This window comes from Phaenicophaeus curvirostris, chromosome 8 (genome assembly GCF_032191515.1).
Source record: "Phaenicophaeus curvirostris isolate KB17595 chromosome 8, BPBGC_Pcur_1.0, whole genome shotgun sequence".
NCBI classification, from domain to species: Eukaryota; Metazoa; Chordata; class Aves; order Cuculiformes; family Cuculidae; genus Phaenicophaeus; species Phaenicophaeus curvirostris.
The window spans coordinates 7,273,335-7,411,178 of record NC_091399.1 but is presented as its reverse complement, the minus strand read 5'-3'; the positions used below and the strand labels follow the sequence as shown (position 1 = coordinate 7,411,178).

The 137,844-nt window shown below is 44.0% G+C and overlaps 4 protein-coding genes and 1 long non-coding RNA gene across 7 annotated transcripts; 2 read left to right on the top strand and 3 right to left on the bottom strand.

Annotated features, from left to right (window-relative positions):
• Positions 1-42,585: 42,585 nt before the first annotated feature.
• On the bottom strand, positions 42,586-44,106 carry LOC138723378 (uncharacterized). The gene is made up of 2 exons (XR_011337850.1): positions 43,998-44,106; positions 42,586-42,794 (listed from the first exon to the last, which is right to left on the bottom strand). It is a non-coding gene; the product is annotated as an uncharacterized lncRNA (long non-coding RNA).
• IVNS1ABP (influenza virus NS1A binding protein) lies at positions 43,981-54,602 on the top strand. The gene is made up of 13 exons (XM_069862328.1): positions 43,981-44,112; positions 44,437-44,606; positions 44,684-44,759; positions 46,065-46,238; positions 46,597-46,722; positions 48,102-48,209; positions 50,212-50,338; positions 50,855-51,079; positions 51,791-51,912; positions 52,041-52,167; positions 52,255-52,386; positions 52,548-52,721; positions 53,171-54,602. The coding sequence occupies exons 1-13, from the start codon at positions 44,002-44,004 to the stop codon at positions 53,422-53,424; spliced, it is 1,926 nt and encodes a 641-aa protein (XP_069718429.1). The 5' UTR covers positions 43,981-44,001; the 3' UTR covers positions 53,425-54,602.
• Positions 54,603-55,228: 626 nt separating this feature from the next.
• SWT1 (SWT1 RNA endoribonuclease homolog) lies at positions 55,229-87,606 on the bottom strand. 2 transcript variants are annotated; one of them, XM_069862322.1, is made up of 18 exons: positions 87,577-87,606; positions 86,586-86,660; positions 83,490-83,548; positions 82,519-83,266; positions 81,391-81,447; positions 80,664-80,793; positions 80,443-80,544; positions 78,688-78,876; positions 78,067-78,160; positions 76,493-76,629; positions 75,295-75,446; positions 73,727-73,865; positions 72,300-72,457; positions 70,240-70,448; positions 68,506-68,634; positions 58,848-58,914; positions 57,941-58,005; positions 55,229-56,104 (listed from the first exon to the last, which is right to left on the bottom strand). In XM_069862322.1, exons 2-18 carry the CDS (start codon positions 86,649-86,651, stop codon positions 55,999-56,001), a joined length of 2,607 nt encoding a protein of 868 aa, XP_069718423.1. In that variant the 5' UTR covers positions 86,652-86,660; positions 87,577-87,606; the 3' UTR covers positions 55,229-55,998. The 2 variants fall into 2 exon arrangements, with proteins under 2 accessions (XP_069718423.1, XP_069718422.1); XM_069862321.1 differs by lacking the exon at positions 87,577-87,606 and adding an exon at positions 86,758-87,066.
• Positions 87,607-87,798: 192 nt separating this feature from the next.
• Positions 87,799-106,388, top strand: TRMT1L (tRNA methyltransferase 1 like). Of its 2 annotated transcripts, none has more exons than XM_069862327.1 (16): positions 87,799-87,923; positions 90,908-91,060; positions 92,199-92,261; positions 93,933-94,046; positions 94,913-94,977; positions 95,454-95,583; positions 96,992-97,115; positions 97,904-97,983; positions 98,466-98,712; positions 99,621-99,833; positions 100,983-101,173; positions 102,356-102,434; positions 103,750-103,916; positions 104,536-104,595; positions 104,993-105,119; positions 105,258-106,388. In XM_069862327.1, the coding sequence occupies exons 1-16, from the start codon at positions 87,821-87,823 to the stop codon at positions 105,556-105,558; spliced, it is 2,217 nt and encodes a 738-aa protein (XP_069718428.1). In that variant the 5' UTR covers positions 87,799-87,820; the 3' UTR covers positions 105,559-106,388. The 2 variants fall into 2 exon arrangements, with proteins under 2 accessions (XP_069718428.1, XP_069718425.1); XM_069862324.1 differs by having other exon boundaries at positions 92,199-92,309.
• A 2,554-nt stretch (positions 106,389-108,942) lies between these two features.
• Positions 108,943-115,771, bottom strand: RNF2 (ring finger protein 2). The gene is made up of 6 exons (XM_069862332.1): positions 115,375-115,771; positions 114,791-114,951; positions 113,448-113,663; positions 112,877-113,149; positions 111,625-111,796; positions 108,943-110,970 (listed from the first exon to the last, which is right to left on the bottom strand). The coding sequence occupies exons 1-6, from the start codon at positions 115,459-115,461 to the stop codon at positions 110,869-110,871; spliced, it is 1,011 nt and encodes a 336-aa protein (XP_069718433.1). The 5' UTR covers positions 115,462-115,771; the 3' UTR covers positions 108,943-110,868.
• Positions 115,772-137,844: the final 22,073 nt, after the last annotated feature.

Sequence of the window (137,844 nt, the reverse complement as noted above, 5' to 3'; positions counted from 1 at the left end):
CACCCCCTGCCCTGGGCAGGGACACCTCCCACTGGATCAGGCTGCCCAAGGCCCATCCAACCTGACCTTGAACACCTCCAGGGATGGGGCAGCCACAGCTTTCCTGGGCAACCTGGGCCAGGGCCTCCCTACTCTCATCAGGAAGAAATTCCTCCTTCTGTCTAGTCTAAATCTGCCCCTCTCCAGTTTATACCCATTGCCGCTTGTCCTATCACTCCAAGCCTTTGTGAACAGTCCCTCCCCAGCTTTCTTGTAGCCCTTTCAGGCACTGGAAGGTGGCTCTAAGGTCTCCTTGGAGCCTTCTCTTCTCCAGGCTGAACAATCCCAACTCTCTCACCCTGTCCTTGTATGGGAGGTGCTCCAGCCCTTGGATCATCCTTGTAGCCTCCTCTGGACCTGTTCCAACAGCTCCATCTCCTTCTTATGTTGAAGTCCAGAACTGGACCCAATCCTCCAGAAGGAAACTCACAAGAAGAGGAACAGAGGAGCAGAATCACTTCCCTCACCCTGCTGGCCACACTGCTTCTGATGTGGCCCAGAACACAGTTGGTTTCTGGGCTGTGAGAGCACATTGCTGCCTCACGTTGAGCTTCTCATCAACCAGCACCACAATTTCTTCTCCACAGGGCTGCTCTCAATCATCCCCTATCCTGTATTTAAACCGGGGACTGTCCTGACCCAGGTGTAGGGTTACTTTAGCATCCATGCCAGACTGCAGCACTTATAAATGCCTTTGTCTGGCAATATTTGGGGAGCAGCAGGGTGAAAACAGCTCTCTGTAATCCGGAAGTTAGCAAAACCTTGCCATAGAACAACAACATAAGCTGAAGAAACACTTCCACATTTCAAGACCGTTATAAAGAAGCAACATAATGGCTAAATTTAAGAAGGAAAAAATGAACAGATCAAAGTGAATGAAAAATGCATTTTCTGCATGCCCTTTGGAAATTTTCTTCTGGTGAGACTGCACACAGAGCCACCACTGATCACTCACAGCGAGCCAACCCTTGTTGTGTACATGTCAAAGGTAGCAGCACGCACCTCATTAAGTAGAGGCTGTAGACTAAATTCTTACAAGGTTTCATCAGACTCCTTTAATTATAAGGAGACTGAAAGAAGCGAACCAAGCTTAAACCCATCAGAAGCAAGACCTCATTTCTAGTATAAACATCAGCGGAGTGACATCACAGAGGAGAGACCTGGTAAATCCAATTTACACTGTCTGATCTTCTCTAGAGACGAATACTCTTAATTCCTGCAGAGGTAACCTCAAAGCAGTTTATGATGCTGAACACCTTGTCTTTGTAGGCCAGCCCATCTTTACTAGCCCCAAGAGTTGTGATACTAACCTCTTCTGCAAATTTGGGTCACCTAGATTTTGTCTTTTCGACTACACATGCTTCATTTATTCCACTTCACGGGAAAGCAAATCGTACATGGAGACCGACAGCACCTCTCTCAAAAAGAGAAGTAGGGAAGGGCTGCTGAGAACTGTGAGGGCATTTACTAGTAAATATCATTCAGTAATGAAGCAATAGAATAACGTAATCTGGCAACAGAAGAGATGTTAACAGAAAAATAGATTGTATTGTGGATATATTTTTTTAGAATGCATTATTTCTTGTACTCTTTCTATTCCACTGTTGTGCATTATCATAGTAAATTTAAAAGCTTAAAGTCTATTTTTTGGGGTTTTTTTCTGAGATGCAAACACAATATTTTGCCACACAATTTGTTTAAACTACAGGAATCAAAACTGTCCCTTGCTGTGGCCAGACACTTAGGAAACACAGCATTTCCCAAAAGTCTGCAGGAAGGTTTATTTTTCCTTTGACTACTCAGACAGTATTTCCTTTTAGCCCTGTCATACTGCTCTTTCCACCAGATGGTTTGTTGGTTCCTATCCTAGCTAAGAAGGATTTAACCAGCTTGAATTAATCCCCACAGTTGTCATCAACTAAGTGTTAATGCTCTGACACCGATCTAATCCTTTGGGATTCCTTTCCACTCTGTCCCCACTATGCCTTTTGGAAAAGGAAGAAGAACGTCTGTGGTGTTGAGCTGACAGAGAACACAACACTATGCTTCATTTCGGCAACAAGGTTATGGGTGCCCACCAAGCACTGCCTAGATAATCCAGCCACGAACACTTGCATAGCAGAGAGAAATGGCTGGAAAAGATATTATCTTGTCATAAGAAAACTCTGTACTTTACGCGATTATGTACAAAGCCAATGCATGTGTCAAATCGTACTCATTTGGTTTGTCATTTTTTAGTTTAATGAGGCTATTTAATGTCTTTCACACTGTCCTGGTCTTTCTCTTCTCCTCCTTTCTTATATTCCTTTTCAACTTTAGAAACTAGAATCTCTTTTAAAATAGTTTAGTCCTGTTTTCCTTCCTCCCAGAGCTCCTATTTCCTATTGTACTGCTGAGATTACAGATCCAACCCACCTTCATGCCCTCTGCGTGCATTAAGAACATCTCCTGGAATTGGGGTCATTAGCATATCACTAATCTCTGGAAAGCGCATGCCCAGTTTATACTGACCTTTTCACCACGTGGCTTAGAATCCAACTAAAGAACGGACGGGCTTCTTGCTTCCCACTGGCCCTTGGGGAAGGGAGGATTGCTTGGTGTTCCCAGTATCTACAGGTATCATCTGGCAGGCATTGGACATTCTGTAAGAGATATTATGACCATTTAAAATAGAAGAGAAAGAAATTAAAGGCTTGGCATCCCCAGCTTCACTGAAAGCCTACAAGAAAGCTGGGGAAGGATGGTTTACAAAGGCTTGGAGTGATAGGATGAGGGGCAATGGCTATAAATGGGAGAGGGGCAGATTTAGACTAGACTGAAGGAGCAATTTCTTCATGATGAGGGTGGGGAGGCCCTGGCACAGGTTGCCCAGGGAAGCTGTGGCTGCCCCATCCCCGGAGGTGTTCAAGGCCAGGTTGGATGGGCCTTGGGCAGCCTGATCCAGTGGGAAGTGTCCCTGCCCATGGCAGGGGGTGGAACTGAGTGATCTTTAAGGTCCCTTCCAACCCAAACTAGTCTATGATTCTATGGTAACATTTACTACTTTATTCTTGCTTATCGAAGCTAATAGTCAGGGAAAAAATATGACGTTAGAAGAAGCCTCTGCTACCAATGAAGCTCATCTTGGTAAACCCTGCATCCAGAAAGTATCTCAGCTCCTTCTGCAGTGTTTCTGCTGCAGACAGCAATCTGGGAAGGACGTGTATCTAAGCAAGATGGCTATCCCAGGGCACTGTTCCTGCTGTCTTTGCAGGAAAGCTACACATAACAGAGAACCAATTTGGACTATCATGCTTTTATCAGAAAAAAAATCAGGAAGAGTGATTTTAAACAATGCAATATCAAATCTTTTTAACTGTGACAAAATATTTTCAGCAAAAACAAGCAGTCTGCCCTCCCCCAGATCTGAAAGCAGTTGTATTTGAATTTATTTGCAAATACTTAGACTGATGGGCGTATAATCTTCCCCAGGTAAATTGTCTCAATAGCAACCAGAGAACCCCAGACCTGCTAGCTTTAGTAAACTAAACATTATGTAATTCAGCAGAGTTTAGACAGCAAGCTCACATCCACTGAACCCAATAACCATTCCCAAGTATAAAATTAATACTTGTAGATGTTTGCATATTTTTAAATAAACATTTCCAAATACTGAATAAAGCAATTATAAAAGAAAATACAGGACTTCTCTGGTTATGGCTGGGATCCTGAAAGAGTCATTCACATTTCCAGTTATATCTTTTCTGTCAGTGTTTTTTTCACTTTTGCACTTGCATTCTAAGGAACATAACTAAAATGTTTTTACAATAGGAAAAGTGCAGATTTATTCTACTTTCTTGCAATGCCTTCAAGAAGCAGCAAAGGAATTTTTGCCCAGATTTTCTACCATTAGTCTTCAAGCAGCAGCAGGTCATGCAGGAGTTCTGCCCAAAAATAAAGCGGGTGAAAACATGTTAGTATAAGAGAAACTTTAGAAAGACTGCGGCTGGTATGACCAGCTTCCCCCATTAGGGTTTAGGTTATATTTATATTTATGATTTCCAAAGGCCTCTCCTATCCCTCCACATGTTTATACATGTTGTATGTTCTCTCTTTTTTGGTTACTTGAACCAAAGGATAGTTAATTCCAAGAATACTTTTGAAGAGGGATACTAGAAGATATAAAGGTAATACAACTACAAATGGGGGGATGGTACTGTGTCCTAGGATAGCTTTTATTATCCATTTTCACATTACACAGGAGTTTGTTGTTCACTTTCAGGTCAGACTGTCTTTTTTTCCTCCTGCTGCTCTATTCCAAATAATACCTATGATGAAAAGGTCCCCACTGAGCTGGGGTTAGGCGAACCAGTTTTGGTGGGATTTGAATCAGGCTGGAACTGTTAGGATTGAACATTTTTAGGTCTGAAACACTTTTTACCTCCATCATGTAATAAAAAGTTTGCTTAAAGCCAGGAATTGGCTCTCCTCTCTCAGTTTTTGCATTCAAAGGCCTTTTGTTAGCAAGTAGAAACTCAGGCAGGGGTTGCAAGGGTCATGGCTCAGCAAAGCACGGCCGTTTGTCTGATTTTCAATGCCCAAACGGGCTCAGTTTAAGTGAAATGATTATTCACACTGCTATGGGTACATCTGTGGTGCCTGCATAAGACATACAAGTGCACGAACCACAAACACCCGCCCTTCCTCTCGTGTCACTGAGCCCTTTTTCCTAAAAACTGAAAGTGTAAGTGGAAGCATTAAAAGGAAAATTGGGGTTTTGCTCCGCAATTTTCATCCCCGGCACTCTCGCTGTAATGGAGACACAAATGGCTATTGCAGTACTGCTGCTTCTCACACACCTGCAGCAAGAAACATAGTTTGGCTCAAGCTCTTGAGCTCTCATTAAAAAAAGCCTGATGATGATGCCTAATTTCCCACCAGATCTGTCAGGCTGTTCCTGGGTAGTGGGATTCCAGGAGCCCTCACCCCAGCGTTGCTCCCCAACACAACAGCCCCCATGCTTTTGCATTTCCATCATCCAGAATCAACTGCACTGGAGATTTACCCCAAATGGGCCTTGTGGTGACCTTGCCACAGCCAGTGAGCTGTCAGAACTTGGCCCCTGTGTGGCCAAATTGGCTCCGGCCACGTTATGCCCTGATATAGGGACATAAAGGGCTGAGGGCAAAGTGGAAACCACAGGGAAGCAGCCCTGGATGAAGAGGAGGGATGGCACCATGATGTGTTCCTGCCCATTGCAGGGGGGTTGGAACTAGATGATCTTTAAGGTCCCTTCCAACACAAACCATTTTGCGATAAGAAGCTCAACATGAGCCGGCAACCTGCGCTCGCAGCCCAGAAGGCCTGCTGGTATCCTGGGCTGCACCAAAGGCAGCGTGGCCAGCAGAGTGAGGGAGGGGATTCTGCCCTTCCATTCCTCTCTTGGGAGACCTCATCTGGAATATTGTGACCAGTTCTGGAATCCTCAACATAAGAATGAGATGGAGCTGTTGGAAAGGATCCAGAGGAAGCTACAGAGACCATCAAAGGGCTGGAGCACCTTCCATCTGAGGACAGGCTGAGACAGTTGGGGCTGTTCAGCCTGAAGAAGAGAACACTCCAAGGAGACCTTAGAGGAACCTTCCAGTACCTGACGGGGCTACAAGAAAGCTGGGGAAGGATTGTTTGCAAAGGCTTGGAGTGATAGGACAAGGATGGATTCCATCAATGCTCACTCCCATCGTTTATCGATTAGGATGCTGTTTTTCTTTAGCCATTTTTAGCCTCCTTCAGAGTTTGCACAACAGAGCTTCTTCCTCCTCCAGCACTGCCTGCATCATGGAATCATAGACTCATAGACTCACAGAATCATAGAATCATAGAATAGTTTGGGTTGGAAGGGACCTCAAAGCCCATCCAGTTCCACCCCTGTCATGGGCAGGGACACCTCCTACTGGATCAGGCTGCCCAAGGCCCATCCAACCTGGCCCTGAACACCTCCAGGGATGGGGCAGCCACAGCTTCCCTGGGCAACCTGGGCTAGGGTCTCATCGCTCTCTTCGTGAAGAAATTCCTCCATATATCTACTCTAAATGTGCCCCTCTCTTCATAGCAATATCTTTGAGAAAAAGGTGCTGGCCTCCTGATTAATGTATAGTGATGTAAAATTTCTGATATCTCTGAGGTGTGATGGGACTAGCATTCCCCGTTAGGAAGACAACCTTCGATGGCAATGCCCCATCTCCTTAGACTGAGCTCCTAACACTAATTTCTCTCTGCTGTGCTTCAGAGGTTGGGTAGATCTACTTTGGTTAAGTAGAGTACATTCACTTGCAAATGCTTTGAGAATTATGGTCATGATTCTTATCCCCTAAAACCGGTTAATTAAAAAATCTACCCATTAACACTGTATCATTGCATGATGTCAGTGATTACCTCTGCTATTACCCAGCACAGCATCTTGTGTAAACCTGAGTCCCACAGTTAATAAGATAGTAACTCCTGGTCAAAAAACAGAGCCAACAATCATTTTACTCACATTCTTCACCGAATTTAAGCCCTGACACGCAAATCTGCTCACATTAAATACCACTATCATTATCATCTTTTATTCAAAGTAAGTATAAATGTATATTATTTTAACAAAACAGGGAGACCTGGCTAGAACATGCAGTAACTAAGAATCCTCGTCTTGTTATAACCTGTAACAATAAACACACTTTCCAACCAGTGTGGTTTAATATTCGCTTTTATGAATGTCTTCCCTTCTGCTCACTAGTTAAAATGGAAAGGGAGTTCACCCATAGCAGTGGGTGCATGTTGCCCTGCAAGCTGCCCAAGCTTCTGCAGTGAGATGTAAGGAACGGGGCAAAGGGATGCACATGCAGGATTGTACAGAAAGGCAAAAAGCTCATGGAAAAGGACATGCCCTCTTGCTGCAGCCTCCTCACTCAAGCAGCCTCTGGCAGAAAGCAGAAGTGTGGCCAGCAGGGCGAGGAAGGGAATTCTGCCCCTCTATTCCTCTCTTGTGAAACCTCATCTGGAGGATTGCATCCCCTTCTGGAATCCTCAGCATAAGAAGGAGATGGAGCTGTTGGAACACGTCCAGAGGAGGCTACAAGATGATCAGAGGGCTGGAACACCTCCCATACAAGGACAGGCTGAGAGAGTTGGGATTGTTCAGCCTGGAGAAGAGAAGGCTCCCAGGAGACCTTAGAGCCACCTTCCAGTGCCTGAAAGGGCTACAAGAAAGCTGGGGAGGGACTGTTCACAAAGGCTTGGAGTGATAGGACAAGCGGCAATGGGTATAAACTGGAGAGGGGCAGATTTAGACTAGACAGAAGGAGGAATTTCTTCCTGATGAGAGCTGGGAGGCCCTGGCCCAGGTTGCCCAGGGAAGCTGTGGCTGCCCCATCCCTGGAGGTGTTCAAGGCCAGGTTGGATGGGCCTTGGGCAGCCTGATCCAGTGGGAGGTGTCCCTGCCCAGGGCAGGAGGTGGAACTGGATGGGCTTTAAGGTCCCTTCCAACCCAAACTATTCTATGATTCCATGAAAAGACTTCACAGAGCAGTTTGCTTCCCTGCAAGGGGAATGATAAAGCAAAAGAAGCAGCAGAGCTGTTTCTACCCTGTTGAGAATCAATGCCTGTTCCTCTGTAGCGTCCCTCATAGGAGGAAGATTTGAAGAAGATAAGAGACACCAGGCGTCTTCTCCACCTGGTCTTTACAGACTGATTTAAAGGTCGCTAGCATAAAGGGAAGAGAAATTCTGCACACTATATCACAACCACTCTGTCTGAAATACCCCTGTGCCTGGAGTAGCTGGCCCAGCTCTGTGGCACCACACCACAGCACACTCTTCTGTTCAAAAAAATCCAGTGTGTTCAATTGATATTGTTCAATTTAAACTCTTTCCCAGAACTCTGTCCTTTCTTGTCCCACTAAGGCTTGAAACAGCCTCAAAACCTCAGTGTCTGTTCAGGTCAGGAAGTCTCTGGACTAACCAGCCACCTGCAGGACCAGAGTGACCTAAAACACAAAAGGTTTCTTAAAAAAGAGTTTCTTGGCTGTAAAAAATCACAGGTAAATTAAAATGTATGTTTTTTCCCTATCCCACTGCAGGTACTAATGGGAAAATGGAAATTTATTCTGGTGAAATGTGCCATACCTTAACCATCTCAGATACCTTGTTTTGTTAAGTTAACAACAGGCTTTTACATCCATGGCTTCATTACTGGAATCCAGAGCTCTTCATTCAAAGGAAATGGCTTTAAGCTGCATCACATGTTATAGCTCCATATGGGGACAGTTATAAAACCCTTTTCTTAGGCATATCCAGGAAAACTCAGAGCTGCTGTCAAGGCTGACATAACAGTCTGCTTTATCTCCTTAGCACATGAACAGCCTAAAATAGCCTTTTTCTCACGGAATGCTAATACAGTTCTGCTTCTATTTATAAGCCCATGGATTTATTGCAAATCTGCTGATAAAACAAGCACCACAATAACTTCTGCAGACTACTTAGTGATACTTTCCCCCTTAGAAAATTTGAATATACTCCAAGTACTTCTCATTTTAAATCTTCTGAAAAGATGCTGTAGGAAAACAACTTTTTTTTGAGTGCACTCCAACATTTCCTAATTTGACAAGCACCTCAGGAAACAGACACGAACCAAACAATGCTAATTCATGTGTTTTGGCTGAATTCAGCAGCTAGGGAAGTGAAATTGAAGTAAAATATATGCACCTTAACTTATCAAATGTCCAGCTAATAATATCACAGGCAAGTTAATTGCCAACTTTGTTGGTCGTGGCAATTTCAAACCCTGCCTGGCCACCATCTGAACCAGAGAACAACTTCCAGGAGACTGCATACCATTGCCAGTTACATGAGTTATGCCAGCTCCCAAACACTTTCCTGTACTTTATGGCTTTGCCTGAAGCATTAGTAACTCTCTCTTTCAGACGCATATTCTGCATACCGTTAACAGCTGGGAGCGTGCCAGAACCCCTCTCCTCTCCCAGGCCGACCATGTCCTGGCCTGCATCAAAAGCAGCGTGGCCAGCAGGTCAAGGGAGGTGGTTCTGCCCCTCTCTTCCTCTCTTGTGAAACCTCATCTGGAGGATTGCATCCCCTTCTGGAATCCTCAGCATAAGAAGGAGATGGAGCTGTTGGAACACGTCCAGAGGAGGCTACAAAGATGATCAGAGGGCTGGAACACCTCCCATACAAGGACAGGGTGAGAGAGTTGGGATTGTTCAGCCTGGAGAAGAGAAGGCTCCCAGGAGACCTTAGAGCCACCTTCCAGTGCCTGAAAGGGCTACAAGAAAGCTGGGGAGGGACTGTTCACAAAGGCTTGGAGTGATAGGACGAGCGGCAATGGGTATAAACTGGAGAGGGGCAGATTTAGACTAGACAGAAGGAGGAATTTCTTCCTGATGAGAGTAGGGAGGCCCTGGCCCAGGTTGCCCAGGGAAGCTGTGGCTGCCCCATCCCTGGAGGTGTTCAAGGCCAGGTTGGATGGGCCTTGGGCAGCCTGATCCAGTGGGAGGTGTCCCTGCCCAGGGCAGGAGGTGGAACTGGATGGGCTTTAAGGTCCCTTCCAACCCAAACTATTCTATGATTCCTCACCTATTTCTACTTCTCCAAACAAACCTTTATGCAAATCTTTTTTAGTAACCTGAAAATGACCTCAAAGGTCTTTTCCAACCTAAATGATTCTTTGAAAAAAGACCAAAAAAAGGAAGTTGTTCTGTTTTTAGCAGTTTTTCTTCCACTTAATCTTCCAGATTTCTTCTTCGTCTCTGCTGCAGTTACTGGCAGGTTCTAACTACTTGCTTACTGCAGATTCAAGCTCGAGATCTGATGCAATTCTGACAACAATAGACCACACCTTTCTGTAAAACGTTTCTAAGGTGTGGTAACAATTACTGCATCTTGTGCTCAGAGGGATGAGTAAATAGGTAAAATGCAGCTGGATTGGCAAGTGCTATTTTATAATGCAGCTTGCTTGAGCTCCAGTTATCTAGCAATGTAATTTTTTTTTCCTAAGGTTCTTCTTAGTAAGCTCTTTTTTTTTTTTTTGAGCATTTTAGAACAGCATCAGCTTTAATGCTACACAGCAACCATTTTCTATTTCCCAGTTGTTAGCAAATGCTGGCCTAGATATGCCAGAGCTCGAGCAGAACAAAGGCAAAAGAAGCCGTGGATGAAGCCAGTGTCTTGTTTTCTGCCTTGACAACTTGTTTAATTTCTTCCTTTCCTTTTGAATTTTGAATGTGGCATTTAAAGGTTGTGGGTTTGAGTTTTTTTAAATGCAATGATATCACGTTCACAGGCAGCTGTGCTGGCTGCCACCTCTGCATGCTTACACCAGATGTAGTTAGCACAGAAAAACCTTTGCTTGTCGGACCTGGGAAGCAGATCTTGAAATTCAGGAGGCGATGGGGTGGATTTTTGCGTGTCAGATCTGGTATAAAGCCATTTGCATTCTCCTTTATTACTCATGCACCGACTACCTAGAAATCCCTTTTAATTCAGGTAATTATACTGCTGTTGAGCACTAATATTTTGCTTTCAATGCTCTTGTATCTTGCTCCGCTCCAGTGACTGAGGTGAAGTTTGTTTGGGACGGGCAGTTTAAAACTCTAACAGAAACTGAAGCTGAGCCATCCAGGAAAGAGCAAGATGTTCCCTTCCCTAAAAACATCAAGCAGAATAAAAATGAAGAACAGATCTGGCTGTCCGGTTTCCCTTTATTATTTGCATTCTCTGCATGTTGGGGATGGCAAAAAAAATTAAGTCTGCTTTGAAATCTCTTTTCATTGCTACTGAATAGTCTAGTTTGTCCACATAACCCAATCTCTTATTGTTGAGATAGACCTCCTACTATTTTCACCTCCTTGCTTTGTTTACATGTGATAGCATGACTAAGTGCATTTTTCCCTTACCATACAAGTAGGTGTTACGATTTATGCTTTGTTTTCTTAAATAACCTCCTATGACAGACTCTATCTTCAAAACACCATCTCCACCGCACTATTACTTTTTCTCAGGAATCAGATTAGGTACAATTCTCATTGTCGTTGTCTAAATGCCTCTCCAAAGAGAGGCAGCCTAGTAAAACTGAGCAGCACTTACTCAGAGGGTATTTAGAGCTGTCAGCAAAAAGCTGATTGAGGGGCGGTGGAGAGAAAGGAAGAGTTATTCTTCAAACCTCTTCGATCCTTGTCCTTTTTACTGAAGCTCTGGGGAGAATCACAGAATCAGAGTTTGGGTTGGCAGGGACCTTAAAGCCCATCCAGTTCCACCCCACCATGGGCAGGGACACCTCCCACTGGATCAGGCTGCCCAAGGACCATCCAACCTGGCCTTGAACACCTCCAGCAATGGGGCAGCCACAGCTTCCCTGGGCAACCTGGGCCAGGGCCTCACCACCCTCATCGTGAAGAAATTCCTCCTTCTGTCTAGTCTAAATCTGCCCCTCTCCAGTTTATACCCATTGCCCCTAGTTCTATCACTATAAGCCATTGTGAACAGTCCCCCTCCTTCGGGTATTAGAAGGTTGCTATAAGGTCTCCTCGGAGTAGAAATAGTTCTGTCTCTGGAACAGAACAGAAATCACATCTCTATGTGGCGTGCACATGCCAACGTGAGTGGGACCTGTTAACTTCATAGATGGAAGTACTAAAATCTTATCCTTCAAACCAATTATCTTTACCATCAAATACTACAACTTCAGCTATTGAATGTAATGGAATCATTGTGTTTTGCACATGCCTGCCTCTAGCAATTTCAGGCTGTAAGTGCCAGTGCTGATCTACGACTTTGCTCTTTTACAAGTCAAAATGACAGAAGTCTTCCCTGACATGGTACAAGAATTTCAAATCCAGCTAAAAAATATGTATTTTTGTAGATAAAAAACAGGATTACATTACTTCAGAGCAAAAAATTACTTCCTTGACAACACTGCTGAAATAAAGCAGAATAAAGATAGAAGGAACATCACACTGCACTTATTATTGGATACACACCTCTCAATTAGTTCCGCCATTTCCCAAACACCTGGATAGTATTTACATTACAGATTAATTATACTTAGGGTGCAAACATTCCAAAAACTTTGCCACTAGGTAAATATTTTAAGGTAAATTTCTAAGTTAAATTTCAAACACTTTTGTCCAATTCTATTCCATCAATGTTTTTCTATTAAACATCTTTGTGAATTGTTTTTGCTTTGCTTCATAATCGTTAAAGAAGCTCTAGAGGAAGTTCACAGGATAGGGATTTATCCCACCTTTCCAAAGAAATTGTTGTAAGAAACAACCAAAATTGTGTACTTACAAGCTGCTGATCTTTGAAACTTGTAGACATAAAGAGACAAAGCTGATCATATGCTTATGGTATGTGTCTTAATTCAAATTCCCCGTATACCTTGCCTAAAAAGAAATGCTCTGCCACAGGTCACTGCTGAGAGCTGTGTGGGAAGCAGACATTGAAATAAAGGACTCTTATTTCCCTGCTTCTTCAGGTGAAGCCACTTGACCTCCTTTGCAGGAGGCCACTTCGTGCTCTCGTTCACTCTGAGTTGGCCATAAACAGCGGCTGGTTTGTTGTGGAACCTTGTCAAAGTCCTCTGCATTTGAGGTATGAAAAGAAAAGGTTGTAGTTCTAAGACAGAAAGGGTTTTTTTTTTCTGATGAAAAGACCCAGCAAGTTCATCAGTGTGAAATAACTTCTGCTCAACTAAAACCTTGGCTAATGCCTCTGCAACCCAAGCTACATTCATGACTTTTGTTTGTCCTGGAATCTGGACCCTTCATGTCTATCACAGATCTTTTTTTCCAACATACAATGCCATTAATAAACAGCTACCTCTGTTCTCTGACCATGAGGGCTAACTTATATGTGTCACATAACATCCTCCTTGCTTCAAAAACCTAAGAGCTATTCATCTCTGTGTTCGTTATCTTTTCATCACTGTCATTAAAAAAATGGATATGCAGTTGAAAATGGGTCATGTGAAAAAAATAATCTTCCAGAAATGATGCCCCAAGACATAATCAGACCCCTTAAATATCTGTGTTTCACTTGGTTCAGTGGAGCTATAGCTATTTCAGTAATTCTTTTTATAAAAGTCAGTGATCAGAAAATATTTCTTCATATTCAGTAATGTTTTAGCACTCATTCTTTACCACTATAATAGTTTCTTTTCCATTTATACTCGTGAATTTGGTCTCAGGAGGTTAGTGGCATTTTCACATATTCGTATAAGTTTAGTTTCATAAATGTAGTACCATGAATAACTGCCATCACCCAAGAGGACTGTAAAGCCTACCAAGATCTTTTCTAAGAAATTGAATAAACCTTATCTCACACCAGGGATTTCTTTATTTAAGTGCCTCCAATTAATTACTGTTGCCTGGTAGATTCACAAGCTATCCAATATTTCCTGGAAAGATGTACAGGCAGCATTCTTTCAGACAAGAACATTCAGAAAATAACACTTGCTCACTACAGATGATGCTTCCTGGTGTTCACAGCTAATGGCTCTTACATCTTAGAATCATAGAAGAGTTTGGGTTGGAAAGGACCTTAAAGCTCACCCAGTTCCAATCCTCCTGCCATGTGCAGGGACACCTCCCACTGGATCAGGCTGCCCAAGGACCATCCAACCTGGCCTTGAACACCTCCAGCAATGGGGCAGCCACAGCTTCCCTGGGCAACCTGGGCCAGGGCCTCACCACTCTCATCAGGAAGAAATTCCTCCTTTTGTCTAGTCTAAATCTGCTCCTCTCCAGTTTATACCCATTGCCCCTCATCCTATCGCTCCAAGCCTTTGCAAACAGTCCCTCCCCAGCTTTCCTGTAGACTCTTTGGGTACTGGAAGGTCACTCTAAGGTCCCCTCGGAGCCTCCTCTTCTTCAGGCTGAACAACCCCAACTCTCTCAGCCTGTCCTCAGATGGGAGGTGCTCCAGCCCCTGATCATCTTTGTAGTCTCCTCTGGACCCGTTCCTGCAGCTCCGTCTCCGTCTTATGTTGAGGATTCCAGAACTGGACACTCCTTCAGATGAGGTCTCAGTACTCCAGATGAGGTCTCGACAAATCTTGAACAATTACAGCCTTGAAAATATTTAAAGCTTATTTTTGTCGTCCCTTTTTCCTCTCTCCCAGTGTCACATGAGATCTGACCACATATCACTTCCTTGTTGAAATGTACTGTAAATTTGGAGCCAAGCTGTTCTCACATGAAATTATTTTAATGGATTTTAATTAAGAAGCTCTTACTCTCTCTACTAAATGTGGTTTATGTTAGCTTCACTTCTCAAATTGCCTGACTGTATGGACTCTCCTGAAAATTTACAATGTATATGCTATGAGGTGCTCCCTCATTTAATTTATGCAAGGGAAGTCTGATCCAGACCCCATAGAAATAAATGGAAAACATTGTACTGACTTAATGAAAATTGGATTTGACCCTAAAAGGGTGGGACTCTGCTTATATGAAGAGAAAGGAGAATATGGTGTTTCTTTCAATGTTTAATATGAGAATGAAAATTCAGGAATCTCTTACTAGAGAGGAGGAGAGAGATAAAGACACAATACCAGTGAAGTCAGCAGAGATAAACTGATAATAAATGCTTTCAGATGAATCACACCATTTTGACAAATGGTGCAAAACCATAGGAGTTGTTACAGCCTCAGGTTAAAATCAAGGCACAAAATAACAGTGTTTTGCATGATGAATTTATGAACATAAGAACATCTATTTAGCTCAGCATTTTCATTTTTCGTGTTATACTTGCATTTATGATCTCATCTAGGCTTCCTACCCATGTTTTCTCAGTAGTCATAAACCTGCTGTTCTCCATGCTTAGGGACTTCGTGAGCTATTATGGATTCTGTTTGGAAAACATAAGTTTCAGTCCCTGTGGAGCACTGCATCAGCTCTATAAGCTGGCTTTTTGTTTGACTCATGCTACAGCTTTCATACTTTGCAAACAGTGCTTCACGTCGGGATAAAGAGTTCCTTTAAAAGAACCCTTGGCCACCTTAGTAGAGGTCCAGAGGTCTTCCTGCACTCTGTGTACAATACATTTGTAAAAAGCTTCCGGCATGCTGTTCTTGGTCCCTTCGATCTTCCAGAGGGAAACAGAGCAGCTGAGATAATTGAATTATTCTGTGCTTTTAAGACTGTGCGACTGGGCATTTTGAGCCACATGTAATTAGCTATGAAATCCTTTCTGATAGCTTCCCCACAGCGTGGACCAGACTGAAGCTGTTACTGCGCAGTGAGGGTGAAATGAAGTGGCACCCATTTGTGCCCTCCTTATCTAAAACTCTCTGCAGCATTAATCTCTAATAGGATAATTACTGCGTATCTAGATCCACCCTGGAACAAAGCTGGTCTTTGGAATTAGAAGAATTGTCACTAAGAAATGCGGAAGTGGATCTATTAAAGCTTCAAATACTTTTATATTTCCAAAAGACAGAGTGGTTTACTTATCCAGAATCTCAGTTTTTGGAAAAATCACACTTTGTGTGACCTCATCTGAAGGATTGTGTCCAGTTCTGGAATCCTGGAGATCTTATAGCGACTTTCCAGCACATGAAAGCTGGGGAGGGACTGTTCACAGAGGCTTGGAGTGATAGGACGAGGGGCAATGGGGATAAACTGGAGAGGGGCAGATTTAGACTAGGCATTAGGAGGAATTTCTTCACGATGAGGGTGGTGAGGCCCTGGCCCAGGTTGCCCAGGGAAGCTGTGGCTGCCCCATCCCTGGAGGTGTTCAAGGCCAGGCTGGATGAGCCTTGGGCAGCCTGATCCAGTGGGAGGTGTCCCTGCCCATGGCAGGGGGGGTGGAACTGGACGGGCTTTAAGGTCCCTTCCAACCCAAACTGTTCTACAATTCTATGATTCTACAGACAGCAAGATTTGAATAGTAGCCATCATTACAGGAAATAGAGTTGCTGAGCCTACAGTCACATTATACATTTTTTCTGGTTAATTGATGGTTTTTTGCAATTGAAAAAGTGTATCAGATGTTAAGTGTACCTGTTCTTTGGTGGGACGGGTCCCTTAACTGGGAACTACCAAGAGAGAATAATATATCTTCATTTTGACTTCAAGGTTCTTCATCAAAAAGGATGTACATTAAGCATGGAATCTCTTAATTTTAGAAGAAAGGCAAATGAGACACTACTAGTGAAGACAGTGAATAAGGAAACCTAGCTGAGATGGATTTGGCTAATACATTAGCAGTAACAAAATAACCCAAGTAATGTTAAATTTCCCAGCACTAAGCAACCTTAATTACATTCTCCTTCTCTAACACAAACATACCTGTTTACCACAGTGCAGCTATACATTATGTGGAACAGGTAATTTATGTATTCATTTACATAATTCTTGGTACTAACAGTCTATTTTCAAAAGCAAAGTTAAGGGAAAGAAATATTTTGTATTTAGGGTTCATTTCACAACCCACTGGAGGCAAACAGAGTCTCCAGCTGAATCCCCAGCATTACACCGAGCCTTATTCATGCCAGATGTTTCACTCTGGTGAGTGTAACTGCCCTCAGGTCTGTCTGCCACCCACTGAAATAGGGTATTTACTGCTTTTCTGTGGCGAGAAAGTAAGTACCAAAATTATGACTCAACCTCCTAGCCAGGTTTTACGGCTCAGTATTGCCGGGAGGCTGTGGAAAACAGCAGCAACCAGCAAAGATTTGCTGCTGCCCAATCTCACCACAAGCTGAAGCAAAGGTGAATTGAATTTTCCCCCTTGTCTAAGGCTGAGAAGGAATTTTATGCCCATGGGTGTTGCGTGTGCTGCAGTCAGGGACATCCCAGGTGCTTCCCAGCTGCACTGTGTCCTTTCCCCTTTCAAGGGGAGAAAAGTGCCCAGCCTGATGCTGCTGGCACTGTGTGGCTTCAAGCATAGAATCATAGACTCATAGAACAGTTTGGGTTGGAAGAGACCTTAAAGATCACTCAGTCCCACCCCCTGCCATGGGCAGGGACACCTCCCACTGGATCAGGCTGCCCAAGGCCCATCCAACCTGACCTTGAACACCTCCAGGGATGGGGCAGCCACAGCTTCCCTGGGCAACCTGGGCCAGGGCCTCCCTACTCTCATCAGGAAGAAATTCCTCCTTCTGTCTAGTCTAAATCTGCCCCTCTCCAGTTACCCCATTGCCTCTCATCCTATCACCACAAGCCATTGTGAACAGCCCCTCCCCAGCTTTCTTGTAGCCCTTTCAGGTACTGGAAGGTCACTATAAGGTCTCCTTGGAGCCTTCTCTTCTCCAGGCTGAACAATCCCAACTCTCTCAGCCTGGCCTTGGATCAGAAGTGCTCCAGACTGACCTATTGTCTCTCTTTAGCAACAGTGGGCTGCCAGCTGACCAAAGTCACAAACCCCAAATGGACTGTTAAAAGATAAAGAAGGACAAAAGTCAACACAAACCATTTGAAAACATCTCTTTCTATTTCCAAATTCTCCATATCTTTTGCTCTATGAAAATAATTTGTGGAGGGAAAGAGATAAAAGCTGTTTATAAAAGCAGCAGTATGTGTTACTACTATGAAATAAAAGCAAATCCTGGAAAAGGGAAAATTATCTAAATTATGAGAGAGGCAACTGAAGCCTACGGTGCTGACATTTAAGAATGTAAATATTGGCATGAGGCAAACATGTGAACAATGCCTCTCCACAAAACACTGCTCAGAATAACTGACATTTTCAGTCCCTATTTTAACACCTTGTCGTATGTTAAATGCTATTGCCATGTTAAAATACAAATTTCCAGTTCAAACATTACGGAAATAACTCCTCATTACCTTAAGGAAAGATGTCAATGTCAAAAAGAATTACCTCACCAGCAACAAACAGCTGGTCCTCAGTTGTGGATGGACTGCAAAGCAATAAGCAGATACTTGCACAGAGGTAAACAGATTTGGAGTAGGAGGGTAGGGATTTTATCTCACATTATACTCTGTCTGTGTTATATTGAGCCCATCAACTGCTGAGCATCCAGTTTTGGTCAGTGAACATCTACATTCATTCTTCACTAAGAGGCATTTTCAATATCTACTCTGCTACAACTAAAGCCAGTTTTGCATTTCAAAGGGATTCAGTGTATTTATTCCCTCATTAAACAATCTATTTTTCAGCTGGAGACAGGTTTTTTAATACTTAAAACTAATATCTTATGTTGCGGATGTTACCTGCTGATTAAAACAAGGATCCAACTCAACTGGGTCTTCACGTGTCTCTGAGATGTTGGCACTCATGAGATGAGATGATAATACCCTCCTCCATCACGCAAAGATGGGACAAGGTTTATTCACTCTTTACAATGTTTAAATGAAAGATATTGATCTGTGAGGTGAGGAAGGTTTTGTTCTTCCTCCGGGCCAGTGTAAGGTTCATGTTTCATATGCCAAAGCTGGGGAGGTTGGGCTTTAGCCTGTTGACCCACTCAATCACTCAGGCATTAAGGTAAAATAAACAGCACGTAGGGCTGAGAGAGTTGGGCTTGTTCAGCCTGAAGAAAAGAAGGCTCCAAGGAGATCTTAGAGCAACTTTCCAGCACATGAAGGGGCTACAAGAAAGCTGGGGAGGGACTGTTCGCAAAGGCTTGGAGTGATAGGACAAGGGGCAATGGGTATAAACTGGAGAGGGGCAGATTTAGACTAGACAGAAGGAGGAATTTCTTCACGATGAGAGTGGTGAGGAACTGGCCCAGGTTGCCCAGGGAAGCTGTGGCTGCCCCATCCCTGGAGGTGTTCAAGGCCAGGTTGGATGGTCCTTGGGCAGCCTGACCTGGTGGGAGGTGTCCCTGCCCATGGCAGGGGATTGGAACTAGATGGGCTTTAAAGTCCCTTTCAACCCAAACTATACTACAATTCTATGATTTAAACCGCAAAACCTCCACCACAGAGGGTAAACTGACCCCAGATTAAGTAGCTCCCATGAAGTTTAGGTTTCACAGAGAATAAAGCACCTCCCATGTGAGGGAGACCATCTCTTTCTGAGTTTTGCTGTTAGGGATGACTTTCCCCAGCCTGTCACCCCCTGAAGGTGAAAGTCCTGCCACTGTGACATTTTTAGGGCCCAACGTCACTTTTTATTGTTATGCTCCTTCTCTAGAAGTATTTGCACAAGACTTTACAAGCACGTTGTTTTCAGTGAAGCAGGTGCGTCTGTTTCTTCTCAGATTGCTTTTGGACTTCTAGACCTTTTCCAGCTTAACAGATACATCTGAATTATATCCTTGATTCCAAGCTTGTGCAGAACAAGCTAATCACTGAGAGACCTCATGTACACAGAGCTGTTGATTGTAATTAGACCATATCACAGAAGAAGGCTGACAGAGATTAGATTTTGTTATCTGGCCTCAATCAACTCACATGGATTGGGGTTGTAAATTTTATTTCCCATCACATGACTTCTCTGTCCGTTCCTTGGTAGTCAGCCTTGAAAGACACCAGTTATAATTTACAAGCCCTATTAAATTTTCATAAATATTCAACTTCAGTGGTGACTTGCCAAGCACCTTGTACTTGATGTTCTTGTTCATCCTAGAGTAATTTCCCTTGATAAACATTGATGAAAATGCAAGCAAAGTTAATTGACGCAATTTCCCTTTTTCATTCTGAGTGGAGCTGCTCTCAGTTTTACCTTGTCTGCACACACCAAGGGTCAGTTGTCCTAGCAAAGGACTTCTTCTGTCTGAAAGAGAAGGCTACCTGTTAACCACACCACCACTCCACAGACATCTCTGTGGCCATCTCCTCCAGAAGTCCTTTGCCACGTGTTTCATACTCAACGATTGCATTCGTCTTGTGGTGGAAACCCATAAAAAATGAAACCTATTGTCACTATTCACAATCAAGAAGTCCTCCTTCCCTTTCACGCATCCCTGTAACTTCCCCCTGAAGATGTGCTTCCCAGAAAACAGATAATTCTAACTCCTTTAACCAGAAACAGTTTGGTGTTCTTTTTTGAGAGGTATGTTTTAGAGGTTTACTTTATATATACTTTATAACCAGAAAATATAAGCATATTTTTGTAACACTTAACTTTGTTTACGATAGCATTATGGACACAGAACGTTTTGTGCAGACATGCCTCCGGCTTACATATTATTTCCTTGCTTGGAGCCTGTCGAAGATTAGTGAGTATGTCAACATCAGTTTCTACACAAGCAGCCTCCAGGGCCAAAACGTGACGCTTTTGCAAGGTTTGAAATTCTACACTAAAAATGTCTTAAACACACGATCGTGTCACTCTCTTCTCAGTATCAGCTAAAGAGCATTATCATTATGTTAATAATTTCAAATTTTTCTGTTCCCTTCTGGTTGAGGGGAAACTTGTGATTGTACTCCTACAGATTCCTGGGTTTCAGCAGTTTTCAAACACCTCTCTGCAAAACTTGGTAGTTTTCTCCCCACCCATTTGCCCTCCCTGGTTTTGCTGTAGCTACAGGAGCCAACCTGGATGTCTTTGGTTTGCACAAGCAAGACTTTACAGAGGAATTCAGTCAAAGAACCTGCCAGGGAATAGCCAGAGTCAAAGTGCATCAAGGAAATGTGTGCATTCCATTCTTTCTGGTCTCATCTTTCAGGTCACCAACCACTACAAGGTCAGCTCTACTGAGCTCCTCCTGCTCGAGTTCATGCCTGTTGCCCCCTGTCCTGTCACTGCGCACCCCTGAACAGCCTGTCCCCATCCTCCTGACACCCATCCATGAGGTCTTGAGAAGCACTGACAGGATCCCCTCTCAGCCTTCTCTTCTCCAGGTTGAACAGAACCAGGTGTCTCACCTTTTCCTTCTAAGAGAGATGCTCCACTCCCCTCCTCATCTACGTGGCATCTCTCTCCAGCTGTTCCTTGTCTTTCTGGAGCCGAGGAGCCCAGAACTGGACACAGGACTCCAAACAGGGCCTCCCTAGGGTAAGGCAGAGAGGAAGAACCTCCCTCACCCTGCTGGCCACACTCTTCTGCATGCATCCCAGGATACCCTTGGCCTTCTTGGTCACAAGGGCTCAGTGCTGGCTCACAGTCAGCTTGGTGTCCAACCAGGACTCCCAGGTCCTTCTCTTCAGGACTGCTTTCCAGCAGTTTTCAGCCCCTCACCATTACTGGTTGCAGGGTATTGTAGAAAAGCACTTCCTAGATTAAGTATCCACTTGCCCTGAGATTTAGGCACTTAATTTTCCTTTCCTTAGATTTTCTTTTGAAAATGCTGTCTGGGTGCCAGCTGCATTTCTAGGGATACAAAGACCTCTGAAAATGGGACTCTTACCAACTGGCCAGAGAGCACGGGGTATGGCGCAGACAAACTGAAGGGTCTCAGCTCCATGCTCTGTTGGCTGTGGCTCTTTCTGAAGTTCACCCTTTCAGTCTTGAGCGTGGTCTTTCGATGCCTGCATACACCTGGTTGAGACAATTAAAAATAACTGTAAATAAAGTTATCAAAAGTAACTCCTCGTCCTCTCCATTACACATTAAGTTTTATGGAAGAAATAACACGTATTTGCGATTATTTCCTGGAGGGAAGGAAAACTTTAAATCCAATTTGAATTTTGGCTTTACAAGTCTGAATTAATTTATTTCTATCTCCTCTGAGGGTCTTTTTTTATTTTCTATGGTGGCTGAAAACTCCCTGAGGATCATATATACTTCCTCTCGATTTAATGTTAAAATCCCTTCTTTAAAGCCCTGTGTCCTACACTCCTTATTTTCCATGGAATTTACTACCATGAAAAAAAAGCAGAGCAGGCAGAGTTAGGGTAAAGGAGACGACTTGATTTAACTTGGCTTCTTCACAGACCTATATATTTCTTTATGATTTGCAAGGTTTCTCCTTTCAACCAGGCAGAAAAGGGTTGCTAAGCAGCAACATTGCTTTTTAAAAACAGGAGCAAGGGCCTGATCCTGCACTAACTGTGCATGTGGTTATCCACAGGGAGCAGGATAAGGAATGGGAATAAGATAACTTACTGATTGATGAGAAGCTTGACATGAGACAGCAATGTGTGCTTACAGCCCAGAAGGCCAACTGTGTCCTGGGCTGCATCAAAAGAAGCGTGGCCAGCCAGGCGAGGGAGGGGATTCTGCCCTTCTATTCCTCTCTTGTGAGACCTCATCTGGAGGATTGCATCCAATTCTGGAATCCTCAACATAAGAAGGAGATGGAGCTTTTGGAACAGGTCCAGAGGAGGCTACAAAGATGATCAGAGGGCTGGAGCACCTCCCATACGAGGACAGGCGTCCCACTGGATCAGGGTGCCCAAGGACCATCCAACCTGGCCTTGAACACCTCCAGGGATGGGGCAGCCACAGCTTCCCTGGGCAACCTGGGCCAGGGCCTCACCACCCTCATTGTGAAGAAATTCCTCCTTCTGTCTAGTCTAAATCTGCCCCTCTCCAGTTTATACCCATTGCCTCTCATCCTATCACCACAAGCCATTGTGAACAGCCCCTCCCCAGCTTTCTTGTAGCCCTTTCAGGTACTGGAAGGTTGCTATAAGGTCTCCTTGGAGCCTTCTCTTCTCCAGGCTGAACAAGCCCAACTCTCTCAGCCTGGCCTTGGATGGGAGGTGCTCTGGCCATAAGTCAAGTACCTGGGAAGCCACTCAAAGCACCGCAGTGGCTTTTTTACACCCCTAAGAGGGAGTTAGATTGAGGAGAGGTGCCATGGATTCCTTGCTCCATGAGCCATGTGGTAAATAGGCTGGGCTGCAGCCCATAAAGCTAACTCATAAACTAACTCATAACCACAAATTGCCAGGCGGCTTGGGAGGAATCACACAGCTTATCCACATCTTGCTTTCTCTGTGTGTATAAGGCAGTGATCTGGCCTGGCTCTGCAGGCACCTGGGAGGGACTGGGATAACTACCACAGCAACACGCACATGTCAGACTGCTCCGCTTTGGGTTCCCAGTAGGAATACTCACAGATATGCGCTTAGATGACAATCTTAAGAGCATTGTTCTCTCTCTCCCTCACCACCGCCTGCATCTTTGTGGCAAATCACAGTCACTCGTATTACATGATAAGGAGATGAACATTTTCTTGCATAGTCATGATGTCTGACAAGGAACAAGGTAATTTTTTAAAGCAAGCTTCTGCTGTACTGTCTTTCACTGTTATTTTTATAAAGAAAAAAGACTGAATGGCCAAGAGAACCGCAGCTTCTTGGTACCACTGGTGAAATTTCAGGCATCAAACAAAAGCTGGGGCCACAATCTTGTCCAAAGGCAAAGTCTTGTCCCAAAGACCCAGAGGAGGTATGAGTTGGCACTGCTTCAGAAAAGCACAAACTCTTTGGTGGTTTATCCAGGTTGGGTCAGATCCCTGGCGTGAAAGTTGGAGCAAACCAAAACAAGGTTCCAAAGCAAATGCTCTCACATTGCTGTGGCACAAAGGCCAGACTTCTGTACTCTGTCTGAAGTACAGAAAGAGGACAAGGAAAAGTTGGGTTTAGTCATTAGTCCAAGATGGGATAATACAAAACAATTCAATGACAATTTGAGTCTTACCGTGTACCCAAGTTCATTATTTTTTCAGTCTACTTCCTTTCATAGGCTTTGATACTTAACTATACATGAACACATTCCTAGAAATAGTGTGAGTGCAGCCTAAACTTCTCATTTTTTCCCACTGATACTAACATTTGCTTCTACCAGGTGATTTGTCAACCAACGCCTTAACCTCTCTGATGCCTAACTTGGTCACGGAAGGTCTAGGCTGCCTGGCTGTCTAAAGCAGCACCAGTGGCCCCTCAGCAGCTGCATTTCACTATCAGTTAAGTAAGATATTTCTAGTACCTCCAATCTGAATTTTAGATGTATGAAATCACATCTATTACTCCCTCCATACTCTATATTATTGGGCAAATGTCAGAGTTTAGAACAACTTTGCAACACAACTTTCTCATCATATGGAAACTTCATGTTTCCATATGATGGAAACTCCAGTTCTTGGGAGAACTTATTGCTGTTTCTCTATGGTGTTGAAAAGCAAAGCTGAGATAAAGTATATTTTTAAAAAGCCAGTGGGAAGTTAAAAAGAGAAGTCATACACATGACTCACAGTCCTGGAAACAGCTGTACTGCATTTGGTGACAAAGGGCTGCATTTATGCCTTATGTAACTCCAGGAAAATGAATATGCAGCAAACGTACTCAGTTAGAAAGGAATTCGACCCAAAATTTTAAAAAGAACATAAGCTGTCTCATCTTTTATCACTGATGGGATTTCTTTGTCCCTCCAAATATCTTACTTTCTGTCATGTCCAGAGATCAGCAATGCATGTGTGGTAGCTTGGGTCACTTGGGAAGAGCACAGAACAGACAGGTTCAAAGATATACCCTCCTGTATTGCAAGTGCTGAATAATTTAATTAAGAGTGTGTGGGTCAATAAAAATATGCCAAAACTCTAAGTTGCACCTAGCCTAACCGCAAGCATCTTCATCTGTACAGCAGCTGCCTTCCTCTGGATGTCAGTCTCCAGAGTTCACAGTAAATAATCTCAAAACTGCTCATTTCCACAGCTCCAAATTGCTGAGGAAACAAAAGCAGGAATGCTGATTGTCTCTCTTAGGCACAAATTGTATTTGATACCAAAAATGTTGAAGTAATCTCTTCCCCGGCACCTATTTCAAATGGTCAGTTTTCTGCCTGGCTGCAGTTTGCTTCCCAAGGCCCCTATCAATGTGTGTCTTGGGTTTACTGCTACAGTATTCTAGAGCAAATCAAATATCTGAGACGTATTCAGCAACCTCAGGCCTATTTATACAGTGGGTATAAGAAATGCTCTCAGGCCAACCGTCTGTCTTGACCAGGTTTCCGCCTCCAACAGCAGCAACAGAAAATGCTGGGTTTGGAATGTCCATGAGTCTGACCACTTTCTGTGGTCCTTCCTACTGCCCCACATCCACCACTGTACAGGGACATCAGACGATACAACTCTGCCTGTGCCCTGTGACAGCTATTCCTGTGCTTGGCATCCCTGAATTTATATAAAACTTTTTCAAATTTGCTGATACTATTTGCCTCCATCACCTCCTGCTGACACATATCCCAGAAGTTCCTTGCATGCCATTTAAAGAAGTACTTCCTTCAACCAATGTTTTAAATCCACATTCCCCTTGTTTCAACATATGCGACCCGCTCCTGAAGGGTTTAGTGAATAACATTTCTCATTCACCCATCGCCCTCGTTATTTTGTACTTCATTTGACCTGCTGATAATAAAACACCGACAAGTTGATGCTTTATGATATGGCACTGCTTGTGCTTTCTCCTGGTCTTCTTAAACAGCATGGCACCGTATACAACACTGATATCCTGACACCATAGCCCATGGTACATTGGCTGTGGCAGCCAAAGTGGGTGTAAGGTTTGCCAGCTAGCTTCCATTCCCATGCAAACTCCGTCTCTTGAATGCTCCAGGTGGAAAAGCAGAAAATCCTTCTCAGAAAAAGTCTTTTTTCTTAGCTCAGCTCAGTTCATTCCCCTGCGTTACAGCACGTCCCAGCAAATAATTGCATTTCTGTGATGGAAGGGGTGATAAAAACCAACAGTGAGGCCATAGGGGTTGCTCCTCCAACTGTTTGTTTCTTCAGCTGGACTTAAAGAACTACAGCAACTGTGGAAACATATAGTGAAGGAAAACGTTTGCCATATTTCATAGAATCATAGAATAGTTTGGGTTGGAAGGGACCGTAAAGATCATCCAGTTCCAAGCCCCCTTGCCGCGGGCTGGGATACCTCCCACTGGATCAGGTTGACCAAAGCCCCACCCAACCTGGCCTTGAACACCTCCAGGGATTGGACAGCCGCAACTTCCCTGGGCAACCTGGGCCCTCACCACTCTCATTGTGAAGAAATTCCTCCTTCTGTCTAGTCTAAATCTGCCCCTCTCCTCATGTATTATCCAGTACTCCCAGTCCCACAGCACAAAGAGGAGGCAGCCAGTGAAGGATGCAGGATTATTCCTCAGAGCTGACTCTCTCCAACCACACAGACTTGGAACACACATTTTCCATATCTAGGAGCAGTTTCCTCACCGCCTGATCTGCTGTTCCTGTCGATACAGCAGCAGCTGCACGCACAGCACAGGTGGTCTGAGATAGGAGAGCAAGTGTTTCTGCATCTGCCTGTGGGTTTCTGCAGGAATAACATCGCACTTCACCAGCTGCTCCTCTGAGCTAGCTCTGAGGAAGGGAGGGAGGCAGCGAGCAGCTCAGGAACATGCAGACAGAGTTCTGAACTGAGAGGTGTTGAGAAGGAAGGGTCTTGGGTAGCAGTGCTAGAGGTGTGCCTGGGAATGTGAATGAAGACTGAAAAAATGGCTGCGGACAAAAGTAATATAAGCAAGTCCTAATGTAAGGAGGAGTCAGGCCTGGCAAAGTCAAATTTGTGAAGAGAGAGAGTTTCTGGATGAAGATGAATTGAGTCTGTAGGTGGAGAAGGGCAAAGGGAAATCATGTAAGGGCTACAGTTGAAAGGAAAGACATCACAGAGTGTCAAATAACAGCTCCTTCATTCTGTTTTTAGTTGATTGGGGTTTTGGGGTTTTTTTTTAATTCTGAAATTCAGAAGTCTTGGAAAGCTTGAGCGTATTTCCTTCTTCTAATTCCTCCACCAGAGTTTTCACGATGACCAGGCCATTACCGGTTCTTTCACCAAACACACAGTTTCCCCGTCCCAATGTTTCATATTTTAAAGAGGTGGCTAGGAAGTACAGGAAGATACTACAGCAACAATTCCAGCCAGCCAGGCATTTTGGCCCTCAGCCTTCAGTAATGACTTAATAAATCTTGAGTCTTTACTCTTCTCCAAACGATAATACATCTTTCTGGACATTTCTTCCTTCAGATCACGCTGGGTTACTCATATTTGTAAGGCAGTCGTGTTCTAAATGGTTATGCAGAAGAGAAAAGGAAGCATACGTGCATGAGTCACATCTTATTCTTTGCATCACAACAGATCAACAGCTTCAGGGTGGAAGCATTGAGATAGGACTTGTGTGACCAAATCTAACTCACAATTTTGCAATATTTTTCCTTTGAAACATTACTCAATGGCTTTGCCTTTTTGAGTCTCAGCTTCTTAAACTGTGAAATGAGCTCATTAAACCACTCTGAGTTGTTGTAAGACTACAATCATTATGATTGTGATGGGACCAGATACTACAGCAGGGAAAACTTCAAGCAAAGTAACTATAGTAGAATTCCAAATCATGACAGGGGACAATCCTGACTTACTCATAAAACTGGAATGACTACAAAACTGAAAGGGATCCAGCTTTCACTTACAAATTTGAAACACGTTTTCTTTCTCCACATTGTGGCTGCGACTTTACAAATGGTTATGCCACTTCCCTTTTCTCATCAAACCCATCTCAAATCTCACTAATTTATAAGTGAAAGGAAAAGATAAGCAATCCCACAAAAGTACAAGAGTAAAGCCACAGGTGATGGTTCACTCTAACAAAGGCTCTGTAATTTCTCATCTTGGGTTTTGCCAAGTGATATGAAAGCAAACAATGACAATTACTGAAGAAAGGGGACTCGGAAGACAGACCATAAATGAAGCAGGGAAAATGACAAATGAACAAGAGGAGAGCTGAAGGCAGATTGTCAGCTAGCTCCTTTTGGGGAAAAGCAAGACAACTTTCCCAGCTTCTTTTCAGACCTTCAGGCCTCAGTGATACAAAGTGAAAATGTTTCTTTCAACTGATAAAAAATGAGTGTCTGCTTTGTTTGCTTTAGTTACTGCTGGAATTCAGTGTACTTGGGAGCGGCTGATGTTTTGTTTGGTCTGGGTGTATCAGCTGAACACTGCTTGCAGAAAACTACCAACACCTTTCTCTCTTTTTCCTGAATACATCTCTTTCCTTTCCCAATGTTAGAAACTTGCATTTTAATTAAAAATGTAAAACTGTAAGTAAAGCGTGCTGCAATTGCCTGAGTAAATTGGTTCAAATCAACTCACCGGGCTGACCAGACGAGTAAATATCACTGAAGTCTATTACTTCACACAATTACCCAAGGGGCCACTTCTTGTTCCCACGGAGTTCAAAGGTAAACATGCTTTTAACTAGAACAGGAGTAGGAACTTGACGTTGACTGGTAGGGATGGCTGCAGAGCTTTGAAGCTGAAACAAAATACACACAGCAATCACACATCAAGTAATTATCTTGGCACAATATACATTTATATATCAGCATGTTACAAACACTATCTTAGGTGTGATAACAAAATAACTGAGTCCTTAATGTGAGGGCCAAAATACTGTATTTCATCTTAATAAAAACTGAGTTTATTCTTTAACTGCCTCTCCTGAGTATCTTGGTATGTTAAGACACAACACGTAAGAATGGCACTTTATAATGCACATATTTATACGTATATGTTTAAAGAAATAAGCTGGCCATTTCACTGCAGTGCTTGGCCACATAACGACACTATTAATACTCCTGTGTAACACGAGGCAGCCTCTAGCAGTTATCATTCCTTGTGCTAAATGATGGAGCCAAAAAGTGAGATGTATGACCTTATAACGGAATTTGCGGTCCTTGGGAGAGCAGGGACACTGAGGGCACGTTACATGCTCTTGCTGCATCTATTTCTTTCCTATCGGCAGCAATCATGCTGGAATTTTAAATCTCTGCAGCCTTTTTGTCTCGTCTTGGAGCTCTGCAGTAATTTGGGTACTTGAAGGGACACTGGCACTGCAGGAAAAGTAGCTTCTTGCTCCAAACATGCTCCTTTACAGTCTGCCCTGTGCTGCTTTATCTTCCACAAACCTTCTGGTGCTCATCTATTTACACTTGTGTGCATGTCTTCAGAGTGCATGGTATTTTGATTATGCAGATTTTCTGTGACCGTATTACAGGCTGCTTCTGTGCATGAACTGGTTCCTGATTAAATCAATATGCGGGCTGACTAGCTCTAGAACAAGACCGCTTTGTTCCTGTTTACTTGTATTTAAACTGAATAATCTCATTAATGAGAAACTTGCAGTTACTTGTGTCCTGTTATTTTAATGGTGACAATTAAAATAAGTATAAACAGGTCACATGACAAGCATCAAAGACAAACATCTCCCATTTAAATTGTCAGAAATTTTCTCATGTTAACACTGCAGTCAGAAGCTACCAGCTGAATAAGAAAACAATAAAAGCTGGAAACAGTGACCTGCTTAATTTTCAAAGGACACGTGTGAGCAGAGGGGCCTTAGCTGCCTCAGTTGTCCTCTTGGCCCAACCTTTAAAGTGAATCCCACTGCAACAAGGAATACAATAAAGTCCTTGTGGCCCCAAGCTGCTGTTAGCATTCCTTACACTGCCCACGTCCCCATATCCCTTCAGTGAGCCCTAACCTCTGCATGGCTCTGAGAAGAGGAGCTTTCCACTGAGGACACAGGTAGTTCACACCCCTGCAGAAGGGAGGAGATCCAGACAGCAAAGATCCAGCTTTCACACAGATCTCAGGAGCGCGCGCTTGGGTTGGACAGCTGGAATTAGCAATGCCACAGTTAGGACGGTGCTGGAAGCAGTTCAGTACAGCTCAGCCCAGCCACCTGATAAAACCACAGGCTCCAACCTACTCTTACACACTATTCCCATCATCTGCTCCCTGCTGCAGCCTCCTCTCTTCCTTCTCTCCTCGTATTTTGGGTCACCCCTAGAGCAGCATGCCATTCACCGGACATGTACCAGACATGCACTCACAGAAGTCCCAAAAAAATTCTGATGAGCACAGACCACCCCAATTTTCTTTTTCTTGTATTCTCTCTCAAAGCAAGAGTTAGGAAACTTGGTTCTGTCAGTGTCGCCAGTTCTCACACTTCTGTATTCTCAGGCAAATCATACAGTCCTCTTCATGCAGTCCACTCATCTGTGAAAACAAACAACAAAAATCAAGCCATAAATATGAAATAGTTCTCCCCTCCAATGTGTTCCTACGCTGCTGAATTGATTTCTACACCGTTCTGAGGGTTTCCAACAGAAAACATGACAGGGGTGCAAAACATCGTGTCTGATGCGACAGACATCACTTCAGCACAAACTCTGACGGCTGAACTCTACCTTTGGTTCAAAGAGATCTCATTTCCACGGGCGCTTTCCGCAGCCCTAATGAAATCCATAAACCACAGCAGGCTGGCTGTAGCACTCATCATATCAAGGAGAGAGACTTGTCCCATGTGTCAAAAACCCCTCCATGCTGAGCGAACTCGTAACATCAGAGAAATTGAAGAGAATTTACTTAGAAGGGAGTTAATTTTTCAGAAATTGCCAAGCTGCAGCACAAAACAGCATGAGGACAGTTACAATACATTTCTGTGCTCTTCTGAATAAATTCTGCTTTTAAGCTTACTTTATTGCTCTTGATCAAGTATCAGTGTAGCTCATCTTGGACTTGCCCCTGTGCACAAGCTGAAAAACAGCCTTAAAGGAGGCTTTCTCATTAACCATCTGCCCTCCTGCTCGTGTGGATACACAACAGAGCAGCTTTCATTTCACAAGACATAAAGGTTTTGCTACATTTTCTCTTTTTGAAATTAAGTCAGTCATAGCATTATTGTAGCAGAAAAACAGAGTTAAAGTGACTTTAGAAATCATGCCACTCTTCTGCTTGTGCAGAGATTATGAATGCATAGCCCAACCCTTAAATCAGTTCTATTCTCCTTAGCTTTAGATGTTTGGATTAATTAAAAAAAAAATTATATTGAAGGGCACTGGGTTCTTAAACTAAAAAAAAAAAAAGAGCTTCACTTGAGAGAAAAACACCAAGCCAGGAGCTTTGGACCTATAAGTACAAACCTCTGATCAATGCCTAAAACATCTTCTGAGCTCACCATAAAACAGGATGTTTAATTCTCTTTTAAATTTTCCCAGAAAATCTGATCAATCACTACCTCATCATTCCTGCACTCCCAGTCTTCATGTTATTTTAGAAGCTGACCTGACTCTGAGCTGGAGATGACAGAGAGAGCACTTCTCACAGCCACAGGAATGAAAACGGTCTTGGAGCGCTGATGTGACCTCCCAGTCTGCTGGGATGGCACTGGGTCTGCTACCAATGTGATATTCTGGTGTTTCTAATTACGGTCATCACTTAATGACCAGATTAGGGATGCAGAAGTCTGCAGCACCACAAGTGACATGCCACTGGCAAGATCCAGCCTTTCCCAGCTGCAGTGTCTTAACGGCATTAATGACTCTGTAGCACAAGAGGCAGCTGCTGGCACCCCCACATCTTCCTTTCTTTCGCCCCATGACCTCACACTAAAACAGATTTTCTTTGGGTTACAAGCAATTTGGTGCTCATTTGTTTGTTTTCAGTTATTTCCAAGTGTTGCCATTCTTAATATCTGAAGAAGCACTCTCATAATTGGAATTATTAAAATTATTTTGCTTTACAGTCTAAATTTTCATTAGGACCATGAGTGAAAGTAATGAAGTAGCTTGGGAGGGCAGAGAGAATAGAAGGAAAAGAAAATTAGGAGCTACCAGACTGCAGCAAAGCCAACAAATGTATTTTATGAATGCAACACCAAGGACAAAAAGTACAAAGCTCTTACTTGCATGCACAGTCAGAAGCTGGCAGAAAGCTTAAAGGTCATGAAGGCAAACAGTTTAAGAGCAAACTGTTTTACAGACTTTTATTATAACACTGAACAGGATGTTTCAGCCGAAGAAACCATTGTCCTTATGGAAGCAAGAAAGGCATACAGGTGTACAGAATAAGTCAGTGTGTCCCTAATGAACGAGAAAAACCTATTTGCAGCATCACCACCCAGCAACCATAAACTAACACAGCCGGCAATCATGGGAAAGTGGTCATTTAATTTCAACTAGGCTTCCAGTCCTAAAGAACCATACACAAAACTTAAAGTTCTACAAGAAAGCCATAAACTAGAGATTATTTTAAAGCCTGATTCCTGATTCAGCCCTGCAGAAGCTCTCAAGCACATGCAGTCCAAAGGAGCAGATTTTAGGCAAGTCCCCTTAAAAGCTTACCCTACATCTGCTGGGGAATCAGATCTGAGTGTCAGCTTTTCATTAGCTTGCTCAGAGAATGGTGACAGGACAGATACTGCCTTTAGAAAGCTATTCTGCAGCTCATATACACACCCATACTTTCAAATCTTGGTTCAATACTGTTAATAACTGTCTCAGGCCAATTAGTACCATGTAACATAAATAAAGGTAGTACCTCCATGCAGAGAATGGATCTACTGACAGCTGCAGTGTGATAATTGTCTTCAAAGAGCTATAAAGACATAACTTTTCAAAAATCATAGCTATTTTCTCTACGCAAGATCTCCTTGCAGCTGGGAGCTCCCAGGATTCTTCATTCAGAGAGCTGTGGGTTTGAGACCTCAGGACTGATCCTCCAAGGACAGGCAGAAGAGGAGGTTTTTAAGACATTAACTAGTGGCTCTGTCAGAATCCTCTCTCTATTTCCAATGGAATTAATTAACAAGACTTCTGTTAGCCTAATGGAAATTAGACAAGACAGAATTTATAACCTTGGTGCGGAAGAGAGTCTCTGGGTTTCCATCCAACACAAAACTATTTGAAGTAAAAGAAAGTCACTGTGGTGGAAGAGTGGTGTCTCCTGGAAAAAAAAAAAAAAAGCAACATTGTTCACACCGCTTAAGAAAGATGAGCAGAGACTCGACAAAGAACCTGCCTCTAAAATTTAAGGCCACAACTGTTAAAACTGGGCCTTTTAATACTCTTCAATGCTACATCTAAATTTCCTACAATCTTTGCTCCTGTGTAAAGAATTCATCCAAGATGACCCTTGCTTTGCCTAGGAATAGGGAAAGGGAAGGGGCCAAACTGCCCTTGGTGCAGCTGTCATCAGCCAGCCAGATGGCAAATGACGTGCCAGGACTGACAGGAAACAGTCCAACGCAGAGCATTAACTCCAACACAGCCTGTACATCCCAAACACCATTAAAAATGTCACTGCAAAGGACTCTCAGAGCGCCAACAAAACATGATCTAAACAAGGATTCAGCCTGGAAAAGAGGAGACTAAGCGGAGACCTCATCGCAGTTTACTACTTCCTCACAAGGGCAGAGAACAGCCCTAATTCTGACTTCTAGGACTAACATACTTTTTTCTATATTGTCTCCATTTTTAGTACAGCAATCCAAGGCATATATTTCGCTCTCACCAAATGGAATATTTTCTCCTCTCAGGTGACCTTCATGACCAAGCTCCAGCAGAAGCAGAGTTTAATGTTATGATATTAAGCCCTCGCAATACCCAGAGTTAACAAATTCAGCCTTTCCTTCAGACATTAAGTCTTCAGCTGACATACCTGGAGGCCCTTACAGCAAGACAGGGACCAGCAGAAGAGCCATGTCAGAGTCAGAGACACCTACAAACACCCAGATTTAGGAGTAACACATCATTTGGAAGAAAGAAAAGAGGGTTTTCCAAAAGAGGGCTTTCCTTTCATTAATTAGGGAGACCATATCTTCCGTGGTGGGAGATGATAGGTACGCAGAACATCCAGAGCCTCCACAAGCATAACTTTACCCACTTTTTTAAAATTCAGTGTTGTTAGAGAAGTGGTTTTGTTAAAGAAGCATTTTTCGATGTCCTACAAACCCTGTTACAGGGAAGGGCAGCTGTCAAACCAGAAAATGTAAAATGCTAATGAACATTATTGTTCTGGTGGCTTCATGTGCTAATTAGTTCTGGCTCAGCTCCTGGTAACTCAGTTGTCTGATATCAACACGATCCCACTTGTCCCTTTCAATAAAGGGAATTCTTCATAAACTAATTAAGATTTAACCTAAGTTTCATTGGGAAAGATTGCAAAGTTCCTAGCAAACGGAAATAAAGTTATTTGCATGTTATAGAAGTCTTTTCCCTTGTCAGAGGAAATATAGCCCCATCTCAGATGGAACAATGGTGTTTTAATGATGTAAACTAATCTAAAGTTGAATACAAAGCAAGAAGCAGAGAAAAAAAACCCAGCATTTTCTTTTTTCAGTGGGAGGTGAGTTTAGGTGATTAGAATGTAAACTGGCCCAAAAGGGATGCTCCCTGACCTCCCAGCCTGGCCAAGGTTCACTAAATCCCACATTCCCATCATGGGGATCTCTGCAAACAGTACTGGAAACACCCATCTTAAGTCTGTGCTGTCAGGAAAATGCTGTGCTTGCTCTTTGATGTCACTAGCAGCAGCTGATAATGAACGGTGATTCATAAAGACATCACCTTTCCTAAGAATACTGGAATAGCAGGTTGCATAATCCTGAGATTTACTTAATTAAGGAACATCCCCAGCACTGTTTTATTTGATCACAGTTCCTGTCTCTTGTCTTCCACCTCCCTCTCCCTGCCAGCTTTACCACAAATGCCTCTCATTAGCATGGCCCTAATAAGAAGCTTCATTCAAAAGGAAAGCAGAGAGGGGGAACAGAGGTATGGGTGTTGGTTTAGGAATTGAAAGGAGGGGGGAATGCAAATACATCACAGAGAGGTGAGACGTCAAGGCAGACCTTTTTGCTGCTGGCAAAATGAGAAGCTGAAGAGAGGCTCCAGCCACACACGTCTCCAAAGATAGAGGGGCTTGTGCAGGTGAGAAACAGACCTATGGCTTAATGTCTCTGCTTACTTCTGGTGAGACAAGACCACTGATTTCAATATTTTGAAGTGCTTTCTGCTTGAAACTGCAGAATTATCCAACTTCTGCACTTTGAAATATGCTTCTGTGCTGAGATATTTGAAGGCTGTTAGGGCAATGGGTAAATATCACCGTGTGAGCCATACGCATTTGACAACAGAGACGCTGAAGCTGGATCCAACACGGTCCTAGAATCACAGAGTAGTTTGAGTTGGAAGGGACCTTAAAGATCATCCAGTTCCACTCCCCCTGCCATGGGCAGGGACACCTCCCACTGGATCAGGCTGCCCAAGGTCCATCCAACCTGGCCTTGAACACCTCCAGGGATGGGGCAGACACAGCTGGGCCAGGGCCTCACCACTCTCATGGTGAAGAAATTCCTCCTTCTGTCCATCACCACAAGCCTTTGTGAACAGTCCCTCCCCAGCTTTCTTGTAGCTCCTTCAGGCACTGGAAGGTCACTCTTAAGGTCTCCTCAGAGCCTTCTCTTCTCCAGGCTGAACAAGCCCAACTCTCTCAGCCTGGCCTCATACGGGAGGTGCTCAGGTATCCCAGTTTCTCAGCCAGGGGAAAGCAAAGGGGAATCTCATGTGTGTAAGCCTATCCCTGCCTTCCAGGTGACCTTGGTCTTCCACACCGGGAAGCAGGCGAGGAGCCTCCCACTTCTCTGTGTCTTATTTGTGATGACAGGGGACCTAAGAGCAGCTTCCAGTGCCGAGAGGGGCTAAAGGAAAGCTGGGGAGGGGCTCTGGACCAGGGAGTGCAGGGAGAGGATGAGGGGGTACGTTCTTCGGCTGGAAGAGAGGACTTGAGATGAGATCTCGGTGAGAAACGTTTTGCTCTGAGGCTGGGGAGGCCGTGGCACACAAAGGTCGAACCCTAAAATGGCTGAACGCACCCCCTTCTCCCCCATCCCCGCCCCCGCAGCCGGACTCGTTTGTGGGCGGGGCGCCGGCCGCGGGCGGAGGGATCCTCCGGCGCTGCGGTCAAGGGCGGGAGGGAGGGAGCGCGCGTGTGCTCGCGTCTGTCGCTTCCGGTGCCGGCGTGTCCGTCTGTGCTGCGCTGCCTCCCTGTGCGCCGTCTGCCGCGTCCCGCCCTCCGCTCCGCTCCCCCTTCTTCCCGGCGCTGCGTCTCCGCTCCGCGGCCGCTTCTCCCCTCAAGCCTGGAGGCTCCCAATATGAACGGCAGCGCCCGCGCGGAGAGGAACCAGGTGCGGGGAGCGAGGGAGGCCCGTGGGAGGGGGAAGCGGCCTCGGTGCCGGCTTTGTCCCGCGGGCCTGGGCGGTGACGGGGCCGGAGCGACCCCTGAGCGAGAGGCTGAAGGGGCTGGGGTTCGGCCTGCAGAAGGGAAGGGTCTGGGGAGACCTTAGAGCGGCTTCCAGCGCTGAAAGGGGCTCCAGGAACGCTGGTGAGGGGCTCTGGGTCAAGAAAAGAATGAGGGGGAGCGGTTTACAGCTGAAAAAGGGGAGACTGAGATGAGATCTTGGGGAGAGATGTTTCGCTGTGAGGGTGGGGAGCCTTCCAGGTTGCCCAGGGAAGCTGTGGCTGCCCCATCCCTGGAGGTGTCCAAGGCCAGGCTGGATGGGGCTTGGAGCCCCTGATGCCGTGGGAGGTATCCCTGCCCATGGCGGGGGTTTGGAATTAGATGATCTTTAAGGTCCCTTCCAACTCAAACCATTCTACAATAACCCAAGCCCAGGGCTTCAAGGTCAGTTGAATGGGGCTTGTAGCCCCTGAACTAGTGGGAGGTGTCCCTGCCTGTGGCAGGGGGTGGAACTGGATGGGCTTTGAGGTCCCTTCCACCCCAAACCGTTCTGTGATAAAGGCTGAGTTACACAGGATCGGGGTGTGTGCAGATCTAGGCAGCCTCAGGGAATGCTGACAATGGAAGAAAAGATGTGTCTGCTTTGGGTATCGAGCTTTGTTGTAAATGCTATTATCATTTCTCATGCTTGGGGTATGGAAAGCAAGGATCATATCATTACTGTAAAAATAAAAAAAAAAGGCAGCAAAAAAACTGGATTGCCTTTAACGTCCCTTCTAGCTCAAACCATTCCATGATTCTGTGGGCTGAGTGAGTTACCTCACGCTACCTGGGGGCTTGGGGGGGGTCGTTGACGCTGCCCCGGTGCGGCTGGTGATGTTGGGTACCCCCAGCCCATAACATGGAATCGTTCCCACAGGGATAGGGGTGTTCCAAGGTCAGGCGCTGCCTGCGCGTCTTCCCACGTGCCACGCTGCCACCCCAGAGCAGCGCTTTCCTTAAACCCAGCTGGGGATAAAAAGGAGAATCCCAAATTCCCAAGCACCGTGCTGCAGCCCCATAGTGGTGCCTTCCTTAAACCAGCTGGGGATAGAAGGAGAATCGCCCAGTCCTGGGGTTTGACCGAGGAAAGTAGCTATTTCAGGGTGAAGAGTGCGTGCTGGCAGCTGGCTGCCACTGTCACGACCCTCCCTGTCATCTACACCAGTTCTAGGACATAGGAGATAACTTAGTGAAATGATAACTTAGCAATCTCTGTGGCTGCCAGTCCATGTTAGTGCTTCTGGAGAATAAGCAGAGGGGTTTTTTGAGGGAACAGGGAGGAGAAACCAAGTGTTTTCCTGCCTGCATGCTCAAATTTTCAGCGGCCTTTTAGAATTTTTCAGAGGTTCTTCAAGGTAGATCTCTTCACATTTGCAGCTTCACTATTCGTTCCATCAGGATTACCGTCGACAGAAAAACCAAATTGGTTCAAGTCTTAGGCAGGGTGGAAACGTTGACAAAGCCAGAGGTGAGGCGATGGAGTTATTTAGGAAGGAGAAGGACAGCAAGACAGAGTGGTGACAGACTCGTGGAAATTCAGAATCATTTACTCTCCTTATTTGTCCTGGTTTGTGAAGAGGAGGATTTTTTTTGTTTCCAGTGATGGGTGTGTAGGCATCACATTTATTCTCTTCTGTCAGGGATCTACAAAATAAGAAACCAAGCAGGATGTGGTGCTTTGATGATGAGATTGGTTTAATTTTAGAAAGCGGATTTTGTGGCTGCAAATCTAACTCGTGGAGCACAGGATGCAACAGTCAGGGAATGCTTTCCAGTTAGGAAATGTTACTTTAACTACTGTAAACAGGTCAAATTTTGTTTGCCTCAGCTTGAGTTTTTAAGGAGGAGAAGATGGTAAGAAAGGCAAAAACTGCCAGGAACTTGAGGATGGGAGACAAGGATGGCACACGAGCAAAAAAACCGCACAACTTTGCTGATTGTGCGATAAATGTTTAAAGAAGTGTGGGAAGTGTGTATTGTTATTAAAAAGAAGCCCACATGGGAGGGGAAAAATGGAAAGAGCTTAGATTTTAAGAGTGCGTATGAAGCAGAAGGTAGAAAAAGAGGTATAGAGAAAGATGATGACAGCAAGAAATATAACGTGGTGGAAAAGGAGAAAACACAGAACTGGTTTGGAAAGAGGCTGTAGCGCCCAGTGCTAAGACGCAGTGGAAGAGTATTTTGAGCATGGGGGAGAGCACTAGGAGCCTGTATGGAATGCACAGCGGGCGTGCTACAGCTGGGAGCCGTAGCTGGAAGGGCAGGAACATTCAGCCATAAAACTGGCTTCTCATAAATTTTTTAAGTCTGCATGCATAAATGTGCGTTTGAGAGAGCTCTTGAGGCTTGTCCTCTGTAGAAGACAGTCCAGACATTCCATCTTCTGGGACTGTATGTACAGGTTTTGGAAAATGCCCATGGTAATTTTTCCTTCCCCTTCAGTTCTTAGCCGATGATAGCAAATATTCTCTCCCGTCTCCTTGCTGTTGTGCTGGGTGTGGGAAGCACAGCTGAGTGTGATTTGCAGTGAAATAGAGCACCTTTGTTTACAAATCATACCTATCAATGAGACTAAACCTTTAGTGGAAAATAACTGAAAGGTAAATACCCGAACCAAAATGATTATACGCTCTGTGAGCCTTTTTAAATCACTCGTGTAAAGAAGCTGAGCCTCTTTAGTAGTGTGAAATACATTGATGTATGTCCCAGTCTGTGATGCTTTCTCCCAGTGCAAACTCAGAAGTGAAAAGATGGTGCGTTTTTACCATCTATTAATATCGGTGTGAAAAGAAATATCGGTGTGAAAAGAAATATCGGTATGAAAGAAAAATTTTGAGGGCAGTTGGTTTTATCTGCTGATACCAGTACTGGTGTATGAGTAGTCGTAGGTGTGGCCTACATTTCTCCTGAACCGGGCTGTGAGAAGCCCACAGCAACCAAAAAGCACCAACTGTGGTGTTAGATTCCATTTTTGTTTCCCTGTACCAACAAGTGTCAATCAAGTGCCCATCATTATAGCAACAAGCATCCAAAAGGTTAAAAAGCATCTCCCCCAGGTTAGTGTTTTACTTGTGAGTTCAAGAGGTTGTACCTTAGTCTGGCTACAAAGTTTGTGTGGAACTGGTGCAAAACAAGGGCTTTGTTTTTAGAATCATAGAATCACGAGTGGAAGAGACCCACTGGATCATCGAGTCCAACCATTCCTATCAAACACTAAACCATGTCCCTCAGCACCTCGTCCACCTGTGCCTTAAACCCCTCCAGGGAAGGTGACTCAACGCCCTCCCTGGGCAGCCTCTGCCAGTGCCCAATGACCCTTTCTGTGAAAAATATTTTCCTAATGTCCAGCCTAAATCTCCCCTGGTGGAGCTTGAGGCCATTCCTTCTTGTCCTGTCCCCTGTCACTTGGGAGAAGAGGCCAGCTCCCTCCTCTCCACAACCTCCTTTCAGGTAGTTGTAGAGAGCAATGAGGTCTCCCCTCAGTCTCCTCCAGGCTAAACACCCCCAGCTCTCTCAGCCATTCCTCATTAGTGACACAGCATGTGGAAAGTACCCATTGCCTGCACTAAAGATGAGAGTTCTCAGGTGGGAGGAGAAATAAATCCTTCCTGTGGTATTTGGAGATGGGCAAGATGAGTTTTATCTCAGTGCGTGGCTCTAGGGCTTTTTGTCTTGATACCTGATCTGAGACCACAGCTTGTATATCTCCCAAAGTGGTTCTGCTGTGGAGAGTCCTAGGCATGAGAACGGTGTTTAGATCTCGGAGAAATTCAACAGTAATTATCTCACCACGGGTTTTTTTAAATGTTGCAGTGTTTTTCGCAGTGGACAGCTGTTTAAAAAAAAAAAAGAAAAACAATGAGATTAACAAATCCCAAATTCTAAATGTAATAATGATTTAAAGTGTATTAGTTATGACATTTATTTGGTCTCATAACTGATCTGATCATATTTTAGTAGCGTTTGCGTTTGCAAGATACCCGTAAAAGGATAGCAGAGTGAGGGATGAGCAGACTTAGTGTCATTGTTTAGGTGAGTCTTCTTAAACGAATGTTTAAATGTATACAAAGTGAAATGGAAAGATAAGTTTAAAAGGGGAAAATTTCTTTTCGGGCAGTCAGCTATGAGCTGTGAGTTTATCTCTGAGTGTATTATGAACCATGAATCTTTCATGGTCCAGTGGTGTATATGTCGCAAGTGAAAAATCTCCGTTTGTGCGTAACAGCAGCTGTTTAGGAAACACAGTTATTAGAACGCAATTATGTTTAAATCTGGCAACTGGGCAGAGGTTTGAGTGCTGGCGTCCCTCTGCTTGGGCACAGCTTTATCGCCGAAACGCACCACGTGATCTCGTGGCTCCTGGCCTCAGCCCTCCGCAGGGTGGCACCTAGCAAGATCCACTCGTGACTGAACATGGTGCCTCCAGGCTCAGCACCGGTATCAGTCTTTAATATAAAACCTGAATGGAAATCCAGAGGCTATATATAGCTCTTACTTTTTACTTAATTTTAAAAATAAGTGCAGGAAATGGGCCTGCTCTCAAGTACAAATTTTCCCAAATGGAATGCGTTGGTCCCATTCTGGGATGCTAATTCTGTAGCTTTACCATACTTGAATAATTGTATTTTGGTGGAGCTTGAAAAGTGATCGTTTCAAAAAGATCAGTCTTCATGTCTTGCCTAGCTGACAGGGGTCTATGAACACTGCACTTGGTTTAAAAAATTCAGAGTACTGACAGTTCTTGATGTAGAGAGCTGGAAGGGGAAGCAAGGAGGGGACAGTAATGGCGAAGTTATTGAGATTCTTAAAATTTAATAAAGCAATTTCTCTGGAGTACCCATTTATAAAGTCTAATGCAGAAAATTAAGCATTCTTCACCAGACTTGGGTTGCTTGGCTTTTGTAGTATACCAATCCCAAAAAGAAGGCAGGAAGTAATGAATATGCTTGTGCTACTTGATGTGATTTTGAGTACCAAAACTAGCCGTGGTTCACACACAACAGTATTGAAGCTGTGGCAGTAATTCAGATGTTCAAATTCCTAGGTATCCAGATCAGACAGTACGGTTAGGTGCATAAATGCAAAGTGTGTGGGTTTGACCTCATGCACAAAGAAGGACTTTAAAAGACAAACCTTCCATTTCAATCCAGACTTATTTTGGATGTCCTTTATTTGCCTTGAAGGTCAGAAGCAGGTACACTGGGCAAAGTCGAAACACTGCGTGTGCAACAAAGTTCTTCTGTTACAGCAGAACATGACAAAACATGCCCAGAGATGCAAATCAAGTGAGGATAATTATGTAATTCAGCTGAAATTGTTTGTATAGTTGTCATGTAAGTCAAAATCTCCCCAAAGCCTTCATACTGGTAATTAACAGCAGTCCCAGTGAATATTGAACATAGAGGGAGTGCATGATGTGAGGGCACAGCAGACCAGTAGCCATGGCCTGTTTGTTTGCACTGTGGTAGCAATAGGTATTTCATTTCCTATGGTAATTAAGGACTTCTAATCAGTTAACAACAAAACTTCTTTGAGAGGTTTGGCAGTCAAGAAAACTGCTTTAAAACCATGTGAGCGAGGTGGATGCTCTGATGCTGCTCAGGCAGTAGTGGCCTGAGGTGCTCTTGCATACGACATAGGTGACAATTTTTGGTGAGGTGAAATGAGCTGCACCTATTTTTAGGAAACCTGATTCCCACTGTGGCGTTTAATCTGCAGATACAAATATAGTTTTGGAACTGCAGAGGGGAACTCAAGTGGATGAAGTGATAGATGTTTTCTCGACGTGGCATCAGGGTTATGGAAAGTTCCAGAGTGGATGTTTGTTGCCTCTTCCCTCCCCGCTACTGCTCCTCCTCCTCTTCTCCCCTCCCTGAAAAAGCCAGGCATAAACAGCCCACCCGCGTGCGGAATCCCAACACAGCCACCCCAGTCTGCACTGCCAGCTGAGAACTGGACCAGGACAGATTCTGTTCTCAGGGTAGCAACGAGATTTTTAATCTGAGAGAGCTATTATCAAAATAGCAATTTCTGACTTTACTTTGAAAGTACTGAAGGCTGGAGACATGCCCAGTCATTTCAGACGTGTCCTTAATCTATCTTCAGTCCATTTTAGGCATTCAGTTGAAGAAGGATACAAGTAGGTAAGTACAGGAAAGGCAGAAGGAAGCATGTAGATTGCTTTCCTTTTTAGAATATATTCATTTCTGTTGTGTTATGGAAGAGTCATGTCTTTGTGCAGGCAAGTAATAATGATCTAGATATAGCAAGTGCTGAAGGTTAGAGCTGGTAAGGAATCCTCTAAAAATGGAATTCATCTGTTCTGACTTGTTCTCTGAGCTCTAATTTAGCCGCTTTCTTGTCTCCGTGGCTGACCTTAGTTGGCATGAAAAAGTATTGGTGTCAGTATGGAATCTTTTAGGCTGTTTTTGTGAAGAAAAACTTGTTTGGGTGAGGAACTTCTGTTTTAAGAGACTATTGAAGTTTTGTAGTGCTGGCTGTTGTCCTTACTCAGTAATTCTCCTTTATTGCAGGTTATGATGCATGATTACCACAGAAGAAATTCATGTCTATAGCTTTTAAGGACTTTATTACATCACCTTCAAGCCTGATAGTTTTGGAATCTGTATTGCAGCTGCGAAGACACATCTGCATTTACGTTTTAACAAACATCTTCCCTACCAGAAGATTCCGAAACTGAAGTTTTCTGTTTTAACACAGTGGTACCATTGGATTATTTTAAGGTTTCCCAGTTAAAAATTTGCAGTAATAAATTTGCCAGGTAAGCCAGTACTGTTGGCTGCTTGTACAGTAGTTGATGCTTCTGCTGAAATCCTGCGACTTTAAGGCCTTGCCGTCCTATTTTTTTTAGTATAGCACAGCAGATGAGGTGTAGGCAAATGGATAATAATCTTTATAAGTAAGATTACTGTTGCTGCTGTAGGGTCAAATGCTTTCACTAGTAAGTGAATGTAAAATAAATGGATTAACACTGGAATCATTTTGTATGGGACTTGATGTTTTTATTACTGACTTTCACTCTCCGCTTTTTCTATTTTGGAGCATTTCTTGTTTAGTCTCATCTTCAGAACTTTTGTAAACCTCAGAAGGAAATACAAATCATTGCTGGGAATGTTTGTAGTATCCCATGTATTGTTTCCTCTAAAATTGTTGACAAAAGTATACTTCTTGCATGCATTAGCAGCTCAAACATACAAATTTGTTATATGGGTATTTTTAGGTCTCCTCAGGGTCATATTTTAGTGTTCTTAATTAGCTTCTTATTTGTAAAATGGACTTTTCCTTGAAGTGCTTAGCTAAAAAGAGAATCAATTAAATGACCTGTAAAATACTTTCAAAATTCAAAATTTAATTTCCTGAAGTTATTTTTCCAGTTTTGGTCCAACATACATGGAGTGATATGTTTGTATATGGGCAAGGTCTTCAGGGCAAATTGTTCTAGCTTCATAATGACTTAAGTACATGGTCGTTATTTGGAATGTATTTAATTCTATGTGGTTTGCTGGTGCTAATGTTCTTTCATGACTTCTAGCTACTCTAAAACATTTAATTAAGTCATTACTCATAAAATTAAGCAAAAACTATTTCTAGAGCCATTCTTCTACTTTGCTAGTTCCTTTAAATTATCGGTTCTTACCTGCAATGTAGCTGGTTTTTGTATCTGTGAGAAAAATGAAGCTGACCGGTGTGACAGATTTCATGTAGTGAGAAGAAAATGGTGATGAATCTTACCAAATCCGATCTTTATACAGGAGAATAAAGCTTCCTGTGTAATCCAGTGGTTTCCAGTTTGTTCTCATGGAACTAGCACGGGTTCAGCATGTAGTTTTGGAGCTGGTACCTGCTGAAGTGATGTGGATTTTTTAGATTTCCCTGGAATGTTTGTTTGCAAGCGATATGTTAATAGTGCTTCCATGTGAAGCAAAGCGTTACATACGTAAACCTTATACATTCTGTTTTCAGCCAGACCAACACCAAAATGATTCCGAATGGATATTTGATGTTTGAAGATGAAAACTTCATTGAGTCATCTGTTGCCAAACTAAATGCCTTACGTAAAAGTGGTCAGTTCTGTGATGTCCGTCTCCAGGTAACTTTCTCTCCGAGGATGACAGTTGAATGCGGTGGGGGTTTTGTTACACTGTGTAATGCCATGTGCCTCATTGATTGTGAGGCACAAGAGCTGAGAGTCTGATTTTTTCTCTGAAAAATGCATGCATTAGGAATAAAAATAAGATATACTTTGAGAGTTTAACTTTTTTCAGGTGATATAAATTGGAGGTTGTGTTGATTTGAAAACTTGATTTGAGCTGTGAGATTCACTTAGGTAGAGCTTTATACTATTATAATACAAACATACTTAAAAAAAAATTCTTACCGGTATGCGGCTTTCTTATTTGTGTTCTAAATAAAGGTATGCGGACATGAGATGTTGGCACACCGAGCCGTGCTAGCGTGCTGCAGTCCCTACCTGTTTGAAATTTTCAACAGTGATAGTGATTCTCATGGAATTTCGCATGTTAAATTTGATGATCTCAATCCAGAAGCTGTTGAAGTTCTGTTGAATTACGCCTATACTGCGCAGTAAGTAGTTTTCACAGAAACTAGAGAGAGTAGACTTTAAAAAAAGTCAAAATAATGGAGCTAAATTTCTTTAATAGGTTAAAAGCTGATAAAGAATTGGTGAAGGATGTGTACTCTGCAGCAAAGAAGCTGAAGATGGAGAGAGTGAAGCAGGTACACCTCTTGGTTATTACAGAAGTTCCATTCTGCATTCTTAGGCTGACAGTGTTACGCTTTTTGGTGTTAGCGAGGCAAAAATGATGGTTCTGTGGAAAAAGTACTCAGCATATGAGCTCTTTCAGATGTTTGTTAGCATTGTGTTGATTTGAGAGATGTCGGCATGGATTGCATCCGCTTGGTGTTGTCTTGGTTCTGAAGGGTTCTCTGAAGTTAACACTCAAGTAGACAAAATAACTTCTGAATCATAGGTGGTTAAGTAACCTTCAGGTTCATGGAAGCCGTGGTGTTCTTGAGGGGGCAGAATTAAATCTGTAAATCTGTGGAAGTGATATGTGAGAAAAGAATAATGCACAGACTCGTGAAAGTGTTTCATAGAATCATAGAATAACCAGGTTGGAAGAGACCCACCGGATCATCAAGTCCAACCATTCCTATCAAACACTAAACCATGCCCCTTAGCACCTCATCCACCTGTGCCTTAAACACCTCTAGGGAAGGTGAATCAACCACCTCCCTGGGCAGCCTCTGACAGTGCCCAATGACCCTTTCTGTAACAAATTTTTTCCTAATGTCCAGCCTAAACCTCCCCTGGCGGAGCTTGAGGCCATTCCCTCTTGTCCTGTCCCCTGTCACTTGGGAGAAGAGGCCAGCTCCCTCCTCTCTACAATCTCCTTTCAGGTAGTTGTAGAGAGCAATGAGGTCTCCCCTCAGCCTCAGTTTGGCAGAGCTTTTCAGGTGAGGGTAGTTTGACAAGGGAATTGGGATGCTTACCTTCACTTGCTTGCAGGTAAGCCATTTTGAATAGGAATTCAGTAGAAGGGAATAGGGTCATAGAATCGTAGATTGTCCTGAGTTGGAAGGGACCCACAAGGATCTGGCTCCTCTCCCTGCACAGGACGACCCCAACATTCTTACCATGTGTCTGAAGGTGCTGTCCAAATGCTTCTGGAATATTATCAGGCTTGGTGCCATGACTGCTTCCCTCCAGTGCTCCAGTACCCTCTGGGGGGAGAACCTTTTCCTAATGTGCAACCTAACCCTCCTCTGGCATCTTCCTGCCATCCGCCTCGGTCATTTGTACATGAGCAGCTTTCAGATGTGTTTGACTTTTAGTATGTGCAGATGCCCATGGAAGACATCATTTTTTTTTTACAGCTCACACACAGGGGGAGGATGAGAACCAGTCGGTGACTATTTTGCAGTTAGCAAACAGCTGTTACTATGTGTTGAGATGGATAATTTAAACATAGAAAAATCCTGTCTACTTGTAAGCTAAGATGCAGCCTTTTTTCTTCAAAGGTTTGTGGTGACTATTTGCTCTCCAAGATGGACGTTCAGAGCTGCATCTCTTACCGAAACTTTGCAAGTTGTATGGGAGATTCGCGTTTGTTGAACAAGATCGATGGCTACATTCAGGAACATCTCTTACAGATTTCAGAACAGGAAGAATTTCTCAAACTTCCACGGTTAAAGGTTAGTTTGAGCTTGTAGACTTCCTTCTGGTATGTGATTTCCAAAAAACAATCCAAGGAACTTCCTTTTTAGGAGTAAGGAAACATGGTGTAACTTTTACCAACAGCTTGAAGATTCTAGATCTTCAGATCCATACTACTGTGAACTTTAACCGTCATCCTTTCTAATCATGAGAGATAACTGCAGCTGTACTTCAGTGTGCTTCCTGGATTCAGCAGCACGGGCTGGCAGCTCTTTGTAGGTGGTGGTTTCTAGCTCTGTGGTGCAATGGCATAATGCTTGCTACATAAAATACAGTATGCCACAAAACAGGGGTCATACCTAGAGAGTAATTCGTCCTTTCGTCTTCTAATTCAAGCTTGAAGTAATGCTGGAAGACAATGTTGGGCTACCCAGCAACGGCAAACTGTACACAAAGGTAATCAACTGGGTACAGCGCAGCATCTGGGAGAATGGAGACAGCCTGGAAGATCTAATGGAAGAGGTTAGTCTTTAAGAAAATGGGATTAAACATCATCTTGTTTTTTTAAAAACAAGTCAATGTGAAGGATTATCCCTTTTAATTTTTTTATTTTTGTCACTTTTTTAACTATGACCCTAAAGAATTTAAATTTTACTGTAGGTACCCCTAAGCTGAGAAACTGGGGGGGTGTTCAGGTGAGCTGAATGAACTGTTCAGTCTGGTCTTCCGCTTTCCTTTTTTGCTCCCTGTGTGCTGGATAGTGACCTCAGAGTGGCCTGTATCTTGCTTTAGGAGTGGGGAGGTGGTACTGAAACTTGCCGTAGAATCTTGGTGTTTTCCTTTGCAGGTTTTGCTTGTAAATGCAAAGTAGGTAAAAGCTTCTAATGGTTGTTCCTCCCCATTGATTTATCTCCCCATAGGTTTATTAACAAAACTAGGATACCAAGGCTGAAGAACCAAGAAGAGCCCTCAAGTGTATTGACTCGTACAGAAGCAGGAGTCCTGCCCCAGTTCTCCTAAGAAAATCCGCTGTGGGCAGAGAACGATGATGATGATTTAATGGTGTTTACTTACTCCTTTACAGGATACATTATTTTAAAAGTTGTGTGTTATTGAATGGCTTTACTGATGAATACTAATACTAGATGTAGCCTGGGCAATGTTTTATGGCAAAACTAGCAGGGAGTCTAAATTTTTAATTGGCTGGAGAAAATGGACTTTACCAAAACCCGTGATAGATCAACATTTTCCCAGTCTGTTGCTACAAGCACAGTAGATCTTCGGAAAGACTTGTATAGGCAAAGTACATGTTGATACTGTCGTGTATTCTCAAGTGTGTATTTCCTTTTGGAATAACTAATTTTAAAAGCTTTGATCATGTTAAATTCAGATGCAACTGAAACAGTTGCCTCTGATGCTCAGTTGAGGACAGCAGTTTCCTCCAGAACTTAAATTTGTGTTGTCTTCCCTCGTCCCCATGCCTTTCTTTTAGAGTCCACTGTTGGCTTCTCTTTAACTTCTTTTGATCAAGATAAGTATGTGTATTTTTCAAAGCAGAAAACTTGTTTGCGGGGATAACGAAAATGCTTGCATGAGATTGTGAATTTGTGTATTTCTGCAAATTAATGTGCCTCTTGCTTGTCTAATGTTTCTGTGCTGGAAAAACAGTAGAAGTCCTTGGAAAACGAAGATTTCTCTCAAGCTGAGAAAGTAAGGAGCCTTCATCCAATGTTTGAAGATTGCCACCATGACATCTGCTTCCTTTTAGTTTTGTCGTTCAGCTAGATTGAGATGAGATGAGATGACAAGAAGTATGCTGGCGACTGCCTTTTGTAACCTGCCTGTAGCTGAGTAGCAATGGAGACAGTAGCCACATGGGTATTCTGTTGTTGTTTTTGCAGGTTCAAACGCTGTACTACTCAGCTGATCACAAGCTGCTTGATGGAAATCTGCTAGATGGACAGGCTGAGGTGTATGGCAGTGATGATGACCACATTCAGTTTGTGCAGGTACCAACTGCAGACAGCCTGAGGTAACCCAGGTAGACTGGAGCAGTTTACAGCACACCTGAAGTCTCGTGGACGGTAGCAGTGAAAGCAGAGAGAAAGTGTCTTTCTCAAAACTGCTGGTGGCAATGATTTAGTTTCTTCTTCTGTTCTCTGGCAGATTGACTCAGCCTTTGCAAAACAAAGCATGTTAGGTTTGACTTCAAAATAAATAAATCGTAGGCTGTTAAAAGAAGGCAGAGGTAGAAAAGCAGTTAGCTCTAGCATGTCAGCTGTGGCTTCGTGCAGATATTCAAGAGACTGTAAAGGATCATGGACTGCTTGGCTTGCAGTGAAGAATGGCTCCTGCGTCTGTTGAATTTTGGCACAGAAAAAGATTCCAGACGCAAGTTCTAATCCGTCAGCTGCCAGCGTCCATTCTTGTGTTCAGCTGCACTGCTAGTATGCACAAGAGATTTTGTAACGCAGCAGTAGAAAACTTCTGATCTAGAGACAACCAGTGCTGTCTGAGCTTTTTTGGATATCTTTTTATTTGGCTAGCTATAATAATTCTCAGCTCCTGAAAAACATGCTGCTTAGCACAGTGGAGGCTGTTTAAGAAACAAATAAACAAAGGCTGAGTTACCTATTGCTTTATACAAATTAATGTTTAAATTCACAGAGTTAGAAAAAATATATTGTAATATTTTAACTCATAACAGCAGAATGTTCTCATGCAAAAGTATAGTTCTTGAGATTTTTAGCTGATGTTTGTGTAGAACACCCTTCAGCCAGGAACATGGATTTAAGAAATGAAAAGAGAATACAAAGAAAAGGCAGCTCATTTTCCAGTTTACCAATTGTTGCTAGTTCCCTTTCACAGACTGCACCACCTTTGGGTACCATTCTTTGTAACACCTGGAAGCTGGAACTCAACATACAAAAAGTTCATGTTTAGAAACAAAGCCAAGAGTTCGTGAACAGCTGTGAAGATCAGCACCAGAAACAGAGGGGACAGTCTGGGAAAATTTGTAACTTTGAATGACAAAAGTGTGTAATTCTGTGACTGTCAAGGCAATTCATGGAAAAGAGAATAAGCTCTTAATTGGATGTAGGTTCAGAAATAACAAAAATGCTATCCCCAAATGAGTTGCTTTTCATGATGAGCTGGGTTTAGCAATCAAACCCTTCTGTGTGAGGTTCTCTGAGTTAGGTGATGCATTTCAGAAGCCTTATGACAGCTTCCATAGCGATTGGACACTAAGAACCTCTGCAAGCATTGCAGACTTGGTGCTGCTGTCATAAACTTTGCTACTGGACAGGATAGACAGCACTGTAACTCCGTGTGTGTGATGCTTGCAGCTCAGAAAACGTCCAAGTAACCCAACCAACTGTGCAGTGCAGACTGAAATCTGAAATTCTGGGCTTTTTTCTTAATTGAGAAAAATAATGTAAGCCAGTATCAAGTTTAATTGAAAAGGAAAAGAAAGCAGAAACCTTGTGTTAGTGGGAAGTGTCAAGAGAGTAAAATCTAAGAAACAGCTATTCTGGGCACAGAGAGGAGCTGAGGCAAAATTAATTTGTCATGGGAATGAAGAGAATAGTAAATTCACTGTCAAATTGCATTATCTAATTACCTTGAGTTCTAGAACAGAGATTGTGTGTGAGGTTTCTCTTCTGTAGATCAGTTCCCTCCAAATGGATGTGGAGTTTTCTGTAGACATGAAAATCCCACTAGTAACGCATCTGTCTCAGGAATCTGAAATGATTTCTGGTCAACCCCCAGCAGTATAAAGGGTGCAGTCAGAGGATGAAACGAGAACCAAGAGAAGGTGTAGGGTGGGCTTTGGCCACTGTGGCTGAGTAGGCAGCGTGTTCTTTTGAAAATTTAGGTGTGCTATAAATGATGCTCTGTGGAGGTGGCAGACAAAGCACTCTCTTGAACAGTTCTGTATTAGCTAGAGAAGCAAAGGTAGAAGGAGCTGTAGTCTGGCTAGGTTTCTGTAGCTGCCTTTTGATTTTGCAGAAGAAGCCACCACGTGAGAATGATCACAAGCAGATCAGTAGCAGCTCTTCTGGAAGTCTTTCTCCAAATGCTACTGTTCAGAGTCCTAAGCATGAATGGAAAATCATTGCATCGGAGAAAACTTCAAGTAAGTAACTGGGGCAGGGCTTGTCTAAAAGATGTGTCTGGCGTAGGGCACCCACTCGCTGCCTAGGGATTTCCTTCAGCATCTGTAAGAAACACAGCAGTGCTGCTCCTTAGTGATGATGCAAATCAAGTAGTGGGGTATTTCTAACATAACTGGCAGCCAACTGGGATAACTTAGATCTTCAGTCCTTATCGACACAGCCATCCCTGGTGTGTATACCCAGAAATCCTAAGGAGATCATCAGTGTCCAATTAATTAACAGAGCTCTTTGGTGTGTGCGTGCAAGGAGACTTTCTCTTAGCATGTACTTAAGATTGCTGTCTTACATCCCTTGAGCACTGTATTAATTCTCTGAAACTGTTATTTTTCAGTAACTAGGCTAACGTTTGGAACCAGAACTGGAAAAAAATAAGATTTTTGCACTTAGAAGGGGAGAGGCATAACTGGAAGACCCTAGGTGGCATTCACCTAAAACTTATATTCTCTTGGTGGTCTCCCCTTTTCTCCTGATGACAGGTAACACCTACCTGTGTCTTGCTGTTCTGGATGGGGTGCTGTGCGTGATATTCCTGCATGGCCGTAACAGCCCACAGAGCTCGCCCACAAGCACGCCACGACTGCTCAAGAGCCTGAGCTTTGAGCTTCAACCAAACGATATCATAGAGAAGCCCATGTCTCCAATGCAGTACGCTCGGTCGGGACTGGGCACCGCGGAGCTCAACGGCAAGCTCATTGCTGCAGGTAAGGGAAACCATAATAATTATTAAAACAACTTGCCTTATTGGGGAGGGCAGGCAGAGGCTTCTTAACCATGGAGGATATATTAGAAGAGCTAGTGTTCTTCAGCATTTAAGTAGCTGGTCTTTGGACCAGCAGTCCCTGTTTTCAGTACAAGATGGGGGTGATGTGATTGAGAGCAGCCCTGCAGAGAAGGACTTGAGGTGCTGGTTGATGAGGAGCTCAACATGAGCCAGCAATGTGCGCTCACAGCCCAGAAGGCCAGCCATGTCCTGGGCTGCATCAAAAGCAGTGTGGCCAGCAGGGCGAGGGAGGGGATTCTGCTCCTCTGTTCCTCTCTTGCGAGGCCTCTTTTGGAATATTGTGTCCAGCTCTTGAAGTCTCAATATAAGAAGGAGATGGAGCTGCTGGAACAGGTCCAGAGGAGGCTACAAAGATGGTCAGAGGGCTGCAGCACCTCCCATACGAGGCCAGGCTGAGAGAGTTGGGGTTGTTCAGCCTGGAGAAGAGAAGGCTCTGAGGAGTCCTTAGAGTGACCTTCCAGTACCTGAAGAAAGCTGGGGAGGGACTGTTCACAAAGGCTTGGAGTGACAAGACGAGGGGCAATGGGTATAAACTGGAGAGGGGCAGATTTAGACTAGACAGAAGGAGTTTCTTCATGATGAGAAATTATTCTATGATTCTATGTGGTTTCATCGAACCTTTTGCTTTCAGGTGGCTATAACAGAGAGGAGTGTTTGCGCACAGTGGAATGCTACGATCCACAGAAGGACACTTGGACTTTCATCGCGCCAATGCGAACACCAAGAGCTCGGTTCCAGATGGCAGTTTTAATGGTGCGTGGTGGGTGGAGGTCAGAGAGAATGGGACATAGGTGGGACAAGTACGGTAACACAACGTGCTCCACCCTAGTTGCATGGTTACTAAAGGGCTGATATTTAAGGTATTTATTTCCTCCCTTTAGGGGCAGTTGTATGTTGTGGGTGGGTCAAACGGTCACTCGGATGACTTGAGCTGTGGAGAAATGTATGAGCCAGAAATAGATGACTGGACTCCCGTTCCGGAGCTGAGAACCAATCGCTGCAATGCAGGTAACAACCCCGCAGCTGATCCACTGATGGTATTTTTACAGTTTGTTCATTTATTTTCTTGCTTACTGTTCCTTCCTGTGTGGACAGGAGTGTGTGCCCTGAATGGAAAACTGTACATTGTTGGTGGTTCAGACCCTTACGGCCAAAAGGGGCTTAAGAACTGTGATGTGTTTGATCCTGTAACAAAATCCTGGACAAGCTGTGCTCCCCTAAATATCCGTAAGTTTGTTGTGCATTTTGGGAGAGAGGGCAGGAAAAGGGCAATTGCAAAACAGCAGGTTTAAAACCAAACAAAAAAACCTGTTTGCATTCCAGCTGCTGTGTCGTATTGTTATTTTGTGGGTTGTGTGTGGGCTGTAACTCATGGCGTTTGTTTGCAGGGAGGCACCAGTCAGCAGTGTGCGAGCTGGGCGGGTATTTGTACATAATTGGAGGAGCGGAGTCGTGGAACTGCCTGAACAGCGTGGAGCGCTACAATCCAGAGAACAACACGTGGACCCTGATTGCGCCCATGAACGTGGCTCGCCGAGGAGCCGGAGTGGCTGTTCGTGAGGGTAGGCTGCTGCGGGCTTAAGCAACCTCTTGTGCTTGATAAATTCTTCCTCTTAAGCTACGATGCAAGTAGAACACCAAGCCGTGCTCCTTCTCAGGGAGGAAACAATACAGTAAGAACCTGGCTGTGCCTCCAATTCCAATTAAAAACTGCAACTTAGAAAAAACAGAAAATTCCCGGGTTGTTTTGAGGCATTCACCACCACCTCTTTCTTTCCAAAACATCAGCGTGCAGCTCCCAGAGCTGCACCTGTTTGAATTCGGACTGTGTGCTTACTCTGAAATAATTTCCAGTCAGCTCTTAAGGATTGAAATGCCCAGAGGAGGTGAATCCTCTCAGTTCAGACCCTGAATGAGGAAAACGTTTCTGACAAAACCTGAAGTTCCTCACGCTGGCGTAGTTTGTCACTTGGGAACACTGGGGAGCATTCACTTTGTTTCCTTTTGACAGGAAAACTCTTTGTCGGTGGAGGCTTTGATGGCTCTCATGCCGTGAGCTGTGTGGAGATGTATGACCCCGCTAGGAATGAGTGGAAGCTGATGGGAAGCATGACGACTCCACGGAGCAATGCCGGCATTACCACGGTGGCAAACACTATTTATGCAGTTGGAGGGTTTGATGGCAACGAGTTCTTGAACACAGTTGAAGTCTACAATCCAGAAACAAATGAATGGAGCCCCTACACAAAAATATACAAGTTTTAAGTGAATTTAATCCCCTTTTCAAATTAACAGGCTTAGTGATGTAATTGTGTGTTAGTAGAGGTACAGCTGTGAATAGGGCTGGGGAGGGCATAGAGGTTGCCAACAGCAACACAGAGCTTTTGCATATTGCATATTAATGTGCTGTACATATTTGTTTGGGAAAGAATATTGAGATGAAGGGGTTTTTTTGTGTATTTTAGAACTTTGGTTTAGGTTTTTTTTTTAAGGTTTTGAAGCTAATGCAAGAGAAACTAGGCTGGGCATATCATTTCAGGAGCTTCCCCCAGTGTTTGTTTGGTTACTTTGCACATTAAATGACGTATCCTATAGGGTGTGTTCTTGGGGCAGGAGGTCTAGGATTTAGGGGGATTGTTTCTTTCATCAGGCCTTGTTTTCCTTGAGTAACTGGAACAACCTATAACAAGAAGCCTTATTTAAATAGAGATTATGGCTATTTTTTTTATTAAAAATTAAGCTGACACGCCTGCCACTACCTTGACTTTTATGATTGCCTTTTTATAACAGTTTTTATATACTCAGCAGAGTTATCTGTTGACATGAAAACGGCAGATAAATGGTTCTCAAAGCAAAGAGACAACCTTGGAGTTCATAGAGACTGACTGGGAGAACTTAATTTACCACTGGACATGAGCTTCTGAGCTTTTGCCTCTGCTACAGCACTAAGGTGGTGTGCAACATCTCCGTTAGGGCCGGATGGAGTTTCTGAACATAACATAGCTGTGACTTGAGGGAGGGAAAGGGTTTGGCTCCACCTCTTGGGACAGAACGCAGCGGGTGCTTTCTGTACAGCAGCTTTGTCACGGGGCGAGCTAACATTTGTAAAACAAACTGCGGCGTGGGGGCTTTCTTATGGGTTTAAACTCTTGCCTGTTGGCAATGAAAATGTATTCATCTGATTAGTACCTGTCTTCAGTTTATTTTTCTAATATTACAAGCTGGAAGTGTGATAGAACACGAATAACTTGATTTCATATGTGCTCATAGTACTATGTTTTAGTTCACTTTCTCTGTTCCTCTGGATAAAGTGCTGGTTGGGATGACTTGGTGTCTAACGTGTAGTGCTGCACATCTAACTCCCGGTGCCAAAAGGAGCACTTGGCTGCTTGCTGCCGCTGCAAACACATTAAAGGTACCCTTGGGGAAATCCTTGCACCAGAGGAGGGCTCTGCTGTGTCTGTGTCCTTTATTTAACCAGATATCACAGGAAAGTAGATGATCCAAAGCCAGTGCTACCTGAACATTTGCCTGATTATACCAAGCTTTAAAGCTGGCTGTGTTTGATCAGGGAAAGCCAGTTGAGAGAAAAAGTTCATAGAATCACAGAATAGTTTGGATTGGAAGGGACCTTAAGAGCCCATCATCTAGTTCCACCCCTGCCATGGGCAGGGACACCTCCCACTGGATCAGGCTCCCCAAGCCCCATCCAACCTGGCCTTGAACCCCTCCAGGGATGGGGCAGCCACAGCTTCCCTGGGCAACCTGAGCCAGGGCCTCACCACCCTCAGCGTGAAGAAATTCCTCCTCCTGTCCAGTCTCGATCTCCCCCTCTCCAGTTTATCCCCATTCCCCCTTGTCCTATCACTACAAGCCTTTGTGAACAGTCCCTCCCCAGCTTTCCTGTAGCCCTTTCAGGTACTAGAAGGTCGCTCTAAAGTCTCCTCAGAACCTTCTCTGAGTGGAGAGACTTGGGGGCAAGAACCACACAGAACTGGCAGCTGCAGGGACCAGAGAAAGTGAGAAGGGAGCTTTTAAAAGAAACCCACCAAGTAGAATTAACCGGCATTTACTGTAACAATCATAAAAGAAATCTTTACAATAGAGCTTTTACAAATACATCCAACAGGTCATAGGAAAATAAACACTGGCAGAACTTTGCCAGGCTCTCATCTCTGTACAAATGCGCCCCCGGAAGAGGCAGCGTTGAAGGCCGCAGCAGCACCAACTCTGGCTTTCAGAAAGTTTTGCAGAGTGAAAGCGGCTCTGGAACAGGACAGAGCACACTCGGAGACGGCACCATGCGAGCAGAGACAGGCACGTCACAGAGCAGGAACGGTGCTCCTGCCACTCCAAGGACGAGGTACTTCTCCACGGGGCATCAGTCCAGCCGTCCCCACTGGCCTCACAGCACACAGACATGGCCCCCACCTCAGCCCTTCACCCCGTGGGGGCAGCGAGGGGCCCGGCTATCCGGCTGCTGCCTCCTGACCCCACCATGTTCTTTTGCCTCACTCGTTGCTGCTCAAGAACCAGCACAACAGATGCCTTACCTGGACTGGCCTAGAGCACCGTCACCAGCACCTAACACGGACACTGGGAATGCAGCTCAGCACCCTGGCCCCGCTGCTGTGTACGGAATCAGTAGGGGTCAGAGCCCCTCACCTGGGACAGAAAACGCCATCAGCTTCCGCTTCCTGGCGGAAATTCCAACATTTAATGCTTGTGCGTAGCTTCAACTTGAAATCAAACCAGCACAATCAAGAAATAAGGCCGCAGATTTTCGGCTCTTCAGTTGTTTCCAGAGCACAGGAGCCACTCCGGTCCTTGACCCCAGTGTCACAGCCAGCCCCTGTTCTTGGCTTCCGTGCAAACCACCACCTCACACTGCTTAAGGGTGAGCTCCAGCTGGGCCAGCTGGCCACAGCCCACTTCCAGCCTTTCCCTAGGGAAGAGAAGGCACAAAGGTTAGCAGGACACAATGGACTTATTTTATAGATGGCCGGCTTTCCGTATGTTCCTTTAGAACAAAACTCACAAGGATTCTACCGCCACTTTACCCCTGCCAGAAGCAGAGAATGCTCTGCACCTCTGGAAGCCCAAACCAAAACGTGAGTGTGTTCCAGAGCCAAGCCCTGTGCGTTCCCAGCTGCACCTGGCACAGACGGCGCTGGAGAGGAACCACACGAGCCACACAGAGGCGTGAGCTCAGCCTCCTCAAGCCAAACCTGAGCCTGGGCTGGTGGGAGGTGTCCCTGCCCATGGCGGGGGGGTTGGAACTAGATGATCTTTAAGGTCCCTTGCAACCCAAACCAATCTATGATTCAAACAAAATGTATTAAAACATTACTGTTTTTCACCAAGGGGGTTTAAGCTGCAAGGCAAGGATGCAGCTCCTATAAGATTACATGTTACTGCAGGAAACAGACCCTGCCCACAGTTACAACACAGTCAGAGGCAGAGTTTAGCAGACAAGAGGACTCCAGTGTTTACTGGGTGCAGCTGGTCTGTTCCTCTGGCACATCACCCATAGAATCATAGAGTAGTTTGGGTTGGAAGGGACCTTAAAGATCATCCAGTTCCGACCCTCATCAGAGACAAGGTTTTACTTGTGCTCATACCAGTTAAATACTGTTTAAATCAGCTACTTGTGGTCATAACTTCAATACTGACACAGCCGCCCCACAACTCAAGGAGGAGACAGAGCTTTATTGCTCTCTCTGCTTTTCACTGTGCTGTGTAAAGGGAGTTTTAATCAAGTTTGAAAGGTCACTTACATCAGCTTTCTTGACAGAACAGGAACTGGAAGGTTTGCTTCAAACCATCTTCCATGTATTTAAAACAATGTATTTACATGCACAATAAACCTCTTGACTATACAAAGTTATTATTTATTCTCTTTCAAGACAGGAATCTAAACCTGACTGCATAAATAACATTCCGTAACTTCGGGTTTTCAAGGAACACTTTCTCACCAGGCTGTTCAAAAGCGCTCCTCAAAAAGGGAGAAAAGGCAAGGTTTGGCCACCACTGTGCAGCCAGAGGGCCCTGAGTGGCCTCTGAAATAAGGGGGTCAGTGCTGAGCACAAACGTTGGCTTCTTTCTCTCCAGTTTATACCCACTGCCCCTCGTCCTATCACCACAAGCCGTTGTGAACAGTCCCTCTCCAGCTTTCTTATAGCCCCTTCAGGCATAGGAAGGTTGCTCTAAGGTCTCCTGGGAGCCTTCTCTTCTCCAGGCTGAACAACCCCAACTCTCTCAGCCTGTCCTCTTATGAGAGGTGCTCCAGCCCCCTGATCATCCTTGTAGCCTCCTCTGGACCCGTTCTAACAGCTCCCTCTCCTTCTTACGTTGGGGATTCCAAACCTGGACACAATCCCCCAGATGCGATCTGTCTCTTATCGGGTTCATTTAAGAGCAGCCTGGTGCTCTAACCTGCCTCACAAGAGACGGGGATCTGCACAGGCTCTGCCTGCTGCTACACCAGGTACCCACATCAGGTAGAGGGAAGCGGGACCAGCACCTCACCTCCAAGCCAAATCCCTGTGTAGATGCTAACGGCTCATCTCTGATTTCATTCCTGTCCTCTTCTACTCTGTTCTAACAGCAGGTTACGTTAAAAACATAGAAAGGGGGAAAAGCAAACATCCCCACTGATCTTCTCTCCCATAACAGTGATTTGTTCTTCATCCAAACCCTTTCTCTTTGGGGACTTTGGTTAATGTGGCACACGCTAAAATGCTGCCTCAAACACACCCGCCGTCGTCAGGAACCTGCTTACCGATACACCTCCTGCGAAACACACTCATAGAGCTCCTCAGCAGTGAATTTTACACTGTTATTTATCTACAACAAAGAACAAACAATGAAAACCACAGTAATTTACCAAGCAGCACGTAGCGATTACAATTATACAGCTGGTGTAACAGATACGGTTAGTGCGTTGCCTAACAGGCTCTCGAATTGAGACAGCATGTAAAAAATCTATATTAGTAAATCAAATATTCCAAATTAACTCTCATGATTGTATAGAACGGGAGTGACAGATGCCACTCCAGCTCCATTTTCTAACAATTTCAGCCCAAATCTAAGACTGTAAATGATTCTTCTTCCCTCTTAATCTGCCCTATAGTTCTACGACAAACCCATAACCACAGTCACCCCACAAAAACTGTTTTATAAGATGAGCAGGATTTATCAGAGGACATCAAATCTATTTTCCTCCATAGGAGAGGACTTCAAACCTGAAATACATAATATAAATATCTCTGTTCTTCAAACATGATTTCCATTTCTCTTCCTAAAATTCTTCAGCAGAAATTAATTAAAGCTTCATGAGTAATTAGTAATTTCAACTTTGCTTTTTTCCTCTGAGCAGCAGCCCATATTCTCCAGAGCGTGATCTAACGTGATGGCTTTGCTGGTTCTCAATATGACTGGGTTCAAGATGCTTTGGTAACTTCAGCCCTGAGGCTTTCCACTCTCAACAAAAGAGCGCTCAGAAAGGAACACGAGCAACTCAAATACCAGTAAAGATTTGAATAACTTTTGGTAGATGCCACCTAAAACCATATTTTATGTCCAATATTTAATAAATAAAAGCAACCTTTACCATCCTAGCTTAGGGGAAACAGCGATGAGACACCTCAGAGCTCCCTTAAATCAAAACCTTACAGAAAATTTCATACCTCGTTGCTTGTAAGGAAGTTATAGAGGGTCCAAATATCTTGGAAACTACTGGCTGGGGTCAAAACTCTGAAAAACAAAAGTTTGGGGTTTTTTTTTTGAGCAAGTACAGAAGGATTCTATGAAAGAATAATAAAAAAAAAACCAAACAAAAACAACAAAAAAAAAGTTAATTACTTCCTTTAAACAAAAAGAAAATTGTTATCTTTGAAGAATTTTCCCTTCCACCCATCCCTTTACACTCCTCTGAAAGAATTAAAAGAGCTTATTATTTCTGTAAGGACTTTCTAGGAAGGTTTTTCCTCATTAAAGCATCAACCGATGTTTTCATGAGCAATTTCTCTGTATAGACGGGAACAACACCAGCAATAATTAAAAGCCTTTTGTGTCACACAAGCAAATCCTGCTGCGTTACTACAGAGCAACCGAGGAGCAACACGCAACCCAACTTTCCCACAGTAGCTACAGCTTTAACTCACTCCCCGATGTCCTAATGCACAGCTCGAATGCTACCACTTACAAACCATTCTTGTTGCTTCTACTGACAACCCATTCCCACCCAAAATCGAGCAGTGAAAATAGGGTCTGGCAGCTGAAGGGAGGTGTTTTTATGAACCACATATCTCAAATACTCATACGAGGCTGGTGCAAAAAGAATTGTTTTTACCCATTGCCTTTAAAGCCATATAGCTCAGCTTGGAATAGAATTTATTCATCAAAATAAGAACCGTTAGAATCTACATCTTTTTGCCAACAAGTCTGTTCCCTCAGTGTAAATCCTGGAGTCCTGGAACTGGAAAGTCCTTTGAAGGCATTTTGAGCTGCTGTTTGGTTGTGGAAAACCTCTTGCAAGGAGTTGAGATGCTTAAAATCATGGTCATGGGTAGGCGAGAAGGCTAGGGAGGAAGCTCCTCGGGGTGGGGGTTTCACAGCCCACTTCGTGCAGCTTCTGTGAGACACGTGGTTGGGTGCTGCCAAGGAAGAATCATGAAATGGTTTGGGTTGGAAGGGACCTTAAAAATCACCCAGTTCCAACCCCCTTGCGATAGCCAGGGACACTTCCCACTGGATCAGGTTGCTCAAAGCCCCCATCCAACCTGGCCTTCTTGAACAAGAACTGGTCCTTTTCAACTGGGCAACGCTGGATGCAACATTTGCCATTCTGGATGCATTTTGTCCATTTCCGGGCAATCCTTCTCTGCTGGGACGGTTTAGGGATTCCACCTTGGTCCAGCCACTGCATGAGGTCATATAGAATCCATTTTCTGTCACATGTCCCAATGCTATGGAGAAATGGATCAGTTTTGTTGAGCAAAAAAAGAGCAGAACAGACTCGGAAATGATGATTTTCTGGATTTTTGCTCAGCTTGTGCAGCCCAAGCTGTGGAGCTTTTGAATTCTCCAGTTTGGTGCAAAAGTCAAACAACTGCTGAACAGTCAGCATTGAGGTCTTGTGCAAGCTCCCAGGTTGTTTCGCAAGGGTCTGCTTCAATCCTGGCCCTCAGCTACCTGTCATCTAGAAGGACACCCACAACCCACTTCATCTTCAAGGTTCTCATTTCCATCATGGAATTTTTGGAACCACTGTCAAGCTGTACGTTTGTTGATGGTCTCCTGGCCAGCTGCTCGGTTGATATCACTGGCAGTTCCTGCTGCTTTACAGCCCCATTTCAACTCAGAAAACAAAATCACTCAAATTTGCTTCCCCCCCCACTTTTTAATTTAACAATATGAAAAAAGAAAAAATAATGACAACAAAACCTGTAGCATAAATAAGTAAATTCCACCCTTCCATGCAGCTGGACCACTTGAAGACAGTTAAAGAAGATCGAATCCAAAATAAGCATCGCAGTTTACAATGACAAAACTGCAATTATTTTTAGCGCCAACCTAATATTTCCTTTAGCTACGAATGCACAAAGCAGCCCAGGACATTTCAGTCTTCCCTACCCTCTAATCTTTGGTCATCACATCCCAAGGGGAGGCAAGACCCGCAGAGGAAAGCACAAGCCTGGGTCTCTCCATAAACTGGTGTGAAATTCCGAGACATGAACACCCTTTTCCACAAGGCTCCAAAACTGACCCAATAAGGAAACGATGCTCTCAAAAATTAATTACCCTAATCTATTTAGGCAGATATAATTCTGTTGTAGCTCAGGGTAAGTTAATTCACATTCACTAGGAAAAAACCAGAACACTCTTAAACACTGCAAAATGCACATTAAAAACCACAGAACACTTTACATTTATTAAGAAATACCAATAGAATTCTGCCTTATGTTAAGTTTTAAGTATGTAAATAATGATTAAGAAAATTATTAGATTTGGAAAAAAGAAGTTAAATAAAATCTCCTTTTTGGGAAGCTTTATTTACTTTCCCATGGGAAAGTGCCCAATCCTCCCCTCCCTCCCTTTGCAAGCTGTAAGCCTTTATAAATGAATTAATTAGGAATTGAAAACAATCCAGAAAACTAACAGAGTAAGTTAAAATTCCCAGTTAAAACAGACGCTATCTTTTTAAAGAGGCTGGAAGATCATGACATGCCACAGGATTTATCCTAATAAGCCCACTGATTATTTTCATTATGATTTTATGCAGGAATTATTACTGCTACAAAAATGAGCCCCCCCGTTCCTTCCCCCTTTGTAAGATGTGCCCAGAAATTTGCTCTTAAACAACACCACTTCACCTGCCAACTAAAAGCCGGCAAGAGAACCAGCTGGCTATCCCTCCTAAAAAATACCTCAAAGCCTTCAAGTGTTGCCTCAATGAGATGGCGCTCAGCTCTGACAGCATAAAACCCCCCAGTAGTGACCATTTGGCAAATGTCCTTGGCACCGCAGGGAATGTTGGCAGCCTGATTCATCATAGAGTAGTTCGGGTGGGAAGGGACTTTAAAGATCATCCAGTTCCAACCCCCCTGCCATGGGCAGGGACACCTCCCACTGGATCAGGCTGCCCAAGCCCCATCCAACCTGGCCTTGAACACCTCCAGGGACGGAGCAGCCACAGCTTCCCTGGGCAACCTGGGCCAGGGCCTCACCACCCTTAGCGTGAAGAAATTCCTCAATGTTAAATCCTGTAACATATTTTATGGTGTTTACTTGGATACTAACAACAATTGCTTCTGGGTTTATAACATGACATTTGGCTCAGAGCTTTACAATATCATCGAACACAAGGCATTTGTTGTTTTCAAGGATGAGCCACTGCTGCACACTGAGCACTGAAAAGAAGTTGGTGAGAGAAGAGCTCACGCAGTAACTTCCCCCACAAATTCTTAACAGGTCAGCATTCATAAAACATGCTTATTGCTGTTCTCAACTCCATAGGAGCTGGAAAACAAGCTCCAGTGCTGGAATATATTTTTCTGTAGAAAATCATAACACGTTCCTGTCTGCAGGGCAGTCATTTCACACCTCTGCTTCTTTCTACTGGTTTTAATCATTTGATGTTCCTTTCATCTCCTGCAGCCACTGTTACGCGCTACAGAAAATAGAAATTCTAAGAGAAGATGTACATTGGGAAACCTGGTCGTGCTTGCCTGCACATTGACTCTGCATCTATTACTACATTAAATCAAGGGTGAACTAGTTTTAATTAACGTTTCTTAGTGAAAGGGTCTCCCTCAGCTGTAGAACTGTCTAGATAACACACCCTAAATTAATCATGCACAAAGCAAAGGGACTGATGTAAAACCCCTCTAACGAACAATCTGAATCGCAGTATGGAGACCACTGCAATATCAACCACTGCTTTCTCATCTCTCTCCCCACGAAATCAAACATATTTCAAAAGCCAAGGCTAGAAAAGGCTGAAAGGGGGGAAGATTGAGATGAGATCATAGGAGGCCCTGGAGCAGGTTGCCCAGAGAAGCTGCACTTGCCCCATCCCTGGAGGTGTTCAAGGCCAGGTTGTATGGGGCTTGGAGAAACCTGATCCAGTGGGAGGTGTCCCTGCCCATGACAGGGGGTGAAACTGGACGGGCTTTCAGGTCCTTTCCAACTCAAACCATTCCATGATTCTACGAAAGCGACTGAATCACTCTGCCTTTCCTATTAGTACAACCCACCTGCAAATAACCCCCCATGTCATGTCCTTCAACTTTAAATTCACCCAAACATTATGCTCTGAGCAGGTGCTGGGTGACACAAAAGCAGGAGTGCCACTGAAGTATAGATTGTTGATTAAGCTAAAATCCAGTTTTGTGTTTTATAGTTCCATGCACTTTTCTGAAAAGATTTAGTACCTGGGGTAGAGAAGTGCCTGTCACAGGAAGACACAAAAAGAGACAAAGGGCACCATCTACAAAATGAGGTTAAATAGCTTTTCATAGAATCTCCAGGTTGGAAGAAACCCACCAGATCATCGAGTCCAACCATTCCTATCAAACACTAAACCATGCCCCTCAGCACCTCGTCCACCCGTCCCTTAAACCCATCCAGGGATGGGTTTGCTGAGGGATATGGTTTAGTGTTTGGTAGGAACGGTTGGACTCGATGATCCGGTGGGTCTCTTCCAACCTGGTTATTCTGTGATTCTGTGTGATTCTGTGACTCAACCACCTCCCTGGGCAGCCTCTGCCAGTGCCCAATGACCCTTTCTGTGAAAATTTTTTTCCTAATGTTCAGCCTAAACCTCCCCTGGCAGAGCTTGAAGGGAGGAAGGAGAGAGTCAGAATTAATTATATCTATCTCATACGCAACTGGGTCCCCCAAACCACTCAGAATGGTGCCAAACACATGCACAGAGTGGAAGATATAATCACCAGACATGGAAATGGATAGGAAATAGTTCACGATGCGGTTCCTCACTCGAGCACTGAGGAGACCCAGGAAACAAGCAAAAAGCCCGAAGAGAAGGGAAAACCCAGCCCACAAGACAACCTGGCAGCAAAAGCAGGCAGGCCTGCCAGCTGCTGGCACACACCAAAATCCCCGGAAAGGCAAAGTAAAGCACAGGGATTGGAGGGGTAATAGCTCAGGTCTGGCCAGAGCTCAGCGCCTGCCACACCAAGCCGTTCCTCCCCAACAGCTCCCTGCAACCGCCCGCGGCGCGAGACTGATAAAGCAGTCAAAGCGTTCACCAACTCAATAAATCCATGTGGTTAATCAAAAGGGCACAGGACTTAATTGTATAAAAGGCAACTTAACCAATTAAAAACTCCATTTAACCTCACTGTCAGAATACCAGGGAAGAAGGGAAGAAAAAAGTTGAAAAATGGAAAAACAAAACTTCTGTGTGGCTTATTAACAATTCCACGTAACACTGCGCTGCACTACGGGACTCAAACTGGTACTAGAAGCGAAAGACACATGCCGAAAGTTTGTTCAGCATGAAATTATTTAGGAAAAACTTCTTCACGGAAAGGGTTCAGAGGCTGCCCAGGGAGGTGGTGGAGTCCCCATCCCTGGAAGTGCTTAAAAGATGGGTAGATGAAGTGCTTACAGATATAATTTAGTAGTTGGCAGGGATGGTTGGACTTGATGATCTCAAAGGTCTTTTCCAACCTAGGGATTCTATTATTCTATGATTTTACTTGGAAAGAAGAGGATTTTTCCCAAAATAAAGCCAGACGCATGCTTTTTTGTACTATGGAAGTACTTCATATCTCAGATCCCACTGCCGTTTGGTCTGGATGCCTGTTCTCTGAGGTCAGAAGGGACCACGGCTTTTACAACACAGACTCCTGTATTCAAACTACCCTGCACTTTGGGCTGCTTGAAAGGCCACGAGACTTGAGCTGCTGCCCCAGCCTCACCTCTGCCCTGCCCCTTGCTAGGCAGTGCCCAACTGCAGCTGTGTTTGACCAAGGCAGAGGCCTGGAAACTTAATTCTTTAGAGCTCTCGTTAAAATTGGCAGAAGGTTAAAGGATAGATTTGAACTCCAGTAGCGGAGAAGGCTGTTCAAACGTAGTAGAAGACAGCAAAAGATCCATGTAGCAACGGAAACACTAGGATTAGGAGAAAACCCTTTGTCAAATACTGAGCATTTTCAGCTGTTATCACACATGGTAAGTAAGCTAAAGGATAAAATACCGGAGAAGGACACGCTTTGGAAATGTTATTCCTGATGTAAAATGGTTGCTTGCCTTGTAACCAGGGGGATGGTGCCACGTGAGTACCAACCTCTAGGAAAGGACATTTCTACAGACTACACCCTGACATAAGATGCCTTCTGGCTCATCCGACCATAACCACGCTCCCAGTACTGCCTATCAGACCAGGCACAGCCAAACACTCCATGGAGGAGGTTATAAACCTCTCTTTTAATATCTGTATTTGTCTGTAACATGTTCTGGTCATCAAGTTTGAAGAGCAGTGCCACTCCTGTAGCAGTGTTTCTGTGAGGAAGGGCATCACTGCACACACTGATCTCGAAGTGTGATTGCGCCTTTCTAATAGTTTTCAGCAGTCTGAAAATCTGAACTTTTAACACGTAACTTGGAAGATTTACTAACTTCAACAAAACCATTTCTCTTCCCTTTGTTCTGGAAAGCGAGGAGCAGAAGGCCACACTGAAGACACCTATGGTTCCTCACTAACAGCTGTGCTGCCTCTGAATATTAAGCCCTGAACTCTTGCACTACTTTTCGTCCACAAGCTGCCTTTTCTGCAACTTCACCATTTACCTGGCAGTGACTGAAAAGTATTTCTTCAAAAATCAAGACAAACAAATACACCCTAAATGCAGTTTTAGTCAGGCTGAGTGACTCAGGCAAACCGAGCCTCCTTCACTTTTGCAAACTCCAAATATTTCTATTTTAATACTCTGTAATAGACCCAAACCTACACTGATTCATAAATACAGCTTCTGACTCTTTGGAAAACCAACTCAAATTCTCAAACTCGCTGGATACCTGCACTCCAGCCCACGCCAGCTGATCCAGTGCTAAAGTCTCTGCATTTCTTATGCCGCTGTGCCCCCTGCTGCAAACCCGCAGAACAAACTCGGAGCAGGCATGGCCGAGTGCAACCAAGCACAAAAATCACTGAGAATCATAGAATGATTAGGGTTGGAAGGGAACTTAAAGATCATCCAGTTCCAAACCCCGCTGCGATGGGCAGGGACATGTCATCCCAAATGCATAAATGCTGTATTTCGGTGCAGTGATAGAAAACTTTAAAGTAGGAAAAGAATTTTTAAAGCCATTTTATGTTACCAAGTGTCACAGCGATCCCATGGGCCAGAAAACAGGCCTCCACTGCAAGTGTAGTCGAATGACAGAACTGTTTCTCTTCAAAGAGCTCTAATTCAGAAAGTACACCTCTTGCAAAACAGATTTCACTCATACAAATACAGACCTTTTTACTTTTACGGAGCGCTCCTGACGGGGAAATAGGAGAGGAAAGTAGCAATCACTACAAGACATAAGTTACCATCACACAAAGTTTTAACTCTGTAACACAGAACTAGTGATCTCAAAGCATCCATTAAACCCCATCCACGATGCATGGAAACTGAGAGCAGGAATACCTTGCAAAAAACTTTAGGACTGGAATAAAAAGAACCAAGTTTAGCATAAAACAGCTTCTTTAGAGAAAAAAGCAATCGGCAATGAAAACGAACCAGTTACCCCCAGGTTGCTCTCAAGTTCTTCCGAGTCTACTTTCATTAAATTCAGATCATTTATCTTTGAAAGAGAGACAACCCTTTGGGTGTATTTATTCTACTATTACTGGGCTGCACTGACAAAAATCAGACCCAGAAATGAGGCTACAATACTGCTGATACAGGGATGGTATTTTATGCTTATGTGAACACACCACTTCATATGAGTCTACCTTGAACATTGGTTGGGACATACAGAACATATATTTTATTCAAATGATTTAATATCCTTTTGACCAAAATAAAAAAAAAGGCAATGAAAACTTATTTGGGAGTAGTGACAAATAAATCAAACATTTGCATGATTCTATCATCATTTTGAGTGAAGAAAAATAAATACTCCAGCAGTTCCAGCCAAAACCAGCTCAAGAGGGGGCTGGAGAACAGGCCTTATGAGGAACAGCTGAGAGAGCTGGGGGTGTTTAGCCTGGAGAAAAGGAGGCTGAGGGGAGACCTCATTGCTCTCTACAACTACCTAAAAGGAGGTTGTGGAGAGGAGGGAGCTGGCCTCTTCTCCCAAGTGACAGGGGACAGGACAAGAGGGAATGGCCTCAAGCTCCACCAGGGGAGATTTAGGCTGAACATTATGAAAAAAATTTTCACAGAAAGGGTCATTGGGCACTGGCAGAGGCTGCCCAGGGAGGTGGTTGAGTCACCTTCCCTGCAGGGGTTTACGGGACGGGTGGATGAGGTGCTAAGGGACATGTTTTAATGTTTGGTAGGAATGGTTGTACTCGATGATCTTGTGGGTTTCTTCCAACCTGGTGATTCTATGATTCTAAGTCCCAACGGACAGAGCTCCAGATCCCACATTGGAAGTGCCTCGACAAGGCAGACCTCACGCTGGACAACTGGGATAACCACACACCCAAGCTTGGCAGGACTGCTGCAAAAACTATAGTGGAAGGACTGTGGTCCTTCAGGAAAGATTGCAATGACCATCGCTCAGCACCAACAATGCAGGTTTAAGAGCTCTGAGCTGTGGTTGAACAACAGAAAAACCCACACTTGAATAAAATTGTATCTGTATTTGATAATCTTCAACAATGCTGTAACAGTTTACAGTGTGCAGGAAATACACCTCAACTTCTATTTAAAAGGCAGATTGCTAATGTGCCCAATCACTTGGATGCATCTATGTCACCATTTCCTACCTCAGCGGCATCATTAACAGGCAAAAGAAGTGTGTGGTGTTGCCTTCCCACATCAAATAGCTCCAACCTCTCAGAATCATGGTCTCTGCCACTTCAGAATGCTCACGGCAGTGACTGGAACTTCAACCACAACTACAAACCAGCTCCTACAGACACTCCTTAAAGCAAATGGGAAACTGAGGAACTCCACAATCACAAGAGTGACGATGCAAAGCATTCTTCTGTAGCTGTTCCTGCTATAAACATCACTGCTATAAACAAAGGTCTAAGCTAAGACTACAGAGGAGATACTTGATGCGTCCTGAAGCTTCATTCCTATCACTCTGCACTTAAATAAGGGAGAAGGAAGACAAGAGGGAGCACCATCCATCCTAAACTGAGAGTCCGGCTGATTGACTGTCCTCGTTAGTGCTGTAATACAGGTTGCGGCTCATGAAGAATACTCTAGAATTAGTAACAGTCAAGCCCAAACCCTGTGTCCTTCACCACATCAGACATCGGCCCCAGCTCCCATGGGCCTCGTATTTGAAAACCAAACATTCTGAATTATTCAAAGCTCTTGCCATCAGAGCTAATGTATCAGTTAATCATGTCCCAGCTCCAGTTACGCTCTGAGTGAGTGGCTCATCACCAAATAAACACTGAAAACATAAAAGAAGTCATAAAAGAAATAATAATTCACTACAAGAGATCTGAATATCTGCAACAGTTTCTTATTCTTCTGCTGCCAAAGAAATGGTTCAAGGTAGCCTTGATATCAAGTTTTTAACTGAAAATCATGTAAGTGAGCACACACAATAAATTGTAGTTTGGCATCAAAAGGTTTCAGTGACTTTTATTTCTTTAAGTGACTGTTTCTACCACCTGCTTTTATGAGCAGCTTAAACACTTACCTACTAATTCCTTCACGGATATCATTCACAGCTACCAACAGTTTCTGCAGACCTAAATAAGCTTCTTCAAAGGAAGACTTTGAAGTCACAGCTCCTGCATTGGGATCCAACTTCTGGAAAATTTCAGTACTAATACAGGAAAAAAAAGAATAGACATTGAAAAGTAGTTAATAAAAATCCTCTGAATTCAGAGAAAACCAGTACATATTGGTACACATTTTATCCGGACTGTTAAAAACAAGCTCAAATGTAAATCTATACTAAAACCACATTACCTAAAATAGTTTTAGAATAAATAGTAGAAAGTCTGTGCCATACAATTCTATTTCTCTGTTTAACATTTTCATCTGTGGCTGTTCTGTAAGAGTATTTCACCTTTGACTTAAATAGATTTATCACTAAGCTTCACTTGAGAATGAAACAGTCTTTTCAGTGCAGTGCATGACTCGAGTACACCTGAGTAAGCCTCTCCTCAAAGATAATTGTGAGGTTAAAGAAGCAAATTTAGGTGCCTTCCATCAATTTTTGAAGCAGCTCCGTTCTCCAGATTCACTGGAACTGCCCTTAACAGGCGGCAAGAGCCAACAGCTCAGCTACCTTTTTATAATAAATTGGTACACTGGGAAGAGTACCTGATGCCTGTATGAAACCTCCAAGTTCACCATTGCTGTCCCAGTAAAAGAGAACATGGTGAGACTGTTCCCTCGCGCATAACCTCAGCAGACCCGAATGCCACGGCAGCTCCTAACCAGCTCCAGTTCAGACTGATTGTAGAATCAAAGAATCACAGATCTGTGCTGCCATAAGCCAAGAGGAGTGCACTGGTGCAGCTCTGTAGTGGATCCAAATGCCAGTTTAGGAATGCCATTGGTAAAGTTATCATCACTGGTTATGAGGCGAATCCTTAACAGACCAGCAAAACAGTTTCTTTGTGCGTGACGTAACTCAGAGTCCCTCCTTCGAAAAGATTTCAGATTAAGACTACAAACAAAAGGCACAGTATCTATTCAGGTTTTGTGGTGGCAGCAAAAAGCAAGGCATGACATCAAGATGGAGGGCAGGGTAATCTCATGCACTTCTGAGTTTAGATGAGAAAGGAAATTTATCACTAGATTCTGAATATCACAGAATCACTAGGTTGGAGAAGATCTTTGCGAGCATCAAGTCCAACCGTACCTGTCCACTACTAAATATATCCCTGAGCACTCTCTAATACGGATTGTAGGGTGAAGAATTTTGCTTAATGAGAAAATTTACTATATTTCAAATTGATTAAAGAGAAAAAAGAACAGTAAATGAGTTTGCATCAGCTAGTATGCCTGCACCCGATGAGGAAAGAAAACTTAGAGCTCGAATGCCTCTTCTTTTAATGGATAAAGATGAGACTTCCAAGGATGTCTCACATTTATAGCTCTTGCAGGGTTTACAACAGCATGGGGTTAGAACTAGATGATCTTTAAGGTCCCTTCCAACCCAAACTATTCTATGATTTTCTAAAGCAACATTTTTCAGCCACTGTCCAGAAAGAAAGCAGCAGACTAGACAGATCTCCAACCACATACACACAACAATTTACATGCTCCTGACTTCTTGGTGTGATTTTTTTTGTCAATTTTGATTAATTTCTAATAGCTTGTTCTATATAATAGGAAAAAACTGCAATTTCTGGACTGCGCTTGTTTGAAAATTATGTAAGGTTATGTAGAAGTTCTGAATTTCTTTAGCACACCATACCTGTACAAGTTTATCGTATTCCATACACCTTCAAGGACTGACCAGATTTCCTGGTGCCTGTTTTCCTGAGCTACATGAAAGCTTGGATGTAACTTTTTTTCTTCGCAGTTTTGGAGACCTGGTGTCATTGCTTCCATTTTTTCACAAGCGGCATTTTCTGAAAGAACCATGGTGTCTTCTGATAAATCCTGCTCACTGTCTGACCTCACCTTATAAAACAGTTTAGCAAACAAATAATGAGTGTATTTACTTCCTAACTTAAGAAAACTTGAATACTCCTACTTTTTTTTAAAGCAATGCTCAAAAAAAAGCAAGGCAGATCTCTTCTAGTCACAAACATCTTTATTACAGTCTCTGTGTCTAAAGCATCTCTCAGTCTCCCACCATTCTTTCTTCTACGTGCATGTACTGAAATTCCTACCAGAAGGGAATGGAAGCAAAGGCAAACCCTAGGCCAAAGCTTCCCAGCATGGCGAGCTGGTATAAATGAGAACTGCTTCCTATTCTGAAAATCACAGAATGGTTCAGGTTAGAAGCGCCCTTCAAGCCCATCCAGTTCCAACCCCCTGTCATAGGCAGGGACACCTTTTGCTGGATCTTACTCTCTATCCCATGACTGATGGCACATTTTCCTCTGCAAAAGCACGAGGTATTCATCTACTTATTTGGTGAGCTGGTTCACTAATTAGCCCAGATCAAACTGAAACTGATCTGGCCCAACACAGTCTATGTGTGCAGTCAAACACCCGTCAGAACAACAATGAGATAAAACGAGTTTTTGGACAGAAAGCCTGCTTCTGGCAGATCCAATCATGCAACTGTAGACTTTCATAGAATCGTAGAATCACTTGGTTGGAAAAGACCTTTGAGATGGAGTCCAACCATACCTGTCCGCCACTGAACCAGATCCCTGAGCACCACATCAACCTGTCTTTTAAACACCTGCAGGGCTGGGGACTCCACCACCTCCCTGGGCAGCCTCTGCCAGGGCCCGAGAACCCTTTCAGTGATGAATGTTTTCCTGATGTTCAATCTGAACCTGCCCTGGCACTACCTGAGGCCATTCCCTCTCATCCTGCTGCCTGTCACTTGGGAAAAAGAGACCAACACCCAGCTCACTACTGGTTTAATTGAACTGCAACTGGGCTGACTGCAGCACACATAGAAGCTACAGCACAGCAGACAATCGACTTCCCAGAGCATCCTTTCTCTCCTTCAGCATTCTCCAAGAGCAAGAAGAACTTCTTACAGATATTCTGTCCTGTATTCTTTCCCGTGTACAGAAATACTTCACATAATCCATGATTATTTCATTTTTATGCTGTTACACATGGAACCAAGACACTGAAATGCCTTCTGCAGCAAATCAGAGATGAGCTAGAGGTAAAGACATGCTTCTTGGAACAAAAATGGTATCAGACATCCCTCGTTAACCATCATAAAGCTCACGATACAAGCCCTTTCTTCATGTGTAGCACCAGAGCTACCCAGACTAGCTGGACTAGCACAACTAGGAACAGCAGCACTGGATCAATGCCAGAAGCAGAAACAACAATTAATCTTAAAGGCCCTTCTCCATCAGCCACAAACGCAACAGAAAACGAAGACATTTTTCCTGAAAGCACCTAAATAATATTTTTCAGTCAACCTCTTGATACTAACACATTTATACAAGGGAAAATGAAGCCCACCAAGTATATATACAAAGGCAGATATTTAGAATCATAGAATAGTCTAGTACTATCACTCCAAGCCTTTGTGACCAGTCCCTCCCCAGCTGTTTTGTAACCCCTTCAGGTACTGGAAGGTCACTATAAGGTCTTCTTGGAGCCTTCTCTTCTCCAGGCTGAACAAGCCCAACTCTCTCAGCCTGTAGCATATTTGCAACTTAAAAGTGAAATTCGGGTTCTATTAATTTTAAAAGCACTTTAACAACAACATTCCTTGCAATCATTCATTGAAATTATGGCAATAATTATAAATCTAAGCCAGGTTTGTAATATGAACATGGAACAACTTTAAAAGGATGTCAGATTAACAAATCCTAAAGCTGCCCTTACCTGGGCAAGCATCTGCTGTAATTTATTGACTTCAGCGTATGCCAGGGGCAGCACACCGTTATAGTCCGACCTCGAGGTGAAAGCATGGAGAAGTCTTTCCGATTCCTGGAGCAAGATACGCACTGTTGAGAGGTCAAGTGTTTTTCCCATATTGATGTCTAAATATCAAGTAACAGACAAAAAAAATGCATTCAATGTTAGGATTTATCAGGCTTCGGAGGCAATTTTAATAATCAAATATCTGGATTAACTGAAGCTTGGAAAATGGCTCAGAAGCATAAAGTAAAACAGTCTCGAGAGAAACATATGCGAGATTAAGAGCGCTCACTTATTAATCAAACATTCCATGTTTATTCCAGGATCTGGCAAAGGGATCAACTGGCAAAGCCAAAATAAATCTGCAGAACTGCAATATCCCAGAGATGGCATATCTGTTGAAACCAAGTTCTCAAAGGCACCTTTGGTCAATGAAAGAGGGCTTTTTGGCTTTTTTGTTGGCCTCTTTTTTACAACAAACCTCCCTACCCTCATCTACCACATTAAGTAGTTGTTCCTCCTCCATAATTCCATTGGCAAATGTGGATCATCTGGCCACACATGATGTGGTGGCAAAGGAGGGAGGGAGTTATTTGCCTTTTAAAAACAGTTTGGCAGCTTTGATGCCCTCCATTAATTTAAATATTCATCAAAATGTCTTTTGTAGATCCGTAAGAGAGTAGTGAATCAAATTCCTACATGCCCGATGTGTCCATGCATCTGCAAGTCTTTCTTTTGCATGTATATATTGGAATTCCTACAGATAGGAATGGGAAGCAAAGGCAAACCCTATGACAAAGCTTTCCAGCATGATAAGCTGGTAGAAACAAGAACTGCTTCTTACACCCTGTCCCATGACTGATGGCACATTTTCCTCTGCAACAGCACAAACTACTCATCCCTTCATTTGTCTTTGTAACAAAAGCAGAAAAAAGGCAACAGAATACTAAATTGGCAAAAATAAACCAAAAAACCCCAAAACATTTTAGGAATAATTTTCGTGATTTTTGCAGGTGGTTTTTAGACCACCTGGAACTAGAGCCTGGACAGACATGAACCCAGCAAAGCTTTTGTTTTTTTCTTTTTCAATTGTAAATCATAGCTCATCAATGTCAGCTCAATTCTGGCTTTAAGGCTACAAAACCCATTTTGGGATTTTATCACCAATCTGGGAATTAAATTGTGCATCGGCACAAAAGCAGACACGTCTGTGCAAGGTCTGGCTGCATTTGGATAACTGTAAATGGAAGAAAAATCAGAAGAGGAGGTAATGCATTACTATTTAAACATACTGAATCCATGCCTTTTCAAAGGATCTCCTGCTGCAACTACTAAAAGCAGAACTGTGAGGTTTTTCACCTTTTACAATTACCGTTCTCCAAGATTTTTACCTGAACAGAAGTGTTTGTGCAAATATTCAATGGTTGAAAGTAAACTCCTTGGCACAACATAACCGAACACAGCCCTCCAGTGTTTTTTGTAACACTTCAGCAAGTTTGCCAGTGTCCATGGTGGCTTCAGATACAGTATCTAAAAGACAATACGCTATGAATTCAAAGGCTGATTTTCACATACATGTCTTCCTATATATTTCACTACTTCTCTGTTCTTCAATAATGTTATGATTCATCCTTGCTGAAGCAGAATTTCAATGATGCCTCAGAAATAAGCCTGTATGCAAATTTCAAACATTTATCTATTAAAAAAGATCATGGGTTAAATAGCGACGTTGCTGTAGAAGCGTTCAATGTACAATCACTGTCATGATTTTTGGTTCCCCTTTCCTTAAACACTCCAAGCAGAATCAGAATAGTTTGTGTTGGAAGGGACCTTAAAGATCAGCCAGTTCCACACCCCTGCCATGGGCAGGGACATCTCCCACTGGATCAGGGGATCTTTTAGACCCCCTTGAGATAGTGGAAGGTCAAGTACTCTCAAGTTATCTCTTACAGTGATTTAACGTGTTCCTTGTGCACGTATACTATATACCTATTGCATATTGCAATAAAATTATAGTGTATTACCATCAATTTGAACCAGAGTTTGAAAAGATGGTAAATCAACTAAGGCACTGAGAAGTATCTAAAATCTTAAACGGGTACTCAAAGCTCTATCTTGTGTTACAGAAGCCATCTCATGCAAATGGCTTTCTTTTTGAAAGTCATAGAAGCTTATCAGCAATAAAGTCAAACCCTAACTCACCTCTCCTAGCCATGAACTGGAATCTAAATGAAAGCATGAGTAACATTAGCGGTCAGGCTGGATGGGGCTCTGAGCAACCTGATCTGGCTGAAGATGTGCCTGCTTACTTGCAGGGCTGTTGGACTGGATGGCCTTCCTGGTCCTTCCAACCCAAACCGTTCTATGATTCTATAGGTTTAAAGTGCCTTCTATGTAAGTATTTCTTTTCTCTTAAACAGTACTTTGAAAGAGTGAGTGTTTAGAGGTTCTCGTTAACACCCTTGAATCTCTATCTGCATTACATCCAATTTAGCTGTGAAGAATTTCATCCACATGGTACCTAAAAACATCTATTCTGATGGGGACGAAGTACCTACATCAACAGTGCCTCAGATATAAGACATGATGAAATCATTTCTTGAAGGACATTTTTACAATGCAGTGATTTAACCATATGAGAAAAGCCAAATCCCAAAATTCATGCAACCTATAGAGAGAGTTCTGAAAATTCACACTGAACAGCCCATATCTCTGCTAACGTATTAATAAAGGACTATCAAAAATATTGCCCAGCCATCACTGGCCAAACAGAACAATCTTGTTAGAAAACAAAAGAGTAAAACTGAACACTAAACTGTTCCCAGTCAGCAAGCTGTTATGCTAGGGAATAGATGGCTTAGCTGGCTGCCTTAACACAAATCCTAATACCTTTAAAACACCAAGAACATTTAAACCTCTTCATACATGAAATATCAAGCAAGATGACATAAGAAACCACCTCCATCCATAGGCTTCCAAATGCAATTTTCATTTCAGTCTCCAAAATACAGGACAAAGCTTCTCCTAAATTCTTTTCAAGGTCTGGAAGGATATTTGGGAATTGTGCAGTAAGAATTGCATCACTTCTTCCAGTGTTCTTGAGTTCTGTATCTGTCAAACCAATTATAACAAAAGGTACTTATTGCAAACGTTTTTATATCTAATTTATGTTGATAATACACAAATAACTTCTTGTAAATAGAGGAAGCCTGCACTTTATGTTACAAACCAGATGGGCTACATCTAATTAGGTTTCAAGTACTTCTTCTTATACCCACTTGTACTGTGTGTATTTTTAATTATGAGTTACAAACCAGAAAGATTAATTTCCCCAGAGCATCACTCATTTATAATCTTATTCCACATTTCTTTTTTTCCTTAAATAACTAAGCCAGCCAGTGTGGCTATCAGCAAGACAATCATTTCTTAACAGTGTTTAGCTGTACTTGTATCTTTGGAAAAAATGAACAGACAACCCAAGAAGTTCTGCTCTTTGGGTTGAAGGTAAAATATACTGGCATCAAATGTAAGGCGTGATCTTGGCACACCAAGTTTTAACAGCTATTAAGAACAGGACCTAAATCAGCTCATCTGAGAAAACCTCCTAAGAAGTTCAGGGCACCTTTAGAACAACCAGACATAAGGAGGAATTTAGACTAGACAGAAGGAGGAATTTCTTCACAAAGAGAGTGGGGAGGCCCTGGCCCAGGTTGCCCAGGGAAGCTGTGGCTGCCCCATCCCTGGAGGTGTTCAAGGCCAGGTTGGATGGGGCTTGGAGCCCCAGATCCAGTGGGAGGTGTCCCTGCCCATGGCAGGGGCTTAGAACTGGATGAGCTTTAAGGACCCTTCTGACCCAAACCATTCCATGATTCTATGAACACAGGAAATTTGTGCTGTGTTTTTTTTCTCTAAAACATAAATACATCATATTTGAATCTCCTAAAACTCTAGGAGGCAGATGTCCTAACAAAGGTCTCAAACTTTCAGCTAACCATTTACCTTTGAGAATAAAATATCTGTCCCGAACAAAAAGCATTCCTAATGTTTCAAATTATACAAAAATTGAAGTTATTGTAGAAACTACTCTCCCTCTGCTATAGTGATTTTATGCGTCTCAAAACTGAGCCTATGTAGACATACACATGAAACAAGCTTACCCCATCTTGACTGCTGCAGCTCACCAGAGTTCTGTGGCCTGTTAACCCTCAGGTTCTGTAGAGCAGTAACCAAATCAGCTTTGCAGAATGCCTTGACCTCACTCACCATGGCTTTACTGCATAAATTTTTATCGTCCCTGGAAGAAGAGGATTAATTGTTGAGATAAAACTGATATTATTACATAGGAAGTAATAGAAGTAACACACTGAAAAATGGTCTTTGGTGAGCTTATTTTGTAAGCTTCATCATATACAGAGTTCTCTTTCTCAAGTAACTGGAAACTGTTCAAAGCGTTCAACCAGAAAATAAACTAAAACAGCTATTCTGAAAGAAACAGAAACACTGAAAAAATGTTTAAGGCTGTAAGTTTACTTTAAGGAACAAATAGCTATAAATACTGCAGCAATGATGCCTGGTTGCTACGATCTTGGAGCGCAAACAAAGCAATGATTCTAAGGCATCAATATCTTATTTGGTTGCTACAATAAACCCTCATTTTCAACATCATTTTTTACCATTCTTCTGGCCAGATCACTGCCCCAAATGCCGCCCTGAAGTACACTCCACTCCAGCAGAACTACCATAAAGATGCAGTACTAAGCTGGATCCTAGTGCTTTCTCAAACATTCCCATTGCTTATAACAATAAAAGTTAAAGGGATTTTCAGATGAAAACCACTTCTGAACTCAGCTCCTGTTCTTTACTCAGAGAAACCTAGAATTCTTATCAATAGCCCCACCAATACTGTGTCTGAAAGAGTAATTTCAGCAGCCCAGTCTACACACATCACCCAACACGAACCAACCAATATCTTGGTCTTCATCCTGAACCTCTGCCATGTTAGCACAGAGCAGAGCGAGTTGCTTACAGCACCATCCAGGAATATTTGCCCTATAAAACCAGCTTCGTGTCACTTGTGTCAAATTGAAAATCGTTACTGCAAAGTCAGCCATTATCCTGACAGAACAAGAGTAGAAGCAAATCTGCCTTCATCTTCTCTCTTTCCAAGAGTAACCCTCAGTGCCCATCACTCTCCCTAAGCCAGAGGCAAATTCATCTCTATTTTCCCTCTTTCTAAGAATAACTCTTGTCAATGTTTATTGCTCTTCCCAACCAGGTAAGCAGAAACAAAGCATCCAACTGGATCTCAATCACTAATACAAATATTGGTTTCTATTTTGTAACTCGTTATCTTTTTTATGAGAAATTGGAATAACATCTGAAAAGCTACACTTTAAAACATTTTAAAATTGAATATTCAGTAAAATTAATTCTACTTCAGGCCTCAGGTGCATGAAAGTGAGTAAGTTTACAATTTGAGCAGCCTGATCCCATGGGAGGTGTCCCTGCCCATGGCTGGAGGCTTGGACCTGGATGGGCTTTGAGGTTCCTTCCAAACCAATCCATTCTATGATTCTATGCATCCTTCAAGCCTAGCTTTAAGAGGGCGACTGCTCTTCAAAAAGCTTCCTGTAGAAGCAGCTCTTCATTTCAAGATACAATTTGAAAACAGTGTATTTGAGTGAGACTAACTTACACCTGATAGGAGATCTAAAACTACACAGGGACTCACGTGCAGAGTATGACAACAGCTTGAGGAAAGAGGTTCTGATACTGCAGACAACACTGTAAAACACGATCATCGTTGTTCTCGTCACTCAGGCCATCTGCAAATATAGTTGAGACAGTGCTGACACATTCAGAAGTAACTAAGTGGCATAAGCACCTCAGTGGAGTCACGGTGTAGTTTTTAAATGCAACGCTCTCCAAACAAGGACAGAAAGTGCATGCCAAGCACAAGTCTCAGCTTTGGAGTCTGAGGTTCTACTCCACTCAAAACCACCATAGTTTACGAGTGAGCCACACGTAACTTTGAGTACATGAGGGTCTGTGATTAGGATAGCTCACAGATAAAAGTAATAACCAGATGAACGTTCTTTAAGTAATTCCCCACCTACCAAAAGATGTAGCAAAAAGTGAGAAACAACTGATAAAACGATAGTGAACAAAACACTTAATCTAAAAAAGTATTTGCATGGTGTAGCCTGGGATGTGCTCTGAAAGCTGCTGTCAGCTATCAGTCAAATTTAATTAGCAAACAGCAGAGTGAAGACCATTAAAATTTAGATCTAAGGTTCAGCCAGGTAACTGCAAGGACTAAGTACCCCAAACAAACTGATTGCACATATATTACATATTTTTTGAGAAGCAAGCTGCATGGATTGTCCCCACAATTTTGAATCTTGGTTTTTGAGACACATGTAGATGAACTGGACTGCAGGGATAGCCTTTTCCCGAACGTGCTGCAACATTTTCCCTTTCTTCAAGTTGTCCAACTCTTGCAGAACAACCCAAGGAATTATTAACCCAAGTCTGCCCACGCCTAGAAGTGGAAAAAAAAAACAAACCAAAAACAATTAAAACAAAGAAAATTTGGAAAAGCCAGGCAAACTCCTACAGATAAATATGATATCTGCTCAAGACTAACATCTTTGCCAGCTGTTTTCATATTCCATGCTCAAGTGTATCTAGCATTAAAAAATTAACAACTGAGAAAGGCCAAATTCCCTCAAACTGGCACTGAACTGGTTACATGTAAAACTGACAATATTAGGCAAAAATAAACAATTTCCATCAACAAGACACTGACAGCAGAGTGTAGCAATGTTGTAAAGTATATTTGCAGCAAAAATAGGAGCAAAAATCATAGAATCATAAATAGTTTGGGTTGGAAGGGACCTTAAAGCCCATCCAGTTCCAACCCCTTGCCCTGGGCAGGGACACCTCAGGTTGCTCCAAGGCCCATCCAACCAGGCCTTGAACCCCTCCAGGGATGGGGCAGCCACAGCTTCCCTGGGCAACGTGTTCCAGTCTCTCACCACTCTCATAGTGGAGAAATATCGTCATCAAATAAAAGCAGCAACAGTTTGTGCTAATTGCCAACCAGCATTCCTACACAAGGTGCTGGAAGTACAGATAGTGGACTATGGTTTTATTGCATGTAAGTCAGGTTTGAACTTTAAAACTATTATATATCAAATATGCAATCAATCAGTATGGTTCTGTTGGTCTACCTACAATGTTTTCTTTCCCATTCACATAATAAAAATACAATTTTGAAGCAAGACATTAATATCCACCTGCTTTGCAAGAAATAGGTCAAGAATCAGCAACTTTCTGAACCTTTTGTATAATGGGTATGGTATAGGACCAGAAATTGCAAGCTGTGATACTCTAAAAAGTGTACATAATGCAATGCCATTCCTAATCTGGGAAAGACAAATAGAGTCTAAAACACTCTTGAAAATTACACAGGCCCTTATTAGAGCAATTTTCCAGGTGGCTGGAGTAAGAGCATTCATTAGCTGAAAGCATACAAGCACCCTAAGTATTCTGATAGATTCCAAATGTTTCTAGCAAATGACACACATGATCCTAAATCTGCTACCCCTAAATAACAAAAAACTTCACATTTAATAAAGCCGAACATTAAAACCAAGTTTCCTGAGAAACTACTCACACAATTAATTCTGTGACCTTTATTTACCAAGATAGAAACAAGGCACTGACTGACTGCTTACCGGATTTTAAATGGTTTTAGATTTCTAGAAAAAAAAGAGAGCAGAAAACATCCTGACCACCAGTAACAGATTACATGCTTAAAAGCATGTTCTTACAATTGCAAAGACCTATTTATCTCTAGGAACTCATCCACATTCCTGAGAATACTGACCCTGATTCTCTTTAGGTAGGTAGGTATGAGCACAGCAGGTTCTACTTTCATAGCTAAACTTGCCTTAAGGTGGAGCCTATTTGTGTGGACAGGACCAGCCTTCTGCTTCCACATGAAACCTGATGCAGTTTTAAAGAGCCCAAGTTTGTTTTTCTTCACCGTAGTCTGAAGTTCTTACAATATGTTTTTTCTTAAAACATCTTTGTGTACACATACCTGGTATATCCTCAGATTTCAGGGATCTGACAAACTCCAGGTGTCTGATCATTATGTTTGTGTCTATCACCACTAATATGTTCAGACCCGAAGTGAAAGCTTCTGGAGGGGGAAAAAAAACAATTGTGAAAAAATGAGTTGTGTCCTCTCTGCTCAAACCCTTAACCGACTGTAATAACTGTTTACAAGCAGATATCAAAGAACATCACATAATGACATACCAGTAGAAATATTTGAATCTGGTTCTGGAAGATCTATTTCCATACTCGTAAGCTCTCCACAAGCCTGCACGACAGACAGCGCCATCGTCCTTTGAATGCGAGCAACGTGCAAGTCTTCAACTATCTGCATCTACAATGGAAAAAAAGCACAGGTATGAAGCCAATTGCAAGTCATCACTTGTGAATCATTCCTGAAAAAGACACTTTCACATTGTGTTAAAATTGATTAAAAATGAAGCATGAAAAATTTAAGTTAATCCAGCAAATGAGAACTTTTTGTAAGAAGTCCACAAAAGAGGTTCAAAATACAGCCTAGAAGGAAGACTTGTTTATGACCTTTCTACCTGGCACGCAAGACCTTAGTTCCATTTTTTGCTACACAGTGTGGAAATTTCCTGGCAGGCAATTCTCAAAAAAACATGTTGTTTTTTTTTTCCAATTTCAAAGTTAAGAGGATGGAAAATGAGATAGATAGAGTACGGAAGCAACCATGAAGGCCCCCGTGTTACAGCAAGTAACAGAAAGGCAATCTTTTCTCCTCAGAGTTCCTGATTAGCGGTCAGCAAGTTTGTTTACTGTTTGAAAATAATACTCCATATTTTTTGAAGCATAGATCATAAGCCAACAATGCATAATGCTAGGAAAGGTCATGGAATTGTCCAGGTACAAAACCTTGGTGCTATGAGTTTTCAAAAAGTCAGAAGTGTTAAATTAAAGCATTACTGACCTCTTGGTCTGTTTCTGGGTTCTGGCTGTCTTGAGGGGGTGAAAAGACTTCAAAGCTCTGCAGGAAGAATGAAAAAAAAGTACCAACACCACAGAATACTAAGAAAAACTGAGGACCAAGCGATCCCCATGTAAAGACTTTTGGATTACAGCTCTTTAGTGTGGTCCACCTTCCTGGCAGGAGTCAGACGTGCATGGGACCTCAAAATTCTAGAAACAAGTAAGAAGGGAAATAGAACACATAGCAGGATAGAATTAGATTCTTAGCAATGCCCAGTGCCAGGACAAATTGAAATACAGCAAATTCCATCTGAAGATAAAAGAACCTCACTCTCTTACAGTGAAGGTGTTTGAACAGGCTGCCCAGCGAGGCTGTGGAGTCTCCCTCCTTTGTGATAGGCAAAACTTGACTGAACGGTGCTAGGCAACCAGCTCTACCTGACCCTGCTAGAGCAGAGGGGCTGGACTAGAAGATCCCAAGAGATGCCTTCCAACCTCAATGATTCCATGATTCTGTATGTAATTACTATCTTTGTGTACATCTAAAATGATGGCACTACCATAACGTGGATCAAAATCTCCAAAACCTAACACTAGGCATGTTAAACAAAAGCAGCAAAAAAGTAACCACTCTCAAGAGAAAGTGCTGAGTCAAACACAAGCTAGAACTGAGGAACAAATCAATTACAGACAATTATGAAGATAGGTGGGAAACACATTTGGTCCTCGACCTACAAGAAGTTCTCATGGCATCATTTTGCCAGCAATGAGCACCTGTTTGGCAAGGGAGTTCCCACTAGTTTGGTTTATTCATTCAAAAATGATGCAGTCATGTCAGCTCAAAAAAACTTCTTTATTTCTATCTAAATTGGAAGGATTCCACACCCCCCGCAGCAGAGCAAAGCTACAAAAGTACATGAGCAGACACAGCCCTAATATGCAAGGCCTTTACTCTTCTAGCTTGTTCAGCAACTTAGCAGTTTTAATACGGTTTACATTGGGATCAGAAAAATCCATCTAGTTAGAGATGTGTGAGATCTGCAAGTAAACAGTCTGCTTAGACAAAAGCCATTCAGAAACTAGCCTGAACCATCTACCTGCATAACACAAAGCTCTAGGTTCTCATTACCTGCTTAAAACTCAATGCTGTGCCTTCAAAATCCCGTTCTCCGGTCCCTGAGTTGCCAGGAACTTTATCAGTATCTTTTTTATTCCATTTACAGAAGTCCCATTGCTGTGGTGTCTCAGCTGAATCGGGTGATGGTGTTCGCTTACTCACTTGCTGTTTTTTCTTTGAAAACTCCTTATATTCTTCTTCATACTCTTCTTCCCAATTCCTCGATAATGTATTTGGCTTCTTAGCAAGAGGCCTGTCACCACACACAGTCCCTGGAGAGGTGGCAGATGGTGTTTTTGTAATCCTGACATCTTCGCTCAGTTTTTTTGATTGATCTGCCTTTTTACGTGGTTCATGGGAATCGTACACAGATGACTTAAATTTTTCCAGCATAGTTTGTTCTGCTTTTAACTTTAGTTTGCAGAGTTCAGCTTTCTCTGCCTTTTTCTTCAGTGCCTTGTCCCTCTGAACAGCAAAGCTATGCCAGACCCTTTTTCCTTCTGCTCCATCAGAACAACTTTTGTTAGGACTTTCCCTGCTGGCAGTGACTACATCAGGAGCACGTGTAGTTTTTCCATGTTTAATTTCTTTGGACTTAAATTCTATAACAATTTTCTTCTGCTTTTCAGGTTGGATTAAAGAATTCTCTGTGGTTTTGCTTCTAGCTGGAGAGTCTCCTTGAGATCTTCCACCAAAGCCATGAGAAATACTAGATCTTTGGTCTCGCTTCTTCTCTTGCCTATCTTTCTCAACTTTGAATCTATAGAAACATCACCAAAACAAAAAAGCTCAGTTTAACGTAATAGGGGAAAAAAAACATCCATCACAAAATCCCCTACACTTGAGTCAGGCAGTTCCAGCTAAATGTTTATGAGTACGAGTTTCAAATGTGCTCAAATATGAACTTGCAGTCCTTTAAAATAGTTTGATTTTAAACATTTTTAGTATTTATGTTTCCATTTAATGACAGAAGAAGAATTTACCTCTGAAATTCTGCCTCTTCCTTCATAGTACGGTTATAGGATCTTGTGTCTTCAGAGTTCTGAAAGAAGGAAAAAAACCCAAGAGCTTATAGAAGAAATTTCAGTTAAAAAGTCTTCATAAGATGGAACAAGGTATTATTTCACACTAGATTCACTACAATCTTGAATAAATTAACCTTGACAAAGGCAGCCACGTACTTTGCTGTAATTTAGTATTTAGAATTTTTTATATTTAAGGACAACACAAGGGGAAAATCTGAATGTTTCACACCGTCCTGGGTTGTGAACAGAGAAAGCTCAAGTAATTGAAACAGGTTTAGGATTCACGTGTTTCATATACTTTACAAGTAAATTAGTGTGTAAAACAGACATTTTTTTGTATATTTATAAAAATAAAGTTACCTGAAGACTGCGTCCAACTACCCCCCAGGTAAAGTCAAACGAGAATACTTCCATGGGAGGCTTTAGTGCAGAAGACATGTTATTCTCATCAGATTTATACTCAGATGGAACAGCATGAAAGCACAGTTATGTAGACATGGCTAAGAGTAAAGATAGCCCCCAGGCAAAGAACTTGCACAGTCCTCATGTAGCAAGCAGCTCTATCCCTGCCTGGCATGTTCACATTCCCATTGTGGAATAACTGGGAGTCAAGTTTGATCAGGTCAGAGCAGAAAACCATTTATTATTGCAGGAATGGGAGAAAAGGCAGAGGTGCAAAAGGACAGACTCGGCCGAGACGAACTCTGCCCAATGAGGTGGTTATTTTAACCACCTTTGGGTTACACGACTCAGTTTACCCAAAACCACAGCAGAGTGTAGAAAATTACAACAGAAAACAGTGACATATGGATTACTTCAGATAAGGAACCTCTAGACAGTCCGTCCTTCTACAAATCATTCACTCCCTCAGTAACCAGGTCTTGCTGACTCAGTGAGGCCATTAGGTCACCGCTGCACAGATTTCCTACCTAGAGAGGCCTGCAAAGGTGTTAAAGAAGTTTTGTGTGGCGTAAGTATGACCACAGATTAGAGAAAAACTTTATGCCTCTTGGCTTTTAATGGATTTGCATTAAATTCCATGAGTCTGAGTGAAAAGCCATTTGTTGCAGTAGAATGGCTTTAAATAGAGCTGTCTGGAGGAGTCGGCACCACTGCCTCTTGGTGACATGGCCTGGGTAATGCCACATGATACGAGAACCACGGGACTGTGAACAAGGCAGTCAAACCAGTCTGCTCCAAGAGGACACTTACACCAGACTGAGAATACTAACAGGAAAGTAACAATAAGAAAGTTTCCGTAGAATAGAATCATAGAATAGTTTGGGTTGGAAGGGACCTTAAAGCTCTTCCAGTTCCAACTCCCCTGCCATGGGCAGGGACACCTCCCACTGGATCAGGCTGCCCAAGGCCCATCCAACCTGGCCTTGAACACCTCCAGGGATGGGGCAGCCACAGCTTCCCTGGGCAACCTGGGCCAGGGCCTCCCCACTCTCTTTGTGAAGAAATTCCTCCTCCTATCCAGTCTAAATCTGCCCCTCTCCAGTTTAGACCCATTACCCCTTGTCCTATCACTCCAAGCCTTTGTAAACAGTCTCAAATGTAAATGACCAAATCGAGTGAAAATCAGGGAATCAACAAGAGACTTTTGAGAAAAGAAGGCACTGAGTTGAAAAGAAATACTAAAAACATCATGAAAAGTCATAGTTCTAGGGAAACAGACCTTCAAGGGAGAAAGTGGTAACACAGCAACAGCGAAACTGGGCTTGACTGGTTGTCAGTCCCCTTCTCCAGGTGATCAGGGAGTTTCTTTCCCACCATAGCAGCTGCAGGAAGGCCAAGGGGCTGCCTTGGACATCCTGGCAGACTGCTTCTACACAGTGGGAACTCTTCTTAGCCAAAAAACCAGTCTTATGAGGAGTGGCTGAGGAAACTGGGATTGTTTAGCCGGCAGAACAAGAGGCTGAGGGGAGACCTCATCGCTGTCTACAGCTCCCTGAAAGGAGGCTGTGGCAAGGTGGGTGCTGGTCTCTTTGCCCAAGTGACACGCGATAGGGTGAGGGAACGGCTTCAAGCTGCACCAGGGAAGGTTCAGATTGGACATCAGGAAGCATTTCTTCAGCAAAAGGGTTCTCAGGCCCTGACAGAGGCTGCCCAGGGAGGTGGTGGAGTCCCCATGCCTGGAGGGGCTTAAAAGACAGGTAGATGAAGTGCTTAGGGGTATGGTTTAGTAGTGGACAGGTACGGTTGGGCTTGATGATCTCAAAGGTCTTTTCCAACCTAGTGATTCAATGACTCTGATTCTCCCTACAAAGGCTGTGTTCCACTGGATCGTCTCACAGCCCAGAGAGGGGAGGGAAGATGTTCCAAGTGCATCAAAAAGGTTGTGCAAAGCAGTGCAGAGTAGTCTGTGTGGCTTTCAGGGTGGGAATAAATACCACCAAACACAAAAACTTAAGCATGGACTCAATAAACCACTCATTTATTGGATATGTTTTACACTGCTGCAGGAAATAACTTCCCAGAAAGGGATACAAAGAATTAAAGCATGGGAAGCTAAGTACAAGCATGACCAGAAAGATTATCACCCTTATCGCCCTTCCAGCACCTGCATTTTACAAGCAATTCAGCAAAAGCTTACTCACTAGACACCAGAGTATACCAAGAGCCTTGCTCTCTGTGGTTAAAAGCAAATATTTGAGAGTTGCTTGCTAAAATGCTGTGGAGTACAGTTTGTGTCTGTTCACGATACTAAGATACACGAACAAAAATAAAAAGCAACTCAAGAAAAAGTAGTGGTTTGGTAACAGTTTTGACCTCAACTTTCCACAAGCAGAAAAATAGACTAAAATTTAAAAAAAAAAAATTGCTTATTTTCATATACCCATGCTATCCGTGGCCTCTGAATCAAAACACAAGCTGGTTACCTGGCTAGAACTTGCCACTTTCTGGCCAATTCAACCCTCCTGCTGTTCTCTACAACCACACCTTTACTCATCCTTCTACCACAAGACTGCTACAGAGTTCATGCTGTTCTCTCAAACTAAGAGGTTTGAATTAAAATAACAATAATGGGAATAACACAGTTGTTCCTACTTTGTCATCCTGGCCATCCAAACAGTCTTCCTTCCCAGCTTGTTTCTTCAGTTTCTTTTTAGACATCTTCAAATCCTAAGAAAACAACAACAAAACAGTGTTGGTTTATTATTTATATCAAGGTTTTATTTCCAGAATAAATAGATTTTAACTGCATAAATGCTCTACATACTCTTCTTTTGCTGTCTTGTTATGGAGATTCCTATGGGCTTATTAATTCATATCTTGCTACCAAGAGAACCTCAAGGAGAGGAGGATGAGGATCCCTTCCCATCAGGTCCAGGTACTCGTCCCAGCACCTGCTTTCCTGGCTGAGACATTCCGACCATGGAACAGCTCCTGTGCCACTGGGAGAAGGCGATATCTCCCCAAATCTACACTCCGTAGATGCAGAGCAGCCCTGCCAGCCTGCAGGGATCTGAAGGGGCTGCAGGAAAGCTTCCTCAGCTCACAAAGCAGAATTCCTGGAGGGCAGAGCAGCCAGAGGCAGCTTACCCCAAACCTGGGGGAGGCGAAAAAAAGACTTCCTCAGACACCCCGACCCGAGAGGCTGCAGGCTGCCACAGCTGCCAGTGCACCCCTTCCCTCCCTTCTTCCCCTTCCCCTCTCCTCCCCTCCCTTCCTCCCTCCCCTTTCCTTCCCCTCTCCTTCTTTCCTCCCCCTCTCCTTCTTTCCTCCCCCTCTCCTTCTTTCCTCCCCTTCTTTCCTCCCCTTCCCTCTTCCCCTTCCCTCTTCCCCTTCCCTTCTCTCCTCCCTCCCCTCTCCTCTCTTCCCTCATTCCTTCCTTCCCTTCTCACCTCCCTCCTCCTCCTCCTTTTCTCTCCCCATCCTTCCCCCCTCTCCCCCACTCCCTCACTCTCTCCCGTCATTCCCTCCCTCCTTTCTCCCCCATTCCCTCCCTCCCTTCTCCCTCCTTTCTTCCTCATTCCCTCCCTTCCTCCCTCTTCTCCTCTCGCCCTCATTCCCTATCTCACTCCCCCTCTCCCCTCACCTCTCACTGAGGCCTCTGGAGCCGTTGCCGGCTCGCGGATTTCCCCGTCCCTCCCCGGAACCAGAGCCCGGGGGCCTCCCCGACGCACGCTGGGAATCGTAGGCGGCGCCGTGTCCGCCGCGCTGCGGCCGCGGTGCACACTGGGAGCTGTAGGCGGTGCGGGGCCTCCCCGGGAGCGGCGGCCGCGGGGCACGCCGGGAGCTGTAGGCGGGGTGGGGGCGGCCCTTCCCGCGGCGCGCGAGGCATGGCAGCGGCGGCGGTGGCGGCGGCGGAGGCCTCATTGTCCCCAGGGCGGGACGAGGAGCACGGGGAGAAGCCTGAAGGCGGCGGCGAGACCGCAGCGATCAGTGAGGGCAGGGGGGGAGCCGGGGAGGCCGGTACCGAGTGGTCTGGAGGAGACCGGGGCCGGCAGGAGGGGGATGGGGTAAGGGGTTGGTGGGGAACCGGTGACCTGGGACCAGTATGAGGGAGGGGAAACGGGGAACCGGGGGGGTTGAGCCGGTGGTGGAGAACCGGGAGGTGTCATAGAATCATCGAATCGCGGAGTAGTTTAGGTTGGAAGGGACCGTAAAGCCCATCCAGTTCCAGCCCACCCTCTTCCACCTCCCACTGGATCAGGAGCTCCTAGGCCCATCCAACCTGGCCTTGAACACCTCCAGGGATGGGGCAGCCACAGCTTCCCTGGGCAGCCTGGGCCAGGGCCTCACCACCCTCATCGTGAAGGAATTCCTCCTTCTGTCCAGTCTAAATCTGCCCCTCTCCAATTTATACCCATTGCCTCTCATCCTATCACCCCAAGCCTTTGTAAACAGGCCCTCCCCAGCTTTCTTGTAGTCCCTTCAGGGTCTGGAAGATCTCCGGGGGTGTTGGTTCCTTCAGGTATCGGAAGGGATGGGGGGAACCGGGTGCCCTGGATGGGAGCCGGTAGCCAGGACCGGTAGGTGGGGAGACACACAGGACCGCGTGATCCCGAAAATACCGGAAAATCAACTCTCTAAGACTCGTTTTGGAGTTTCAGAAAGCGAGCATCCTTTATCAGGGCTGGGCAACACGAGGGAGGGATCTCCATCAAGCACGTGCAGCAAGGCAAGAGCTAGGACAGAATAAATTTCCCACTTACATGTGTTTAGATTTTCCCAGAAATCTTATGCACATTCTATTACTCTCTAAGGACTAATTTCAATGTTATTATGAACTTCACAACTGTCAAATCTCTTGCTAATTTGGAGGTGGCTCCAGCTCTGTCTGACCTTGCATTTGAGATGGGTGCTGGGCTGCCCTTGCTCTCAGTCTGGGTTCCCGGCCACGTGTTTGCCAAAGGTTGTGTCTCTTCCCGGCCCCTGCTGCCCTTTCGGGGCTCTTCCCAATTAAAAAAGGCTAATTTAGGTTCTTTGGAGTGTTATTGTGTATGTGCATAATCAGTGAATCCTGATGGGTGCTTTAAAAACCACTTTGGGAGCAACTTGCCTTCCTTAACCACCTAGCTTGGCCTCTCTCCACGTGCATGTAGGCACAAACTGTTTGTCCATCACTGCATGCTCTCTTTTCCAGCCATTTGAACCCCTGCGCCTGCTCTGAAGATGCCCAAACTCTAGCTCTGGTGACTCCAGGCACTACTGGGCTCTGTAACAGCAGCTTTTCTCATGGCGCATGTAGTCATAATCAATAGTTGTTCTTCATACCAAAAATCCTTTTAATTCTTTGTTTTCTTTCTGTTGATAAAGTGTGTAGAAACTACCACCAGGCATCTCGCAACTTTTTAATTGAGAAGTAGGCGGCAAATGTAACCGCCTCAGGGGAGTTGCCAGATCTTTAAGAAATACAGCAATGCTTCCAGACCAATGCTGGTCTTGATCTATTGTAAGGTAGCTAGAAAATTGTTAGAATTGCCTTTCTAAACAAGTTCTTTAACCCCTGTCTTCAGGTATTCCTTTCATTTCCTCTTTCTGTTTATTTTTACAATAGCAAAGATTTTTATCCAACTGCTATGTTGAAAAGCAAACAAACAAAAAACCGCTGGGGAATTGCTGTAAGATCTTTCCAGCCCTTGCTCTGTCTTCAGTAGCGGCCAGGAGAGGGTGTCTAGGGAAGGCAAGCGGGACAAAGCAACTGTACTGTAATGCCTCCTCCAGAAATACCTTCAAACACAGCCCCGTTTGTTCCTCCCTGTTTTCTTGAGCTATAGGTCCTGGGTTTGTATTTAAAGCCTCATCATTGATTTCTCTTATATAGAAATCTCACTTCAGTACTGGACTTGCAGCATCCGCCTGTGCCAGAGGTCCACAGCGCTCACAGCAGGTTGCATAGAGAACATTCTCTCCTCTCCCTCTCCGTTTCCAGCTCATGCGGTGCATCCCGGTTTTTGTGTAGGATGAGACAATTAGGCATTGACTTCTCTGCACTTTCTGCACCTCATGATCTTGCAAACATCTGTCCAGGCTATAAAGTCATGGCCTGCTCTGCTACTTCTCAGTAACTGAGAAGTGATGCCATAGCTTTGCAAATTCTTGTCACCAGTCCCTTTGAAGCTTGTGGGCTTTCATGCTTTCATGAATGTGGCTTTCCTCAGTTGTTTGAGATCGGGATGCTTCTGAGGATTTAAATTTCTTCCTTTCCTCAGAACTGTATTACAGCCCCAGGGTGGTGCTGATGCTCTGCTCAAAGCCCAGGTGTGAAGTCCAGATAAGGATTTTTCCCCCAAGCCCTCCACTTGACCGTCTTTGTCATTTGATTGCCGAGCCACTCAGCTTCTTGTGCATCCTTCAGCCCATCTCTGCCCCACCCCAGAGAAGTCATTGACTTGCAGATGCTGATGACTCCAGGCGGTAACCTCATGATAGATGTAGTTGTACTCGATGATCTAAGAGATCTTTTCAGACCTAGTGTTTCTATGATTCTATGAGAGTAAATTCCTTCCTCACTCTCCTCCTTTTCTCAGACTGTTTAACTGGTCATAACTACTTCTAAACATCGTTGGTACTTTCCTAGGAGTGTTTGGACCTCCTCCTTGCCTGCTTTGCTTTGCTAGCACTGCCTTGTGCCCAAAAGAAACGTGTAAATGGTATTTTGTTAACTCTAAACATCTGATGATACAGATGGGAAAACAGTTTTGTCTGTCCAGGATGCCATTACTTCACAGCGGTTTGCAAGGATGAGCAGTAATTAATCTCCTGGTTTTCTCCAACATATTGCTTGTGTGGTTTTTTTCTTCTTCACACTCGTAGTTATTTTTGCCTGTTAGAAGCACCGAATTATTGGAAACAAATGAACATATTTGTGTAATTCAGTTCTATCCCAACACTTTTACTGGTTTTGTTTGCATTTTGTTTAGATGGCGTTGTTGCCTCTGAAGAAGTGAAAAGCAACAACCTGGATGGGACAGTTACTGAGTCAGAAATGAAAACCGAAGAAAGAGGAACAGAGGAAGAATCCACAAGGGAATCTGATAGCAACATCTTGGATGTATCACCTGATTACCCAAGAGGTTTGCTAATAAACTCTAATAATATTTGTATTGTGTGCATGACGAAAGGAGAAAAGGTAGGGGGTGAGAAACGAGAAGGGAGTGTGTGAAATCTCATTTTCCATACAACCAATAGGTGTGGATACTTCCCTGGTGTATCTGAATAGAATACTTCCCTAAGGCACTGGAAACCTCTTTCAAACAGATGTTTTGCCCTTACTGGTGTTTCTGAAAGTCACTGAGTCATTTCATGCATACAGGGCATCAGAAGAGAAGTCAAGGTTAGGTGAGCTGTGGATCTACATCAGGCTTTGATCCTAAAAGCAGCACAGGGAGCAAAGAAAATCCGTTCTATCTAAGTGCAGAATTAAAGCTGGGAATTGCTTTTATCCCTACCTTTAAAACTCGGCTCCGTATCTTGAGCACACAGATCAATTGCTATTTTTGTTTCACATACAAGCACCTGAAGATTAATCTTGTAAAAAGATCACAAAGGTTTACAGTCACTACAGAATTAGGGTTGCTGTCAGCTGGGGTGTTCTGTGTGCTGAAATCAATACAGGTAATTCTTTTGTTTCTAGCAAATTACCCACTGCTCCCACTGACTGATAAGTTGAAAAATCAGGAGGTAAATTTAAAAACTACACAGTCTCCTAAGGGGGGCAAAAATAAATGGTAGAATTGAATGTATCTTACCTATGCAATGAATAGTTTTACTTACAATTGGTCCACTTTTAGCTGATGGTTTAGTTTTGGCAGACAGTTCATAGGATGTTTTTATACTGCTTTGTGCATGATTCACTAACAATGCCGAGCAGTAACATAGGGAATAAATGAAATGTGACTTGATTTTGTTTTTTCAAACAGAGGTCTTTCCAGTTTGAGAAATGTAATCTGTGTCTGCTTTAAAAAGTAAATAGAAATACATTGAATAGTGTGGATCTTAGTAAAGAACAGTTCCAGTCATTAGTTTTGCCGTCATTCCTTCTGCCGTGAAAGTTAAAGGATACCAACGAGCATTCCAGTTGGTACTACAGGCATTTGCCACTGATGTTACATTTGAAATTGTGCACAGAAAAAGAGCAATAAACTAAAAAAACCCAACTTTGTGACTGAGAATGTGTGAACGTTTTAACTTCTAAATATCTCTGCTTTTTAGAGAAACACATTTCAATTCAAAGACATCTGGCTGACCTAGAGAAGCTAGCTGACCTGAAAGAAGGTGAGTTTCCTGTGGCAGTGTCCCAGAACACAGAGCTTTGTGTTACAGGTATTTACATCTAATCTTAGTTTTTAATTTTAACACACTATATACATTTATATTGCTTAAAGGGTAGGAGTTTTGTTAAAAAAAACAGCTTTATGGTTTGTTCCTGGCTGATTGAATATTGTACTTACTTCAGTACATTTAAGGCCCTAATGATTCTGTTCCGTCTTTTTCCTTGTGCTGTAGTGTTTCTGACGTTGACAGTGTGCATGGATCAGCAAAATGTTAATTCTAGCTATCCTTCAGCAGCTTAGGCTCATTTTACTTCAAGTGCAATAATAACAGGAAGGCTAATTGTTGTCTTTGCAGTGTTTAAGTGTCAGTCTAAATAAACATGAATTCTGGTTTTGGATGGTTTTTTCCCTACTCTGTTTATTTCTGCTGTATACCAGGGCATCGCATAAGGTTGCGATGTGTTTTTATTACAACTTCTAGTTTTTCTCTGCTCCCATGTATGTGTTCCATGCTGGCAGTGGCAGCCCTTCCAGCTGAGATGGTTTTTATTCACAGATCAAGAACATCAGGGTGCACATGGGGTCCACCTCACAGAGATCTTGCGCCTTAATCGTCTGTTAAGAGTGGCTGCTGATGGAAATTATGTCAGTAGTAACAAGAAATGCACTATCCTCTTGCCTGTTCTCTGTAGCATTGTTCTTCTCTACTGCCACATGTGTTAGTGCACTGTGTTTATTGTCATCACCTCGTGTATTTGGTACTCGGTACCGTGAGTCTACAGAAGTGGCTGATCAATATTAGGGAGCGCTGGTGATTAATTGGTGAACTGTAGGCTGCCTGTGCTTGCTGCAGAGTTGTGCAGCTGTGCATGGACATAGTAATCCACTCATAAAAAAAAAGAGGACTTTTACTTTGTGCAAGGCTAAGATAAGTGATTGTTGTTCTAGACCATTGTGTTGTGTGGTGTGTTTCACACACACGAGCTTTTCTGCTGAATTTCACACGAAAGGTTGTTTCACGTCCAGCAGCAGATGTTTGTGTGCTCTCATTTCCTATGTTTGTGTTCCTATGTGTTACTCTACAGTAGCTTGTTTTTATTTAGGTTAGTACTTCAAGTGCTTTAGCACCTTAGCTCTCAGATAATCTTACCTTTGCTTTTTTGTCCCTTATGCATGATTTCCAAGAAGAAAAGTTACTTTAACATAGAGTACGTTATCTTTTTCACAGCTTAGAAAGAGACTAGGTGCTTGTTTTACCTAAAATATTCAGGAGGAGGAAAACCAGATTCGTGTTCCAGCCTCATCAGTTGGGGTTTGTGGGGTTTTTTTTTTAAACATTGCAAGTCTCTAGACTTCATCTATAAAATTCTGTTATTCTGCAGTGCTCTTCAGAAGTTGCATTACCTTTATGTTGCTGGAGTAAAAAACACTGGAAAACAAAACCTGAAGGTTGTAGAAGTTGATGATCTTTAAAGCAGTAGTGATTTGTGTCTATGTTGTGTGAAATACAAAGAGGTAATTGATGCATGTGAAGTTTGTGTGTGCCTGAGATAGAACATCCCCTGGGTCCCTCTGCTAGTGCCATTATTCTTTTTTTCTCTTAACATGCATCTCAGCATCAGTGATAACTGCATTTTGTGTGTTTCTCGTACTCTTTCATTTGTATTTTCAGATGAAAAGAAGCCTTGTCCGTTGTGTCCTGAGGAGAAATTCAAAGCTTGCTATAGTCATAAGCTCCATCGTCATCTGCAGAACTTGCACTGGAAAGTTTCTGTTGAATTTGAAGGTAATGGCAGTCATGACTGAGTAGTAAATGCTGGAAGAAATGGTAGACATATAGGACTTTGTTCTCTGTTTCATCTTTTTAAATCCATCTTGACTTACGCATCTTGTTAACAGGTCTGAAGGAGAACTGTGTTTTGACATAATTTTGACCTGGGATGGCATTTTTGGCTCATCTTGAAGGTTCCATGGTTTCAGATAAATACTTAAAATATTTATTTAGTATCAGTACTTGGTGGCTTTATTTGATTTTTAACAAAATCTGTGATCTGCTTGTAGGATGCATTAAAATCCCTATGGGAAATTTAAGAAGGAAAAGGAAAGAAGCAGTATATGTTTTTAAAGAACTAGGTGTATGAGCTTGCAGGAGAAAAAAGGACCGGGAGATAGACAAGATGAGAGTTAAATTAAAGGTGATCTGACTGGGGTTGTGCTTGTGTGCACTAGCAGATGTCTTTTTTAGTTGTTTTTCCTTTGAACTTGGAACGTGTGTGAAGACTCCAATGAAACATAAGTCTTTTATCCAGATGACAAAACTTTTCAAAGTTACGTAATGCATTGACTCACGACCAGGCGGAGGGAGCTTTATAGGATGCTGACAGTCTTAGAAAACCAAATTGCCTGTACATAATTCTTTCACATTTTAAAAATCTCTCATGTGTAATTGGCTGATAAATGCCTCTGTGCCAAAGGTGAGTTTATAAAAGAGTTGATAATGTTCTCTAGTTGCTGTCTAATGGCAACAGTTGGGAATTTTAAATGAGACCATGCAATAAAAATAAAAAGCATTTTGAATTGGAGTCTGTGGCATAGGCCATAAGCGTTCTATTCACTTACTGCACTGGGACGTGACAAGAACTTGTTTTCCAGGGTACAGAATGTGCATCTGCCACTTACCTTGTCATCCAGTAAAACCAAACCTCGTTGGAGACCAGGTAAAAATGCTTAATCACAGAGATATTTGTTACCCTACAAAGTGGGGGAAATGCATTTTGGGGAACGTCTGTGGCTGTAGTCTTGATTTGGCAATCCAGTGTGGGATACCAAAAGCTTATCAGTCCAGAATGGAAGTATTTGATAGAACCCCTGGGTAGTTGAATGTATTTGCATCTGTCTCCTTCTGATGGGTGGCTGCCTGGATCCTGTACACCAGCACCAGAGTTTGGAGTGAACACCCTCTTTGTGCAAGAGACAAAGGGTTCTTTAGGCCAGGCAATTTGCAGTGCTGTGGCAGGAGAGCTGTGCTGTGCTGGCTCTGTGATCATTTACAGTCTATGTGGCTGTAGATCCAAAATATTTCATGTGCTCTAGAGGCAACAGGGAGAGGAGTTCTTCATCTGCCTGTGCACAGGTATGGTTTCAATGTAACCGTGTTTATGTATTCTGAAACTCCATGAACTGTATTTTACAGACATTTTCAAAGATGGGAGCCCATTACCACTGTATCATCTGTTCAGCAACGATCACGCGAAGAACTGATATGATAGGTCATATTAATCGTCATGTGAATAAAGGAGAAACTGAATCGAGGTTTATTACAGGTGAGTTCTTCCGTCTATAAAAACATTGAGTCTTTTTGTACAGTCTAGTGCATGAAATAACTATGATATGTGGGTAACAGACATGAGAAAAATTCCAAAGCAGGTTTAACTGTAGTAATAACAAATCTGTTTCAGAACATTTAGGTGTAGCAGTGCTGTGATTTTAGTCTCTGCATGGACCTGTTCCTATTGATAAATAATATTCCCTTCACAGTTAGTTTAACATTGCAAATGTTGGCTTCTGTCTCTAAAAACAAAAATGGAGGATCTGGAATCCATGAAACAAAACCTGTATAGTTTATTGCCTCTGTATTTGACGGTGTTGGTATATCAGTCTTGAGTAAATTTCTGCAATATAAAAATCCTTTGCTTCTTATCCAAACTGCATTGGTAGGGATTTACAAAACAAGATGACTTTGTCTTCAATCCTAGAGTCATGCTAGAACTTTGGTAAATGACAGCCCTGTTCCAGAATTAGGCTTTTGTCTTTAAACTTGTATAAACGAGATTGGAAGCATTTTAAATAATTGGAATGCCAAAGCCTTATTTTTGCAAGTCGCCCGTTCTCTATGGCCATCAAGTAAAGAGCATTTTACTGACTAGCTCGTGCGTAAGAATTGAGGGGGTTTGCTGCAGCCTAGGTTGTTACTGTCGAAAGTTGATCTCGTTATTTTCTCTGTCTCTGTAAACTTACAGCTTTTATCTACATCTAATAAAGACGAGACTGGAAGCTATGCAGGCTGAGTACTAGAAGGTTATCTAGTTAGTAGCTACCAAATTTGTCCTGGTCGTTTCTGGGGTAAATTTTGCTACTGTCAGACTAGGGCTGAATTGCTTAGAGGAAGGACAGCAGGGGTTTGCAGCCATCAACTCAGAAGGTTTGTTTAGCCACAGACTGTTCATACTAAGCTTAAGTGCTGAAATTGTCCCTCTGCTTTTGCTTTGCCCGTGCACATTTCCTGAAACCGGTTGATAATGTAGATTGGAAGAAGGATTTTGAGGGATTTTTGCGGTTCAATGATATACACTCAGGACTATGTTAATGGAGTTTAAATTAATTAACAATGTATTATGTTCAAACATGCAAAACGGACGTGCTAAGCCTTGGGCTCAGGGGCTTGCTTCCTCACATTTGAGTGAATCCAAGGCAGCCCAGCTAAGAAACAAATCTGGTGTTTTATGGGAAGAAAACTGTGGAAGAGCTTGATGCTTAACCTGCCACTCTTACAAGATAGATTGTTGCCTGCTTTCCCCCCGGCTTGTTAACTGATCCCTGCGTGAGCTGGGTTACTGCGTAGCCCAGACCTCTCACTCTATGGGAGTAAATTTTCAATTTAATTGATTAAAAGCTAATATTAATTTCAATTCTCACTAGCTCTCTCCTTCCCCCACGACTACTTTCTTTTAGTTCTTACTCCCAAGTCTTCTCATAAAGTGCTGAAAGAGTCGGCCACAGATGTGCAGGTTCTTCCCAACTACTCCACACCTCATAAAACAGATTCCTACTTTAATCCTAAAATGAAGCTCAACAGGTAAGAGAACAGGGAGTGGGAGGATGTACCAGAGGGGGTGGGGATTTTTTAGTGAAAAATAACTTATGCCTTTGGAAAATGAAACCTGGCAAAACCTCTGTTCAGGAGAAAGAGATTTCAGACTCTTCTTGGCAAGTATTTAAACCCAAGAACACAATATGGGAAGTGATGCCATTTCTGAAGCAATTAAGTATTCTTCTGTAGTGAGTATTTCAGGGAGGACAACAGGATTTGTCAGGAGCACACTTGAAAACTAACTTTGTTGTATACACGTGAGATGTATTCCAGCCCCTACGAACTCCTTGTGTTCTCAGTGCTGTTAAATGTGAGCTTGGGTTCTGAAGTGAACCGTGGAGCAGCTCAGACACGCCTCGAAGGAAGGTGTTGCAGCCGAGGCCATGGCTGTGCCTAGATGAACCAGACCTGTTCCTCAGTACAGTGAATTTTGTTGCTCTGCAGTCATTTCTGACTTTTTAATCACAGCGCTGTTGGCAGGATGGTATCAGATTGTGCTAGGAAAGCAAGGGAAACTGAATTTACTGTTGAATGCTTGCTGCTTCTCCCAGTATTAGAGCAACCAGTAATTGGGTTCAGGATCTTGCCTTAGGAATATCCTGCTGCAGAATTAAACTTCTGAGGGTAGTTGAGATTTTTGATTTACGATTGTTCCATGTAAACAGTAGAGTTTAGCTTAAACATTGTAGCGTTATATTCAAGGGAAATAAGAAAGGAAAAGGAAGAAAAAATATTTTCTTAACTTACTTACCCATTCTTGTTTTATTTTCAAGGCAATTGATATTCTGCGCGCTGGCTGTTCTAGCTGAGGAACGTAAACCCATAGAATGTTTGGATGCTTTTGGTGCCACTGGTAAAATCAATTTCTTTAATCTTCTGGCTATAACCAGTAGTAAAAAGATGCAGAAATCAGCAGTAGCTGATGTGTATGCAGAAATAGTGTGAGGTACACATTAGTTTTCTTCATTAGGCAGGCAGTCATTAGATTCCAGGTAAAGAAAACGGCCATCAAGAGCCCAGCATTAGGTCTCTTAAAAAGTCTGTAAATAATATTAAGTCAAAGTTAAGTTGTCTCCTTAAAATATCCGAGAAATAGCATTTTTCTAAACTCGTGTCCAGGGTCACAGTTGTCTTGTGACTTCATGGCTGTGGAATTTGGCTGTAAAACTAGCCTGTGTTTTAAAAATGTTGATGAATCCTAGCTTCTTTATCAGAATCATCTTAATTGATAACAGAAATTCTGAACGCAAATGAAATGTAACATAATTCTGTCAGTGTCTGAACAAAAATCCAAGTTCTTTATTCTGTGAGAGTGACAATTATGTCTTTCCTCAGGTATAATGGGGTTACAGTGGGCAAAGCATCTCCGAAGCTCTGTGAGAGTGACGATTAACGACTGTAATGAAAATTCTGTGACGATGATTCAGGAAAACTGCCTTTTAAACAAAATGAAGGTGAAACTGAACACTAGGGAAGACGACAACGATGAAGCCATGGGAGATGGAGAAGAAAATACCGACACCATTGAGGTGACAAAAATGGATGCCAACGTTATAATGCATTTGAGGTCATTTGATTTTATGTAAGTGTTCAATGTTTCTGTTAATAACTATCTGGTTTGATAATGACGCATCACCCCATCTCACAGCGAATGAGGATAGGGGGAGGTTGGAATGGAAGAAGCTACCACCAGTCAAATCACTTGGTGTTTAAATGTAATTCTGCTGTCACAGAAATGGTATGGTAACAGAACTTTAATCTTAAATGTTTTAGAAATCACTAGAAAAAATATTAAAACCATCTGACATCCAGAACATCCTGGAAACAGACATGAAAATTTTAAGCCCAGCTGGTTTTGGTAGAACTTCATTGTCCGTTCAGTAACAGAGAAATTGTTATTCTTTCTTTTTTTTCCTTAGAGCTTTTAATTAATTGAATTTTCATGCCTCTGCATATTATAGGGCTTTATTGCATCTCTTGTTTCAGTGCAGCTTGTTCATTTTCAATTAAAGCAGGCTAATTATTCCAAGGTGGGTTTACAGACGTATGTATTCAAAACCAATACAGGCAGCAAAATAAGGGACTGGATTTTTTTTATTAACACGCAGATCTAAGCTAATTAAGCAGCAGGTATTGAGGCTGAAAATTAATTATTTTGTATGTAAACTGGAATGCATGCTTTTGAAGATATTTTTTTTTTTAGAAGTTCCCTTTTAAGGATGACGGTAAGCATCAGGCAAATATTCTTGTAACTTGAATTAGTCAGTGGGTCAGAATGCAAAAGAAATAATACTTGCTAGCTCGGTGGTGATGTGGATTTTTCCAACACAGAACTTCACACACATTCCAGAGCCATTCATGAGAGGAGTGCTCTAAATTTTTGTTCCGTCTTCTCATGTTGTTTCAAATATGACTATAGGTGAAGCATTTTAAATAGTGTTTTCGTGAGATTAAAGCGGAGATACTCAATGGGACTTTCTTTCTTCTCAGCCATTTGGACCCCTTTGGAACTTCTGTGAATTACCTGGATTCTGCCTTTAGAAATGTGAGAAATCTTGGGATTGTGTCGTTGACGTCCACAGACATCAGCTCACTGTATGCGAAGGCTCAGCACGTTGCCCTGCGTCACTACGGTTGCAGTATCGTCAGAACAGAGTATTACAGGGAACTGGCAGCCAGAATCGTCCTTGCTGCTGTGACAAGGTACTGCTGAAACGCATCTGCTTCAGTTCTGCTAGAAAAGTATTAGCCATCAAAACCTTCTGGCTGCTTCTATAGGTTGTACATGTTCAGTTTTCAGAGTTCCATAATCCTAAAAGCCAGACTTCTTGATATAAACTTATTGTTTCATATTTTGTGTGCTGCTGTGGCATAATGCAAATTGTAAACTAAAAGACTGGTCAAGACAGAAAATGCATAAATGGAGTATGGGTTTGGAATGGTGGGGAGGAGTTTTCAGTTGTAGGGAAGGATGGTAATTTAAAAAGAAATACCCAGGCTTGCCTGTCTGTAAACTCATTCCTCTTGTCAATTTTGTAGTCATTTTAGTGCTGTGCAAGACTCGAAAATATCAATTACATTGTGTGAATGGCTTCTAGCTAAGCATTGTGGTTCAACTCGCTTCAGTGGAAGCTGATGTAAACTTCAGATTCTTATGCTTGAGGTTAAAAAGATAGATGTAATTCCTAACTTGTAAAATGCATATCGGTATTCACAGTAAATTCAGTCTGTTAAACAAATGAAGACATAAAACCTGGTCCCTAATTGGGGGAAAAAAGATATAGGCAAGAGGAGGGGAAAACTGCTCAGGAAAGATGAGGGGATGAAATAAAGCGTGCAGAGGCCTTCATAATGCCAGAACAAAAAGCACCTGAACATGCGTAGATTTTACTTCTGTCTCCCTGCATGTGTGAACTTGTTCACTGCAGAATATTGTCGGGTACAGATGTGCTGCTCAAGCATAGTTTTAATTGTGCACTGGGTTACATGCTCCCCTAAAGAGTTCTTCTTTCTCAATGCTTACATAACCTACCTTCCCACAGTACTTATTTAATTAACACTTGATGATTTACTGTCCTGTGCGCTACGTGTCCTTATGTGTCCTACGTTTCTGCTTTCTCGGATTTTCGTTGAGTTTGTTTCTCTTTTTGTTACCCTATCCTGGTAATAGGCAGGTATAATGCTTGAATAGAAAGCTGGTGCAGATGGCAGACCAGTTCTTCTCGGTGAGGATTCAGTATTCCAGTACCTAGAGAGTGAATGAGCCAAAGGATCTTGAGCAGGTTCAGGTGTCTGTGGCAGTCTCAGCCTCCTGATCTCAGTACAACGTGGTTTTGTGTTTTTCCTTCATAGAGCTGCAGCTCGCTGTAACAAAGGCATTGAAGTGTTGCTTGCAGCAGCTCTAGAACATTTTGTTCTAGTAGTGGTCAGAGTTTTAAGGGGACCGTCTTCTGCGGATGATTCAGCAAAGAAAATAAGATACCTCATCCATTGCCAGTGGTGTGAAGAGAGAATTTTTCAGAAAGAGGGCAATATGGTAGAAGGTAAATGGTTTTTCCTTTGCACTTTCTGGAAGGTCTGTTTCCTGTATCTCTGTTTTGTGCTTTTTTAGGCCTTGTTTATATTTACATCCCCTTAGTAAAGTAATAATTCCATTAATCTAGTGTATTGTATGAGGAGGAGAGGGCATTTCTAATACAATAGTATCTGCTTTACGGTGGAGGATTAGAGTAGTTGTCTGTGTGGATTTTGCTGTATAAAGGCGCTGGATTTATTTCCAGCCAGGACATGCTCCAACTCGCTGTAGTTGCTGCCGCTGCCGGGATGCCTCATTTGCCCACAGACCTGTCCTTTCAGTAAAGGGCATGAAGGGAGCCTAATCCTTGACTTCCTAATCCTCTGTACAGTGTCAGACTTTGGTGTCAGGTTGCTTTCTGTGAAAACAGTTCATTCCAGTCCCTTCAAAAAGCAGTGAACTCACAGTGTGGCTTCCCCCTCAGAGGAGGGTGTGTTCTGCTGGCCCCTCGCAGGAGCTGTAATGCTGGGGTAGGAAAGGGATGCAGCATTCCTGTAACTCAGCTAATGGCTGGTACGTGAAGGCAGCCTCAAGGCTGAAAAGCAGCTGTTGGTGGGCTGGCTCTGCACCCGAGTTAGCGGAGGTAGGGGACACAAATTAAGCCAAGATGTACCTACTGGCCAGAGGGAGTCAGTATGAACATAAAAAGGAAACCCTTGTTTCAGCATTTGGGATTCTTGGCTGTCTGACTACAAACTGGTGGGGTCTCACTGGTCGAAGTCAGGTGCAGGAGCGTGTAATTACTTAATGTCTTAATTGCAAGTGAGCTGACTTATGGTTTTTAGAGAACTTGTAGGTGGGCTGGATTTTGGAGATGTAATTGGCTGATATTTGAAATTGTCTTTTAATATTGCTGTAGGAAGGCTGACAATGGCCTTGTTTCTTGGCAGATTTCAAGTAACATAGGAAGTTATGTAGCTTTCCTTTTTCTTCACTGTTTTAACAATGATTAAAGATCAAGTCATTAATCACTAAAATCTCCTAAGCCCTGCTTAACAGGAGAAGGGTGTCGCCCTCCCGCTGTTGATTGCCCTTCTCGGTGCCTCCACTAAACTAAGCTTCTACTCTGTATCAATGTCATCTCACTCTCCAGCACAGTAGGCAGTGCTGACTATGTCAGAGCAACTTAACTACTGTTTTTCTGTTGTAGAAAACCCGTACCAGCAGCTGCCTTGCGATTGTCATGGCAGCATGCCTGGGAAGACAGCAGTAGTTCTTGGTCCTCTCTGGTAAGTACAGAACACAATACAGAATTGGAGAATAATTCAGGGTGGAAGGACTTGTGGAGGTCAGGTGTTCAGGCACATAATAAAAGTGCAAGGCTGCTGGATATTAGAATCATAGAATAGTTTGGGTTGGAAGGGACCTTAAGGATCATCCAGTTCCAACACCCGCCCTGCCATGGGCAGGGACACCTCCCACTGGATCAGGCTGCCCGAGCCCCATCCAACCTGGCCTTGAACACCTCCAGGGATGGGGCAGCCACAGCTTCCCTGGGCAACCTGGGCTCCCAGCTCTCATCGGGAAGAAATTCCTCCTTCTGTCTAGTCTAAATCTGCCCCTCTCCAGTTTATACCCATTGCCCCTCGTCCCATCACCACAAGCTTTTGTAAACAGCCCCTCCCCAGCTTTCTCATAGCCCCTTCAGGTACTGGAAGGTCGCTCTAAGGTCTCCTCAGAGCTTTCTCTTCTCGAGGCTGAACAACCCCAACTCTCTCAGCCTGTCCTTGTATGGGAAGCGCTCCTCACCCTGCTGGCCACGCTTCTTTTGATGCAGCCCAGGACACAGTTGGCCTTCTGGGCTGTGAGCGCACCTCGCCAGCTCATGTCGAGCTTCTTATCAAGCAGCACCACAAATCCTTCTCTGCAGGGCTGCTCTCATCATATCCCCCACCCTGTATTGAAATAGGGGATTGCCCAATATTCTAGCAATACAAGAGGGGGGATAGCGATTGGGAGGAATTCAGGAAATGGAGTTCAGACAGGTTAATAAGTAGTACATAAGTAATAAAGAGCCTGCTTTAAATTTAACATTCAGTGCAGCTTCTGTTGTGCGCAGGACGTGTGTGTTCCTCCAGCTGCAAATGTTAAGCAACTCTTCATTACTTGATCCTTGTGAGGAATTGATTTAGTAACTCTTGACATGTGGTGACAGAAGCAAATAATGCACTGTATAATTAATACTTATAATTTTCTCTTGTGAGAAACAAGAATAAATGTTTTTGTTATGCCTTTTCATTATTCCAGAGCAGTATTAAAAATGGTTGGCGGTACTTTTCTTTCACGGGTTAAATTACTTTCTCAGCGTAGTAGGGCACGGCAGTGGTGGAAATAAAAGTACTGTTTAAGAGCTTGATTTTTAACAGGAGACTAATGTAACTATCACTGGAAGTGAAGGAAGTCAGTATCACTGAGTTTGGAACACAGCCAGCCTGACGCAGCGCTTTGGTGTAACACAATTCCTGATCAACTTGGGCGAGAGATTTTTTGAGCAACTTTTTTGCTTTCATTAAGTTGTCTTTTCGCTTATCTTGCATTTCACAGGTCAGGAGCTCTCTTCAACACTGGATTCCTTAGGAGAATGCTGTTTGAGGCCGTTCAGTACGGTTTAGACGAAGTCCAGCCACTTCTGAAGACGTTAGTTTGTGAAGCTGAGTGCACAACTTTCAAGCATTTTTCTACTCATAGCCCTTATGATGAGAACAAGCAAGGTAAGAAAAGTGGCAGACCGGTCACAAAGGACTGGCTTTATGGTGGCTTTGAGAGGTGAACCACCACATAAACCTTCCATAAGAAGGTCAAGGAAACGTTTGTTGATTTAAATGCAGTGTGGGATCTCTCAGTTCTTGTCAGATGGGCTCTGTCAGAAGCAGAGCGAGCCCTGCATTGGGCACCTTTAATGGGTGTGACAGATCTACACCAAATAACCACAATGCAGAAAGTTGGCTGCTGTGAACTCCAGCGTGTTCCCTGAAGGAGATGGAAATGCTGCCTGCCAGTCCTTTGGTTTACCCCGATTCCCACCCCAGAGCATGTGCTGTTGGGGAGAGAGGGCTCCAGCCGCCACGCTCTGCATCCTCCACAGGGATTGCAAATCAGTGTGCCACGAGAAATGGCTTTCTGTATGGGAATGCTGTTCAGCTATTAAATGAAATTGTATTTTGAATATCCCCTCTAAGTGCAAGTTACTGAGTTCATAAGTCTAAGTTACCCTTTTTACTACGTGCCCTTAGGCCAGAGCGTGGCATGATTTCATTCTTTTTAACCAAGCCATTTTGCCATTTTCCTGTCTTAAAGTAGTATTAATTTTGACTTTTTATTGTATCTTAGAAGAGTGTGGCGTATATATTAAAACACCAAAAACTTCTGCAGAATCCTCCGTGATACCAGGTAAGTAGATTGTTCTGGCAAATCTGCAGCAGTTTCAAATTAAACTAATTCAAGTGATGGCAAAGCCAGCCTAGCATTCACTTTTTTTTATGTTTTAACACCACTCAGAGGGGGTTTTTTTTCCCATTGAACACCGATGTAAGTTTATCTTCATCCAGAATCATGTTTACTGGTAAGAGCAGAATGCTGAATACTCTGTGAAGCCTACTTGACTTCACTTGTTATGTTAATTAAATTCAGGTGAGATTTTAACTTGGCAAAATACTAGCTTATAAAAGCAGACACAAAGGTGTAGTTACTTTGTAGGTTTTTCTGTGTGCTGTCTTGGGCTTCAGTGGTGGTTTTTGTGGTCTCACTTGGATACTCACTGGCTTCACGGGTGTTTTTTGTGGTCCAGGAAAAAGAAAATGTGAAGAACTGATTCGAAGTGCAGCCAAGCGACAAAAATCTGAGAACAGTGCTGAGCACCCTGCATTTTACTACAACATCCACAGACACAGTATTAAAGGAATGAACATGCCAAAGTAAGAGTTTCATTTAGGTTCTGGTCTTGTATGACTATGACAACTGATATATACATATATATACACACACACATATATATAGCTGGTGTTGAATCGGCCTTCTTAGTATTAACTCCTTTTCAAATGGGCTTTTTTCAGGTTAAATAAGTTCTTAACCTATCTCTCCGAGGCTGGATACAGAGTCAGTAGAACCCACTTTGATCCCATGGGAGTTCGCACGAATGCGCCCTTGGCACAGTTTAAAACAATCCTGATGAAGTACAGCACTCCCACGTACGCTGGGGGCCAGGCGGAAGGCCCTGTCCATCTCCCTGAAGATGTCCAGGCAGCGGAACAGGTTCAAGCTGCAGGAGATGCTGAGTTTCTGGAAGATGATAAATCCGGAGTCACTGCCACCGTGTTCACAGAAGACCACCCTCCTGGTTGTGAAGCTGATTAATGCAAAATGTTTTATGCACAGAGCAGGATATTACAGACTTGCAAGCACACCCCATTCAAGTAAGCCAGTACTTCTTACCAAACTGGATTTGGGAAACTTGAGTTGCCTGCTGGTTTAGTTTAAAAAGATGTTTTAGAATTTTGTAGCAGAACTTCCCCCTGATCGCAGTGTCAGAGGACAAGGTACCATTGAACATCTTAGCTACTTGCTTCTACGCTCACATCCACTTTCTCCCTGTGGCTGCTCCTGAGTCCATTGTTAAAGCCTCACTGCCAGCACAGAATCTGGAAGGGTGGATGGGGCCAAAAATCTTAAAACGTTTCTGAACGTCAGGTTAATTCAGAACAGGATATTCCCAAAACAAATAATTCCTAGCACCTGACTGGTTACAATTTGAAGGGAGGGAGTCATTGTTCTCTGTACAGGCAAGGGCCCAACGCAAGTGAGAACAGAAAGGACCGGTCCCAAGACTGTTACTGAAACTTGTGTTTTTACCTAAACTGTAGAGAATTGTTAGTCACTCTAGGGTAGCTCTTTGTCCCGAGGTTACATTTGGTTGTGTGCTGCAGAAAGGTACAGTGACAGGATGTTGATGGGAGCATCACGGAATCAAACACAGAGATCAATATGATCAGCGAGTGTTCACTTTATTGAGCTTAGCTATTTCTTTATAAACCCTTTTTGGTTACATAACTGGGTGCCCACGAGGGTATCTGCAGTGTCAAAGGTAGCTGTCCATAAGGCTATTACTAACATATTATTGGCTAACCTACTGCACATGCTAAGATACCAAGTTATACTAAAATTAACTATGTTGATAGTTCTCTTCAATTGTTTTTCTTTCAGCTGGTACTCGTTCCCACTGAACTAGCTGCTGCATTCCTCCCAGTTGGCCCCTGTTTATCTTTTGGCTCTCTGTTTCAAGGCCTTGTTAGAGTTGTTCAGTATTAAACAATCTCACAGCATCCAGGCCTTGTTCTCTGTAGAATGTTCCCACAACAGGACACCACAGGTTGAAGTTGGAGGTGAAGTTTTGCTATTGATTTGTCAATAATACAGTCTCAGCTGTCAGACCCCTTCTGTGAACGAGCAAAGATGCTGTGTTGGTGGTCAGTTCTGGTTTCCTTAAATACATGGCAGCATTCCAGCCAAACAAGCTTGATTTTGTCCTTTCTTTCCCTCCCAACTCGGTTCTGATGCCTCCTCTGTGCGTTTCATGTGATTTTGGGAACAGCCATCAGAACTGAACCAGGCTTCCTGTTCCTCTTTATCCACAAGCAGAAGAGAGGGGGGTTTGTTCTTATTTACCCTTCTCTGAAACATGATGGTAAGAGCGCTGCTTCTCTCACTGTGCACCAACCAGGATTAACGTGACTGACAATCCTGGCTATGCGGCACTTCCTAAGCGCCTGTTAAGTCAGGATAGACAAGTTAAGAGTTCCCTAGTTCTGCACTGGGTACTTGTTTTTTCAACTGAAAAGGCCACAGGCTTCACTTGCAGATAATGCCCTGCTCACTCCAGCGTTAATGGCAGGGGGTTAGAGCCAGTCAGAAAGTCGCATAACTGGAACAAAAGAGTGTTCTCATGACAATACAACAGGCGAGAAGGGTTAAATGAAGCCTGGTGTGGGAAATACTTTTGATTCCTTTAGCACCTCCTAAGCAACGGAAGGGATTGTACATCTTTTCCAGTCAAAGCAGCTGTCCCTTGGTGTGTGCACAGGGAGAGGCACAGAAGGTGACATTCGGGCTTGTCCGTACAATTTGGGCTTTTTTCTTCTGTCAGATGGGCAAAAGCATCTGTGATCTGGGCCAAGGAGCTTTGCCCGTTGTGCGTGACCAGCAGAAAGGGTAGTTTTAACTCAGGCCAGCGAGAATTCTCTTCCTGCTCCAGAGTTGTCTGGGGAGCCTTGCTGTGGTGCTTGTTTGTCAGGTCAGGGCAGTACCCCCCAGCTAATTCATTAATGAAATACTCCTGCTCCTTCTGGGCTGCCGTTTGGGGGCTTCTGCTTTCTCCTGTGTGATTGTGTTGGAAGACAGGACAAGTACATGTCCTCATGCTCTGTAGAAACAGGCTTTGGGGAGCGCAGCAGGCTGCGTGGCTGTGCCTCAAAACTCCTCAGCAGCAGCAAGGAGCCCTCTGCGCACAAGAGCACAGTCCGAAGCGGTTTTGCTCAACGTGGGCCACCAGAACAGTGAATGAACTACATGAACGCAGATGTTGGTGGCAAGGGTACTGCTGACTCTCTGCATTCTTAGCGCTGAGCTGATGCTGCTCTGCCGGGCCCTCTGAGCCAGTCCCTACTGCCAGCCCGGCAACAGGCAACCAGGTCTTTTGTCAGATCGAGGCTTTGCTGGAAGCAGCTTGTGTTAAATAGAAAATCAGAACTCATTAACTGCTGGAAGCAGCAGCGTTCCGAAATCAGTATTTGGTTATCAGCCCCTGCTGGGGACAAGCACCAGACGACAGTGCAAAACTTAACTTCTAGGATATGATCTAGTAACCAGCACGGGTAGGAGTGGCACCTCTGTGGAGCCGAGGAAAGCATCTGCCTACGGCAGCAGAAAGCAGGCAGTGGGTGCTTACGAGCTCTCAGGGTGTTTTCTGTTGAGCTGTGATGTAAGAAAACTTTGAGGGAGTTAAAGCTGTTCAAAGAACACTCTGAAAATCAGTCAGCACATTGAGCAGCAGGAGTGCAGGCAAAGGGACCTCCTGCAGCCAGAAAGAGGTAAAGCTTAGTCCGCCTCAGGAAGCCCCACTCGGTGTACACAAACATTCCCTAACTCGATGGGCATCCTGGTTACAAACTGTAATAACTGTAGAGAAGAAACAGGAAAAGGAACAGAACTTCACCTTTCTCTACACTGTACCTCAATCCAGCCAATTCACTGCAGTTACCCTACACTGTTTTCCACTGAAGCTGCCCAATAAGCAATTAAATGCAACCAAAGTTGCCGGATTTAACCCAAGGGCTGTGAAAATGCTTCGTCCCACTTCTCAGCATCCGATGATCTAGAAGAGCAGCAGCTCTGGCAGGTCCCTGCTCCCCTTCACCTCTGCGTTTCTCAACCCAAGCACGGAACAGGCAGAGATTCTTGCCTCTGCACAGCCTAAACAGCAGCGCCAGTGCACACAGCCTGTCCAGAGGTTTCCTGCAGGAGTGGCAAGAGGAAGAAGCATCGGACTTTCCAAAAGGTTGTAGGTAAGAGTTTTGCTTTTATTATCAAATGGAGAATTTCAGTCTGACTTGAGCTGGATGGGAGAGCGATGAGGCTTACCTGTACCTAACCTTTGTGTACGTCACAGGGCTTGGAAAGGTGGAGGAGTAGAGTAATTTAGAAAGTAAAATAGTTTATAGCACTAATGAGTCACAGTGCAATCAATGATTTAATCAAACAACTACATTTTATATATATAATGTTTAAAGAACATAAATATTCAGTAAACTCACTACAACATGAAAAATAAGAGCTTCACATTCTCCCACACTTTTTCAAGGACTGGGGACAAAGGGACAGACTGCTCAGCGTCACAAACACCTCTCTTGCTCAAGGGACTGGACGTTACCTCAGCTATCACAACGCGAAGGGATGCTGCAACTACTCTAGGAGTCTCCCCATAAACAGTAAAGCATTTATCGCCGCCACTCCCCCACCCCCCAGGTTATATTCAGTGGGCATGCACTACTAGTCTAAACAATGCCACATTTCACCAGAAAGCCATGAATAACACGTTTCCTTACACGCTCCTCCCTCTGCATTTGGGGTCCTGGAAACTTTCATGTCACAAAACCCCAAGTCTCTCCAGTAAGAGAAAACTATTGAGTTACTCAAAGAAGCCTGTGCGGTTTTCACATCGGGATAAAGCTGATCCGAGACAAAAATCGGGACGCATTTACAAGTGCTAGGTCTGAAAGATGGAAGCAAAGGAAGGGAAATCCTTTCCAGGAGAATCCCCGAGCAGCTGAATACTTGGGTACCACATGCCAAAAACAGTCTTAACTGCAGGCAAGACCAAGAAGGAGTAACACTGTATGGTTTGAAGTGCATTACTTCTCACCTGCCATAGCAACATCTTGCTTCTGGCTTCAGGTGCCAACGGGTGAAGGCTTCAAGTCTGACCCTCACAGGAACTCCAGGTGCTGTTATTCCCCTTAGGACAATGCTGAGAACCCTGGGCAAGCGACAGCGAGGTCCAGTGCGAGGGTAGGGGGTGTAACATGCACTGAACAGCACCTACTGGCCTACGCACAACAGCCTACTGCCAAGTTTTAAAACTTGAACCTACATTTAAGACACTAAATGGTAAACTTTGTCAAGTACTAGAATTGTCTTCCAAAGTGCTGAGCCACCTTAATTAAAGCTATGGCAAAGGAAAAAGGAAAGAGAATCTTTAAGCAGCTACAGTCAAAGTTCGCCCTACTCCAACTGAGCCCAGATAAACTCACAGCTGGGGTAGCATTTCCATGTTATGTCTGTGTGCTGGAATTTCAGGGATTCGTTTTAAAGGAAAAAAAAGGTTTTAAGGACAGTTCTTTACAGAACATTCCAATACATTCACAGTAAGAGAAACAGGGTAGGGCTCTACAACTTTGTTCGGTTCAGGCTGGAAGATGCAGTGGGCAGAGTTGTGGGTTTGGGTTGTTTTGGGGAGGGGGGGTTGACAAAAATATGCATCGAAAATCAATCCAATCTCAATCTCATCAACCATCTTGCACTGAAGCAAGGTTTTAAAGTGTCAGTCTTCTCACTGCAGCTCTATTTGTTCACAAGCAAACAACTAATAACACTTCTAGGGAATCAAGATTATCTCTAGCTGCAAGACTATTGGAAATCAATTCTCTCCCAGCCTTTTAGGATAACCATTACAAACAAATTTACAAATTACAACATTTAACGCATTCCTTGGCATACGCTACTATTGAATAGACTGACTTAGCCATCCAACGCTCAGTACTTCACAGAGGCTACTATAACTGTGTCAAATGTATTAGAAATCCAGATTTACCTGGACAAAATTAAGACATTCCAAACCGGAACACTCGTTCAGTTATCATGCATTAGGAACAAAAAAGCATGTAAAACACTGGAATGCACTGGAGAAGGGCATTTAGTCTCCTAGGGAAAAACCAAAAACCCAAACCAAAGACTAAATTAAATACAACCCAGAATACTGTCTAATCATGTTAATAAGTATACTGAGAGAGCCTGAAGGCATCACATGTATTGTCCATGAAGATAATGGTGGTGCCTTCTTTTAAAGTCAGAGCTATAAAAAGAGTTAGTCCCATCTCCATTTGCGAGCACAGCTTATTTATGTTCCTTCGTTGGTGCATAGTACAGTTCCATGGGTTTGTTCACTTTCCAGTACTTCTCACTGACCAGTTCCAAGGAAAACGACCCATTTAATACCTAGAAGAGAACATGAAAACGGAAATGAAACCTGATGGTTTGCACAGGTAGTACTGCAGCCACAGAAAACTACTTAAATCAGAGGAATGTGCAGTCTCGATAACCAGGAACACGTTATTTACTAAGCACTCAGCATCACAAAGCAACAATGCAAGCTGTTCCAAACTCCTGCTCCTCTCACCAAAACAGCACCAAAAAGCATTTTTGCAAAGCGAACACAGTTCCTGCTGAAGTGAACTTGAGTTTTCCTCTTTGCTCTCTGCAAACAGGGAGCAGTAGGTGTGTTTTTGCATCAGAAGTGACTCCGCTTTTGTCCAAGGGACATGCTGTAGCCTTGTTTGAAAGTTGTTTGAAACAGACTTTCATTTCAAAGCACCTGCATATTTCTTAATCAGAAGACACATTATATTCAGATAAATGCAGTCGTTGCTGGCACCACTGGATTTTTGCCCAGTAATTTATATGCCTCCTTTTCCACTAACCATTTGCTGTATACGTTTTCCTAAAAACCGATTGATCTGCTTCTAAATAAACGACCTGGTGGTGTGAATTTCACCCTTAAGCCACCTCAGAAGTCCCAGCTGAGTGGATTTTAATCAAATCTGTACCGAAGATGCCCTGATGCTCAGTTTGACTCTAAGAAGTTCTGCTTACAGTGAACTGCCCGTTGGCAGTAGCAATATAAATGGTGTACTGCTTCTCGCTGGCCGTGTCGAGGTTCATCTGGTTCGACTCTCCTTTGCTCCGAAGCTCCTCCAGAGCCAGTCTCACAGCCAGGTACTTGGACAAGTGATCCACGGTGGCATTGCCTGAGGTCTTGATGTATCTGTGGAAACCACAAAGATAATCAAAGACATTTGAGTTGCAGGTATCAGAAAAGGACATGTGGGACACCCCCAAATGTGCGCATTGAAGTGTGGAAAGGCCTTTAAAGACAGTCCACGAATGAGAATATTAGTTGTTCCCACAGGACATGCAAGCAGCTTACCAAATGATATTGTTTTAAAGTGCCCTTACGTCTGTTTGACATTTCACCCTGGCACTCCTGCTCTTGTAGAGAGAAGATGGCGCTGCCCTGTCACCTCGAAACGAAAACTTATAATAACAAGTCATCAAGGGGGTTTGAGAGCTGCTCCTGACTGCTGAAATCGTCTGAGCATAGAAGTGCCTGCACAGAACACCGTTAGGTGCGACACTCTGCATCTCTGCTCCTTGGTAAATGCTCTTCTGTATTGTCTCACTGCCTGTTCTCACTTTAATTCTTCATGCAAGAATTCAAGGCTGACACAAACGCTGCAGAGTCCTCGCCCAGAAGCCTCGCTTTGCCTTTCAGAACAACCTCCAGAACTCCCTTGCAATTCCAAACCAAAATGAAAAGCTGGCTGAAGCTTATAATGTATTTATAAGCACTACAGAGAGATGTCTCATCAGGAGAGAAAGCCAGGAGGAGATCTGAGAAAACTCCATAAGCCTGCTCGTTGCTGTGATCATAAATTTGCAGCTTATGCTTGGACTGGAGCATGAAGAAAAAGCCAGGAAAAGCTTCCAGCTGACAAATGCTGCTGACACTTACGCAAGGTTTGTTTATTCCCATAGAACCTTGGAGTTAGTAGAAAGGGGCTGGTATTACCCCAGTATCCCAGTAACTACTGCAAACTGCAACACTAGAAACCTTTATAAACATCTTTATTTGGGGTCCAAGGCTTACAACAGATTGTTACTGTATTTTTGGTAAGAGTTGAGCAGTGCCATCTACTTGACTTGCAATGGAAGGAAGGAAAGAGTGCACGTGGTTAAACAAGATATGCAACCACCAAAGTAAAGTGATTTTTAAAAGTCCCAAGAAGTGACAGAAAGCAAAAGTGCCAGCAAACAACAGCAGGATACTTGAACAGAAGATATTTACCTCGTCTGTGCGCTGTCGTCGTTCTCCATGAGGGTGGGGTGAGGCCTGAACACTAATTCAATCTCACTAGCACCATCCATTACAGGGTCTATTGCCACCGTCGTGTTGTTATTGTCCAGTTCGAGCCCGGAATCGTCTGATGTTTTGGTCCTTTTGTTACTAGGCCCTGCTTCCTGATTGCTGTGTGTTGAGGCGTTGCTACAGTGAGAACTGTCACCGTTGTCTTCCGCTCCACTGCCATTCTCGATCTGCTGCTTCTTGCCCCTCTGTAACCTGGTTAGAAACAGGCAGAAATAAACACTAATCCGCATTCAGAATTCCCCCAGCGCAGAGACCCACAGTACAACCTCTCCCAGTCTCTCATGCCAGAGGTCAGACGTGCGCACGCAAGCCTTTCAGAGATTAAATTTAAAATTAAAGAAATCTGTTCTTACAAAAAGACACTCCTAGACCAGAGTATGGATGTTTTTCCTACCCCTCAAACACCTTTTAGGCATGTGAGTGAAGCCAGATGGTGTATTTTTAGTGTTAAGGCAAACAAGGGCACATGCAAGTTACACGGATTACATACCTGTTCATGGCTTGAATCTTTAATCCTTCCTCAATGCTGTGACTCAGCGCTTGCTGGTTATTGTGCTTGCTGATTCTTGCTAGCACTCTCTCCTGATGAGCTTCATACTCATCTCGGCTTGGATAAATTTTACTGATGAGAGCATCAAAATTGGGATCTGGTCTCAGCGATCTTTTTGAAACCAGCTTCTTGCGACACGTGGGACATTCTTTGTTCCTGGACAGGAACAAGAAGAAAAAATCCAATATTAGTCTCCAGCAATTACAGAAACCTGCCCTGGTGGTGCAATTCTTAGTCAAAGTGCTCACCAAGACTCAATATTTACCTCAAATGTGGGGTGAGGCTTCTATCTTTTGACAAATCACATAGTTCCAGATATTTAAACAAACCCCCAAGTATATATCTCCCTGATTCATTGTTTTTAAAAGTATGTTTAAGCAAACTGTACTTAGACTGAAGAGTTCACAAGTTCCACTCTGCAAACCAGTTCTTCCCTTACCTCTCTGCCTGGAATTTCACCTAGAAAAGAAACACTTCTAGTGTGAATTGCATTGAGGCACCATCTTCCTAGCACTTGCAGGACAACACAAAGCTTAAGGGACCTCTTCTATAGTTCAGGCACTAATTACAGGGAACAATAAAAAGTCCTGTCCTTCCTACCACTTCATTCCCTTTTAACTGTCAGACTCACAGCATTTTTCTCCTGTAAGAGGAAGGGCAGCAATAGCTGAACCGCTGACATCTGTCCTCCTGATGGGTCTCTTGCTTCCCTCTAATGGATTTTTGCTAATTACACATCAGAATTTACATAGGCACAGCAAATAAAGCATGACCTCTGACCACAGGTAACTGCCATCATCAGAAATGGACACATCATTGCTCTTGGTTGCCTCAGAATTCCATCACCTTTGAGAAAATACGAACTTGTAATTGAGGAAGACAAGAAGTTATTTGCACTTCAGTGCAGGTTGTTTCGGTGGAGAAGCTTGGAAGCAGGACTGCTGCTGAAAGGCCAAATGATTTGCGATTTATTATTAGGAAAAGGAAGAAAAGGGAAAATTAGACTCATTTTTGTAGGTAGTGTATTTTTGCTCTATTGTTACTAGAGAAAAACGGAAAAAAAGTCCTTGCAAAAAAATGAAGTTATGGGATGATTTTTCATACAAGGCAAAAGGCCAGGTCTGCTCTGAACAAAAAGGAATGTAATATGAAAGGCATGCTATACATTCTGAAACCTGCAGTGCACACGAGGCACAGAACTGTTCCACATCGACACCTGGATTTCCTGGATCTCATTTTCAACCGAAGGGCAATCCCTTTTCCCTGTAAGAGCATTTCCATACCCGCTCCTGAGGGCTGTGATGATACAGTCGGCGCAGAAGCGATGCAAACACTCTTTTGTTGTCATGGTGTTCTTTAACATATCCAAACAGATGGGACACATCAGCTCACTGTGCAGGCTCCTGGGCGACACCACTATTTCCAAGCCATCCGTGATCGCTTCCTAGGATAAAAGGAAACTTAGTAACTTCCTCACAGAAACCACACGGTTTACTACTCTTTTACAGAGAAATACAGTAAAAACACAAACAAAGACACATACACAACCATGTTGTGCACATACACCCCTGCTACCAAAGAAAGGAGAAAAGAAAAAAAGTTCAAAAAGGGGTTTTTTAATACTATGAGAGATGTTTTGGTTCGGGAGGGTTTGGGCTTTTTTAATATGCTATCATTTAGAATAGCCAGAAAACACTCTGAATGGAAAAAGAAAATCTTAAACATCAAGCTTCACAATCTAGCGGGAGGTGTCCCTGCCCATGTCAGAGGGTTTGGAACTAGATTATCTTTAAGGTCCCTTCCAACCCAAACGCTTCTATGATTCTATGTTCTTAAAGCCCAAGGCCAGCTCTTCAGCACATCTTACCTGGGGTGTTCTCTGCAATTCGTACAAGCTGAGCTCCCATGTTTTGCTTAAGGGCTGCGTCCCGTTGGTCTGCACGGCTTGAGACATGGCTGGCAAAGAAGCGAGAAACAAGTTGCATGCTCACGTACATCTGGCTCCAATGTCCTCTCCCAAGCAAGTGTGGGCTCCCCAGCTCCACACAGTGGTTTCTGTGCCAACAAAGCAGAAGCAGAGGAGGAATGCTTGTTCCTCCAAGTACCAGGCTCCACTGTGTTACACGCAGACAATCCCATGCTCTGTAGCACTCCAGAAAAACTAAGGGAGTCGGTCAGCCATGAACACTTTGCAAAAGAATCAATTAAGGTTGCTAAACAAAAGTGACACAGAACTGAAGGCCATCAAATTTTGGCTGCGTGCTGCAAATGCCACCTGATGCGGAAAACATCCATAAAACATCCACTTCCAAACGTGCACACGGGTCACGTAGGGTCTGCTTCCTAACCAGGGGGAAGGTCAGAACTATGCACGCATGCAGAAAACAAGAAGTAACAGTTATAAGCTAAGGGAGGGTGGATTTAGACTGGATATAAGGAAGAAATATTTCCCTGTGAGGGTGGGGAGGCCCTGGCCCAGGTTGCCCAGAGCAGTGGTGGCTGCCCCATCCCTGGAGGTGTTCAAGGGCAGGTTGGATGGGCTTGGAGCCCCTGATCCAGTGGGAGGTGTCCCTGCCCATGGCAGGGGAGTTGGAACTGGATGGGCTTTGAAGTTCCTTCCAACCCAAACCATTCCATGATTCTATGAGTCTATGAAAACCAGCTGGAACCACAGTAGAACACCCTTTCCTTTTCCTCCTGATCATAAATCAGGGTTACCAATCAGCAGTTTAGAGATATTGAAAGATAAAGTAAATACTCATCACTGAGCAGTTTTCTCAGGAGGTCCAGCTCTTCTGTGCAATCCCACTGGGATCGTGCCAGTGGATGTGCACCCCAGCTATGTTTTCCTTCTCTGGACATGTTCCAGCTCCTCAGTGTGCTTCTCTGAGGGGCCCAAAACTGATTACAGGATTTGAGGTGTGGGTTCACCAGTGCTGAGCACAGCAGAACAATCTCTTCCCTGCTCCCACTGGCCACCCCATGGCTGATCCAAGCCAGGACGCTGTTGGCTTTCCTGGCCAACTGGGCCACTGCTGGCTCATGTTTGGCTGCTGTGGACCAGCACTCCCAGGTTCTTTTCCACCAGCCAGCTTTCCAGCTGCTCTTCCCCAAGCCTGGAGTGTTCCATGGGGTTGTAGTGACCCAAGTGCAGGACCCGACACTTGGCCTTGTTGAACCCCATCCTCATCAATCCACATGTCCAGATCCCTCTGTAGAGCCTTCCTTAGTGGCTTGCCTCTTCTTCCAAAGACCATGGGTCGTTTCAAGCACTGAGAGAAATTTGTGAAGATGTCAGTCATTCGCATCCTTCCCAAATCTGCAATCCACCAGTATTCCACAGCAGGCACCTTACAAGAAGGCTGGATTTACCGGGACTTAACAGAAAAGCCTGCTTCCAACATTACAAAGCTCCATCACAGTGAAGAGCTCATCCAAGCAGCGCTGTAGTAAAGAGATCATCGCACGCACAAGTAGTACCTCATCTAAAATGTCACACCTAGACTTGCTAACCCAGAAGGGCAGCTCTCCAGGTGCCAGACTGTCAGCAAACCTATTAATCCAGAGGACAAGTGTATTAACGCTATCACTCAGACTGCAACCTTGCCTACAAGCCCAAGGCTACACTGCAGAAGACACAGTACAAGTGTCATGATAACTAATTGACCAGCTTTGTTCTAAAGGCTTCTAATATAAGATGCCGAGTGCTTCATTCTTACCCTACGGTCTGCAGTGATATTACTTCCAAATTTTATGAGGAAAAACAATGGCATAAAGCTAGCTGAAAGCTGATGAGATCCTCACAGTCCACTTTATCAGCAGCAAACCCCTCTTCTGCTACATACAATGTAGAAATCTGAGGAACACTGAAAACATGGGCAAGTCAAACATCATGAAAAGCTTCCCCCCTGAAGAAATCAACAACAAAAAAATTGCATCACACTGCAGGGAGTTTTTCACCTGCTTAATGATCAATTAATAAGCCTCCTCAGCTTTCTCTCTGTCCCCCTGCAGTTTCCAGATCCGTACTGGGCCTGAAAAATGTGCGTGAATGAGGCTCCACTTCCTTATGGCATTGTCAGACATCAGTCTGGATCACGCCCCTTCACACTGCTACGAATATCTGCTTGAGTTTTCAGCTATTCGACACTTGAGACCTTTTCCACTTTATAAAGTAAGAAGAAGACAGGATCTCTTCTTCACAGGTCCCACGTGCTAGCGTTAGGAACAACGTGCAGTCAGATCCTCCCTGTGAGCCTTTTTTCATCACTAAGGCTTCAAGAAAACTAACATGCCATGACTTCATACTTACTATCATTTTTTTACCTTTTTGACTTGTCTCTACCCTCTGGATATAGGAGGAAAGCATCCAGTCACACGTCAACAGGACGATATGAAGGGGAGAAATCACATTCCCGCAGGTAGATCAAACCTCTTTGCCTTGGTACCCCTAGCAAGTAGTGGTTGTTGTGATTTATGCTACAGCCAGAGGGACACTCTTCTCAGTCACTAAAAACACCCAACCTAACCAATATTGCAAGGACAACTGCAGACCTTCAGACCCACTCAAGTCTTCAAGCAGAGCAAAACTCATAATTACAGAGTACACTCATTTGTCACTATCAAAGCAAGAGCTGACTGATATACCCAGAAGAATGTACTATAAACCTGAGAGCCAGAAATGTTAGGAATTCAGGTTTGATTCCTTGTCCCTCCCCAGTTCCAAGCAGCATCCCAGAAAAGAGAAATAAGCTAACATTTAGTATTTAGTCATAACTCTTGCCTAGTTGCTTTGTGGATTTTACTGAAAGATGAAATGGGGTGATTGCTGAAGATTATCAGAGACCACTAGGTTTTATTTCTTTGTACCCAAGATGTTTCTTAGCTCTCCACACTGCCACAGTATTAATGACAAAAGAAAACAAAACTCACTTGTGCTGTTCTTGAGGAGCTTTGGAAACTTCGGACTGATTTTACATAGCCAAACTTTATCTGCCAGTTGAATAGCAGCCTAACCAGAGCTGGGAGATGAGCCTGCTGGTCCTGCACCATTTCATTTGAAAGGCTTCTTATTTAAGCCCAATTCCCTTGGAAAACAGGCCTTGTGCAATTTTGCTCTTTATCCATCTGTAGACAGTTTTCCAAAACAAATTTGAAGACAAGCGGCTCGGGTTTAAAAACATAACTACAAAATAAGTTTTTTCATGAAGTGACAGAAAACATGCAGAGTTATAGGAAAAAATAACAGCATGAAAGCCCCCATCAGAAAAGCCCCTCTCCTGCTTGCTTACCAACTAGGGAATTTACGCCCAAAAGTCCCTTCAATATGCTTAGAAAAACCCTCCAGCATAACAACATCCACACTTGTCACACGCCACATGCACTTTACAAGCTTTTATACTGAAATACTCCTAATTATTTGCTCAAATACAGTCGGAAGTCACAGTAGGTTGGTCATTGGGGTGTCTCATTCCTGAAAGCATCCACTAAAACTAAAATCCAACTAGCAACAAGTACGCATCTAACCACTCTGAGCTGTGGGCAGACGGCTGTTCTGGCTACAAGGCATCCCAAAGATAAACAGCAGCATTTTGCTACTCCTGCTCTTCCCTACGTTTGCCCTCTACAAGGTTTACCTCCCTTAGAGTCACCATCGTATTATCGCTCCTTAAGTCTTATTTCTCAAAAATTTGTCATTTGTGAAAATAAAAATGTAGAATGATAGAATGGTTTGGGTTGGAAGGGACCTTAAAGCCCATCCACTTACACCCTCTGCCATGGGCAGGGACACCTCCCACTGGATCAGGCTGCCCAAGGCCCATCCAACCTGGCCTTGAACACCTCCAGGGATGGGGCAGCCACAGCTTCCCTGGGCAACCTGGGCCAGGGCCTCTTAGCTCTCATCGGGAAGAAATTCCTCCTTAGGTCTAGTCTAAATCTGCCCCTCTCCAGTTTATACCCATTGCCCCTCATCCTATCACCACAAGCCTTTGTGAACAGTCCCTCCCCAGCTTTCTGTAGCCCTTTCAAGTACTGGAAGGTCGCTCTAAGGTCTCCTCGGAGCCTTCTCTTCTCCAGGCTGAACAACCTCAACTCCCTCACCCTGTCCTCATACGGGAGGTGCTCCAGCCCTCTGATTATCTTTGTGGCCTCCTCCGATCCAACAGATTCACATCCTTTCTGTGCTGAGAATTCCAGAACTGAATGCAGAGCTCCAGGTGAAACTCTAGGGAATGTGAGCTCCTTCGTAAATGCCTCCTGCCTTAAAAAGTGAGTGGTTAGTGCTTACACAAAGCCAGTGTTGACAATGCTTTTATACACATTAACTAGAAGTCTATCATCTGCAAAGCACAATCAAAACCAATTAAAAGGCTATGAAAAGATGCCAAATTAATACAAACTATGGAACTGAAACTTCAAATAGCAATTACATGCTCCAGAAGTCACATCTGATAACAAATAATGAGTATTTATACCATGCTTTCCACCCTTAATATATATCAGCTTGCAAACAAACACATCCTTGCACTCTCTTTGCCAGGTACAAAGAAAGAATTAAGAAAAACTGAGCGAAGACATAGCTACAGCTCGTTGATATGCACTCTGTGAGAGAGATATAGCCAGTACACTGGTAACCCCACAAGCAACAGTGCTGCTTAAAAGTGGGAAAGGAATGCAATTCTTGTCTGGGCATCATCCTTGAACCTTGAAATGGGCTCTGCCAGTGCGTGTTTAAAGCCCTCTGCGTCGTGACACCCATACCCACCACTCCATGCCATCCCTCCCAGGGCCTCCCCAAGCACCATGAGGAAAGGTGCTGTTACCCCTGCAGCCAGCCAAAGCCTCCAGAGCCTGCGGGAAACCTCCACCTCTCTCCATGCCTACCGCAGAAGCACAGATCATGGAACAGTTTGGGTTGGAAGGGACCTTAAGGATCATCCAGTTCCAACACCCCCCCTGCCATGGGCAGGGACACCTCCCAATGGATCAGGCTGCCCAAGCCCCATCCAACCCGGCCTTGAACACCTCCAGGGATGGGGCAGCCACAGCTTCCCTGGGCAACCTGGGCCAGGGCCTCCCAGCTCTCATTGGGAAGAAATTCCTCCTTAGGTCTAGTCTAAATCTGCCCTTCTCCAGTTTATACCCATTGCCCCTCGTCCTATCACCACAAGCCTTTGTGAACAGCCCATCCTCAGCTTTCTTGTAGCCCTTTCAGGTGCTGGAAGGTCACTATAAGGTCTCCTCAGAGCCTTCTCTTCTCCAGGCTGAACAACCCCAACTCTCTCAGCCTGTCCTCATACGGGAGATGTTCCAGCCCTCTGATCATCTTTGTAGCCTCCTCTGGACTCGTTCCAACAGCTCCATCTCCTTCTTATGCTGAGGATTCCAGAACTTGAATCCAGATGAGGTCTCACAAGAGAGGAATTGAGGGCAGAACCCCCTCCCTTGCCCTGCTGGCCACGCTGCTTCTGATGCAGCCCAGGACACGGTTGGTTCCTGGGCTGTGAGTGCACATTGCCACCTCATGATCCCGTCAACCCAACGAGACCCCCTTTCTATTAACACCTCCACTGAAGATGTGGCTGCTGTCCTTGCTCTCTCCCCTAGACAACGGCACGATGGCACAGGGAACACATTTACCATGGCTCCCAGTGCAATATTCAAGCCGTTCCTTAGGAAAGCTATTAGCCATGAAGCACTCATGCCATTAAGAAACCTCTCTCCTTTTTTCCCAGGTCCATTTTAAGGGGTTTTGTATTTCATTCTTAAAAAGCAGACTGGGAAGCTGGGTTTGAGCTAAACAAAATAAACAGAAACAGAGTCTGAATGAAAATACATGAAAATGAAGGATGGCTGGGACTATCCCGAGGCCACAAGTTACCATAAATAATGTATACTAATGCAAGCAATCTGACTGCAGTGCACATTATGGTCGATGTTTAATGGGATGAAACACTTCAAAGCAAGCCTCCCCTTTCACTACTTCAAGTCCCTCCACTTTCAATTACACCTGAAAGACAGACTGATGCACACAGAGTAAGACATAGACACAACGTGATAAGCATCCCGACAATACCATTTTAACAGCCTCTGCTGCTGGCTCCTTGCTGTCCTTTTTTCCTACTTTATTCACAGAAGTAAACTAAGAGTTTGCCATTCGAATGCTTGGATCAATTATATCAATCTATATCCCCACCGTGGCTGAGAAAACAATTTATCTATAATAAAACCAGAAAACTAATATTAAAATTAAAATGAAACATAAATTTGTCTTTCAGTTGGGTACATCCAGCTTGCACTGAATGTTAGATAAACGACTGACTGGCACAATGAAGTTACTAACACAATAATTATTTGTACATACATGAGTGCCAGATGTTCCCCACATTCCAGGCTGTGCCAAGTTCTGCATTTAAAAGATAAGTCCAGCCTGTTGTGCATGAAAAAAATAACACATTCTCCTTTTCTTTATAGTACTTTGCCACCAGGATGCACAGGAAAAGTTATAAGTGTGCTAGATTGCTTGAAAGCACATCATCTTTAAGGCAGGTTGTCAGATTCTCTCATTTGCCACTTAAAATTGAGTCTAGATATCTCAAAACATGAAGCTCACTGAAATCCATTGTCAAGGCCAGCCCAGCACGACTCACGCTTTATTCTCTTCTGCCATTACTTTCAATAACAAAGCTTTTAATCTAGAAGAGTCTCAAGAACATAAGAAGTAATTTTATGAACCTCATCACCAGAAGTACATCAAGATTAGGGAAGCTGTGTTTATTCCCAAAGTATTAAAAGGCTCTTCATTTCCCGATGGTCAAACTGAGAAATCCAAAGTTAGTCAGCGTATAAAGAGCAATTAGCAGAGAGACAACCTCATTTCTTCCCTAGAGCACTACCAGCCGGGGGAAAAAAGGAGGGGGAAAAAATTATAATCCATTCAAGACCACTGACTCAAAAATTTCCCAAAGCAGCCAATAAAAGCGAGGAATACGGAGAAACCCAAGCCACCAGCACAGTTTAACAGCCTCAACTGTCAGTAATGCTACAGATGTCTTCCCAACATGATTGTCCCCCTCAATCACAATCCGAGGTTTTAGTTCTCCTGATAATGAGTCCCAAACCCCCACTGTCCCCCCATCCTGCCCCATAAACTTCACAGATATTTCTCTTCCATATAGAAAATCTCCTTCCTTGAAAATCAAATAGCAACCCCTAGCACTGTGACTATGAAAGGTTCAGTGGGCTACAGACGGATGGCATCCAACAGAGGGAAAAAGAACACTGGCATTTCTGAAACACACCCACTCGCTAGCACGTGGCTCTCACAGTTTCTTCCCTGTATTTATTCTCCTAAGGAAGAAAGCGTTTTGCCTGGTGCCTTTAGACGTGTGACCTTGCAGTTAACTGCCATTCCCCATTGACTGGGCATGAAAGGAATCGATTCACGGAGCACAGCAGCATTTCCAATCTGGCCATCAAGCTGCTCATCCCGGCCGTTGGCACCGTTAGTGCTGTGACCTCACGCGAGCCATCTGCTGTACATATGTGCACCTTTAGAAGAATTCAATTACTCTAACGTTCATAGGAGTGACCAGGGAGCGAGAGAATCCTCCCAGTTTAGATGTCAAGAAAAAAGAAGTACCAAGTTGAACTTCTGATCATGCTCCAGGCTGTTTTATCACAGTGTTAAGAACGGTCAGGTACTTCTGGACATGAAGAAGTACATGATTTTATGTTTCTCTGTACATTCACAGCTGTAAATTACAACAGCAGATAAGCACTGTATGCCCACGTCCATCGCTCTCACACAGCCGATGCTTAAAGTTCCATTTATTCCAATGGGTTCTCTATTCCCTGCTAGGGGCATCACAGCTTTTTCATGCTGCCTCCTGGATCACCCCAGCACTGCCAATAACCTCAGTCCTTAGTACTCAACTTCTCATTTACAGTTCTATATCACACCCTAATGGACATTTCAGCTACACAAACTGGGATGCACAAAACTATTACAACATGTGCAGAGAGCTCTCTCTGGATCCTGTTAGCTGCATCCAGGTAGTCGACAATTCACCCACCTTCTAGCTATTGTCTTTCCAAATGCTCAAACTCATCACATTCCTATTAGGCTATTCCTAAGCCAAAAAGCTTAGATTTTTTTTTATCTCAGAGGGATTATGCAGAAAACTTTTCAGGTTTTGGTACAACAAAAAAAAAAACACAACCAAACCATTGTCCACTGTACTAATGCAACAGCTAGTAAGATTATTTTAATCATTACAGTTAAAAAATGCCAGTACTTACCCCTCTACACCATCTGTACCTTGTCTAAAGTGAGCTCTAAAATACCATACACCACTAACACCTTCTGCCAGGAGTGAAAACAAAACCGTTAGAGAAACAGTCCCTTTTCACTCCCGTGTGAGCTAATAAATCAGACAAGCACTTGACCCAAAATTTGCCAAAGACCTTTGCCTATAATTCATATGAAAAGGAAAACAGTCATTACCAAGCCATAATTTAGCCCTGTGAAGTAACAATATCAATCACCACTCTGTGGGGGAGTGATAGAATTGCCATTTTCTATGCAAAGTTTCTCATATTATGAAGCACGTTACCATACTTCTTAATGAAGTTCTTAAGCTCTTTGAGTTAAATCAACCTCAGACTTCAGGATTAATGACCAACTGTGAAGGACAAAAGCGAAAACACCTCTCGAAAATACCACCTACAATTCATTTCACTGCTGCATCCGATCAGAGCGGGAGGGATAAAGGATGGAAAACTCTTGGGAGGAAACAAAAATCAACTTTCAGACTCCAGAGAAGCTGAATCAGTCAGAGCAAGCGAATACAAACACACAAGCCAGGAATGATTCATGTTGTCTTAGAACATTTTTAATCAGAATTATATCCTTTTTCCTTTTTAGAATCCTTTTTCTGGCACCACGTTCACAGTGCACCAGATCTCATGGCCTGCAGGATAGAAATGTGGAAAGGTTTGGGTCTGAAGGGACTTCAAAGCCCATCCAGTTCCAGCCATGGGCAGGAACACCTCCCACTGGATCAGGCTGCTCCAAGCCCCATCCAACCTGGCCTTGAACACCTCCAGTGATGGGGCAGCCACCACTGCTCTGGGCAACCTGGAAGCCTCCCCACCCTCACAGGAAAACATTTCTTCCTAAATTCTCATCTCAATCTCCCCTCTTTCAGGTCAAAATCATTGAAATATCAGGTGTGGAAAGCAAGAACAGCCCCCTCTGATCAATAAGGTAAAGTTTGATCATTTCAGTACCCCTGTCAGCCTTTTAGCTTGCCCTACAGTTTAACAGGAATCCCATGGACACACCTGCACTACAACTCAGATGGTCTTTCCAGTCTCCACAGATGTTGTTATCACTTCAGCAGCAAAGGTTCGGTCTCTAGAAAACCAGTCTTCTACTGTCAGATTTTTGGGAACGTGGAGAAATGCAGTCCTTGCCTGATGACTGGGCTGGCAAAAATCACTTCTATACCTACAGCTACACCAAACAAACCTGCAGCTGATTTTTACCCAAGAGCTCAACGCACTGCTGGTGGTGATAACGAAACACAGGGATTCAATTCCACCTTCAAGACTCTGCAGCTCTAACAATTCTGCGTTCACTTGGATAAAAAACCTCCTGCCAGAGGTTATGTGTCGCCAAAGCTTTCAAGCTCCTCCCAGTGCCAGGCACGGACAACATCAACGCTTGCCTCTGTTCAACCACAAACAGGAGGAGAACTTGAATAGGATTTTAATAGACACATTGAAATGACCACACTAGCCCTGGCCTTCAGCGCATTAGGAGCCAGCACAGATGATCTTCCATTTCCAGTGGGAAACTGATGTGGGTTTGTTATTTCTCCTCTCACCAGCAAGCATGAAAGCCTGCTCTTCAGCTTCTTGAAGTACTGCTTTGGCTGCTTTCTTACACTGCTACAGGATCCAAGATGCTTCCAAGCACATTTTGAGCAACGCTGTAGAAGCTCAAGGCTGGACGTCGGGTGTCCTGCTCTCCTCAGGCTTCTGGGATCACATCCTGCCACTCTGTCACCCCTTCCTTCAGCACACCTACTCTCCATCACGTTTATCAATACAAACGACATTAAGCAGGACTGTTCTAATGACTGTGAGAGAAATTCTGAGAACATCAAACTAAGAAATATCCTTTGTTTCCAGTTTTTCCAAAACCATGTTAGATAGCCACAAAAATTTCTCACCCATTTACTCTTATCACAGTGAAGCCAGCCACAACCAACAAGGATGTAGTTTTATTAATGAGAATAAAAGATGGCTGGGTTATTAATAAACAGAAAATAAACTCCTCCACAACACTCCAGGGACAAAAAGAAAGACTCAAGTCATCTTATGTATGATTGACTTAATAGCTACATAAATACTCAGGAACAAAACTGGCAACCAGACAGCTTTCATCTAAAGCTGGGTGACAGCTCACAATGATTTGTGTCTTAAAGATTCTCTCTCTCAAATAAAACGTACATTTTTGTAAACAGGACTACAGGAGCGATAACTACACAGCTTAAACCCAGTAATCAGCCAAAATAATTTAACGTTATCCCTGAGTGGTGCAGAGTACAGAATGGATCAGGGAGTTTATTAGTTAGCACAACACTACTAACTCCCAGCTGCTTGCGAGAGAGCTCCACAATCCAGAAGTGGGGGAAGGCACAGGGATAATTCCTAAAATATTTCTGCCCTGCAAAAAGTCAAAACAGCTCTATAACACCGAGCGCTGCTCATTCCTCAGAAAACTAAGAATTCAAGGTCAGCTTCAAGGGCCAGTTATTTGCAACAACGAGAACCAAGCCGAGGCTCAACAACACCCCTTCTCCACCCTCCTCCTTCTCTGTTTGCATCATTACTCATCTGCTGATATGTTTAGTAAAAAACAGGGTATTTAGGCAAAAAGAAGTGGAAGGAATCCCTTAACTCTGATCCTTCTGTGCACATTCTTTGAACCGGAACTTCAGTATAAGTAGATCCAACGCTCCTTTTAAGAAAAATCCAACTGAGCAGTTGCAAACTTGCACCTCATTTTTTAAGCTCCCTTTTCCCCTTGTTTCCCCCCACGTTGCATTCTTGTTGTTAAACAAGGGAAAGAGAAACTTTTAAGGACAGCTGAAGAATTTCACATATCCCAACATCTCCTTCACCTATAAGAGTGATGGTTTTCCTACAGATGCCGGCCATATCTCTGCTTCACAATAACACAGCCCTGGAAATGCCAGAATTCTGCTCTGATCACTCAAGATCCTCAGTCAAGCCCTTGCACTCAACACATTACCATGCACCACTCTTAAAAACACAAAGCGTCATTGATAAAGGGAGCCCCACACAATTTATTTCACTGGCGCTTCCGTATTATTTCAACTCCAACAGTGCTTTTCTTGGCAGCTGCAGAATGGCTGGTGTTTCAAAGTTCTGAAGCTAAAGGTCAAAATCGTAGCCACTGAAGAAGTTAAAAAATCCTCCAATGCAAAATCTGTGTCTCACTACTATGAGGCGGAATGCAGAAAATAAGGCATTTAAACATTGTAAATAATAATTCACAGGCTCAATAAGGTCTAAAGATGTCCTGAATCATAGAACGCTTTGGGTTAGAAGGGACCTTAAAGCCCATCCAGTTCCACCCCCTGCCATGGGCAGGGACACCCCCCATGGCATCAGGGGCTCCAAGCCCCATCCAACCTGCCCTTGAACCCCTCCAGAGATGGGGCAGCCGCCACGGCTCTGGGTAACCTGGGCCAGGGCCTCCCTACTCTCACAAAAAAAGATTTCTTCCTAAGATCTCATCTCCCGCCTTTCAGCTCAAAACTGTTCCCCCACATCCCATCCCTGCACTCCCTGATCAAAATCCCCTCCTCAGCTTTCTTGGAGCTCCTTTCAGCACTGGAAGCTGCTCTAAGCTTTCCTCAGAGCCTTCTCTTCTCCAGGCTGAACAAGCCCAACTCTCTCAGCCTGTACTCGGACGGGAGATGCTCCAGCCCATGATTCATCTCCATGACCTCCTCTGCACTCGTTCAAAGGGCTCCATGTCCCTCCTGTGCTGAGGACTCCAGAGCTGAACGCAGGGCTCCAGGTGAGGTCTCACCAGAGACCTGACACTGTGGCTCAGCTAACATCTGCCCAGTGACAATTCCTTCCTTCTCCAAACAACTGACAAAGCTGATCCTGCAGACAAGTCTTTCAATGTAAAATACACTGCTTATTGATATCTTTTGCTTTCAAAGTGAGCGCCTCTGTCTTAGCTGACAAGTTGAATGCTAGCTCCGAGCTTGACATGATGTATAAAAATGTCAAATTATCTCATTACAAAAGTTCTTAATGAAAACATAGATGAATACAAATGAGAGTACATCTGTGGGGAACTCCTATGACAAATCGAATCTTTGTCACTGAATGAATGACATATTTGATTAAAGAATTTTCCCCAAGCAAAAATAATTTCACCCGCACACCAGTCACATTTTTCCAAATGCAAGCTATTTCCTTTAATCTTTAAAAGCCTGCGTGCAATGCAGTTATTACACTGAGCTATAACTGCTTCAAAACGGGACTGGATTATGATTTGCCATACTGGAAACCATCTTTCTCCACTAGCTGTCCTCTGCATATCTATGGAATTAGGGACTTGATCCAATAACTATTTTCCATAGAAGACGGTCTGAAAAACAAACAGCTTAACAAAAATCCCAAGAAAAAGGCTATTGCTCAGTGAGTTCATATCACACACACTATGCTGCGGGCTGGGTCCGAGGAAGGCAAACAACTTTGAAGAGCCAGCTCCCACAGAGCATAAAAGTTGGCAAGAAACAGGTGCTAAATTCATATTGGAAGCAGTGAGAGCGAGTGTGAAAGGAGGAGACACATCCCCAGCTCCCAACACAGTCTTTTTCCAGCTGAAGCCCTGCTGGAAACGATGACGTTTTCACAAGCGCAGTCAGGTTGTTCCCAGTATCAGTTTATCACCATCACGCCTTGCAAATACTGTTCAGCACGGTGATGCACACAGGCTTTAGGAGAAACAAAAGACTGCGAATGCAGGGCAATAAATCATATCGAACGTTGTTATTTTAAGCAAGGGTAATTTATTAAGATGACAAGAACAGCTTATGACCCTGTTAATCAGCTCTCTCTTCCCAAGCAAGATATTTGGCAATGCCTCACTCCCCGGGGTTGGCGTTAGGGGATGTGATACGGAGCTGTGTACGGAACCTCTCCCTGCAGCTTCCAGAGCGTGTGTGTGCACGTGTGTACGCACAGACACACATCCTTGCGCCTCTGGGCTGCGTGGCTGCACACCAACACCCCCGGGAGGGCTGGGGGCTTACGGAGCTCTCTGCAGCCAGAGGCTGGGGGAGCAGAGGGGATTCCCACAGCCCGCAGCCCCCTGCCAGCCTCAGTACCTCTGCAACGTGACGCACAGGCAGGCTGGGGATTCGGGGTGCAAGAGGCAAGTAGCCCCATCCCCAAGAGGCAGCTGGTTGGGGGGCTCGGGGTGGGGGGAGATGAGCAGCCCCAGCCCCAAGGGGCAGATAGATGGGGGACTCAGAGTGGGGGAAGCCCAGCAGCCCCAGCCGCAAGGAGCAGCCGGCTGGGGGCTCAGGGAATGCAAGGGGAGTCCAGCAGCCCTGACCTGGTGGAGCAACCAGCTGGGGGCTCAGAGCAGGCGGGGGGCAGCTGGGCAGGGGGCTGAGGGTGGGCAGAGGGCAAGTCTGTTGAGGGGCTTGGAATGCTGGGCAGCCCCGGCCCCAAACAGCTGCTGCTTGGGGGTCCCTGGCCCCAAGGGGCAGCAATCGAGGGGCTCGGGGCGGGTGGGGGCTGAGCCTGTCAGGGGGCTCGTGGAGCTGAGCAATCCTGGACCTGAGGAGCAGGCAGGCAGCGGTCTCAGGACAGGGGAGAGCCCAGCAGCCACGACCTGGCGGGGCGACCGGTTCGGGGGATCCCGCACCATCACCCCCCGCATCCTCCCGTGCCCTACGGCTCTTCGGGGCTCCCGCAACATCACCTCCTGATCCTCCCAATGCCCCACAGCCCTTGGGGGCTCCTACAGCATCACTCTATCATCTTTCCCTGCCCCATATCCCTTCGGGGCGCCCCACATCATCATCCCCCAAACCCTCCCCTGCCCCACAGCCCTTGGGGACTCCCGCAGCACCAGCTCCTGCATCCTCCCAATGCCCAACAGCCTTTGGGGGCTCTCACATCACCACCCCTTTATCTTACCCTGCCCCGTAACCCTTCGGGGGCTCCCGCACCATCACTCCTGCATCCTCCCCTGCCCCACAGCCCCCAGGGCTCCCGCACCATCACCCCCGCATCCCTCCCAGTGCCCCACAGCCCTTCAGGCTCTCCCGCAGCATCACCCCCCGCATCCTCCCAAAGCCCCAGATCCCTCAGGGGCTCTCACACCATCCCCCCGGGTCTCGCTCCCTTCCTCCATCCCCGCACTCACCGCTCCCGCCGCCGCCCGGCCCCGCAGCACAATATGGCAGCGGCGGCTCCGCAATGGAGCTCGGGAAACGCGGCCGAGTTACATATTCATGGCCGGGGCTGGGCAGGGGGGGATGCGGGCGCCGGGGCCACCCGAGACCGCCCTTCCCGCCCCCCGGGCCGCTGCCCCGCCTGCCGCCTCGCTCCCCGGACACCGCCTGCCCTTCCCCGGCACCCCGCACCCCGGCTCCCTCGCCCCATTCCCTGGCACCCTAGAACCCCAGAACCCCAGCTCCCTGCCACCCGTCACCCCACACCCCCAGCTCCTTCTTTCCATTCCCTGTCACCCTGCACTCCCAGCTCCTTCTTTCCATTCCCTGTCGCCCCACACCCTCAGCTCCCTCTTTCCATTCCTTGTCACCCCACACCCTCAGCTCCCCACCACCTGTCACCCTGCACCCCCAGGTCCTTGTTTCCATTCCCTGTCACCTTGCACCCTCAGCTCCCTCTTTCCATTCCCTGTCACCCCACACCCTCAGCTCCCCAACGCATGTCACCCTGCGCCCCCAGCTCCTTCTTTCTATCCCCTGTCACCCCACACCCCCAGCTCCTTTCCATTCCCTGTCACCCTGCACCCCCAGGTCCTTCTTTCCTTTCCCTGTCACTCTGCATCCCCAGCTCACTCTTTCCATTCCCTGTCACTCCACACCCCCAGCTCCCTCTTTCCATTCCCTGTAACCCCGCACCCCCGGCTCTCTCTTTTCATTCCCTGTCACCCTGCACCCCAGAACCCTCTTTCCCTTCCCTGTCACCCCACACCCTCATCTCCCCACCACCTGTCACCCCACAGCCCAGCTCTCTCTTTCACAGAATCATCAGATTGGAAAAGACCTCTTAGATCATAGAGTCCTACCATTCCTATCAACCACTAGACGATGGCCCTGAGCACCTTGTCTACCAGTCTTTTAAACACCTCCAGGGAAGGTGACTCAACCACCTCCCTGGGCAGCCTGTTCCAGTGCCCAATGACCCTTTCTGTGACAAATTTTTTCCTAATGTCCAGCCTGAACCTGCCCTGGCAGAGCTTGAGGCCATTCCCTCTTGTCCTGTCCCCTGTCACTTGGGAGAAGAGGCCAGCTCCCTCCTCTCCACAACCTCCTTTCAGGTAGTTGTAGAGAGCAATGAGGTCTCCCCTCAGCCTCCTCTTCTCCAGGCTAAACACCCCCACCTCTCTCAGCTGTTCCTCATAAGGCCTGTTCTCCAGCCCCTTCCCCAGCTTCACTGCTCTTCTCTGGACTCACTCCAGAGCCTCAACATCCTTCTTGTGGTGAGGGGCCCAGAGCTGAACACAGGATTCGAGGAGCGGTCTCACCAGGGCCGAGTACAGAGGGAGAAGAACCTCCCTGGACCTGCTGGCCATGCCATTTCTGATACAAGCCAAGATGCCATTGGCCTTCTTGGCCACCTGGGCCACTGCTGGCTCGTGTTCAGACATTTCTTTTCCCCACCGCATGTCACCCTGCACCCATGGCTCCCTCTTTCCATCACCTGTCACCCTGCACCTCCAGTTCCCTGCTGTTTGTCCCCCTGCACCTCTGTCTTCTTCTCCCCACTGCCTACCACCCCGCATTTCAGCCCCAGGTCCCTACCAGCTGTCACCCTGCAGCCTCATTGCCTTCTGAAGTGATGGAGTGAGGCTGTTGAACTTGACCAGAGCAGTCCCAGCAGCCTCAAGCCCTGTTGGGCCAAGTGTGTGGCCTCTGGCTGGCCTTGGCAGGGCTTTCCTCCATGAATATGCTTGCTAACTCCACGGCTCTTCGGCCAGCTTTGCTCTCAGCCACTTTTACGGCGAGAGGAACGTGGCTGCTGTGAGACAAAGGGGGCCCCAGGCAGGGCTGAGCCATGATGGTGGCACCAAGCCCAACATGGGGCAGGCGGCTGTCACACTGGGGAGGGATGCTGAGCCAGACTCGGCGTGCTGGAATCTATGGTAGAAAAACACTCGTTAGGCATTTCCAAGGGTCTCAAGTTGGCTCTGTGGTCCTGACATCAAATAAGCATTCATCTTGCGGTATCTGCGTGTAAATGTTTGTTAAATTAAGATAGTTTTAATGAGCTGTGGGTCTTCAACGGGGCCTTTATTGGTCTTGTCATTAAATGTTTTACAGCAAAAGCAAAGCAGTGTGCTTAGTGTAATTAAATCTGGTGTGAATAAGAAGTGAACAGAGATCAGCTTGTGAGACATAAATTTGAATTAATACTTCAGTCTTTAATGGTGCAACATCATCAGCTGAATGTGGAGTGTTTCAAGCAATTCTTTAGAGTATTTCAAGTTTTCCTAGAGTTTCACAGCTACTATTCTCATATCTGGAATATTAACAGAGTCCTGCTTTTTTCCCTCTTTGCAAAACTTCATGTGTTTTTAAGAAATTCTAGCCTAGAACAGGTTGTTCCATGTCATTCTATGTATCTGTTTTTATGTAGTAACTTTCACTCCTCTTGACCCCTCCTGACCTCCCCAGCAGCCTATATATTTAAATCCTCACAAGAATTTGCTAAGGTAGTCAGCAACAACATCTCTGTTTCCTAGGTGTAATCTAATGTCTCCACTAACGCTTCAGAGGGAGTCAGCTGGGGACAGGGTTTAACAGTCCTTTGGTTCCTGATGAGGGCTCTTTAAAGAATTGTTCTTCAGCGGGTTGCGTTGCGGTCTTTAGATCTTTAGGTTCAAAGCTGATGTAGAACAGAAAAAAGACATTCTGGTAAGTTCTTCTGTTTAGACTTTAACTGGTCAGAATTAATGACTGAAGTTGTCCTGTTGTTCCAGCTGTTTGTGAGTGCCAGGGAAAGGCGGAGAGCATCTGTAGAGCTACTGCTGTACCAGAGCATCCTTTGGTGAGAACGGCTTCACTTGTTCATTGTCTGCAGTACTGAGGTGAGTGGAGGCATTTCTGCGTCCATTTACCACTGTTGGTGAAATGTTTTGGGGATGAAAAAAGCTAAATGAAGTCATTGAGAGTTGCAAAAATATGATTTGTGAAATGAAAGCACACGGTTGTATAGAGAAGGCACCTCTCCAGAAAGGTGCATCCTTGCAGATGGAGTGCAAGGGGGGTCAGAAGCATCTGATAAAACAAAAACTATACAGTGCTACGTAAACTAACAAACTATAAATGTTTTTAAGAAGATTTTGCTGAAAGGGAGACAAACAAAAATAAAATTCAACACAGTTAAGTTGTGCTAGTGGTGTGTCCAAAATAAGGCTTGTGAAATGAAAGCACGTGGTTGCGGTTTTGTGCTCCTACAGGAAAGGCGCTGACAAAATGGAACAAGATCAAGGAAGTCCCCAGGGTGGTTAGGGATGGAGCATTTGCCCTGAGAGGAGAGGCCACAGGAACAGGGCTCAGTCAGCCTGGGGCAAGGGCAGCTTCAGGGACCCTACAGCATCCTAGCCCTTCCGATGAGGTTGTTGAGAACACAGAGCCAGACTTTTCTCAGGGTTGCAAGGGAGTAAGATGAGAGGTGACAATGAACTGAAATGAGGAAAGCTTGGACTGAATGCAGGGAAAACCTATTCCTCATGAGGACGCTCAAGCAGCAGCCTAGTTTGCCAAGCAAAGTTGTGTCACCTCCATTCTTGGAGGTTCTCAAGACCCAGCTGGTTCAAGCCTTCTGGTCTGACTTCAAAGCTGATCTGCTCTGAGTGGGAGATTGGACAGGAACCTCCTGAGGTCACCTCCGGCCCAAGTTATTCTGTGATTCTGCACTCACAATGCAGACAAGAAAGCCTGGGATAGGGATCATACTGTAATTCGAACCTATGCATTGTGAGCGTTGTTGTTCTTTGCATCTTTCTCCGTGGCAGGTAGAAAAAACATGCAGCACAAGAGCTGAAAAAGCTTTCATCAGCTCGTGGTTTCCACTGTTCCTGGTGTAATGGAAACATTTCTTCTGCTCCTTGCAGCAGCAAAATAGTAGTAAAGAAAATTACTCCAGTCAACTGAGACATGCTGTTTCCATGTTCTCCTTCCAGGTAAAATATTTATTAGCTGTTAAAGAGATTGAAGGTCACCTATTCACTGCCTTTTAGAAACCAGAATATAGAGAGAAAGAAAAGGAAAATAAAGTATTCCCATTTAAAAGGTCTGGAGGCAGGGATCTGTAAATAATACACAAAAGGTGGGAGAAGGTAGAGGGAAATGCCTGTTTTGGTGCGTTACTCTGCTGTGGTACATTGCAGTAAAGAAAGATGAGTGAAAAAATAGCAAGGGAAATAGAAGTGGCAGCAGATCAGTAAGATGAGGTAAGGCAGTTGGGGGTGTCCCAGGTCAGCTGACTCTTGCCTGTCCTCACATTAGTGAAATACTCAAACCTTTTTCCCATGCTGCCTACCCCTCTCTCAGAGCAAGGGAGATTTCTGAGGCATTTATGCACTGTGCAGGCTACAAGGTGTGTACAAAGTAGCCTGCCTGTGGATCAGATCGGATACAAGCTGGGAAGGAAGGGCACTGAGGTTGTTCTTCTGAACCAATGCTGGCTCAAAATTGATGGATTTGCTACAGTTTAAGATTTAGACTCTTGAAAAATAATGCAGAGGCAAGCGAGCTGTGTAATCTTTAAGGAAAAATGTTCTATGTATTATGAATGGGAAAGGAGGGAAATTAAACAAGATTGCTCAGCACAGACTGTGTTGTGGCACAACACATTCTAAAAGCTCAGGATACAGAAAAACCCTCTGTGGGCTTGCATGTCATGCTAGTGTTTATTCCACCTTCAAAACTAAGCTGAGATAGAATCATAGAATAGTTTGGGTTGGAAGGGACCTTAACGATCATCCAGTTCCAACCCCTGGCCATGGGCAGGGACACCTCCCATTGGATCAGGCTGCCCAAGCCCCATCCAACCTGGCCTTGAACACCTCCAGGGATGGGGCAGCCACAGCTTCCCTGGGCAACCTGGGCCAGGGCCTCACCACCCTCATTGTGAAGAAATGTCTCCTTCTGTCTAGTCTAAATCTGCCCCTCTCCAGTTTATACCCATTGCCCCTTGTCCTACCACCACAAGCCTTTGTAAACAGTCCCTCCCCAGCTTTCTTGCAGCCCCTTCAGGTACTGGAATCTGCTCTAAGGTCTCCTCGGAGCCTTCTCTTCTCCAGGCTGAACAACCCCAACTCTCTCAGCCTGTCCTCACAGTCTGGCCTCATGGGAGGTGCTCCAGCCCTCAGATCATCCCTGTAGCCTCCTCTGGACCTTCCTCTAAATCCTAAAATTGTTGATGTATCTGACCCTAAAACAGCATAAACTGCTGACTGCAATACACTTCTTGAACAGTGTGCAGAAAGGCAACAGATTTTGAGTAAGCAAGGGCATCAAATCCTTCACCAGCTTTGCTGGAACCAGCATCAGGCCAAGTTCTCTAATGCAGATTGCTCATAAGTAGGCAAAGACGAGAGAGATTGTAGGAAAAAACAGTTATTTCAACTCTTAACTGACAATGCAGTCTAATAGGTTTGGCAGTTGAATGGGCATGAAGCATTCCAGAGTGGGTAAAAGACAAATGATCATACAACCATATATGTGCAGTGGTATCAGTAACTGGTAGTAAATCAGCAATATTTAGTATTTTCCACACAATGTTTTCATGCCACCATTAAACTGCGTGGTTCTGAAAGTCATCATGTCAGCAGAGTGAAAACAGGTCAAAACTAGCCAAGAACATTAGGAGTAGCTGCAAGATGTTATCTGCTTCATAAGACAACATTCCAGGCAGCGATCAAAGGATCTTGCCAGTTTAAAAGGTGAACGATCGCTCAAAGTAGCACGCGGCCACATTAGAGAAGTGGCCAAACAAACGAAAAAGTTCTTATATGAAATTCAGATTCTAAACTGTTTCAAAAGGCAAATCGCCAAGCTCACTTTGTCCAAAAAAAAGTATACACAAAATCAATAGTCTTAGTGCTTGGAAGTGCAGAATGTTTCAGAATATTCATACTTAAGGCAGACATTTTATGTCTCCTTCATTTGTGAAATGTCTTCAAGGTATATTAGGATATTTGACTGAACTAGCAAAGCTGGATAATGAGAGATATCATTTGTTAAGGGATGCTAAACTTGGGCCTCTGGTGTGGAGCGGCACTCTCTTAATGACTGGTATTGATACCGAATCTGGTATTTAAAGCAGTACATTAATGTGTAGAGATGCAGGGGGACAAATAATGTATTTAGTAAGGTAATTAGGCAGCTTAAGAAAAATATTTTCATTTCACGGGAACTTTCTTTTAGGCATTTCCTTTATCCCTTTAATATGATGAAAGAAGAGAATGAATTCGATTTATCTAAAACAGATTGTTCAGCCACAATGAAATCAAAGGCAAGAATCGGTTCTTCTCGCATGCACTGGCAAAGAAAATCAGAACTGAATAGATATAAGCTGCTTATCTGCCCAAAGCAGTCGCTTTGTTGCAGCCCTTGCAGCCATTCCGGTCCTCTAACAAGGGTCTGACTTCACTGTTGCTGGTTTATGATGTAAACAGTGCAGATACTCAACTGAAGCCAGCTCTCTGGTCCCACTGTCTTGTCCTCCAGGCTGTACTTTCAGAGTACACTGGCCATTTTGGCTTGAATCCACTAGGGATTTCATCTCTGACATCAAGAATATTCTTCTCATTCAACTTACTTATTCCAAGGGATGATAGTAACATACTGAATACCCGTGGTTTCCTTCTACTCACAGGATGTCAAGTGTTATGACCTGTTCATGTAGCTAATGGATATCAAAAATTCAGGCTATAAATGATAAATTGTTAAAGGATACCTTTCTATTCCCAGAAATCCATGGCTGGGAGATAAAAACAAAAGACTGGTCACTGATTATAAGCAACTAGGAAAGCAATTAAATGTTGTTCCTCTTGAATACTAAGTCAAATGAGTCTTTAATTAGGGATGACTGGAAACAAAACGAAAAAAGGACCCTCTGTGCCACAAAACACTCCTTGCTTGGGAGAATTCTTTATTTTTCTTCGCTTTTGAAGGAGATTTAGAGTATGTGTGTAGCTGGCAAACTGCCACTGACCTCCTTCTGTTCCCTTATAGCCTCGTCAGCAAAGATTCTTCATCCTTTCTTCTGCTCTTGAGGGACAGAGACCTGCCACCCCGAAACGGTCCCACGTGGTCCCACGTGCTCTGCAAAGCTCCTGCAAGTAAGTAGTTACTTCAGAATAATTACACATGAATCGCTGGAAATCTGCTTTACAGACTTTTAACATTTCTCTGTTAAAAGCAACTGACTTTTTGAAATGCTTTAGTGAAACAGGAGCTACTCCTGTGGTCACCTTTCGCTGCAAAAGGCGTAGTAAATAGGGCAGAATTCAGGGTAGGTGTCAACCTGCATCTGTTTTTCCCATAAGCCCTTTTTTTTTTTACTACTTCATTTACTTTTTTTGCATTATAGTAAATGGATTGAGGGGAAAGAGATAATATTTTAGTTTGCTTTTTGCCTTCTTGTTTCCTCAAGAATAGTTAGGAAGATTTTGCAGTATTTTCAGAAGGATGTAAGTAGTTTCAGGACAAAGTAGTGTCCAGTACTTAAGCAGGACTACAGGAAAGCTGGGGAGTGGCTCTTGACCAGGAGGTGCGGGGTTAGGATGATGAGAATGGTTTTCAGCTGAAAGAGGGGAGACTGAGAGGAGATCTTAGGGAGAAATGTTCTCTTGTGAGGGTGGGGAGGCCCTGGCCCAGGTTGCCCAGGGAAGCTGTGGCTGCCCCATCCCTGGAGGTGTTCAAGGCCAGGTTGGATGGGGCCTTGAGCATCTGGAACTGGATGATCTTTAAGGTCCCTTCCAACTCCAACTATTCTATGATTCTGT

Coding starts and splice junctions, on each gene's coding strand:
- IVNS1ABP (XM_069862328.1), top strand. CDS start 44,002: ATGATTCCGAATGGATATTTGATGTTTGAAGATGAAAACTTCATTGAG. Junction 44,607..44,683: donor AATTACGCCTATACTGCGCA/GTAAGTAGTTTT, acceptor TTTCTTTAATAG/GTTAAAAGCTGATAAAGAAT. Junction 51,080..51,790: donor CGGCAAGCTCATTGCTGCAG/GTAAGGGAAACC, acceptor TTTTGCTTTCAG/GTGGCTATAACAGAGAGGAG.
- SWT1 (XM_069862322.1), bottom strand. CDS start 86,651: ATGTCTAAAAAGAAACTGAAGAAACAAGCTGGGAAGGAAGACTGTTTG. Junction 83,267..83,489: donor GAAGAGGCAGAATTTCAGAG/GTAAATTCTTCT, acceptor ATGTTTCTATAG/ATTCAAAGTTGAGAAAGATA. Junction 78,161..78,687: donor GCTTGCTTCTCAAAAAATAT/GTAATATATGTG, acceptor CTATATTTGCAG/ATGGCCTGAGTGACGAGAAC.
- TRMT1L (XM_069862324.1), top strand. CDS start 87,821: ATGGCAGCGGCGGCGGTGGCGGCGGCGGAGGCCTCATTGTCCCCAGGG. Junction 103,917..104,535: donor TTATGATGAGAACAAGCAAG/GTAAGAAAAGTG, acceptor ATTGTATCTTAG/AAGAGTGTGGCGTATATATT. Junction 105,120..105,257: donor AAAGGAATGAACATGCCAAA/GTAAGAGTTTCA, acceptor GGCTTTTTTCAG/GTTAAATAAGTTCTTAACCT.
- RNF2 (XM_069862332.1), bottom strand. CDS start 115,461: ATGTCTCAAGCCGTGCAGACCAACGGGACGCAGCCCTTAAGCAAAACA. Junction 113,150..113,447: donor AAGATTCAAGCCATGAACAG/GTATGTAATCCG, acceptor GTTTCTAACCAG/GTTACAGAGGGGCAAGAAGC. Junction 110,971..111,624: donor CTGCCAACGGGCAGTTCACT/GTAAGCAGAACT, acceptor GTTCTCTTCTAG/GTATTAAATGGGTCGTTTTC.